This window comes from Miniopterus schreibersii (genome assembly GCF_964146895.1).
Source record: "Miniopterus schreibersii genome assembly, chromosome: 1".
Taxonomy (NCBI): Eukaryota; Metazoa; Chordata; class Mammalia; order Chiroptera; family Miniopteridae; genus Miniopterus; species Miniopterus schreibersii.
The window spans coordinates 105,804,348-105,948,526 of NC_138101.1; the positions used below are offsets into that span (position 1 = coordinate 105,804,348).

General features: G+C 43.9%; 3 protein-coding genes and 2 pseudogenes across 13 annotated transcripts; 2 read left to right on the top strand and 3 right to left on the bottom strand.

Moving 5' to 3' along the window:
• Positions 1-8,168: 8,168 nt before the first annotated feature.
• Positions 8,169-21,938, top strand: CLK3 (CDC like kinase 3). Of its 6 annotated transcripts, none has more exons than XM_081138644.1 (13): positions 8,169-8,345; positions 12,006-12,157; positions 12,822-13,038; positions 14,876-14,972; positions 15,249-15,315; positions 16,873-16,989; positions 17,725-17,891; positions 19,349-19,443; positions 19,535-19,664; positions 19,919-20,001; positions 20,455-20,534; positions 20,804-20,894; positions 21,517-21,938. In XM_081138644.1, the coding sequence occupies exons 2-13, from the start codon at positions 12,006-12,008 to the stop codon at positions 21,691-21,693; spliced, it is 1,473 nt and encodes a 490-aa protein (XP_080994770.1). In that variant the 5' UTR covers positions 8,169-8,345; the 3' UTR covers positions 21,694-21,938. The 6 variants fall into 6 exon arrangements, with proteins under 6 accessions (XP_080994770.1, XP_080994767.1, XP_080994771.1 ...); XM_081138641.1 differs by lacking the exon at positions 8,169-8,345 and adding an exon at positions 8,588-8,688; XM_081138643.1 differs by lacking the exon at positions 8,169-8,345 and adding an exon at positions 8,681-11,226.
• A 2,324-nt stretch (positions 21,939-24,262) lies between these two features.
• EDC3 (enhancer of mRNA decapping 3) lies at positions 24,263-77,296 on the bottom strand. Of its 4 annotated transcripts, XM_081138609.1 has the most exons (8): positions 77,165-77,246; positions 71,740-71,811; positions 59,046-59,227; positions 55,351-55,670; positions 40,073-40,408; positions 31,660-31,813; positions 27,019-27,236; positions 24,263-24,803 (listed from the first exon to the last, which is right to left on the bottom strand). In XM_081138609.1, the coding sequence occupies exons 3-8, from the start codon at positions 59,207-59,209 to the stop codon at positions 24,469-24,471; spliced, it is 1,527 nt and encodes a 508-aa protein (XP_080994735.1). In that variant the 5' UTR covers positions 59,210-59,227; positions 71,740-71,811; positions 77,165-77,246; the 3' UTR covers positions 24,263-24,468. The 4 variants fall into 4 exon arrangements, with proteins under 4 accessions (XP_080994735.1, XP_080994734.1, XP_080994736.1 ...); XM_081138608.1 differs by lacking the exon at positions 71,740-71,811 and having other exon boundaries at positions 77,165-77,296; XM_081138610.1 differs by lacking the exons at positions 71,740-71,811; positions 77,165-77,246 and adding an exon at positions 69,788-69,840.
• LOC308563184 (transcription factor BTF3 pseudogene) lies at positions 33,980-34,461 on the bottom strand (annotated as a pseudogene). The gene has a single exon. The product of its transcript is annotated as a transcription factor BTF3 pseudogene (transcript).
• A 23,703-nt stretch (positions 77,297-100,999) lies between the features above and the next one.
• On the bottom strand, positions 101,000-106,667 carry CYP1A1 (cytochrome P450 family 1 subfamily A member 1). Its single transcript, XM_081129552.1, has 7 exons — positions 106,571-106,667; positions 103,748-104,612; positions 103,136-103,262; positions 102,961-103,050; positions 102,744-102,867; positions 102,514-102,600; positions 101,000-102,351 (listed from the first exon to the last, which is right to left on the bottom strand). The coding sequence occupies exons 2-7, from the start codon at positions 104,582-104,584 to the stop codon at positions 102,066-102,068; spliced, it is 1,551 nt and encodes a 516-aa protein (XP_080985678.1). The 5' UTR covers positions 104,585-104,612; positions 106,571-106,667; the 3' UTR covers positions 101,000-102,065.
• Positions 106,668-119,529: 12,862 nt separating this feature from the next.
• Positions 119,530-124,543, top strand: LOC308562960 (cytochrome P450 1A2-like; annotated as a pseudogene). The gene is made up of 6 exons: positions 119,530-120,341; positions 120,860-120,977; positions 121,409-121,492; positions 121,757-121,881; positions 122,979-123,064; positions 124,246-124,543. The product of its transcript is annotated as a cytochrome P450 1A2-like (transcript).
• Positions 124,544-144,179: the final 19,636 nt, after the last annotated feature.

Below are 144,179 nucleotides of genomic sequence, written 5' to 3' on the forward strand. Positions count from 1 at the left end.
TATTTTAGAGAGAGGAGAGAAGCATCGATTTGTTGTTCCACTTATTTTTGCGTTCATTGGTTATTTCTTGTATGTGCCCTGACCACAGATTGAACCTGCAACCTTGGCATATGGGGCTGATGCTCTAACCGCCTGAGCTACCTGGCAGGAACTAGCAAGCCCTTTTTGAGCTCCTGCTGATAAGTGGTCCCCATACCTATGGAGCTCACAATCTTATGTGGGAGGCACACATGACTAGACAAAAACCAATACTTTAGAATACAGCATGACTGAAATAGTAGACTATTGAAGGGCCAATATATGCTGGGGCAGCTCACTAGGGAATCTATGGAAGCCTTTCCAGAGGCGGTGACATTTAAGCTGAAAAGGTGAGATTTGCCAGCTGAAGATATGAGGAAGCCTCAGCAGAGGAACTGATACCTATATATGGAAACTTGGTAGTCAGGACCTGGCCAGTCCTAGGATTGGTGGGTGGTGCAGAGGGGAAGTGGGAAGAGGTGCAGCTGGGGCCAGGGAGGATCCCAAGCTAAGGGATTTGGGCTCCATTCTCAGCATCAGGGCACTGCCAATGTGGTGGGGGGGGGTTTCAAAACCCGCTTTTCTAGAAGGTTGATCTAGAGCCGGGAGACATTCTGGGTGTGAACACCTGGAATACCCCCTGGGACTCAGGCATAGACTGAAAGTGCTCAGTATTTTTCTCTGCCATGATGCACATTTTATGGGCGCAACCTGGTTTTGGCAAAACCAAAAGAAATGTGCAGAGGTAATTATTGGGTGGGTTTATAATTGACCTCCTCCATCCCACACCATGCACCTCACCTGTCTCAACCCTCTGGTTGCAAAGCGGGCATCCCTTCTCTGCCATTTTGAAGTGCTAGAAAATGAGAGTGACTATGGGACAGTCTTAAATCTCTCACGGATTTTTAAAAATCTTTTGAAAGAAATTGCTAACCCTTCAGTACTTTAATTATTGATGACCAGTAGTTGGCATCACACCTCACAACTTCCTGTGACACACTGGGGGTCTGTCCCGTAGAGATTCAGTGGACCTAGTCTAGGAGAGCACTGAGAGATTAGCACAAGGGGGTCTGAAGACATTTGAGATGGAAACAGCAGAGTGACGAAGCACTGCTGAGAGAAGTGGCAGGTAAGAATCTAGGGAGAAGGCCCCAGGCCACAGCAATTCTATCCCATTCAATTCTTGAAAACATGAGACTATCTCAGAGCCTGAGAAACAGAAAAATTTCTCAAAGTAGACCCTTCAAAGAAATTCATCTAAAGATACCATAAAGTAAAAAGACAAACTGGGAGCCCGGCTGGCGTGGCACAGTGGTTGAGCATCGAACCATGGACCTGGAGGTCATGATTCCAAGTCAGGGCACATGCCCAGGTTGCAGGCTCGATCCCCAATAGGGGGCATGCAGCGGATTGATGATTCTCATCGATGTTTCTCTCTCTCCCTCTCCCTCTTTCTGAAATCAGTAAAAACATGTTAAAAAATAAAAGACAACCTGGGGAGAGAGATTTGCAACACACAACTAACAGGCATAGTAGCCAGAATGTATTCTTTTTAATGCTTATTAAGATAAAAGCAAAAAGAAGGGAAGGTGGGGCAAAGTTATGAACAGGTGTGCAGAAGAGGAAATACAAATGGCTGAACCTCTCTAGTGATCAGGGAAATGCACAGAAAACCATTGCACACCATTGGATCACCACAAACTTTAGTGTTGAGGTTCTAGGTCTTGAGGATGAGGAGCAGCGGGAACTCACACTGCTTGGAGAGTAAATTGGTCAAACCGGTTTGGAAAATACTTCCACATCGCCTATTCAAGTAGAACGTACACCTCCTCTAGGGCCCAGCAGTTCTGCTCATTCTGAACGCGTGCCCAAGGAGACCCACAGCACTGATGGCAATAACTTGGCTGTGAAACTACCAATTACCAAACACTGGTGTGTGCCACGCTGGTGGAGGCCAAGGACCTGTGGTCCCAGCCACAGGGGAGGATCTACAGATGGATGAGGTTACAGACCTGGGCCTGGCCTCAGGGCAACCTTAGGCTGGGGGTACTCATACAGGAAGCACTAAGGAGTATGACCCAGCAGTATTTTTGGATTCAGGAAATTTTTGGTCACCTGTACAGTCTGGAGGGGAAGAGTGAGGCATCTTGCTCCCTTCCCCAGTGCTATTCCATCAGCATCTCCCAGCCATTATGTCCATTGTTTGGGTCAAGGCATAGTCCCAGGCAGAACCCTGTGAGAATGGAGCTCTGAGACCAGGGTGGGGTGATGTCCTGAGGGAAAAACCAGACCAAGATAGGAGCCAACCACCCCTCCCGTTTCCCAGACTTCCCTGCAGGAGGTGGGCTCTGAGCTGGCCCAGATGCAGGCTGAGCTCCAGAAAGTCTGAGAGGTGGTGAGAGCTTGGGACTCAGAGCTTTTCATTGATAGGTGAGCCTGCCTTGCCAAGGAGTGAGGGCCTCCCAGGACCACCTAGAGATGATGCAAGGACCAGGCAGCCTGGGGTGGGTCTAAGCTCTGCTCTTGGCCCTTGGTAGAGACAATCTGATCCCGACTCAACTGATTCCATCAAGCCAGGCAACCTCCACCCACCTCCCAAGTTCGGCCCTACCTTTACCTCTCCAAGTGGCCTCTGTCTCAGCCCCTTTGGTTCCAAGTCACAAGGGCCCAGTGTGGTCTTAGGGGGCCTGGTCAACAGCAAAGGAAGACCTCTCTTCCAATCCCACTCCCAGCTTAACCTGGGTCAGGGTACAGCCAGGACCGCCCAGGCCAGTTCTCACTTCCTGCAGGGGCTGCTGCAGCTCAACCCCTTCCTGTCCTTGAGTTCTCCCCTCTGCCCCTAGTGGGGCCCACCCAGGACAGTCCTCTGGTTCCTCTTCAGGCCTTGAGTTTGCCCAATCCTGGGACTTGGTGGGGACAGCAGGACCCTGTCCCCTTGCCCCCACCCCATTCTGAGCATCATTAGCCAACCAAAGCCAGGGGGCTACTCAGCTGGGACCAAGGTCTAGTTCTAAAGGGCAACAGAGAGTGTGACCCTTGGACATTGACCTGCTGAGTAAACCTGACTAGCATCATAGGATCACTAAGGGTCAGAACTCCTGAGTCCTGCCAACACCACTCCCAGTGTACAGACAGGACCAGAGCCCAGAGACAGCAAGAGGTTTCACCAGGGCCACAGGCCGCAACCCATCTCCATCATCATGGAAACCCTGCTTCCTGAGGCCCAAGAGAGGATTCCAGCGGCCTCCCCCACAGAATCTTGGGTTTAAGCAGGGCATGGCCTGCTTCCCTCACTTGATGTGGAGGAGGTGCCTCAGTGTCAATGAGCAGCACTCACCGTGCCCCTCCAACCGACACTCCAGCCTCTGCAGCTGTGTCAGGGTCCTGGGATTAAGTGAAGGGAAAATGAGGTCCCAGTCACACCCAACCCACCCAGCAGGAAGGTAGCAGGAAAGAAGCAAACTGGGACTGTTATGGGCTAAACTGTGTCCCCCGCAAAAATGTGTTTGCGTTCTAACCCCCAGTACCTTAGAATGTGACCTTATTTGGAGATGGGGTCTTTACAGAGGTGATCAAGTTAAAATGAGGTAATTTGAGTGGCCCCTAATCCAATATAACTGGTGTCCTTATAAAAAGAGGAAATTTGACCAAAATAACATAAAAAACATGCACACATGGGGAGCTTTTTTTTTTTTTTTTTTTTTTTTTCCCAGAAAGAGGAATGGAGAGGGAGAGAGAGAAACATCAACATGAGGGCCAAATACCAGTTGGCTGCCTCCTGCAAGGCCCCCTACATGGGGATCGAGCCTGCAACCCAGGATTTAAGCCCAGGATTCAGGCACCTGTGCCCTGACCGGGAATCAAACCAGTAACCTTTTGATGCACAGGACGATGCCCAACCAACTTAGCTACACCAGCCAGGCAAAGGAGGAGCACCTTGTGAACATGAAGGCAGAGACTGTAATGATGCATCTACAAGCCAAAGAATGTCAAAGACTGCCAGTGACCACCAGAAGCTGGGGAGAGGCAGGAACAGGTTGTCCCTCACAGCCCTCAGAAGTAACCAACATTACCAACATCTTGATCTCAGACTTCCAGCCTCCAGACTGTTTCTGTTGTTTAAGCCACACACTTGTGATACTTGGTTATATTAGCCCTAGCAAACTAATACAGAGGGCAAATAGGTGAATGGAATCAAACCCCATTGGCAACTCTCTGACTCCAAAGGGACCCTGGTTTAGAAGGGGACTTTCACCTCAAAGCAGTCATGCCTGCAGCAGCGTGAGGTGTATAACAGTAGGCAACATTTCATGACTGCATGCCGTGTGCCCCACACAGCACTGAGCCTGTTACAGACCTGTTGAATTTCACCCTCACAGCCAGCTGGTGGGGAGGAAAACTGTTCTTGTTCTTGTTTTTTTTTTCACAGATGAGGCCCAGAGAGGTTGAGTGACTTACCCAAGGTCACACAGCTAGTATGTGGAGCCAGGATTTTTTTTTAAAAAGTTATCTTTATTGTTGAAAGAATCACAGATGTCCCCTTTTTGTCCCCATTGACCCCTTCTACCACCCCACACCTCCTGGCCTTCACCACACTATTGTCTGTGTCCATGGGTTATGCATATATGCATACAAATTCTTTGGTTAATCTCATCCCAGCCACCCACCCAACCCTACCATCCCTCTGAGATTCATCAGTCTGTTCCCTGCTTCTGTGTCACTTGATCTATTTTGATCATCAGTTTATTTTGCTCTTTAGAGATCATGTGATGTTTGTCTTTCTCTGACTGGCTTATTTTGCTTAGCATAATATTCTCCAGGTCCATCCATGCTGCCCCAAAGGGTAAGAGATTCTTCTTTCTTAGAGCTGCATAGTAATCCATGGTGTAAATGTCCCACAGCTTTTTAATCCACTCATCATCCACTGATGGGCACTTTGGCTGTTTCCAGATCTTAGCTATTGTAAATTGTGCTGCTATGAACATAGGGGTGCATATATTCTTTCCGATTGGTGCTTCAGGATTCTTAGTATATATTCCTAGAAGTGGGATCACTGGATCAAAAAGCAGTCCCATTTTTAATTTTTTGAGGAACCTCCATACTGTTTTCCATAGTTGGAGCCAGGATTTAAGCCCAGGATTCAGGTACCTGAGCCCACAGTCTTTTTTTACTTTTTTTAAGTTTATTTTTCAATTACTAGTTTCAGGTGTACAGTACAAAGATTAGGCATTTATATACCTTCTGAAGTGATCCCCGATAAGTCTAGCACCCACCTGGCACTATACACAGTTATTACAATATTATTGACTATATTCCCTATGCTGTGCTTTACATCCCTGTGACTGTTTATATAAATGGCAATTTGTACATCTTAATCCCTTTACCTTTTTCACTCAGCCCCCTAACTCCCCTCCTTGAACCCACAGTCTTAACCACTAATTTGAGAATAGTGAAGACCATAGAATCTTGGGAATGACAGACTGAGGTAGAGACCCAAAGAGTGTCAGGGTGGAAGGAGTTGGAGGTTGGGGATAGGACTGGAGGTGGAACATGCTGTATAGGCCCTAGGAGCCCCTCCCACCTCCCACCAGCCAGATGTTGATGCAGCATCCAGACCCTATCCAGTTGCTGCCCCATTTCTCTGAGATCCTGTGCCCTGCTGTAAGTTTGGTCCATCAGCCACTCCCATAGGACCCCTGCCCATGACCCAGGGTCAAATTCTAGGTCATCCTCCCTGGACAGGCTCAGGGCCTGGAGGCACCCATTTGCTCACAAAGGTTAGTCTGGGAGGGGGGGCTCCCCAGGGTCTAGAGAGAGTGTAGAAATTACCTGGCCAGTCCTTAAGGGGCAATAGGCTGGAAAGCCCTAGAGTTGCAGCCCAAGTTGGCACTAGTTTTGTGTGTTATTTGTATAGGGCTCACTTGGTGTCACTTGCTTCCAGGAGTCTGAATGCACAGAGGGCCCAGCCCCAGGTCCTCCAACACTAGTAGTCTGCTATCCTTGTAGCTGCTCCAAACAGATCCCTGGTTGCTGGTGGTTCTGGCCCAGCTCTTCAGAGTCTTGTTCATCTGTGAAGACTCCCATTCCACTCAGTCATGGCTCCCCTCCACCAGGGCTATGGGGCTCACCTGCCTGGGATCTGTCTGTTCAAGCTATCCCCCAGGCCTTTACCCATGTAGTCCCCTTCTCCCAGAGCCCCTGATCTCATCCTCTGGGACTCAATCCTTCCAGGAGGCCTTCTCTGACTACCCCAGTACACAGAGGCTTCTCCAAAATCCATGCTTCAAGTCTGGACCAAATGATTTAAGGCTGGACAGTACCTGGCTGCACACCACTAGAGAACACTGTTTTCGGTAGACTACAGTGTGAATGGTGATCACTGGAGCTGTGCTGTGTGGAGGCCCCACTCCAATCTGTCCCTCTTGGTCATTCTCTTTACCATGGTGTCCCAAAAGCCCCTCACCCAACTTCGGAATCCCCCAAGGACAGGACCCAGGCTTCCCTGCTTCTCTGCTCCTGGCACAGGTGGACACAGCCCAGCTTAGTTAGTGCCCTGGGTTTCCTGTGGGGCTGACCCTGCAGCTGCTTGACCCACCTGGGTGAACATCAACAGCCACTCCTGCAGTAAGGTTGTGTCCTGAGCCTGGGCAGGGGTCTCAGCTGCCCCCATGGAGACTCCCCCGTTTCCATCCCCGTTCTGCTCCTGGCCCTGCAGGCCTGGCACCAGCCCCTCCTGCAGGTTCACTCAGTCTAGGATCCCTAGGTTTCTTCCCAGCCTTTCTTGTAGGTGTTAGTTCTTTTAGGCATGAAGAATCCTAAATGGTAGAACCCCAGGCATAACAGCGGTTGGACCACAGACTTTGGCGAGGGAGCTGGGAGATGGCTCCTATTTTACTTAAGAAAAAGAGAGAGCTGTTTTGTTACTGGGAGGCAAGGACTCCTGGTTTCTCGATGGTGGGAGGGCTGGTGGGAAGATGGACCCGACTTACCCCTTAGAACCTAGCGCCCTAGGACAGGACTCGGGACAGAAGCCCCTCTGAGTGCCTCCACTCTCAGCTACCCACACGGCCCTGGCTTCCAGGGGCCATGGAGACCGCAGCAACACGAAGCGGTGGGAGGAGGGGACCACCCCAGAGTCGACCCATCTCGTCTGAGTGGTTGAAATGATATGACTCAGGTGAAGTGGACGGGACTGCTGGCCAAGCATTTGGTCCAGGCAAGAATAGCAACTCAATCTCTGGCCCCTGAGGCCATGCGAACGGGGTGGGATCTAGAGGCGGGGACACCTGGGTTCCCTCCTCCTCTGCGCACTTGAAAACGCTCCGGAATCTCTATGTTGGGGGGGCGGGGGTGTATCAGGTTGGCAGGGAACTAGGAACCGATCGTGAGGATGCCTTAACGCATCCCGTTTTGCTTAGCTTCGGCTGTTTACTTTGCGTGGAAACGGTGGAGCTAATGGCGAGTTGAACATCCCCTCAAGCCACGCTGTCAGACCCCAGTTTAAGGGGGAGCCAGAGACCTAGAACTTCAGCGACCTCCGAACTCCGGAAGGGATGGCTCAGCTCCGAACGAGCCCCTGGCGTTGGAGAGACTCTTGCACCAGGGGCGTGCCCAGCCCTCACTAAGGAGAGGGCGTGGCGTGGGCGGGGACAGAGAAACCCAGGCAGCCCCTGCCACGCGGCGCCGGGGAGGGGGCGGGCCTGGAGGGATGCCCTGCCCCTCCCGCTCCTGCCCAGCGTGGCTTGGGAGCAATTAGAGGATCCTCCGGTCTGCTTGGCTGAACCACGCCAGCGGGAGCCCCGAGGCGTGCACGCTCGTGAACCACGAAGTCTCCCAAAGGGCTCGACCTCGGGTTTTCTATTCTGGGAAATGGGGACTGGTTATCCCAGCCCGACCAAGCGCGGGACAGTGGGTGGAAGGGTTTTGTTGACTCAGGGGTCGTCGAGTGACTCGGAGAAAAAATGGCCAGGGGGGGCCTGGCCGCGGCAGGGCGCGGGTTCTATTTAACTGAGAAACAAGGGTTGTACCCTTGCTGCGGTGATCACGGAAAAGAAAAGCCTCCTTCTCCAGCGGCCCCGCCTCCGGGGCTCCTGGGCGTCTTCCCAAAAACTGCTCAGCGTGCAGCCAATGTCCCCTCCCCCCGAAAGAATGTGGTCTCGTTTGCTTCCTTCATGAAAGCGGGAGTCAAGACTGCCTTCCCGAGCCTCAGGGCTGGCCGGGTCTCCACTGAGGCGACGGCGTAACCTTGCCTTTCTCCCCGCGCGCAGAAAGGGGTTGGTGGGCGCCGCCGGCGTCGCGCGGCAGAGCGAGCTGAGTCCTCTGGCCAGGTATTGGCTCCACCTTCCGGCTCCCAACTCCTGCAGGCTAGGGAGCTCCCACCTAGCGTTTCGGGTGCCTACGTGCGTCGCATGGCGACGGGGGGCGAGCCGCGGACCTCTCTAAGGCTCTCCGGGAACTAGTCTCTACTGAGGCCTCAAGGATCAGAGCCGAGAAGGCGAGTCCTCCAGAGCCTTCGAGTTGGGAACTAGAGCAGCCAGGATAAGGAGCTGCGCCTGCCCACAGCTGCGTCACGCGAGGGGCGGGGCCGCCGCGGGTGGAGGCTAGAGCCGGAAGCGGAAGAGACCCTGGGGCGGGAAGTGGGGCCTAGTCGCAGCCGGAGCCTGAGAGACGGTGAGTGTGGTCCCAGGCCCACGGGCGGGGTGGGCGCGCCGGTTGCGGGCCCCTGGGTTTCCGGGTTGGTGTCGGCCTGCTCCCTTTGGTTCTTCTCCTCGGCCCACCGCAGGCCGCATCCCCGACCTCTCACCCCTGACCCGCCGCTTCTTCCCCGGAGGACGGTCACCGTAGACCTCGACCTCTCGATCCCTTGGTGTCGGAGTCAGAGCCTGAGCGGCCTCTGAGGCCCCTGAAGAAATTCAGTTTCGGCCCTGCAACTGTCCGCAGAATGGGGCCGGTTGCTACCTAGGCTAGCCTGGTGGGGCCTTCAGATCCCTCCCCGGCGTGAGGCTTGGTCTGCAGTCTCCTCGTCCCCTCGCGGCCCGGAGTTTGATTCCGACGAAGGCTGGCGTTCCTCCCGCCCCCGCCCCGGTCTTTCCCTGGCCGCCATTGGCGGCGGTTACGGGGGACAGAGCTTTGAGATCTCTGGGACCCGGGGCGTCAGGAAGGGCCGCGAGCGAGGGCCACAGGCTCCCGCGTGTTTTGTTGTTTTGATGGAGCCGCTCCAGCCCGGGGGAAGGGCTAGACCAAGCTGACAGTACAAGTGCCTGGGCTGCTCCGGGTCTGGGAGTCTCTGTGCTCTAGTTCCCGGTGCGGGTACACTGGTGGAGCTGGGGTGGGAACTGCCTGAGCCAGGCCCCCGTCTCGAGGTGGAATTGGCGGCCTTCCAGCTTCCCTCCTCCATGCCCTTGAAGAGGAGGAGCATTTTACCCGGTGGTGGCGGCGGCTTGCAAGGTGGCAGGTTTGAAATTGCAGTGGTGGAGAAGCGTCAGCCAAAAATAACCATGGGGTGCTTGGGTGGCTGGGATCCGGGAGAGCAGCCGCTAACCTGGCTGGCTGCTCTTGTCAGCCTAGTTCACTGGCCAGTAACAGCAAATGAGAAGCCGACTAGGTCTGTGCTCAGAAAAGCTGGCATCCTCCGCCTGGTTCCTTCATTGTGTAGAGCAGAGCCTTCTGGAGCATAATTGTGGCCCTTAGCTTCTTTAAACAACCCATTTGCTGGGGTCTCAGAGAGTGATAATTGAAATGGGCCCTAGAGCCCTGCTGGGAATATAATGAGGGGCACCAGGTAGACCCAGTTCTTCACCTCCTTAGAATGTGTTGAAGGAGAGGTTATTTCCTCAGTGATTTCCTTGTGTGTGGCTCTTTATAGCTTGTCATCTCCTTTGCCAAGTTGGCTGAGAGGTGTTATCTCCATTTTCCAGGTATAGTAAATGGTAACCAAGGCCTAGAGTGGCTTGGTCACGAGGCTAACACTGGGATTTAGTTTAGGATTTTCAACCCAAAACTCTCTCCCCCCACGATCCCTTGGAAGAGATTTATAAAATGCCCTTAAGGCATTTAACACAGATGCAGAGGTGTTACCTGGAATCTTTGTAATGTTAATGAAGAGCTGCCTTCTGTACCTCTTGTGGGCACAGACTTAGGTTAGGCCATTTGACCTAAAGACATGTGCTAGGCATGTTAGTAAAGGAATGATATAAAGTAATCCTCACAGAACCCTGTAAGAGATTACTATACCCTAGCTGAAAGAGGAAGCTGAAGGTCAGTAGTTTAATAACTTGCCTAAAGGCACACAACTAGAAGTGGCAGTGCCAGAATTCAGATTGACATCTATCTGACTCAAGCTGTGCTCTTGGCCTTTAATGTGAACATGTGTTGACTTAAGAATCTTCTGTGTCCCAGGAGGGAGTTTTTGGCCTGGTGTGGACTAGACCATGGTGCTTTGTCTGCCCAGTGAAGATGGGCAGGGCATCTATCCTGGCCACTGGAGCATCTTCTGGGCCACTTAGGGAGAAGTGAGATACTTGACTTCATTTCATAGCTTGGGCACTTGACCCAGTGTAATTGCAGGAAAACAGTGAAACATTAGTCAGCTGATCATCAAAACAGAACAACAGTCTTAAGTGCTTGAGGAGCTGTGGGTGATTTTACGCAGTATTTATCTCCAAGGATTGCTGGGACCCAGACTTCCAGGTAGACAGGGGAAGACACCTGCTCATGGAATGATTGAGGGCAGAGACTTTTTTAGGATCACAGAGAAGCTCCCAGGGGTTTTGTCAGATGTGCCTTGCTGCCCTGCTCATTCCATTTTGCTCTTGTAACAGACTTACCATGAAATGGGGCAGTCTCAGTAGGTTTGTCCAAAATGTCAGGCAAACCCAAGACTGATCACCATTGGAGATTGGCTATGGCCAAGCAAAGGGTTGGGAGCAAGGGTGGCCAAGATCTCTGGCCCAGCCTTCCCATGGAGGCAAGCAATGTCAGGGTTTTCAGTGTGGGTGGAACAGGGAGCTGGCTTCACATAGCCATCTTTCTCAGCTGGTGGCTGATCCAGCCTGGCAATTTCCTATAGTGGATATAAGTCCTTGCTGAACAGGGATAGTAAGGTGGGCCCTTTTGGCTGCCTCCCTGAGTACATCAGCCTGAGATGGGCACAAGAGAAAGGTACCGAAGCAGAGGATCTAGAAGAGGGGACAGTACTGTTGGCTAGAGGTAAGGCACTGCCCAGCATGGCACCGAAGGTGGTGTGAGGGTGCTAAATGGGTGTCGGGCAACACACTTGAATGCTCTGACCCTGGCATCTTTAATGGTGCTGACCCCAAGTATGGACCAGCAAGGGCTGGCCAGACTCTTACGCGGGCTAGGGAATGTTTGTGGGACCACATGCACCTTTTTCTCCAAGAGCTTGTCGTCTTGTTTCTGCCTGTAGCTTCTCACACAACTTGTGGTCCTTACTTCCTTGAGGGGGTCCAATTCAGGGCCTCCACGGGCAACTGGGCTTTTCAACTTGAGCACTTTACCCCTAGGCTTCTATGTGTTGGCGCCCTGCCAATAGCCATCTGACTCTGGCCTCTGGCTTCACAGAGGTGTTTCACAGGACCCCACAGATAGGCAGGAGGGAATAAGCACAGGAGGCTCCCCTTTCTCCTAGTCTCCTGTGATGGTGCTCACCAGTCCCTCCATGTTCTGTCTCAGCACCTGCCCTGGCTTGCCTGGTTCCCCAAGTGCTCAGGCCACAAGGCCAGTGATGCTGTGCTGGGGAGGCAGCTTTTTATTTGTTCATTGGCAGAGAAGGGTGTTACCTACTGTCTGCTCTTTGACCACTGTGACCTCAGAGTTCTTTTTCACTTCATAAATCCCTGGGAGGGGCTGCCCCAAACAGAACAATGGGCCTCTTCTTCAGGATTGCCTAGGCTGCTCAAGCAATCCAGTGGCTGGAGGTGGCTGGCTGAATGTTTGTTTAGCAGGGCTGTCTATTTCTTGTGACCTAGATGCATCACTGTAAGCGATACCGCTCCCCTGAGCCAGACCCATACCTGAGCTACCGATGGAAGAGAAGGAGGTCTTACAGTCGGGAGTACGAAGGGAGACTGCGATACCCATCTCGAAGGGAGCCTCCACCCCGAAGATCTCGGTCCAGAAGGTGAGAGGGAACTGGGTCAAAAGGAAGGGCTCCTTCCCTCATCTGGGCTAGGGAGACAGTCTGGAGGCTTGTGGCAGCCCCAGGCTCCTTCAAGTGACTGCTGCCTCTGCTTGGCTGCACCTATATCACTGTCCCATCGTCTTTGGGTTCCTCCCCTGATCTAACCTGCATTTCCTGGCCTTAGTGTTGTCTTCCATCCTTGCTACCCCTTCTCTCTCTGTCCTTGAGTCTTCCTTTTTCTGGCACATTCTCCATTTTCTAGGCAGCATCTTCCCTGCCAACCTCTGAGCCTTCCTCAGTGGGAATTAGAAACATAACCTTAGTTCTTTCCAGAGGTTGTCCCTATTCCTATCTCAACCCTAGACCAAAATTTCAGCCCCAGCAGGCCACAGGGAGCTCCGAGGCATTGGAACCCTTGATCACTTCCCAGTGCTTTGCCTCCTGTGGCCCTGGAGGGATTCTGTCAGTAGCTGAGGTTCTGGAGGTTGGACTTGAAACACACATACTCCCCCTCCTCCTCTCTCCCCAGTCTGGGTGCCTCTTCTCCAACAGGCTACCCTTGTGTGTCCTTTGTAGAGGCCTCACTACTCTTGCTTTTAGCAGGAGCCTGGCTGGTGGGAGGAAGGGCCCTGTCTGACCAGTGTCCCCATCTGCCTCTTGGCAGTCATGACCGCCTGCCCTACCAGAGGCGATACCGGGAGCGTCGTGACAGTGACACATACCGGTGTGAAGAGCGGAGTCCATCTTTTGGAGAGGACTGCTATGGATCTTCACGTTCCCATCATCGTCGACGGTCACGGGACAGGGAGCCGTACCGGACCCGCAAACATGCCCACCATTGCCACAAACGCCGCACCAGGTCTTGTAGCAGCGCCTCCTCGGTGAGTGGTGTCCAGAGTGTGCTTGCTGGGCCTTTAGGGCCTCATCTGTTTGTAGCCTTTTCTTAGGTTGGCTGGTCTGGGTGAGTATCACTAGCCCTACACACGTGCATTTGGGGGGTGTGTGTGTGTGTGTGTGGTCTGGTTTAGGTATACTGAGCTGAGCAAAGGGCCTGGCTTCTCTATCTTCTGGCCCATTGGCATTGCCAGCTGTAGGGGCTCTGGTTCTGGCGCTGGCTGGCCCCTGGCCTGTGTCTTCACACTGCCCCAGGCACAGGCTGCATGGGTGCAAAGTGGCCAGGGACACCTCTTAGGGATCCTAACAGGGTTGCTGGTGTGTGATCTGGAGCTGTGTCGCCTGGTACTTCCCACCGAGAGATTTCCTCCACACATAGCTGAGTGCCCGACTGGTGTGGATTGCACCCACTTCTGCAGTCTCACTTCCATGCCCCTCCCCAAAGGCCCAAAAGCTGGAGTGCCCACGGGTAGGGGAGGGTCTTCTTATCAGTCAGCTCAGACTGGGAGCATCCCTTCTGACCTCCAGCCAGGCCTTCTTCAGCCTAGCCTCTTCGCATGAGGGGCAGCCAAGACAACGGACCAACTGGCTGTGTGATGGGACATGTAAAGAAACGACAGAAAGGCCAACAGCCCCAGGCCTTGTCCAGTTGCGGGCCACATGCCAAGAACAGCCTGTGTTTCTAGTGCAAAGTTGTATAGATCTCTGCTGAGACCAGGAGCCCACACTGCACTCACCTCTGGGAAGGAAAGCCTGTTGTGTGTCTCTGAGGTTATGTCCTGTCTTCTCCTCCCTATCCCTCTTCCCTCCCTCACCCTCTCGCCAGCCATGAGGCCCCTGAGGAGTAGTGGAGGAACTAATGGAGGGGCCAGGCATCTTCTCTGCTGAGCTCTCTGGTGACTTCTTTGAGTGGCCATGGGTTGCAGGTTGACTATGGGCTCCCATCATGGCCTGGTGGCCTCTCTGCACACTGCCACAGGAGGGCAGTACAGGGCTGTGGCTCTGCTTCTCTTTTGGTGTTTTCTATTGTCATGAGGCTCAGGATGTGCCTGGCCTCTGAGTAGCATGGGTGTCAGGGCCAGGGCAGGAGCTGGCTTGGGGCCTTTGTGGGCCGTCGTGGTAGGAGGCCTGGAGGTTGAATAACCCAGAGAATCGCTGGCTCCTACCCTGCTTGAGGTTGGTGGCAGAAAGGCTGCTGCTGGAAAGCCATTTCTGGTGGTGATGTCCAAGTCTGGCCATGGATGCCGTCTGGGGGCTTATATCAGCTGGGCTCTGAGTGGCAGCTGTTGAGTATGTACAGGGCTACATGGGCAAGACAGAGGCAGGCAAAGACAGCCTGGGCATTCTGCAGCTGAAGCCAGAGTGGCCTCTGACCATTCTGGATGATTGGATCCAGGCTGGGACAGCCACATTCTTGCGCCATTTTCACTTCGTCTTTGCCTTGGCGGAAGCATACTGGGAGGGCTCGGGAGGGGAACACTCAGTGGAGAAGGATGTCAGGGCTGTGGCTCTCGGCATGGCCCGGCCCCTTGGCGGCAGAGGCTGGTCGTCTTTCTGAGCGTCCAAGTTGTCTTTACATACCTGTAGCTGTTTTTACTTTTCTGTTTTTGAAGTCAGTTTGTGTCTTGACGTGTCCCTTGCAATATCCCTATCGTTATATATGCTGTGTGCCTTATGAAATGCTGGGATCTGGAAAATCCAACCAACCAACCCACCGGCTCCTCACCGTCTCCACCTCTGCCTTTGACTGACACCTCAATCTGTCAATCGGAACCGCCTACCATGCGATTGGTCGGATGGCGTTTCGGGGGGCGGTGCATGCAGAGAAGCCAACAGAGCAGTAAGCGCAGCAGCCGAAGTGTGGAAGATGACAAGGAGGGCCACCTGGTGTGCCGGATCGGCGATTGGCTCCAAGAGCGATGTACAGCCACCTTTCGTAAAACTTTACCTCTCTACTTTCTACCCCCTTGTTAGACCAGACCTCTCCTGCCCGGAGGGGCCTCTAATGCGCATGGTGCCTTAGTGGGGCCACCAGTAATTGCCTGAATGACACAAACGCTAGCAACTTCTGTTTTTAAGAGTGTAGCAGTGAGAGAGAAACCTTTTTTGTTTTTGAGAATTTGAATGCTGTGAACTTGCAGGAGCTGCTGACCCTCTGCCTTCCAGACCCTAATGCCTCACTTCTTTTCTCTCCTAGATGAGATTGTGGGGAACCTGGGCGAAGGTACCTTTGGCAAGGTGGTAGAGTGCTTGGACCATGCCAGGTAAGCTTTAGCTACAAAGTCCTTATCCTAGCTGTCTCAGTTGAGCCACTTGTTGCCTATACCTGACTCTTCCACTCTTAGAGATGAAGAAAGATGCCCAGGGGTTGCTCATATCCCCCAGCTGTTGTGGGGGGGCTGGGTACCACTGTACTGCAGTGCTCCACGTTCAGAGGGGTGCTTGGAGAGGATAGTTAGACCCAGCAGTCCAGCTGGCCATGGAGCCCCAAGATAAAATAGTTACAGTGATTGAAAGGAAACCTCCCTGGGCTCCCAGTTCTCATCTAAATACCCCTTGGATCCAAGAGGTTAGGGTTGGGACTAGTGAGCATAGGAACATATAGACTATACTGTAACCAGAGAGAGAATTGGCAGGTCTGAGAGCTGTGACACTTGGGAACTGCTAAGCTCTCTGGGCTGTACCACTCTGAGTAGCTCGAGGGAAAGTTAGCCTCTGGAGTCACTAGGGCAGGCACAGGGCTCAGGGGGCCTTTAGGGGATCCAAAGGGAATCAGCCAGTGGGGTTGTGAAGAGGCAGAATTCAGCTTGGCAAAAGGACCTTATCCTCAGAGCCTTTTAACCCCTGATGACTGCCTGTGGAAGTGATGAGCTCCCTGTGTTGAGGGTTGGGATGCCATCGAGGGATCCTGTTCTAGGAGGAGGCTGGTGGCCATTCCTATGAGGTCCTTTTCTGTCCTGAAAATCTGAGAAAATAGGATAGGGAGGGAAAAGCAGGGTATTCTCTAGAAGATATCCCTGCCCTGGGGCCTGTAAGCCTTTTCATAAGCACTATGGCCAGCCTCACAGAGGCCTCAGAGGCCACACCCTTGCAGGACAGCTGCTCGCTCATTCTCCTCCCAGCATCTGAACTTTAGTTGTTCCTTCCTGCATCAGTAGGTCATCCTGGGAGTGTCCTATGAGTGTAGGGGTGGGGCTGGGGGGGAAGTGCAGAACAGAAATTGTTAAAATCCTCACTGGACACTGAACAAGGGTTCCTATCACTCAGTGGTCTCTGATAAATGCTGTGACTGGTAAGCAGGCAGGTGGGGCTGGAGGGAGTGTGGTAAAGGGAGTGACCCTTGGCCTCCAGGTGAGAGGCCTCTGCTCCTGGCAGGTGTAATCTCTTGCCAGGCCTTCACTCCATCCTGGAACCCCCACCCCAAGGGGAGCCATTTGCTCAGACTTGCAGATGTGCTCAGGAAGATCAGGAGACAGCCTGGCAGGGGTCAGGGCTGACTAGCGTACAGGTTGGGTTGAGTGAGCTCTGGGGCTGGTGTTGGTCAGTGGGATAGGCCTCTATTCCTCTGCCCACTCTTTCTGGGAGCTGGCAGGTAACTGAGACCATAAAAGCCTTAGGTGCCAAAGGAGCTTGCTGTTAGGAGGGTAGAGATCTGGTATTGCATGGGACAGACTAGGCATCAAGTAGCTGCTCTCCTCAGGGTAGGCTCTGTTCCTGGGGTCCTGGGTGGTGTCTGCCAAGAGTTGCCGGATTGGGGTGGAAGGTGGGGGAAGGGCTGGGCAGCTTCTCATGAGAACCTCTGCTTCCTTCCCCGGTGCCAGAGGGAAGTCTCAAGTTGCCCTGAAGATCATCCGCAACGTGGGCAAGTACCGGGAGGCTGCCCGACTAGAAATCAATGTTCTCAAAAAAATCAAGGAAAAGGACAAAGAGAACAAGTTGTGAGTGTCGGCAAGAAACAAGGAAAGCTTTCATTGTAGACAGCATCCTCTCTAGTCCTAACTGCCTGGACCTCCTGGGGCTGAGCAGTAGTATCCTCTCACTTGGTTGGCACCATGCCTTCTCTGTATACTCAGAACTAGGGGAGTTGGGTGAGTGAGTCTTGCTGGAAGGAGCCTTTGGATTTCAGTCCAGGTTTCACCGTGACCAGTTCTGAGTTCTGAGGCAGGCCTCCCAGCCCTGCATTTGTGGATTGGGGGGGCCTTACTGGGTGTAATGGGCATTAGACAGATATAAACTGGAAGCAGGGGCTGGCATAGACACCCAAAGGAGTGCTGCCTTTGGCACACAGATACTGAGCCGTAAAGACTCAGAAATCTCCACTGAAGGAATTAAAAAAGGCACTGCTAGTCCTGTGGAGTATCCTGGCATCATTCTATCTTGGAGATGCAGGGATTATGCCTGTATCTTAAGTAGGTGAGGCAGTAGACCTCAGACCAAGATGCCCCCCCATCCCATCCCCTTCACAGCAGTAAGTTTAGTCCTTGCTCAGAGCTGATCTGGGTGATGGCTGGTGGGGAGATGTACTCTTGCTGTTAACCAATTCTCTTTCTTCATGTGTATCTGCATTGTAGTGTGTGACCCAGTGGCCTGGGAGGGAGTGGGGACTGGCTTCATCTGAGGGAGGGCCCCTCAGCACAGAGCCTGAGCCCCATCCATCCATCCTTCTTCCCTAGCTTGTGTGTCTTGATGTCTGACTGGTTTAACTTCCATGGTCACATGTGCATCGCCTTTGAGCTCCTGGGCAAGAACACCTTTGAGTTCCTGAAGGAGAATAACTTCCAGCCTTACCCCCTACCACATGTCCGGCACATGGCCTACCAGCTCTGCCACGCCCTTAGATGTAAGTGTCCACCCTCAAATGGAGCATGGGGCAGCCACAGACCTGGCGGGAAAGTCACCTGGTGGTCTTGCTCTTCCCCATTCACTCCAACACATTGCTAACCATTTTGCTGAGCCTGATACATACCAGGGCCCCTTTGACTGAAAGGCCTTTAGGTATGAATCGGTGCAGATGAAGATGCTGCAGTCTCCTCCATGGGCCTTCTGAGCCAGCCTCTGTCCACAGCACTCAGGAATAATAAAAGAAGAGCTGCTCTAGAATTTTCCTAGCTACCAATCCCATTCCCTCCTTCCTGCAAAGGATGAAAAGGTCCAAATGACCTGGGAGATCCACCCACAGCTCCTGCCCACATGGACACCCTCTGCCTAACTACCACTTCCCATCTGCCTTGCCAGCCTTTTTAGAGCATATTTGGTAACCGCACTTAGCACCACAGGATTTGTGGTGGTTGGAGCAGGACAGCAAGTCTTCTTGGAGAGGAAGTAGATAGACCTAGAACAGGGACTGTGTAGAGATGGAGGGACGGTGAAGAGCACTCCAAAGCAAGGCAAGTAGCTCAGTGATGGCCTCGAGTCTGGCATATGTTGACACTGGTGAAAGAGGGCCTGTGTTTGGGAGAGGTGGGCCACACTGCTGTGAGGGTCTCGAGTGCCAGATGGGAGCCTGGAGCCTGAAAGTGCCACCATTGGTGGGAAAGGGATTGGAGGAAAAAGGAAGATTCCTTGCTTAGGGCTAGGAACGAGAAGAGGCAAAGCTGGCTTCATGGGTGGTCCTGTGCTTGGTTTAATGCTCTGCCACCAGCTTGACATTTAATTTTTGAATAAGGGGACCTGCGTTTTCTTATAGCTCCCATAAATGATGTAGCTGGTGCTGGGGAGAGAACTGCCCCAAGGCTGATGCTGCAGCTTTGGTGAGAGATCAGGCTGAGTAGGCCTGGCCCCTGCAGGGAGAGGTGGAAGGAGGTGTTTTATTTATTTTTTAAATGTCTTTATTGATTTCAGAGTGAGGAAGGGGGAGGGAGAGAGAGAGAGAAACATCAATGAAGAGAGTCACTGATCGGCTGCCTCCTGCACGCCCCTTGCTGGGGATCGAGCCTGCAACCCAGGCATGTGCCCTGACAGAGAATCGAACCGCGGTCTCCTGGATCCTAGGTCGATGCTCAATCGCTGAACCACGCCCGGCCAGGCGGAAGGAGGTGTTTTAAACTGAAATTATCTCCCTCTGTCTTCTCAAGCATTCAGGCCCTCCAAGGCCCCAAGTACAGAGAATCTTTCAGAAGGGAACCCAGTGCAGAGGCAGAGCTGCCTCTGCTCCCTCAGCCCAGTGCTGAGGTTATGGTGTGAGCGTCTCTGGCAGACTGGCTTTGGAGGATGGCTCTGGCCTAGAGCTGGGCAGGAGCCAGAGAAGAAGCCTAGGTTCTCAGAGTCTGCTTCTCTCCTCTCCTCCTGCCTTTCCAGTTCTACATGAGAACCAACTGACCCACACAGACTTGAAGCCAGAGAATATCCTATTTGTGAATTCTGAGTTTGAAACCCTCTACAATGAGCACAAGGTATTGGTGGGGAGAGGGTGAGGCCCCACTCTAGAGCTAGGTTACCCATTGGGACAGAGTCCTGACCTGGCTCTCCTTCCTTGCCTCTCAGAGCTGTGAGGAGAAGTCAGTGAAGAACACCAGCATCCGAGTGGCTGACTTCGGCAGTGCTACCTTTGACCATGAGCATCACACGACCATTGTGGCCACTCGTCACTACCGCCCACCTGAGGTGATCCTTGGTGAGTGGTTGTGTAGCCCCCAGCCCAGATAAAGTGGGCTATTGCTGGGAGGGAATGAACAGAGCAGTGGTGTGCCTGCCTGCCACCCAGGACCACTGTAATGAGTCACTATGATTGTCAAATTGGCCTTGTTGAGAAAGGGACCTATACTGGGATTTGGGCAAGAGTCCTGTCAACCAGTATGGCAGCTGCCCTGTGATCTCTAGGCTGGGAGCACAGAGAATCTCATAGCCTCTCTCCATTTTGGCTTTCAGAGCTGGGCTGGGCACAGCCCTGTGATGTCTGGAGCATTGGCTGCATTCTCTTTGAGTACTACCGGGGCTTCACACTCTTCCAGGTAAGGCCGCTCTGACACTGCCCTGCTACCCTGGGTGCTAATACTCTGGCAGGGTACAGGGGCCTGGTGTGGGAAGACCTTCCAAGGCCCATAGTCGGCATATTGTGAGATTTACTCTTGAGTGTTGTAGATGCTTGGGAAGGAAGAGGTCAAGATAGCTGGATCACTTAGGGGAGTCTTCAGCTCAGCCATCAAGGATGGAGGGTTGGGGCTAGAGGAGTGAGCATTCAAGGCATGAGGCACAGCATAAGTGAGGGTATGGAGATGGGCTGGGGCAGATTGTGTTCTAGGGAGAGAGTGAGAAACATGGGCTTATCCATGGCAAAGGGTAGCAGGCTACCGCAAGGTCAGAGAGACTGGGAAGGCACTTACCTATCTTTTTTGTCCCTTATCCTCCCTGAGGGGCTTAGGCTGGTACTGACCCCTGCTTACTGTATCCCTGACCTCTTATAGACCCATGAAAACCGAGAGCATTTGGTGATGATGGAGAAAATCCTAGGTCCCATCCCATCACACATGATCCACCGAACCAGGTAAGGAGCCCTGACCCATAGGCCTTTCCCATTTTGGCTGAGAGTTAACAAGCTACTGCATTCTTTGCAGAATATGCCAAGAGGCTCCTCTAGGTTCATAGTAGCCTTCCCTGTATGCCCCCCAAAGTGTCCTGACAAACCTGCTGCCCAGAGCTTCCTGCCCTGCTGGGTCAGCCCAGGATTCCCTGCCTGGCTTTGCTGCCATTCCCCAGGCTCCTACTGCCTTCCCTACCCTCTACCCACAACTGATCACCTCCCTTCATTTTTAGGAAGCAGAAATATTTCTACAAAGGGGGCCTAGTTTGGGATGAGAACAGCTCTGATGGCCGGTATGTGAAGGAGAACTGCAAACCTCTGAAGGTCAGTTTCTGGCTTCCCCCAACTCAACTCATGCCAAGGAGACCCCAGGCACTGGGCACACATACAGCAGAGACAGGCCAGGCAGCTAAAGGCTGCTCCCTTGCTCCAGCTCTATGGGAGGCTGCACCTGAGGCTGCTGGGTGCTGACAGTGGGGCATCTTTCAAACTGCTCCAGAGAGGCCCTTAGCCCTACCCTTTCCCAGTAGGGTGGCTATGAATGTAATTGGGGAACACGAGAAGAGCCTGCTACTTCCTGCCCCCCCCTCTTTTCTCAATTTTGGGAAAAACTAGGCAGGACTGAGGTGAGGGGGAGGGAAGATGTAGACATGGCCAGAAAGCCTCTGTCAACTGCATTCGGTGCACGGACAGTGAATTTCGCAGGTGATTTCTACCCATCTCTCAGGACTTTGCATGTAGGGGCAGAGGCACCAAACCAGCAAGACACCCAGTAGCCTGACAAATTCAGAGCAAAATGCTCTAACAGGCATGAAAAGAAAGGAGTCGCTTATTGTCCAAGAGGGCAGACATAGTCCTCCAGGAGGCATCGCTGCCTCCTCCACCCATGCAGCAAGGCTTCCCTCGCCCCTGCCATCACACTGAGGCACCTTGTGTCCCTGAGCAGAGTTACATGCTCCAAGACTCCTTGGAGCACGTGCAGCTGTTTGACCTGATGAGGAGGATGTTAGAGTTTGACCCTGCCCAGCGCATCACATTGGCGGAGGCCCTGCTGCACCCCTTCTTTGCTGGCCTGACCCCTGAGGAGCGGTCCTTCCACACCAGCCGCAACCCCAGCAGATGACAGGCACAGGCCACTGCACGAGGAGATGGAGAGTGGAACTGGGCTGCCTGGCCCTCTTTCTCCAGCCTCTAACCACCAGGCCCCAGGGCCAGAGCCACCCAATGAACAGTGCAATGTGAAGGAAAGGCAGGTGCCTGCAGGGGCGGAGACATGATGCCCAGCTGCCAGAAAGCACAGATTTGACCCAGGCTATTTATATGTTGTAAAGTTATAATAAAGTGTTTCTTACTGTTTGTAACCCCTGGTACCAGTGTGTCCGTCTCCAGGCTCCTTGCCTTCTCCCTTCCCTATCTTATTAATAAAGTCTTTCTTAGCAGTTCAGCTTGTGGACAGCTAAGTGTGAACTGGGCCAGGCATAGAAGGGCTAGCCAGTGAAAAGACCGGAAGCTGGGGTGTTCCTTTGGGCCCAAAAGGGCAATTTAAGCCCTGAGATGGCAGGCGTGCTGAATAGCCCTAGAAGGCACCTGGGCCCTGTCCTGCACCTGTTCCCCTGCTGGCCCTTATACCTCTCAGCCCCAAAGGATATAAGGGGGAAGACCCACTGCCGTTCAACAGGCAACACCTAGTTTTACCCATCCTAGCCCTTTCCCTGGCTGGAACTTTAGACTCTGTGTCCAACAACTATGGCTTACTGAAGGCTGTCAAGCATGGGACAAAGTGGGCTCCTAGGGCTGGGGTGGCAGTACCTCACCAGCCTACAGAGTAGAATTTACCAGAGCACAGGGCTCCCATCATTCAGCTTTATTTTAGTGCTGGCTTTTGGTTCCCCAACAGCTGCATGAATGATAGTCTTGACCACCTCATTGGGGCCCCTTGGGGACTGGGCACTGGATGCCTCTGAAAAGAGCCACAGACAGAGGAATGATGCTTATCTTTAGTACCACTGGGGAAGGCCCAGCTGAGGGCAGGATAGAGCTCCAGTGCCACCAGGAGAGAAAAAAGACTTGGGCACAAATTCCCAGTGGCTCCTCAAGAACACACACCCCCCTCGCCCCCCCGGGTAAGCAGTCTTTGGGGCCAGGGTTCTTCTAATTTGTTTCCCACTACCCAATCAAGGACCAACCACATTAACAGGCAGCCAGAACCTGTTTAATGATTGCTTACTAAAATGTCTGTAATTCAACACTCCTCCTCAGATTATGGCCTTGTGACTAAAGGGCCCCATCTTGGGAGCTGTTTGGTCCTGAGAGTGAGCAGAGAGGCTCAGGGAGGATACATAGCACAGGGTTGACAGTGTCTGGCTTCCTCCCACTGCTGGAGACAATTTAACATTTCAGGAAGGATGGGAGGAAAAGAGGGACCAGTTCTCTCTGCCCCACCTTATCTGTTCCTGGCTAGGCTCCTATAAGGAAAGTGATAAGCAGCCTGAAATCAGGGCCTACCTACCCTGTATCTGCAATCCTTGGTGAGGCTTTCCACTCACCCCTTTAATAAGACTGGGTAGGCACAGAGCAGAAGGAAGCCTGAAGCCCTGAAAAAGGCTTTAAAGCACAAGCCTTTGCAAGGGCAGCTCCCAGGTACTCCAGGGTGTGGCTCCTGTTCTACCAGCCCCCAGGGCCTAGGCCTGCAAAGGTCCAGGGGCTTTGTGCCTTAGGACCTGACCAGCAGTGTGTTCCTATGGCTGAGTCCCACCAGTCAGGTCATCCAGAACTAGCCTCATTTTGGCATCTGTGAGACAGGGCAGTGGCCCCAATTGTACTTATAAAGTATATAACCAAAAAGGGTTCAAACAAGGGAAGGACATGTGCCCTGCTCTGGGATGATAGCTACAGAGGACCATTTCAGGGGAAGAACAGAGGGGACACAACAATAGGGTACATATGTGTGGGGAAAGTGTTGGCCTAGGACAGAAGCACCACGGAACCTCTACTGGCTCCCTCTTTTGGCTCAGCACCAGGCACCCCCAGGGGCCTTCCCAATACTGAACATTCAAGCTGCACCCTGAGGCGCCTGGCCTCAGACTAAGCAAATGCTCAGCCCCCAGCTAGAGAGTATATGGGGTTATGGGGCACTGTTGGCAAGATGGGCGTCATGGTTCTACAGTAACAACCTTATACTACTTGTGCTGAAGACAACAGAAATACAGTGTAAAATCCCAGTACAGTAAAACCATCCTGATGCCACTACCTTCCCTGCCTCTCAGAGTGGTGTAGAGAGGAGGAAGGACATTTTTTCCTTGGGAAAAAAATCCCAGCATAAAACCCTGGATCAGCTAAGGAGAAAGGGTCAAATCAACTTGTGGGGCTCAGGTGAGGTCCACAGCCCTCAAAATGAATGGGGAGTGCAAGTCTGCCCTCTAGTGGACAGCTGCAGTGCAGCCAGTCGTACATGATCAGAGGAGGGGAGACAAAACCAACTCAAATAGAGTGAGTACAGGACCTACCCAACCCCCGCAAGGTGCTCGTGCAGGCCCAGTGACTGTAAACCTAAAACAGTTTGTGAGCCGCCTATGGTCTGTAAACAAAGCCCCACCTGGCCATGTAGGGGACTGAGTGTAGAAATGCCTGGAGCCATTGCACATGCAGCCTGCCACCTTGCCTCACACACCCAATGGGAAAGCCTTTCCTGGTGAAGGGCAGGTGACAGGTCAGCTTTAAATACAAGTTCTCAAAAGAAAAAATATATATGATCTGTTCTCTCACAGAAGAAACAAACCCAAAAGGGAAAAAATTTAACAAAAAGGTCCATGAAGCTTCACATCCTTAAGGCGTTCGTTGTCAAGTCCAGTGTCAGAAGCAGCAGGGGACTACAGGGTGCAGCCTTGCCAGAGCCCCTTTAAGCAGAGTGTAGTGGGATGACAAACTTGCAGCCAAAGGGTGAGTGGTAGTTGATCCCCACCTCCTGGAATACCTGCTGGGGAATGCCAATGTCGCACAAATAGACGCGGCCTGCATGCTCTCCCAGTGGCAGAGGCAGGCCCAGAGCCAGTGACCACTTGGCATCGATGCCCTGTTCGACTTCATGCACGGGAGGATCTATGCTTAGTACTGGTGCCCGGTTCTGGTTGGCCCAAGCCACAGCTGCCTTGTACCAGGGCTGATCCCGCAGGAAGGCATTCTCAGGACAATCTAGACAGTTGATCACCAGGTCCACAGGGCTAGTGGGCAGATCTGTAGGTGGAAAAAGTATCATCTGAAAATCCCTCTAAGCAGAGAGCCCAGGCTGGGAGTAGAACCCAGGTGGCTCAAGTGTCTTGTTCAGACACCACTCTGATGCCTCTCCATAGGCCAGCCTTCTAAGGCTTGGTGGGTCTGGGTGCTAGAGACCAACGGAATGTCAGCCAGATGTTACCACTGTCCTGGAACTCACAGGCTGAAGCACTGTCCTGCTGGGTGTGCACAATCTTACTAACTCCCTGGGAATATGAGCCTAGCAAGGCAAGGTCTACTGCCAAGTCAGCACTCACAGGAAGGCCCTGACTGCCATTTGCTGACTGGCTCTAGAACTGTGAGCGAGCAAGAGCATGCTCACTTACTCTGCTCTGGGCCAGCCTACTCACCCAGCTGGAGCTGCCTGCCCTAGCTGGCCTCTCTCACTATTCTATGGAAATGGGTCCTCCTTGCAGCCCAACCTTAAGAATGGGGAGGGAACCTATCACTTTTCCCAGGCATTTAAGGCTTCTCTGCTCTAGGCCTCAGGGACAGTGTTAAGAACAGATATTCCAGTGGCATGTAACTCTTAAAAAGGCGAAGAGATTAAACAGAATTGCAGAAATCAGACCAAACTCAAGGGTTGGCATCCTCAGGCTTGCACAGTCAGATAGGAATTGCCTGGAACGGGCATCACATAGATTTCAAGAGAGGGCACCTATACCAGGTCCCCTTCCTAGCTCTCAACCTAAAGTAATGGTATATCTCAATTAGAGACCCATGGCTTCCTTACTTAGGACAGGGCACCATTGGTCTGTGTGCCCATAGTTACCTGGCCTGAGAGTTAGGAAACTGGCTCAGGCTCTCGCCCCAGCTCGCAACCTGACCCCTGGCAAAGCCCTTTCTCTGGGCCATATTTGTTCTCTCCACTTCTCCCATTCTCACCCCTTCCAATCAGACTTTACCCCCACTCCTCCACTTGAAACTGCTCTTCCACACTGCTAAATTCAGTGGTCAATTCTCATTCTTCACTTGAACTTAACCTCAAATATCTTGCTGATATTCACATAGTTCATCATACCCTCCTCTGCTGCTCACTTGCCTTCCAGGTACCAGACTCTCCTAGTTTTCCTTCTCCTTCACCTTCACCGACCACACCTTCCCTGTCTCCTTTGCTGGTCTGACTCCCTGACTTGTAAACAAAGGCAGTCTAACAACTTCTCTATCTACTCTCTCTTCCTAGGAGATACCTTATACAGGCTCATAATAGCTTTAAATACCACATACACTTGTAACTCCAGAGTGGATCCTTTCACTAACTCATATATACATCAATCAACATTTCCACCTGTGGATCCGGCATCTCTGAGGTTCTACTCTTCCCCCACAAACCTCATCCCTTAAGTCTTCCCATCTCAGTGATGGCACCTCCATCCTTCCAGTTACTCAGGCCAAAGACCTTGGAATCACTCTTCACCCTTCTCTTTCTCTCATCCCCTTCATCCAATCTGTACACTATCTTCAAAATTGATTCAGAAACTAACCACCTTTCACCACATCCACTGTCTTAGCCACCATCACCTCTCTCCAATTTATCACAACGGCCTCTTAACACCTCTCTTTGTAAGCCAGCCAGAATGACCATTTGGAACCTGAGATGTAGCTGGAGTATATCTTTCTTCTACTTACTCCTCCAGTGACTTTCTACTTCACCCTAGTAAAAGTTCAAACTCCTACAGTGATCCCCAGGCCCTTTATGACCTGACGTGGAAATGTCTCCGTCTGTTAACTCCTCACCCAGTCCTCCAACACTCTCTTCTCTCTTCCCTGCTTTGTCTGCATAACACTACCATCTGACATAACAGAAGTGTTAATTATTCATCTCTTCATCTATCCTAACCAGAATGTTAAGCTCATGAAAGCATGGATTTAGGGGAGGGTGGGAAATCTATTGCCTTATCCCCAGTGTCAGGAACAGTGCCTGCTCCATAAATACTTGTGAAATGAATAAATGGATCCCCAGCTCTCCATTTGAGTATGGGACAAGGAGGGTGAAGGGGTGGGAAGTAGGCAAGTCAACACCAAAGTATTTCCCATTTCTACTATGACTCCTTACAGGCAAAGCATGCCTTATACTCATGGTGCTTTTCCACCTGTCGCCACTGGGCAGCACAATCAGACCATCAAACTACTGAGGAGGGAGGTGACCTCAGCCCAGCCCCGTGCAAGTGCTCACCTTTGAGACTAGACACTTGTTGGCCTTGGGTCTTACTGAAGAGAGATAGCTCGTTGGTGATGGACTCTAGCATCTTGACAAAGTTGGGCAGGAAGAGGATGACCTGGACATCATGGTTGGCTAGGTGCCTTCCACAGCTGATACCCTGAGCCCCCTTCACATGGGGCCCACAGAGCAAAGCCACTGTAGGCCTCTGGTGTACATTTTTGGGATTCAACCTGGAATAGAGGTAAAGAAGCATCTCAGTTGCAGACCTGACAATCCCTTGCACCCTAAACCAAGCGAGTGCCTCCACACCTGTTGCTCTTAAGAGTTCCTGATGGTCCCAGGTTGCAGAGGTCTATAGGGTGTCCCCCACACCCCACTGTAATGTCATCTGCTGGATCTTCTCACTAGGTAGTTCACCCAGATCTTGTTCTACAGAACACTGTTTTCTGACCAAGAACATTTACTGTTCTCACAATGTGAACCTATTAGGTCCAAACTCTGCTTGACCTCTGCAGCCTTCTTTATTTTCCTCCCCAACAACACGCCTGCCCCACTGCAGTAAGTCTGGTCTCATCCTTCTCTCCTGCACTTGTAAAGCTCTTTCTTGCTTCTGCTCAGTTTCCCCTGCCCAGAAAGCCCACCTTTTCTTTGAGATCCAGCTCAAGGTTTACCTTTTCTAGGATTACTCTGGCTCAGCTTCTAAGAAACTCACAGCAAGTACCAAACAGGATAGTTCTAAATCGTCCTCAGTTGGTTACCAGTCCAAGTTCTCTTTACTGAGCTGCCAGTAAGCTTTAATAAGGGCAATGCTGTAGAGACTAACAGGACCTACTTCATAGGATGCTGTGTGGATCAGCACTGAGAATAGGGCCCAATGGATGTTGGCACTATTATAGTACTGATCATAGAGGCCGCAGGCTAGGGGCTTCCTGGTGGCCTAGGCTGGCAGCTGACTTGGACATCCACTTCCTGATGAAGTAATTTTTAGTTTCCTGCCATTCAAGACTGAGACCTCTCTGGTCTCAGAAAAGCCACAAGTAAGGTTGGAGGATTAGCCCTGGAGCTGTGCCCAACTCACAGGCAGTACAGTTTGCCCCCAGGGCAGGAAGGTCGGGGAAATGCACAGAACCAGGCTTAGGTCTCTGCTTGTGTTGCAGCAGTGACAGTCACTTACTGGTCTCCCAAAGGGAGAAAGATGACAGCTGCTGTCACTCCAAAGAGGAAATTCCTGCCCTCCAAATAAATCTGGGGGAATCCCATTCATTTCCTCCACTATATTTGCATCTTAAGGAAATATGGTGAGTGCTCCCTTCAGACAGACACTTCAGAGTTCTGGCATATGACTCACCCACATCTGTTTCCTAAATGGAATCTCCCTCTCACAGAGGCATCCCCCATCGGAGGACTCAAAGCAGACCATGGCACCCACACACAACAGCAGGGGGCAGGGCACAGCCACTAGAAACACCTATCTACATTGGGCACCTGGTTCCCCCACATACGGGCAGGGTCACATGGGCAAGTCTTTTGGCCCTAGCTCTGAGCCTTAGTTGGCTCACCTTAAAACACCGGACTACTCCTTACCTTTGAGGTGAAGTTACGAGTATCAAACCCACTGCTGCTGTGAAAATACAGTGAAAAAGTGCATGATCTTTGACATACATGAAAATGATTACTAATGTGGTAATCTTCCTCAAAGGAAAGATTCTTGGGTTCTGAAGAACTATCCAGCAACTGCTGCAAAGGATAGGAGAAGGCCCTTCTAAGAGTTCAGACAGGTACAAGGAGAGCCAGCGCCAAGAAGCTGCCTTGAAAGGAACATAACTTTGTGGGGACATTCAGATCCTGCCCCAAAACTACTGTCTCTGGGAAGCCACTTTAATGGCCTCGAAGACTCCTGGGAAGAACTTATTCCAGGAGCTGCCCCAATGGCCACTTTGTGAGGAGATGCGGCAGTCACCAGAACCAAGGGCCTGGTGCTTCCTCAGAGGGCAGCTTGCACTATTCCCTCCTTTGGGGGTAGAGAGTGTGTCTCCATTGCCTCTTCCCTGGCACAGGAGAGGCCAGGTTGAGAAGCCAGCCTAAATCAAGGGCAAGGAGGAATAAACACACCCACAACTCTATAGGGCAAGGGGAATGGAAGAGTAAGAAGGGGAAACCTCACATCCAGCTGGGCTCACTTTAGACACCTCTCTTGCACAAGGTTGCCATTATCCCCTTTATTGACAAATCCAGCAGACATTTCTCAACTCTATTTCTGCTTGATCTCTCAGCGGTACCACTGCTGACCATTCCTTTATTCTTCAAACACTCTGTCTTGGGTTCTGAAGCACTATCTTCTTGGTTTTCTTACCTCTCTGGCTTTCTTGGCCATTTTGGAAGGCTCCTCATCTCCTAACTATGCCTTTAATGCTGATGTTTTCCAGAATTCCACTCTAGGCCCTTCCTTCCTTGATACCCTCTTTCCTTACAGGACATCATCTATCCTATACCACTTATGAGCTGATGACTTCCAGATCTCTTATCTTCTGCTCAGATCATCTTCTAAACCTTAGATCCAGACTGCTAATGGTCTATATGGCTGTCTCACAGGCTTCTCAAACCTAACATATCCAAAACAAAATCCACCATCTCCTCCAAACCACTCCTCTTCCCACATTCCCTATCATGGTTAATGTTATCACTATCAGAAAAGGTATCCATGTTGGGAAGCTTGAAGTTCAGTAACCACAGACACTGCACTTTCCATCACATTCATTCAATGACCCTGCTTTGTTGATTTTATCTTTAAAAAAATCCTTCACCTATCTTCATTTCTCTGATCCCTACTTCCCTGGTTGGCGACACCATCATTTAACTCAGTTTTCTGTTACAATTTGCTAATCGGTCTCAATGCCTCCACTTTTGCCTCCACTCAGTCCACTTAGCCAAAATCATCTTTGTAAAATCTAAGACTAATCATGTCACAGCCCTACTGAAATCCCTTCAGCAGCTCCCTACTGCTCAGTTGCACCAAAGCCCTACTTTCCAGCCACAGAGAATGACTTACGGCCCAGCTCCCACCACTTCCATGGTCTCTCAATTCTCTCTGCTCTTGGCACATGCTACTCCCTAGATCTTGACTACTTTTCCCCTTTCCTACTGTCCCTGTTAAATCCCTCTTGCTCTGCAGGACTCAGCTTGGATGCCCTGCTCTAGGAAGGGTGACTAGCTTCTTCCTGGACTAGAAAAATGTGGCTTGCTGGAGAATCTTCTGTTCCCTCTACCATAGCACAATACTTTTTGGAGGCCTCATCAGGCTACTAGAGGGCAGGAGCAGTGTTTTATTCTTTACTATATCCCTAGTCCTAGCACAAGGCTGGTACACAGTATCAGTAAATGTCCACAAATAAAATTAAGCACTGACACCCTGGCCGGTTTTGCTCAGTAGTTAAGAGTGTTGACCTCTGGACTGAAGGGTCCCGGATTCCAACCAAGGGCATGTACCTTGGTTGCAGCCTCGGTTCCTGTCAGGATGCATGCGAGTATCCTGGCATCATTCTATCTTTCTTGGAGATGCAGGGATTATGCCTGTATCTTAAGTAGGTGAGGCAGTAGACCTCAGACCAAGATGCCCCCCCATCCCATCCCCTTCACAGCAGTAAGTTTAGTCCTTGCTCAGAGCTGATCTGGGTGATGGCTGGTGGGGAGATGTACTCTTGCTGTTAACCAATTCTCTTTCTTCATGTGTATCTGCACTGTAGTGTGTGACCCAGTGGCCTGGGAGGGAGTGGGGACTGGCTTCATCTGAGGGAGGGCCCCTCAGCACAGAGCCTGAGCCCCATCCATCCATCCTTCTTCCCTAGCTTGTGTGTCTTGATGTCTGACTGATTTAACTTCCATGGTCACATGCGCATCGCCTTTGAGGTCATGGGCAAGAACACCTTTGAGTTCCTGAAAGAGAATAATTTCCAACTTCATGGTTAGAGCATTGGTCTGCGGACTGCAGGGTCCTGGGTTCCGACCAAGGGCACGTACCTCAGCTGCAGGCTCAGTCCCTGTCAAGGCACGTGTGGGAGGCAACCAGTCGATGTGTCTCTCTCACATCGATGTTTCTTTCTCTCTTTCTCTCCCTCCCTCCCCCGTTCCACACTCTCTCTGAAAAAGCAATGGAAAAAATATTCTTGGGTGAGGATTAAAAAAAAATTTTTTTTTTAATTAAGCACTGCTCCTGATATATGAACCCAAATGACAGGTGGGAAGGTATCAAACTCCAGCTCTCCCACCCAACTGTCAAAGTGGTTCTGGAAGTTCTCAGATATGGAACTCAGGATTGATTTGTATCCCAGCCCCTTTGAATGACAAGTACCAAAGGCTGGGTCTCTGAAGGTTCTTAGAAGGCAGGCCTCTAATAGCAGCAGTCTCAAAGCCAGTTGTTATCAGGAAAGAAAGGGTCAAAGGGTGGCTTGCTGGGAGAAGAATGAGGACTTCCAGGAGATGGGTTAGAGAAGCAAATAAAAACCTCCAGTATCCAGGAAAGTGTCTTCATAAAGGCGGTCCCATTAGACGAGCAGCAACTGTCTAATGAACGCCTTTTGTGTGAGGCCCTCTGGTGGGGCCCAGGCAGAGCAGCATCAATCCACACTCAGCCCCCACCAATCTAGAGACATTTACCTGTTGGGTCCTCCAAGTAGAGTCAGTGCCATCTGACTGGCACACACGCCTGTCACCTCCAGTCTCCGCTCCAGAGTCAACCCATGCTTTTCAGCCACAGACAACAGCTTTTTATGTAGCTCATAGGAAACACTTGGGACAACCAGGCCAGAGTCTGCAGTTCAAAAGGAGGTGTGGAGAGAAAGGGGCAGTGATTATAGGAAACCAGCTTCACAAATAGGTGTACTCAATCCAGGATTCTGTGAAAGCCATGACTTTGAGAATGACCCTCCCCTGACCCATCTGCCTCAGTTGGAACTAAGACATGCTATGCAGCCCAGGAGGCTCAGGCAGTGGATGGGGAACTGAGTAACAACTTGTCAGGTTACCACAGAGCAAGGTTTGTGAAGCTCTGACCACAAAGACCAAATCTACCAAGATATATTTGGTACTACCAAGAAAAAGCCAGCACAGAGCATGTAATAGCAACCTATGAACCACATTAGAAGAGAGCATGGTTGTCCCAAAGTGGGAGAAATGCTGTCCTGACATAGGGTTTTCCTTACAAGCAAACCCCTTATCCTTTCCCAGAAGTGGAACAAACATAACCTAACCTTCCCAACCCTCTGGTCCCACTGGTCAATTTCAAGGCAGGATGACTTGTTCATCCCATCTGCTACCCACTTCTTCTTCCTCCTCTCTTCTACTTGCCCTTCCTCTTTGCTTAAGAAATTTCAATTAGCAACTTGTTTTCTCAAAAAATTTGTCCTTTTCTGCCCATTTGGGGTGAATGTGACCCAATACTCATACCACAGGGAAAGAGTACACGGAAAGTAACCTATGGCTTGCTTTAAACTACTCAGAAGAATCTTGAATATTTTATTCACCATAAATAGAGAATATAGAGAGAATTTCTCTATAGAGGTTAGAGAGAATCACAGTCACTGAAAGTACTTGGTTTTAAAAGGCCAAAGTCTGCAGCAGCTGGTACACTGAAGTCTACAATATTACATAAATCAGTATCAACATACCATGTGCCATTTCAGGGCCCAGAAAACCAGGACAGAATAAGCAGCTTTTGCCTTGACAACCAATGCTAAAAGTCACTGGGAGCAGACCCTCTGCCAAAGGGCCCCATTTGGCCTCACTGGCTGATGGACTAACAGAAATGGATTCTCATTAGAAGTTATTGTGGACCACATGTAACTAGTTCTGTCTGGCTAGATTAGATGTCTTTTTAGACCCTATGTCGTCATCTATACTGGATTGTCAACTCCTGAAAGTAGGGAAATAAGCCTGTACACTACTTGGGAGTCCACCTCCTCAACTTGTCTTAGCTATATTTATCAACACAGGTGAGCTCTCATCACATACTCAACCATACAAGTTATGCAAAGCTAGTGCTATTTCTGGTCTGACCAAACTCTAAGGTGGAAGTTCATCATCATCATCCTATTGGTTCCAGAGCCTTGAATAGAAAAAGTTGTCTTTCTCACTGACCATTTCAGGAGAAATTTCTTGAGGGTCTATTAGGCATCCAGTCCTGCCTATAAAGATTTTTTTTTAACCAGGCAAAGAACTTTATTAACCTTTGTTTTGAACTTTATGCCCAGGCTTCTTCAGCTTAATTAGCTACAAAGAATGATTTGTGTATAAGAAAAAACCGAAAAGAGCTGCAGTGTCCAAGGGCTTGGGCTTAAAAACATTACAGATCTAGTCCTGACCAGTGTTGTTCAGTGGTTAGAGCATCAGCCCACACACCGAAGGGTTGTGGGTTCAATTCTGGTCAAGAGCACATACCTGGCTTGCAGGTTCGATCCCAGGCCCCAGTCAGGGCACATGTGGGAGGCAACCAATTGATTTGTCTCTCTTGCATGGATGTTTCTCTTTCTCTCTCCCCTCCCCATCCTTCCTCCTCCCCCCCCTCCCTTGCACTTACTCTAAAAAAGATCAATGGAAAAAATATCCTCAGGTGAGGATTAATGACAACAAAAATATTCCAGATCTAGATTTTATCAGATCTGTGAACAAAACTTGAAAAGGCATTCATAGTATAAAATAGCAGCTCCCAGTAACTTCTTTTTTTAAAGAACATATATCTTCATTGATTTCAGAGAGAGGAAAGGAGAGGGAGAGAGATTAAAAACATCAGTGATGAGAGAGAGTCACCGACCAGCTGCCTCCTGCACACCCCTCTGGGGATGGAGCCCGAAACCTGGGCATGTGCCCTGCCTGGGAATCGAACAGAGATCTCCTGGATCCTAGGTTAATGCTCAACCGCTGAGCCACACTGGCCGGGCCCAGTAACTTCAAGTTTATCTTCTTCAGAAGTTGACTTGATTCATTTTACTTTATTCTTGGAAACCTCATCAAAATCCTCCACAAGATCTAGAACTTCATCATCATCTTCCCTTCTGGTAGCAAGTGGTGCTTTCCCATCCACAGACAGTTTGGACTGAGCTTTACCAGTTTCCTTAAAGCAGTCAAACTGTCTGCCCCACACTAGTCTAAGGGGCTGGGTAGCACCTCTGTCAGCTGCTTTATCTCAGCATGACCTGTAATGGTGAAAGTATTGCTACCAGAGATGCCTGAACTTCAGGTTTGTTAAGTGAATCACTGTTCCTTGATTTGGGAACATATTCACCTCCTCAATACCAGAGATACTGTTTACACTCAACTTCTTTAAGGAGAATTGCAATTTTTATCATTTGCTCTTCCTGTTCTGTGAATCACCTTCTTTCTATGAGCAGTTCCTTTCCCACTAATACGAACTTGTGCCTGAAGTTTGGCAAGTTTTTCCTGGTTCCTGATAGTTTCTTTCATCTTGTTGGAAAGGAAATGGGGCCACACAGGGGACGAGGATTGATGCTCAGGGATCTTTGGTAGACCAGCTGAGAACAAGTGCACACACACAGGGATGCAAGATGGTAGCTAGAGGTACCACAGATTCTTCTTCTTTTTTTAAAATATGTTTTTATTGATTTCAGAGAGAGGAAGTGAGAAAGAGGAGAGACCGAAACATCAATGATGAGAGAGAGTCATTGATCAGTTGCCTCCTGCAAGCCCCCTGCTGGGGATCAAGCCCGCAACCCGGGCATGTGCCCTGACCAGAAATTGAACTGTGACCTCAACCACTAAGCCACACCGGCCAGGCGGGCTCACAGATTCTTAAAACCACATAGAATGAAGGTATGCCTGTACATTTTAAGAACAGGATTCTAAGCACAAATATGAACCAAAAGCACCCAGGTCTACACCCTCTCAAGGGAAGGTGAAAGAGTAATTTAATGTAATGATGATAAAGTAAAAAATGTGCACGCATCAAAATTAACACTATCCTTGTGGTTAATGGAGCCCGTCTACCTGGCTGAGTCCTATTCCTGCCTTGGGCAGAGACAACAAATAGTGCCATGAGGAGCATTATTTCCTCTCACCCTTTGACAAATATCAGTCACTGATGTACCAGGTGCCAATGCTGGAGGCTGCAGCCTGACCTTGCATGTCAACAGCTGATTAAAACAATCATTTTTATGTCCTGCTCCAGACACGCACATGTTATCAGAACTAATTAAGAACCACTGATAGCAGTGTAAAACTGAACAAATTCTCAGGAGGCCTAAGCCACTTACAACCCTAAACCTGTCAGACAAGTCACGCACCTCTCTATTCCAAACACCCTCTTTATCTGCACAGTCATGCAAGGGAGAGCTTTCCCCCAGGTCTGTGCATTTCTTCACCCCCTTGTTCTCTTTCTGTTGAATTGGAAATGGGTCAGGGTAGTGAGTCTTGGGCCTGCCACCCTACAATCAAGCTTGCTTTCTGGGTCTAGGTCTCATGCTGGGCCCTCTGCCGTTCTGAGGGCTCTCTAGAGGCAGGCTGAGCACTTTCTGCTGCCTTTATCCTCAGTCCTTAACAGTATAAAAAGAGAGCTCATCCCTTCAGGTGCCTACATTCTGCAGCTGGAAACTGTGACTCTTACCATCTCCTCACTGATCTGGGGGTGAGGGTGGGGGCGGTAAGGGACACTGCTGATGAACTGGCATATTTTGTAACTTAGGGAAAGACAAGGGCAGGAATCTTTTTAGCTCAGTCTGCTGTTGCAAAGTCTGTTTCTCTGAAAGGAATGTGCAAACACCGCAACATGTTTCTTTTCAACATTTACACACAAAGTCCAACCAGTCGGACTGGCTTGTCAGAAACAGGCAGAGGGAATAAACTCCAAAGGAAGGGAACCAAGAACATAGCGTGTAAATTGCAAACAAGAACACTGCCAAAGCTTGAACAGGGGCCAAGCCTAATTATTTTTGGGTTGGAAGGTGGCTCTTTATTGTTCAGGAATCAAGGCAGTAAAATCAGTAGGTAAGGCTTCTCTTAATATTAACATGTATTTTATAGCTGTTGGTGAAAAAAGGAAGGAAGATATAATTATAGCCAGTTGGTGACAAGCAGAGAACTTCTTAGGATCTGGTGAACCTTAGGGTATCAAGGAAAATGGCTTAAACACACTCAGTACAACCAGGAGAAAAGATCCTTCCAGACTGCAAAACTCATTCCACAGTGTGAGGTGAGGGCCATGGAACTGAATGGCCCAGCCACCGAACGAGCCTGCCCCTCCTGCATGTCCTTGCCACTTCTGCACTGCTCTTCCAATACCTAAAATTTCAGGCCTTTCCCTCCCTACAGACACAATACATGTGCATGTTCTCACACCCTCCATCACACTTCCCACCCTCAGACACCATCCAGCACCATGTCCAAGCCTTCCCCAGTAGCCTCTGAATGGAATCCCTCCCTGTCCTTCAAACCTCCCAGCCTTTCTGCTGTGTAACAAGGCTCCCACAACAAAGTGTCATCTCATATCTAAACTCAATCCTCACACTGACATGGCCCTTTAGTTGGAAAGGTTGTGTGTGTCCCATGTCTTATCAATGAATAGCACGGCTCATTTATGGGCGTGGGGATTAATCCAGGACTATGAATTCTGATTCCACTCTGTGGTGGTCACACAATTGGGTGACGATATCACACTGGGTTTTGTTTTGTTTTTTTCCAGTATAAAACCACTGGTAAATTCATACCCCAGATCCGCAATGAATAGACAGCCCCTGCATATTTGCATTAAAGATACCACTAAATGCAGTTTGGTGTCAAGTTATCTCTGAAAGGAGGATTCGTTACAAGAAGTGTAAATACTCCTAGTACTCTTTTGTTGTTGTTAATCCTCATCCAAGGATATTTTTTTCCATTGCTTTTCAGAGAGCGTGGAAGGGAGAGAGAGAGAGAAACATCAATATGAGAGAGACACATCTACTGGTTGCCAAATCTCCCAGAGGCTCTTTCCTCACCAGCACTTGCCCAACCTAATCACTAATTTCTTCTTCTTCTTCTTTTTTTTTATTTTTTAAAAAATAGATATCTTTATTGATTTCAGAGAGAGGAAAGGGGAGGGAGAGAGAGATAGAAACATCAATGATAAGAGAGTCATTGATCGAGCCCACAACCCGCATGTGCTCTGACAGGGAATCTAACCCCGATCCCGCCGATCCTAGGTCGACACTCAACCCCTGAGCCACGCCCGGCCGGGCTCTTCTTCTTGCCTGATGATATCCTGCCCATGCTTCAGGGCTTCTGTCCTGTTCCCCTTGTGAAGCCTGCCCTGATCCCCCCAGCCTTTAGGACCTCTCCTGCTTCTCAACACCCAGTGCACCCTCACTGGACTCCAGGCATATACAGTATATTACCATTTCCTAGTACATTTTAATAACTTGAACACAAGGACTGTCTTTGAGTGACTTACAATAACAAGCCCAGTGTTTTGACTGACCCAAAGTGTCTTAAATATTTCTTTTAGAATATTATGAATTTTGAGCAAAGATTATTCTCTGAAGCCTTACCACTCTCTTTAACCAGTGTTCTTTGGGGACCTCTCACTATTGAACACAGAGTGCTCACACACATCTAGCATTTTATAGCCAAACTTAACACACACAGATGTGGCTACTGATACCATTATTTAGCAGGGTAGGTCCGAGCTGGAGGAATGTCTGACGATCCGTGACTGCTGGAGACAGCAGCACTGTCAAAGGGACTCAAAAGGGCTTTCCAGAGATAAAAGACTTGTGTTAAACAAAGAGCTAAATTTAGTTACTTCCTGATTGTGTTTTCCCAACCAATAGACCTTTTATACCATTGTCCCCCCAGCCCCCACAGTTGGCTTAGAATATTGCCAAGAGGAAGAGTATGAGCAATTAGCAATGCATTAGAAACTGTTACCACCACTTAGCATGAAGTCAATGTATGGAATACCAGCAGCAAGCTCTCAGAACCTAAAACCCCAGCTATCACCAAATGGGCAGTAAACATCTTGTTCGTCTTTTGCCTCTCTGAGGATTAGTAGAAAACAAGGTATTTGAGGTTCTAAGACATGAGTGCAACAAGGCTAGACTGAGGAGCTAATTCAAGCCACTTTCTGTAACTGCTGATCTAAGTGGCCCATTTCTGAGGAAATACTAAAGAGAAAAGATTGTAGTCTGTTTTGCCATTAAATTGCCCTACTCATACTACATACTTCTTCCTCTTTAACTTAACACATTTAGAAGAGGAAAGAAAACAGGATAAGAGCCTTTATCTCTCTGGGCCTCAAAGTCCTCATCTGTAAAATGAGTAAATTATACTAGGTGATCAAGTAATCCAACACATTTTATGAACCTAGGTTGTTTCCCCACATATTCCAGATAGTTTGCCTTATTCTGATCCTAATATTTGGATAGTACATACAATTGGAAAAGTGTCCCCAGCTATGCACTATCTGAATAACACTCAGTAAAACCTGTTTTGAGACTTATGCCTTGGAGCTGAAGCTGAGATAAAAATTACCAATAGGAGAAGCTGCTCAGCAAGGTAACTGCTTGCTGGCTCCATTTCCAGCATAGACCCTGCTTAGCAAAAGGGCTTCATTTCCACTCCTTAGCACTCTGAGACTCTGCTGATTCTCACTGTGATTCTCTCCCTGTTAGCCATTTCACTCCAAGGCTGGCAATCATCTCCCCGAACCCAGGAATTTCCAGGGAAATCACATGCTGAATGACCAACCACCTCAGTCCAGAGAGCTACCAGTGGAGGCAGTAAAAGGGGAGCAGTCAGAGGTAGATAGATGGCAGGATCTCAGGTACTACCAGACCTGCTGGATGATAGCTGCCTTCGAAAAACTTAAAACCTGGCCACTTAAATTAAGCCTGATTCTGAGCTACACTGCTGGCCTTTACATAGGTGGTAAAAATCAAAGGAGTTCAGCAAGATACACTCATTGCCACTTAAGGAAACTACCTAAGTAAAGAGGTACCTCTGCCAGAGTCTGCTACTGAAAGATGGAAACAATTTAGTAGTCTTTCTTACCTTGACAGTCTGCTTATTTTTTTCATATGGAAAACAGGTACAAACTTATATACTCAGCAAAACCAAATACAACAGAGTCCTACAGCTGTCTACAAAAAGGCCAGATCTGATTCTCCTCCAAATGTAATTAGCTGTCTCTATAATTCTCCCTATAAGCCCTAATAGCATTCAAAATTTGCATTCTTTATATTCAAAACTTCAAACCAAAATAAACATTATACTCAGTTCCTTCTCTGCCTATTAAAATGATTATGATTACCCCTTTAGCTTAAGATCATTCAATAATAATGGTTTTCAAACTGTATTCCAAGAAGCCCAATTAAGAATGTAGTTTGGGAGGGATAGGGATGAGACAGACCATCTCTCCCACAGCTGCTTTTATCTGCCTCAAATGCCATATATTTGAAGATTCTAATGATTAAAAAAAAAGAAACTTCAAAAGCACTGTGGTAACAGACTTAGACTATCATATACAGTGACTTATATAATTACCAAGGCACTCTTTTGTTATATGAGAATTATGACTAGCCAATCCTCAATGACCAGGGCTGGCATGAGATGAAGATAGCTTAGTAAACAAATGTAATTTATTGAAACCCTAATTTTGGCCAGTGGTTTCAACCATACATCTCCAACTGTTTTTTACTCCAGCAAACAACTAGTAAAAAAGAGTTGAACTTCTGTTAAAATGTACAAGCAGTAACAGGGAAGCCAAAGTGAAAGCAGATTTGATTATGCGAATCTAGATAGTTGGCCCCTATGCTTTTTGTTATTAACCATAACATACTAAATAAACTGCAGAACAGACCCTGCCAGATGCAGGATATAAATGGACATATAGAGAAATCAACTCTCCCACAATGGTAGGTAATTATGTTGTACTGGCCATAATCCCCAAGAGACAATAATAATGGTCAACCACTAAGCCACTTTAGTTAATTCCTGCTACAAGACTGACTCAGAATCTGGGTCATTCTGTTTCAAGCATAATAAGAAGGGAAAAGCAGCCAGAGGGAATGTGGGACCTGGTGCAACTCACCTGTGCAGAACTCCTTGTTCACATTGTGCGGCACTGTGATCCGCCGGTAGACTATGGGCTCTGATTCCAGGATGTTCTCATCATGGCGATACCGAGTAGGCCTTTCATTTGGGATGCCTCGGGAACGGGTACCACTTCTCCTCTCGTATGTATCAATCTCTTCAAACACAGCTGCCTTGTCAAACAGGGCTAGGTTCCCTTCAAAATCAAAATCTGTGTCTGGGATCTCTTCAATATCATCCCCGAAGCACTCGTCATCTTTATTCTTCATTTGGCCATTCTTTAAACCACTTTTCTTTGGAGTTGCTTGATTTGGGTGCCTGCTACTAGATGACCCTGGAGAAAAAATAGGAACTAAATTTAGTATGCCCACAGAAAGTGCTCAGTAGAAGTATAATATGCATTAGTCCTTTATGGAGAGTGTTATAGGAATTAGATGGTAAGCTATTCTTCAATCATATTAAGTAGCACAAACTACCACAAATCTCATGAAATAATAGATTTCATATATTACCCAAGTAATAGTGAATATAAAATAAGCAGTACTGCTGTGGCCGGTATGACTCAGTTGTTGAGAGCACTGTCCCAAACACCAAAGTGTCGGCAGGTTCAATTCCTGGTCAGAGTGCATACAAAAGGTAGCCAATCGATGTTCCTCTCTCTCTCTCTCTAGAATCAATGAGAACATATCTTTGGGCGAGAATTAAAAAATAATGATAATGAAATAAAGTAAGTCGTACACCTGGAAATTTTAACCAGTTCTGCCCTTCATAAGGAAGTTGGTAATGACAGAAGCCTTTTTTTTGAAAAAATTTATTAATCCTAACCTGAGGATATTTTTTTTCCCCATTGATTTTGAGAGAGAGTGGAAGGGGGGTACGGGGAGGGGGAAAGAGAGAGAGGGGAAAAAGCAAAAAAGAGAGAGAGAGAGAAACAGCGATGTGAGAGACACATTGCTTGGTTGCCTCCTGCATGCGCTCCAACCAGGCTGGGGATCAAATCTGCAACCCAAGTACATGCTCTTGACTAGGAATCGAACTCGCAACTCTGATGCGCAGGCCAACATTCCAACCACTTAGCCACACCAGCCAGGGCTGAGAGAGGCTTTTTTGACAATCGAATATCAAAAAAGTGGAAGGACAAAAATACAGTAGTTTCGTCCCACAGGTTTGGGTGGTCTGATTCTGAATGTCAGGCACTTAAGAGAGAAATACTCCAATGTAAAAGACCAACTCCTCATAACCTGGAGCTCATAGGAAGATACTATTCAACTGGCTCTTAAGCAGGCAACCTTTTGATTTTTAATTTGGTACCAACCTAGAGCCCAGTGGGAGGTAATCCCTGGTTTAGACAGATTCCTGATTCTGAGCCAGATATACATCTTCCACTGTAAGTCGGTATTTTCACTTATAAGCCTGTCCTCAGATCTTTTGGTTAATGTGATCTCTTTTCTCAGAATTTTATCACTTCTGGGTAAACAATTTCTGAACCATCAAATAATGACAAGGACCATATTGACCTGATCCTGCAGAGGCCACACCAAGATACACATCAGCAATAGGGTAGCCAGCCACCCTGTCTCTGAGACTCCATTTGGCTGCCACATATCAGTCAACTACTCCCCTAGCAGCGAAGGCATAAGACCCCACAGAATTCTCCAAACTATTAATTCTCAGAGAATCCTGAATTGAGTTTGTCCTCTGATCCCCATCTGACCACCTGAAAGGGTGGACCAGGTGACTGGTATGTCTAACTGAACCTCCATCATGGTCTAAATAAATATAAGGTACTTCCTTGGAGAGACTGGGCTCCTCAATTACTGAAAATACTCAAGTAGAGGTTAGGATGATCACAAGCAAACCGTCTCACACGTATCATCCCAACTATCCTGTTCTCTTTGCTCACAGCAATGCCATTCTACCCAATGGGCCATGAGTCACAGACCTAGGACCTAGTAACTTGATATATAATCTTATACCTGTCGTCCAACTTCTCAGTTCCCTTGTATGTAAAATGCTCACTGTGTATCCCCAGTGGGGTTTCTAGCATGTAGTACACAGTCAATAGGTATTTAATGAATTAACACCAGCAAGATTAATTACAATAATTATTTTGAAAGATGAGTACTATGCAAATGTAACTGGTGTCCTAATCTTCCTAAATGCCAAACACTGGTATGAAAAAGGGCTGTGGCTGGCACTAAAAATAAGATTTAGGCCTCTGAAATGAAACTAAAGCTGACCAAAATTATGAAGGGAAGGAAAAGCTGGCTGAGCCACCATAAATAGCTCAGATTAATTATGAACTACTAAGAATCTTGTCAATGTCTGGGTTAAGTTCCAATTCCAATAATTTAATAAAAGCATTTAGTGAGAGCATGCTGTGTGCCACAGCTAGGTGCTGGGAATATAGTATATAACCAACACATGCTACTCAAAGAGGTAGAAGGAGAGATATATAAGCAAATAACTAAAGTATGATGTGATGAAAGTTGTAATAGAAGCTTATATAAAGTGCTACAGAAATATGGATGAAAAAGCAGAGCTGGATTAGGAATGGGAAGAGTAGGCATGAAAATACAAAGTCAGGACAACACCATTAGCAATGTATGTTTGTAGGGGAAGAACTAGAGAAAAAGTCCAGTTTGTGCCCAGCTGGCATGGCTCAGTGGTTGAGCACTGACCTATGATCCAGGAGGTCAAGGTTCAGTTTGCGTTCGGGGCACATGTTCGGGTTTCGGGCTCGATCCCCAGGAGGGGGCATGCAGGAGGCAACCCATCAATGACTCTTTCCCATCACTGATGTTTCTATCTCCCCCCCCCCATGAAATCAATAATAACATATTTTTTTTTAAAAGTCCAATTTGCAAAATTATCAATGTACTGCCTCAATATTAAATCAAACCATTCTATTAGGAAACAGGTCTCTAGCCCAGTGGGTATGTGCATACCCAGGAATGCACAGGATGGTCCACTGGGAATAGAGAGACAATACTAAATATTATATTTACATTCTTTTAACTAAAACCAATAATAAATCAATCATTATGAATTTAATGTATGGATAGTAACTGGTACTCTTATGAGGTTCACGCCAGTATTTGAGATATCTGAGCAAAGAGTGATGCTCCATAACAAGAAGTGTATAGATGCAAGTAAGGTGACATAATTTTTTGTGTGTGGTAAAATATATGTAACATAAAACTTACCATTTTAACCGTTCTTTTTTTTTTTTTTAATATATCTTTATTGATTTCAGGGAGAGGAAAGGAGAGGGAGAGAGAGATAGAAACATCAGTGATTAGAGAGTCATTGATCGAGCCCGCAACCCGGACATGTGCCCTGACGGGGAATCAAACCCCAATTGCCTGGATCCTAGGTCGATGCTCAACCACTGAGCCACGCCCGGCCGGGCATCATTTTAATCATTCTTAAGTGTACAATCCAGTGGCATTAAATACATTCATATTGTTGTACAACTACACAAATTTTTTACTAAAGCATACAAAAATGAATGAGTGGCTTAAAAACACTCCTATAAAGAAAGGTATTAAAGATAATACTAATACATGCAATCCTTCGTGAACAAAAGAATGGCACAGCTAACACTTCCCCTAGCACTCTTATAGGCCTTCTTTAGCCAGCATGAGGCTTTTAAAAAATTAATCTAATCAGATAAAAGAGATGAACTCCCAAATTAAAAAGTATCAAGGTTACTCCAAATATGAATCCCTATGGACTATCACTGGTTAACTGCACCCTAAATGTAAATGCACTACATCAGGAATCTACAGGCTATAGCCCTGGAGCCAAACCCAGCCCCCTGCCTGTTTCTATAAATAAAGTTTTATTGTTTGTTTACATATTGCCTAATGCTACTTTTGTCCTTTAGGCAAAGCTAAGTATTAGAGACAGAGACCTTATGGCCTGCAAAACCTCAAGTATTTAAAATCTGACCCTTATAGAAAATTTGCTCACCCTGCTCTACATCATGCTTCTCAGAAGTATTCTTTATAGCTATGACTGCCATTAAAATAAAAAAAAATTAATTAACTGACCCAGGACCAGTTCTTTGAATATCTGTTTCATTAAAAGTGTTAAGTGTGTCACTTCTTAAACTACTGTCTTTGAACTCCACACTCACCCTTTGTGAGTCGGAACTGGAACTCTACAAACTACATTTTTTCTTCCTTAGCTGATTTCCTCTTAGGTTCCACCACCAGCAGTAGGTACCTGAAGAGGCTGGAAGGGAGGAGGAAGAAGGCACTTTCTCCTCCTTTGCTTGCTATTTGCACCAGCACGGCCCTAGCAGTTGGTTCCAGTCTCCAGCTTTTCTTTCTGACATGCATAGACACAACCAGCTCATTTCACCCCTCAGAAGTACTGGCACCAGCTCTGTGAAGCCCCTTCTCTGAACTCTGAGGTTCTGAAAACCCCAACCTCTTCCCTTTGTTTTCCCTCTCTGGATGTCTTTTTTTGCTTTTTTAATCTTCCAACACTTAACCAATTCCCTATATTAATTTTTTTCTCAAAGAACTAGCAGTTACTGATTTTCCTTAATTTATACCAAAATTTTAAAAATTAATGACTCACAGTGAATCACTCTGTTCTAACCAAATAATGTTTAATAAAAAAGAAATATTTTTAAATATTTGAATAAAATATTACTGTAAAAATAGTTCATGTTTATCGAATCCTTTTTAATTTGTACAGGTAAAGACCTTTCTGATTTACAGACACATAGACATACAGAGAAATAGAGCATATAGCTTCAATTCTAAAATCTCAGACAGGAGTTGAGAGTAAATACAGAAATATAAACAGATATCAAAGAGCTGATCTTCTCCCAGTGTGCATAAAAATCTTAATTGATTTGAACAAAGTAATTGACAAATAAACAATCAGAAAAGACTTTAAAAGACTAACAAAGCAAGTTCTCAGGTAATGATGCTGCTGCATGGTGAAGTGAAAATTTGAAGAACTCTTACTCTTGACTTTGTAACTTCAGTACTGCTTGCAACTTTTATAAAAAGCACATATTTCTTTAGTAACAAAAAAATAAATTCAAATAATTAGGAAAAAAAAGACTAACACAGCAGATTCTCTGTTGTCTCCCACCCAACACAGATTATATTTCTAGAAACATTAATCTCTTTATAGAGATCAACAACTGTTCAAACCATAAAGCCAAACTCCCAATTATTGCTGCTACCAATGGGGAACAGCTTAGCTCTAAACGAACCAAAAACAAAACAAAAATACATTAGTAGTAGAAAGGGAAAATACTAAAGAAACAGAAAGTCAGCCAAATTCTATTGCTGCTCTGGACTTACCCCTGGGAGCCAAGAAAAGATGCACCTGGGGTTCATCTGCTCATGAGGTACATCACTGGTTATTTTTTAACAGATTTACTGAGGTATAACTGGTATACAAAAACTGCACATATTTTATGTATTCAATTTGATTAATTTGGACATATGCATACACCTGTGATACCATCACTACAATCAAGGTAATGAACATGCCCATCACTTCCTGCCACCCCCCCCAAAAAGCCAATGACACACGTTAATCACTCTGTTCTAATTAAATGTTAGTTTTTTAATAAGCAAAAAATATTTTGAACTGAACCATATTTGAACCAGTAAAATATTACTGTAATATTCACTTCATGTTTATCTAATCCTTTTAAATTTGTACTTTTGTCTCACATCTAATGTATATAATATATAGGTATATTAAATCAATAAATTGATGATCCAATCAAGAGTTCTTATCAATGTCACACAAACAGTTAGTTCTATTTTTGTTGTTGTTGTTAATCCTCACCCAAGGACATTTTTTCTATTGATTTTTAGTGGAAGAGAGTGGGGAGGAGGGAGAGGGAAGAAGGAGAGAGACTGGGGGGGTGGGGAGAGACAGAGACAGAGACAGAGGGAGGGAGAGAGAGAGAGAGCAAAACATCGATGTGAGAGACACTGATTGGCTGCCTCCCGCATGTGCCCTGACTGGGGTGGGAGATCGAACCTGTAACCCAGGTAGGTGCCCTTGACTGAGAATCCAACCCAGGACCCTTTGGTTTGTGGGCCAACGCTCTAACGATCCACACCAGCCAAGGCAAAATGGTTAGTTTTGAAGGAGAAAGTATAAGAAACCTAATGAAATAATATCAATATGATGAGTCAAATACTTCATGCTTATTTTAAGGCACTATTTAGGCCAAAGCATAATTCCTCTGAAGCTGAATATAGTTTATTTTGAAGAAAGGAATGGGGGTGGTCTACATGAGTATAACATTTCAGCCATCTGCACTTATAATCACACCACTGCTCACTGAATCTAAAACACCATTTCACTCATAGGAGTACTCTGATTGGCCTTTTCCTATATGTATTCATTCAAAGTTTTTTCATTAAGCATCTGCTGCTATCTATTGGGGTCTATGCATGGTGCTAGAGATGAACCGTTAACAGTATCAACCTAACCCTAGTCTTGACCTAATGTTATACTCACCCCCTTACTATCATTCCAAATAATTCCTGCAGGTCCTATAGTCAAATTGCCTGCATTTTCCAACACAGCACCTTCAATAGACTTTTGCCACAGGTAAGCAATTTTAGTATGAATGGTTTTTTTCCCCTTCTAGTAGACTTGTTACCTATCCAACATCCAGACCCTTCTACCCTCACATCAAAACCCAGTTTTGTTCAGGTACCCTTTTCTCAGGTGAGAAAGCTAATTTCTAAATCAATCATGGTGGTGCTCATGCCAATAACTGACTTAAGCATGGGCATGCAAAGCAGTATTGGCCAAGCAGACATGATAGGGCAGGGGCTAAGGGGGAAAAGATCTTGCAGCAGTTTCCGATAAAGGTTCCCTCACTCCTGAGGAACTCCTGGTTCTCCACTGGGCAATTTTGCCTCCCATGGGACATTTGACAATGTCTGAAGACATTTTTGATTGTTACAACTGGTAGTGGTTGGGGTTACTACTGGCATTGAGTAGGTAGAGTTCAAGGGATGCTGTTAAACATCCTACAATGCACAGAACAGTCTCCCACACACAAAAAAATTACCTGACCCAAAATATCAAGAATACTGAGGTTGAGAAATGATGCTGAAGATGATACACTGGAAGAGATGGTGTCTTTTCTTCTTTTGAAAAATGTTAAATCTGGGTGAGACACATGGAACTGCTAAAGCCAGCTAGTATCCATTTTTAAAAAATATGTCTTTATTGATTTCTGAGAGAGGAAGGGAAAGGGAGAGAGACAGATAGAAACATCAATGATGAGAGAGTCATTGATCGGCTGCCTCCTGCATGCCCCCCACTGGGGATCGAGCCCGCAAGCCGGGCACAAGCCCTGACCGGGAAATGAACCACAATCGCCTGGATCATAGGTCAATGCTCAATTGCTGAGCCACACCAGCCGGGCCAGCTAGTATCAATATGAGGACAAAGTCTACACACAAAGGAGAGCTTGAGAAAAACAAGGCTGAAGCCCTTATTATACTATACCAGAAAATGTCAAACCTCTGGACTTACTGTAACATTTCTTTATTATTTGAGCCACTGAGTAGGGTTTCCTATTACATCCAGAGCATCCTAACTGATATACTGTCTAGTACTTTAACATTTACTGTGAACTTTTTCACAAAGATTACTTCATTAATTCTTATAATACTCTAAGGTATTAATAAGGTATTAGATAAATGTGAAAATACTTTAAATGGTTATTATTGTCTATAGTCATTTAGACAATATAGTTGAGGGTAAAGGAAGAAAGACACTAAGAACTCCCCACTTGTTATTTTTTATTTATTTTTTTATTGATTTCAGAGAGAGGAAGGAAGAGGGAGAGAAAGACAGAAACATCAATGATGAGAGAGTCATTGATTGGCTGCTTCCTGCACGTCCCCTGCTGGGGATCGAGCCCATAACCCAGGCATGTGCCCTGACTGGGAATCAAACCACAATCCCCTGGATCATAGGTCGATGCTCAACTGCTGAGCCATGCTAGCCGGGCTTTTATTTTAATCCTCACCTGAGGATATGTTTCTATTGATTTTAAGAGAGAGGAAGGGGGAGAGAAGGGAATAAGGGAGAAAGAAGGAGAGAGAAAAAACACATCGATGTGAGAGAGAAACATCGATCCGTTGCCTCCCATACACGCCTGGACCAGGGATTAAACCCGCAACCTTTTGATGTACGGGACGATGCTCCTACCAATTCAGCCACCTGGCCAGAGCCTACTTGTTATCCTGCAGAGCCTATGTACCTGGCACCATCTTAGGCTTTGATACACACATTAACTCAGCTTGTCTTCAAAACAACCTGATTAAACTTACCATTCTACAAATGAGGATACTAAGGGTGCCTTAAATTTAAATAGCTTATAATGTCTGAGTTGGAACTTGAACTTTAATCTGTCAGATTCCCAATTCTGCACTATTTCCACATATAAAAATGTAGAAACAAGAGTAGGGATACCATGTAACTCTGATAGACCTAGGCAAAGTTAAAAGAACTAGTAGAGAGGATTATGTCTAGAAAATGAGCATAGAAGGCAAAAGCAAAAAACCTATTCAATACAGCACAATGGTAAAAAATGAAATCAGAAAGCAACAGGAAACAAGCATTCCTTTCAAAAAAATAACTTTTCGTTAAAGCATCTTACTTTTCATAAAAGATTTCTCCAAATATTTTTATGTGGCTGCATAAATTATAAATACCATATTGATATAGGCTGGGGCAAGAGTGGGATCACAGTTGTTCATAATACAATGATTAATAAATAATAATATAAGAATAAACTCTGTGTTTTCACATACTCACAACTATAAACCTACTTTTGCTCAACCCTGTATATACATCATACCTACTGATGAACTTTTAAGCTATTTCTCATTTTTATTGTTATAGGCTCAGCCCAAACACATCATGTCTGATGACTCCAGCTGAAAAACCACTCAAATTTGACTACTAGCAGTGTGGGTACCGTTCATTTAGCACTTACCCTACACTACTTACTTTGTTCTGTAGTTATCTGTGTTCTTAGGCTAACTTTCCAAGGAGCGTATAAGCTAACAGTGGGCAGAACCTGTCACCCAATACTATGGCTAGTTCACCATAAGTATACAAATCTCTACTGAATTAAGGAATAAAAGAGCCACATCAAAAAATAAACAGCCCAGCCAGGCATGGCTCAGCGGTTGAGCGTCGACCTAGGATCCAGGTGATTGGGGTTCAATTCCCAGTCAGGGCACATGCCCGGGTTGCGGGCTCGATCCCCAGTCGGGGGTGTGCAGGAGGCAGCCAATCAATGACTCTCTCATTACTGATGTTTCTATCTCTCTCTCTCCCCCTCTCCTTTCCTCTCTCTGAAATCAATAAAGATATATTTACAAAAAAGAAAAACAAACAAACAACAAAAGTTAAAAGTCTAAAAGGTTATAAAGAAAAAGCAATTTAAGATTAACTATGAGAAAGAAAGGGAGTCATCAAAAACTATGACAAGTGTGTTGCGTAACTGAAAAGGACAGGAAGATGAAGTTGTCAATAATAATACAAAAAGGAGTATGTGGCAAGGGCTTCAGAGGAAAGGAATTCAGTCATGTCTAGTATGGACTGATAATGAGCTATATTGGACTTATTACAATGACAAATGAAGACAAGCAATTAATCAATGGAAGAAAAGACGGCGTCAAAAAGCAAAATGGAAACCATTTTTGGCTTGGCCCTGAGGACTCCACAAACATAACTTGCAACCAAACCCAGAGCTATGTCTTTAGAAGGTGTCAGGTATTTTCTTGTGCTCTCTGAATATAGATGTCTCATTCATTCATTTGACAAATATACACTAAGAACCAACTATGTTCTAAATTCTGTAAGGAAAGCAGAGAGAGAAAAAAATTTCTAAGAGGAATTACTGACATTAAAGGTCAGCAAGAGAAAGATAAGAGAATGTAAAATAAATGAAAGGCAGGCGATTGTCTCTTATTCTTCTCTTTCCTCGTACTTTAATACAAATATTGGGAAATCCTGGATGAATATACTGCCTCAATACTTGACTGACTTAGCCCAAAGGGCCTGGTTCTGTATTAAACTGGCCTTTGGTCACTGGGAGAGAAAAGCATTTCCCTTAGAAAAGATAAATAGTGCTTCCCAAATTTCTTTATCTTTCAAATATGTGTTAAGACTGGAGGCTGGCAGTCTTCCCCTTGTCATTTTGCTGCCAGCCTTTGGCACAGAGGCCTCTTAGCCAGGATAACTTATAACAAACCCATTGTTGTACAACCCTCAGTGTCATTTATTTATTGTAAAACGAATCTTTTTCCTGCACTTAGCAAGCTAAAGGGCACCTTAAGGTCAAATTGCAAATGTTTTAGTGCCAGACTCAACGGGCTTCCTGAGGTGCCTGAAAATATCTGGGACCTTCTTTTCAACTCTCAAATTCTAGGCCCTGGTAATCAGTTAACTTCTTGGGCTCCAGCAGCAGCACCAAAATTTTCAAGTCTATTGGAAAGATAAAGTACAGCCAAGGAGGTTAAGAAGTCATAGCAGGACCATGAAAACTTGGCAAAAAATAATTCTGTGACCTCAGTTGGAGGGTTCACTGTCGCACTGAATAGACCATACACAAACCTGTACCCTTAGTAAACCTGAAGTAGTTTCTCTCTCCTCCCTGAGACTGATGTTCCATTCATCTACTTGAAAATATTCTAAGTGGTCAGTTGAATGACCAAAGCCATAGAAACTATTTTTTATAACTGCCCCCCACACGAAGAGATTAGAATCTGCTTGTGCCAAATCTCTCATCAATGTTGGATTAGGTAACTAGAACCAACAAATCCCTCAACAATTCATTACTAACCTTGAAAGAATACTTAAATGCCAGAATTGAAGAGGAATTACTATATTCCTATAGTTTTATCAGTCTACTAGTCTCAACATCAATGTACACATACCAGAGGAAATTCTATTTATAGATTTCTAATAAGAAATCTAAATCTAAGTGAGTAAAACACTGATACTCTACATTACAACTGTGGTGGGAAGAAACCAACCTATTTCTTTGGAATCCTTCCAATGCTACATAAGTACCAAATACGTCAATCTCTGGCAGACCTTTCTACTCATCTTACAGGGCCACTGAACAGATAAATAGATGTAATTCTATCTTCTATCACAAACCAATTCTGAACCACATTTCATGATCAAATTCCCAGGCCACAGATATTTCCCACACAATCTGGATTCAAAAAAAGTTCTCTGAAAGAGAATAACATGTTTCTTCCCATGATCTCTTTATTTTATTTACATGGCAGTTAATCTAGGAAAAGGGAATGGACCAATTAGCAAAAGCAGAAGCAGCATCACCCAGGGTATTCTTTTGAAAGTGACTGCACTTTCTAACCTACCAAAGTAAATAGTTAAAGATCATATAAATTACTTTTTTGAAGTCAAATGCAGTCTTTCAAGAGAGTTGCTATGATCGTTAGTAATGAAAAAAAATTGAAAAAACTGATAGTCTTACCAACATCCAGCAATCACATTCCTAGATATTTACACAACATATCTGAAAACTTCTATCCACATAAAACCTGTACACAAATGTTTATGGCAGCTTTATTCATAATCACCACAAGCTGGAAGCAACCAAGATATCCTTTAAGAGGCAAATGGATAAACAAACATCTATACAATAAAGTATTATTCAGCAATAAAAGAAAATGAGCTATCAAGCCACAAAAAGAAATGGAAGGATCTTACATGCATACTATTAAGTGAAAGAAGACAGTTTGAAAAGGCTAGATACTGTATGATTTTAATTATGTTATAATCTCGGGTGGGAGGAACTGGATGAAAAAAGTGAAGGGATTAAGAAGTACAAATTGATAGTTACAAAATAGCCATGGAGACGTAAAGTACAGCATAGGGAATATAGTTTATAATATTGCAATAACTATATATGGTGCCAGGTGGACACTGAAAATATCATGGGAACACTTTGTAAAGTATATGATTGTCTAAACACTACGCTGTACACCTGAAACTAAAATAATACTGACTGTAAACGGTAATTGAAAAATAAAAATTTTTTAAAAATTATGTGATATTCTGGAAAAGGCAAAACTACAGAGATTGGTAAAAAGATGAGTTGTTGCTGGGACAGGAAGAAGTAGTCAGGAATGAGAGGTTGTGGAAGGAAAAGGAGAAGGACAGAACAGGTGAAATGGGATTCTCCATGAAACTGTAACAACGGACACAAGACACTTTATTTGTTCAAATCCATAGAACTGAAGAAAGCAGAGTGAGCTTTCATGTACACAATTTTTAAAAAATCACTGAAGAGGTTGGAGGATCTCAGGATGGAATGCAAAATGTGACAGAATCTGTCACAAACATATGGAACAAGTCAATGAAGGGGCTGGGGATACAGATTAGTAATTCTGATACTGCTATACATGTATACTGGAATTGAATAATTTAAGTCAATGGATGGCAGATGGTAGAAGACAGGTATCCCACTGTTGAAGTTACAGATAAGAAAAGGAGGCTAGAATGATCCACATGCTAATAGATTAAAATTGCAGATATTAATATAAACTCATGTTTAGCCTCATACAGTACAGAAGTTACATATGGAAATACTTATAGGTATGTGTATACACACTGGTTAAGTATGCACATGTATTTCACTGCTCTGTCAGCTTAAGGACAATACCCAGTAGCAGTGAACATGCCTAGTGCCCAGATCATGGTTTGAAATACCATTCTCCAATAAAAGACAACAGGGCTCCTTAGAGACATGGCTGATTCTAGGGCTGGGGAAGGAAACACAGAAGATAAACCTGGAGCCTCTTATAGTGCTAGAAAATAAAGAACTACTGGTAAAAAACCAGTTTGTTTATTTGTTGTTGGTTTTTGTTTCCCAAGGGCCAAAGCTAAAATGATGAGCACTAAAATAAAAAAATAAAGCAGTATTGAATTTAGTCCATGCTGATAAAAATACATGATTGACTAAATAAATACATGGGGGAGAAATCTCTGGTGCAGAAGAATTCCAAATAATTTATGTAGATACTCTGCATAACTCCTCACTCTTTAGGTGTGGGCTATATACAGTGACTTCCTTACAGAGAGCACAGCTTGTAAAAGGGGGAAAAGAAGTCACTTTACAGAAGAAACCTCACACACACTACCTCAGCCAGGTAATCAAGGTCAACATCAAAAGTCATAAACCATTTTGATAGTATGTAATGAAAATAATGCTTTATCTCTGTGGTCTTCCTCCCCAAAACACATAACCCCAGTCTAATCGTGAAAAAAACATCAAATAGCAAATGAGGGATATTCTACAAGATATCTGACCAGTATTTATCAAAACTATCTAGGTCATCAAAAACAATGAAAGTCTGAGAAACCATCAGAGCCAAGAAGAGACATGGCTACTAAATGTAATGTGGTATGCTGGATAGGAACCTGTAACAAGGACATTAAGAAAAAAACTAAGGCGCCCTGGCGGATATGGCTCAGTGGTTAGAGCACTGGCCTGTGCACCTAAGGGTCACAGGTTCGATTCCTGGTCAAGGGCACATACCTGGGTTGTAGGTCCAATCCCTGGCCTGGTCGGGGTGCATGTGGGAGGCAACCAATCTATGTGTGTCTCTTGCATCAACGTTTCACTCTCTCTCTTCATCCCTCCCTCCTTTTTACTCTCTAAAAAATCAACAGAAAAAAACCCTTGGGTGAGGATTAACAACAACAAAAAAACTAAAAGAAAAGAAAGAAAAAAACTAAGGCAATCTGAATAATATAGACTTTAATTAATAATAATGTATTAACACTGGTTAATTAATTGTAACAAATGCACCATATTAATGTAAGAAGTTAATGACTGAGAAAATATGTAGAAAAAATAATATATAATGGTTAATAAAGATGATCTCCAAGTGTATGAGATTATAAACTGCTTGAGTATTTAAACTTTTAACAAACGAGTAAATATTTTTGGTAAAGAAAAAAAGGTCTGATTTTGTTTGTTTTTTTAAAGAGAGAATAATACAACAAAGTAACAAAGGTTAAACTCTAAATGGAAAGACTCATTTTCTATCCAAGTATTCTACAGTTTTTGAAAGGACACAGAAGTAACAATTCAATTTCAGTCTCAGGTTTTCAATCATTGTCAATTCAGACAGTTACTTAAGAAGCACTAAGAGCCTTGGCCAGTATGGCTGTGGTTAGAGCGCCAGCCCATGCACTAAAGGGTGAAGGGTTCGATTCTGGGTCAAAGGCAGGTACCTGAGTTGCAGGTTTGATCCCTGGCCCCGGTTGGGGCACATACTGGAGGCAACCAATCGATGTGTCTCTTTCACATCTATGTGTCTCTCTCTCCCACCTCCCTTCCCTCCTTCCCTTCCACTCTATCTAAAATCAATGAAAAAATATCCTCAGGTTAGGATTAACAACAACAACAAAAAAGCACTGAAGTACCTTGAAATACATATTTTCTTAATTTTCAAAATTTCAGTAGTTTATTCACAGAATCAGGTATTTTCAAAACTTAAAAATGATGACCCGATACTGGTGTCACACAGATTCTAGTGAATCTGTTACAATTCACTATTATATAACAGATTCACATTATTTTAGTGAATATGTTATACAGCAAATCAGATTTTAGTGAATTAACTATGGTTCTATAATGAGCCAATAGCATTCAACAATTTGTTAGTACTAAACAAAAGTGGACATCAACACATCCTAGTGTACACTCTCTGGATGTGCCAGTAGGGACAGTGAATACAGCAAATTAAAAATTGTCGGTCTGTCAGAAACTAAGATCACAGAGATTTCTACACAAGTCACTTCGTCTTCTCTAATTGAGGCTGGGAGCCAAATCACAAGAAGAAGTTATTTAAGAATCCCCTGGAACAGCCCAAGTGCAGGTTCAACTCAGACATTACTATGACCATCAGTCACCAGATTAAAAACGGTATCACTTCTGTCTACATGAACTCTAGACAGATTTTTTCTTGAAGAAAGGGAAGTGGTGGGAAAAGGCAGGGAACTGGTGTGAGTCTCTAACAGCTTATTACTTTTCCCTTAATATCTTATAGCTCTGGAATAAGAGAACCGTGCTATATTTTTGTGAAGATCTGCCAGCATCCTTTTGTATTAGGGTAATAAAGGACTTGTTTAAAGAATAGCAGTGGATAAGAACTTATAGCCCTCAAACATCAGGTTAAGAAGAAATATCAACTTGCTCCAACTTACAAGAGTTGTGCCGACGACGGAAACTTTTGGACTGACTCAAGGTCTCCATGTGCCTGTCCACATAGCTCTTGGAGCACTGCTGCTGCTGGGGGGAAACGGCAGCATCCTGGCTCTTCACATCTGTCCTCTTAGGGATGTTCTGAGGGGCACTGCTGGAAGAGGTTGGCTTCTTGACCAACCTGCCTGTGCCATTCTGATTGATACCCACTTGGTACCCAACACCAGAGGGGCCTAAGTCTGTCTGATGAAGGTCTCCAAAATGTTGGTTTTCTCCAGGACCTGGTATCTCCAGAATTTTTAACTCCATAATGTCACCTGCCCTGAAATACACAAAAGAATCCAATTCTCAAAACTATAATAGTGGTAACAGTGATGAAACTGGAATCAATAGCAACCAGCTACACCTTTGCAGGGCTGTATTTCAATGAGTTATCAAAGGCAAAAACTAGGAAAGGTGGTAGAGCACTTAAAGACAAGACTAAGCCACCAACATTCAACTGACACAGAACTGGACTTTAAAAAGCCCTAGTGTTAATCACAAAACTATCATTAGTATCTTAGATTTCCAGAATGCTTAATAGCTTTTTTTCATTCATTCACTCACTTGCTCATTCAGTAGGCATGTACACAGTACTTACTATGTGGCAAGCCCTGCAATGGGAATGGGGTATATAGAGATGAAAAGCAATACATGCCACAAAGAACTCACAGTCTGATCAGCAGAAAAGACAAGTAGACAATCAAAAGTGTTAAATACTATTGACAGAAGTGTGCGTAGGAGACCAGAGAACCCAAAAGGAAAATATGGACATTAGTCTGGCAGAGATGGATGAAACACATACACTAAATCTGGGTGGGGATGGAAAATACATGTTGGCCAAGCAGGAGAGGCATCTCAGGCCAAGGCTCAGAGACTAAGAAAATGTGGCCCATTTGATGAACTGCAAATGTTATGGTGTGACTAAAGGGAAGGATGCTTGTGGAGGGCCATTAGGAGGTAAGGCCTGTGAAGGTAATCAGGGGCCAGTCATAATCACATTGGATTTTTCTTTTTTTTTAAATATATCTTTATTGATTTCAGAGAGAGGAAGGGAGAGGGAGAGAGAGAGATAGAAACATCAATGATGAGAGAACCACTGATAGGCTGCAGCCCACAACCCGGGCATGTGCCCTGACCAGGAATCGAACCCTGATCGCCTGTATCCTAGGTCGATGCTCAACCGCTGAGCCACACCCGGCCGGGCCACATTGGATTTTTCTGGTCGCTGTAGGTAGAGAAACTAGAAGCAGGAGCACCAGTCAGGAGACCACATAAGAATAAGGGGATAAACAGGGCAAGTGACAATGAAAAACGAGAAAGGAATGTGGAACCATGAGACATTTGGAATCCACAGAATTTGGTGATAGGAGGATCAAAGAGAAAGAAGAATTAATTATGATTCTTAAGTTTCCAATTTGAGTGAAAGGTGTTATTAGTCACCTATTAAGGGTAGATTTTTGAGGGGGGGAAATCTGCAGGTAACATGAGTTCAGCTTTGAAAATCTTTTTTTTTAATGTTTTTATTGATTTGAGAAAGAGAGAGAGAAACATTGATTGGTTGCCTCCCACATGTACCCTGACCGGGGATCAAACCTGCATCTTAGGTATGTGCCCTCATCAGGAATCAAACCAGTGACCCTTTGGTGCACGGAATGATGTTCAACCAATGGAGCCACACCAGCCAGGGCAGCTTTGAAAATCTTAAATTGAAGATTTAAGGATATCCACCTTGAAATGACCAGTAGACAATTAACATAAAGTGTCTGGAGCTCAGAAAATGGTTCTAAATTAAATATTTGGTATAGGCAAACAGAGAAGTCATCAATAATAACAATGGTCAGTTTATAAATATTCTCATGGGGACAAATGACATGATATATGCAAATCATTAAGTCTAGTAATTAGTTATTAAGAATACAATAAATGTTTATTACTACTACTAAAAAAATATTTGGGGTCTCATTAATGTATAAGAGGGTACACATGAGATTATCTAGAGAGTACAGAATGAGAAAAGAATCAAAGATAGAAATTTGAGTAACCCAATCTTAAAAAGTGAGAAAAAGAACCTGGAAAAAAAGAGATATACAGGAATGGAGGAAAACATGGAAAGAAAACCCAAAGTGGTGACAGAAAAACTTAAAAAAGAAGACATTTCAAAAGTTAGGGAGCATTTAGATAGATTATAATTGAAACACTGCCACTGAATCTGGCAGTTAGGTTATCTGAAACCCTGGCAAGAGCTAGTTCAGCAAAATGGTAAAGTTAGAAAAAAGATAAGGGGGGCTAAGGAGCAACTAGAGAATGAAGCCACAAAGGGAATGAAGGCAGACTATTTTACTCTGAAAAGAACTGTGGGTGTAAAGAGAAGTAAATGATAGTTGCAAATGTAAGTTGTATGTGAGATGGGGGAGTGTCTGTACTACAGGGAATGTTAAAATGCAGAGGAAAGATAGTATAAATGTTGAAACTAGAGACACAAAAAAGATGGATAAGGGCCCAGCCGGGTGTGGCTCAGCAGTTGAGCATCAACCTAGGATCCAGGAGATTGCAGTTCAACTCCTGGTCAGGGCACATGCCCGGGTTGCGGGCTTGAACCCTAGTCAGAGACAGCCGATCAATGACTCTATCACTGATGTTTCTCTCTCTCCCCCTCTCCCTTCCTCTCTCTGAAATCAATAAAGATATATTTAAAAAAAAAAAAAAAAAAAGATGGATAGGGTTTCAATGGAGATAGAAAAGGATAGCATATAAAGCATACATGTTAAGGTGAGTCCTGAACACAAAGGATATTTTTTTCTACTGAGACTTCAGAGGAGGTAAAAAATAAGATTGGGCCCGGCCGGGCATGGCTCAGCAGTTAAGCATCAACCTAGGATCCAGGCGATCAGGGTTCGATTCCCAGTCAGGGCACATGCCCGGGTTGTGGGCAGCAGCCGATCAATGACTCTCTCATCATTGATGTTTCTATCTCTCTCTCTCCCTCTCCTTTCCTCTCTCTGAAATCAATAAAGATATATTAAAAAATAATAATAATAAGATTGGATACATGTACAGAAAAGGTTATGTGTGGATATTGTTCAGAAAGTTAAGGAAGCTCTTGCCTGACAGTTTTTTGGTTTTTTTTTAACAGAAGTTTGCCGCACTGGTGAAAAGAGGGATGTGAAGACAACTGAACTTCAGATATGCAAACACTAAGAAAAACACATCCCTGTAACTAAGGACCTTAACTACTGACTACAATGTGCTTCCGGAGATAAATTATGATATAGGGCTACAACGAGAGCTACAGTTATGCAGGGGAAAATCATAAACAACCTTAGATTAAGAAAGCACAGTGATACAAAATCTGAAACCATAAAAGAAAACAGAAAGGTTATTCTGAATTTGACTCATTTAAATAATGTAATACTACTGCGTGCTTGGTAGAGAGAAGAAAAATGTTTCACAATCCCTGAACCATTAGCTGAAAGCTAATTATAACAGTTACTGAAACAGCAGCAGGACTACAAGATCAAAGATTGCAAAATCTCATCTCTGACAAGAAGACTCTACTGAAAAGCAGCCCTACACAAGAGAATATTGGCAATCTGGCCTAGGTTCAAGCTCCACAGACCACCAGATTAGATTTGGAAGAATCAGTCAGGACACTTACCTGAAGGTGACTTCTGGCACAAGGCACTTCACTCCATTGTGGAAAGGCCGGGTGAGAGAAATGGTCTGGCTGACCTGATCCACTGCTGAAACTCTTCCCTGATAGACACCCAAGCTATCCCCACAGTTGATGGACACAATACTGCCTAGCCAATCCGTAGCCATGTTTCGGATGTGAGACCACTGTGGAGAGAAGAAACCAGGCAGTGTACTTTGAGAAACAAACAAATCTTTTTTTTTTTTTTTTTTAAATATATCTTTATTGATTTCAGAGAGGAAAGGAGAGGGAGAGAGAAAGACAGAAACATCAATGATGAGAGAGTCATTGATCGAGCCCATGACCTGGGCATGTGCCCTGACCGGGAATCGAACCCCGATCGCTTAGATCCTAGGTCAACACTCAACCGCTGAGCCACACCCGGCAGGGCAGAAACAAACAAATCTTTAATTAAATTCAGTAAAGAATTATGCCAGGCTCTGTATCACATGTTGCTTAATAATACATATTCTGTCACATCCTTAATTGATGTAATAAAACATAAAAAATGAAACTATTTTTCAAAAGGAGTATTTATATTAATGAAAAAGCAGTATCATTTAATATGTATACATAAAGATCTTATAGTTGCTTTGAAGCACATGTACTGGATAAAGATACATATTTACTCAGACATCAAATGACACAAAATATAGGTTTATAACCTATATTTTAATATATCTGCCATCAGAATGCTTTTAAAAAGAATATATTATAAAGAAATAACATACAAAAAATAATATTGGTAATGTCAGAGAAGCTCATATCAGATTAACCCTCTGTGATAATGATAAATTCTGGACAATTTTTTTTTTTTAAAGCTGCCGAAGGTATTACAGAACACTACATCTAACAACTACAGAATATACATTCTTTTTAAGTCTACATGGAATGCTCACCAATGTATGCTGGGCCTTAAACTAGTATCGATTCATTTCAAAGGACTGAAATCAGACAGTATATTTTTGGTCCGCAACAAAATTCAATTTGAAATTGATAATAAGATATCTCAAATATTTAGAAATTAAGAAAGACATTTCTAAATAACCTATGAGTTGAGGAAGAAATCAAAAAGGAAAGTTAGAAAATAATTCAAACTCAGTGATAATGAAAATACAACATTTGTGGGATAAACTTAAAACAGGACTCAAAGGGAAAATTAGAGCTTTAAGAAATTATATTTAGAAAAGGAGAAAAGTTCAAAACCAATGACTTAAGAAGCTAGGAAAAAAAGAGCAAATTAATCCTAAGTAATTAGAAAGGAAATAAAAAGCAAAAATCAATGAAATAGGAAACAATTCAGAAAAATAAACAAAACCAAAAATTAGTTATTTGAAAACAATAGTTTATAAATCTTTAACTAGATTAATCAAGAAAAAAAGATAAAACACATATTGTAATAAGAGAAATGAAAAAGGGGCCCAACCGGCATGGCTCAGAGGTTGAGCATCACGACCTATGATCCAGGAGATCATGGTTCAATTCCCAGTCAGGTCACAGGCCCAGGTTGTCGGTTTGATCCCCAGTGGGGGGCATGCAGGAGGCAGCCAAACAATGACTCTCTTATCATTGATGTTTTTATCTCTCTCTCCCCCTCTCCCTTCCTCTCTCTGAAATCAATAAAGAAATATTTGGGGGGGGAGGGAAGAAATTAATAAGGGGACATCACAGGCATTAAAGAGATAACTTTATGCCAGTAAATCTGACAACTTACATGAAATAAATCTTTGAAACACACAAGTTACCAAAACTGATACAAGAAGAAAGAAAATCCAAGTAGTTTTATATCCATTTTAAAAACTGAATCCATCAAGAAAATGAGAAGACAAGCTATACACTGAGAGAAAATATTTGCAAAAAACAAACCTGATAAAGGATTGTTATCCAAAGTATATAAAGACTTCAAACTCAACAACAGAAAATGAACACTCTGATTTAAAAATTGGGCAAAATATCTGAACAGACACCTCAGCAAAGAAGATATATAGATAGCAAATAAGCAAATGACAAGTTGCTCCACATCATACGTCATTAGGGAAATGCAAATTAAAACAACAATGAGATCCTACTATATACCTACCAGAATGGCCAAAATCCAAAACACTGACATCATCAAATGCTGGCAAGGATATGGACCAACATGAATTCTCATTCATTGCTGATGAGAATGCAAAATGGTACAGCTACTTTGGAAGACAGTTTGGTAGTTTCCTACAATACTAAATATACTCTTACCATATGGTCCAGCAATCAACACTCCTTGGTATTTACCCAAATGAGCTGAAAACCTATGTCCACACAAAAACCTGAGCACAGATGTTTTAAAAGCCTTATCTATAACTGCCAAAATCTGGAAGCAACCAAAAGGTCCTTCATGTAAGTGAACAGACAAAAAAACCGTGGTATACCTAGGTAATGGAATATTATTCAGTCCTAAAAAGAAATGAGTTAAACCACAAAAAGACACCGAAGAACTTAAATGGATATTACTAAGTAAAAGAAGCCAATCTAAAAAGACTACGTACTCTATAATTCCAAATATATGATATTCCGGACAAGGCAAAGCTATGGAGACAGTAAGAAGATCAGCAGGTGGCAGGGGCTTTGTGGGGAGGCAGGGAGGTATGAACAGGTAGAGCAGAAGGATTTTTAGGGCAGTGAAACTATACTGTATGATACTATAATGGTGGATACATTTGTCAAAACCCATTGCCCTAGCCAGTGGCTTAGTAGTTAGAGCATCGGCCCACGGACTGAAGGGTCTCAGGTTCAATTCCAGTCAAGGGCACATACCTCAGTTGCAGGGGGTGCGTGCAGGAGGCAACCAATTGATGTGTCTCTCTCACATTGATGTTTCTCTCTCCCTTCCACTCTCTCTAACAAGCAATGGAAAACATATCATCAGGTGAGGATTTTTAAAGAACCAAAAACCCACAGAAGTACATGAAGAATGAACCCTAATGTAAACTATGGACTTTGGGTGATAAGGATGTGTTAATGTAGGTTTGTTGACTATGAGAAATGTACCACTGTGATGGAAGATATTGATGGTTGGGGAGGCTATGCCTTAGTGGGGGCTGGGGGTATATGGAAAGTCTCTGTGCTTCCTGTTCAATTTTACTATGATCCTAAAACTGTTCTAAATGATAAAGTGTATTTACAAAAGAAAATAATTGATTGAATCTTTAATTTAAAATCTTTACACAAAACTCCAGGCTTAGATGGCTTCACCAGTGAAATTTTACCAAACATGTAAAGAAGAAATAATGCCAATCTTTTTCAAACTTTCCGAAAATACAGAATGAAACACTTCCCAACTCATTCAACAAGTCCTGCATAACCCTGATATGAAAGCCTGACAAAGGCATTAAAGAAAAAAAAAAATCAATGTCCTAGCCCAGCTAGTGTAGCTCAGTTGGTTGAGCATCATCCCATGCACCAGGAGGTAGACGGTTTGATTCCCAGTCAGGGCACAAGCCCAGGTTGTGAGCTCGATCCCTAGTAGGGGGTGTGCAGGAGGCAGCCAATCCATGCTGTTTTCTCATCGATGTTTCTATCTCTCACTCCCTCTCCCTTCCTCTCTCTGAAATCAATAAAGATATATTTTAAAAATAATAAAATAAAATATATCTTTATTGACTTAAGAGGGAGTCGGGGAGAGAGCGCTGAAACATCAATGACGAGTCATCACTGATCAGCTGCCTCCTGCACGCTCCTGACTGGGGATAGAGCTGCAACCTGGGCATGTGCCCTGACCAGGAATCGAACTGCCACCTCCTGGATCCTAGGTCGATGCTCAACTGCTGAGTCACGCCCGGCTGAGCAATAAAGATATATTTTTTAAAAACACAAAAACCAGAGTTTGTTCTTGTGTTATTATTTATTAATTATTGTATTATTTTCCATACAAACAACTGTAAACCTACTTTTGCCCATCTCTCTATATAAAAAGAATTATATACCATAACTAAGGGATTTAGTTCAAGAATGCAATGCTGTTTCAATATTATAAAACAAATCAATATAATCTACCATACTTATAGGCTAAAGAAGAAAAACCACATGATCATAGCAATTGATTGCAGAAAAAGCATTTGACAAAGTTCAACACACGTAAATGATAAACACTCAGAAAAATAATTTTATCAATTTGATAAAGACCAGCTATAAAAAACTTACAGATAACACTACACTTATGGTGAAAATCGGCATGCTTTCCTCCTAAAATCAGGAACTAGATGAGAGTGTCTACTCTCACCAATACTGTTCAACATAGTACTAGAACTTCTTATAATAACGCAAGCAAAGGAAATAAAAAGCACACTGATTGGAAAGGAAAAATAAAACTGTTCTTATTTGCAAATGACATGATTGTCAACAGAGAAAATCGCAAAGATTTACATAACAAATTCTTAGAATAAGTGAATTCAGTAAGGTCACAGATACAAGACAAACATACAAAGTCCATCTTATTTAATTTTATTTAATTTTTTATTTTTTTAATCCTCACCTGAGAATATTTTTCCATTGCTTTTTCAGAAAAAGAGGAAGGGGGAGAAAGAGAGAAACATCGATGTGAGAGAGACACAATGACTGGTTGCCTCCTGCACATGCCCCAATCAGGGCCAGGACAGAGCCTACAACCGAGACAGTGCCCTTGGCCAGAATTGAACCTGGGACCCTTCAGTCCACAGGCTGATGCTCTAACCACTGAGACAAACCAGCTAGGGCCATCTTATTTTATTATATTAGTAATAAACCAATGAACACTGAAATTTAAAATGCAATACCATTTACAATTACTCAAAAAATGAAATACGAGGTAGAAATCTAACAAAACATTTACAGTATTTATATGCTGAAACTATACAATGCATATAAAAAAATCAAAGTTATAAATGGAGAGACATACCATGTTCATGGATTAAAAGACTCAACATATGTCAATTCTTCCCAAATTAGTATAAAGGATTAATGCAATCCCTATCAAAATCCCAGCAAGATTTTCTGTTACTATAAAGATTACATATGGAAAGGCAAAGGAACAAAAATAGTTAAATCAATTTTGACAGGAAAATAGGAGGAATCAGTCTAGCAATCAAGACGGGAATTTGTGGGAGGATAATCAATGGAATAAAATAGAAAACCCAAAAATAGACCGAAGCACACAAATACACCAAACTCCTTTTTGAGAAAGTGAAAAGTAATCCAAAGGAGGCAACATAGCTTTTACAACAAATGGTACTGGAGCACATGGATATCCATCAATAAAAATGAACCTTGCCCAGCTGGGCATGGCTCAGCGGTGGAGCATCGACCTAGGATCCAGGAGATCGGGGTTCGATTCCCGGTCAGGGCACATGCCCGGGTTGTGGGCTGTAGCCGATCAATGACTCTCTCATCATTGATGTTTCTGTCTCTCTCTCTCCCCCTCTCCCTTCCTCTCTCTCTGAAATCAATAAAGATATATATATTAAAAAAATGAACCTTGACCTAAGTCTCATAACTTTAATAAACATTTACTCAAAATGGATCTTGTATTTAAATGTAAAATATCAAACTATAAGACCTTTAGGAAAAAGATAAGAGAAATCTTCAGGGAGGCAAAGAGTTCTAAGACTCAACACCAGAAGCATGATCCATAAAAAGAGAAACTGATCATTTGGATTTTCTTTTTTTAATTGATTTCAGAGAGAGGGAGAGGAGACAGAATCATCAATGAAAAACACTGATTGGCTGCCTCCTACATGCTCCTAATGGAGATGAAGCCTGCAACCTGGGCATGTAACCTGACCAGGACCGAACCAACAACCTCCTGGTGGGTGGGATGACACTTAACCAAATGAGTCACACCAGCTGGGCTCAAGTGGATTTCTTGAAGACTAAAAACTTTTTCTCTGCAAAAGACTTTGTTAGAAGAATAAAAAACACAAGTTACAGACTGAGAGAAAATATCTGCAAACTACGTATCTGACAAAGACAAAGGGTTAGCATCTACAAGATATTTAAAAACTCTCAGAACCCAATAGTAAAAACAAAACCAAAAAACAATCCAATAAAAAATGGGCATGAAAAGACATTTCAACAAAGACATACAAAATGGCACATGAAGCCCTGGCAAGGTTGCTCAGCTGGTTGGAACACTATCCTGTGCACCAAAAGGTTTCAGATTCAATTCCCAGTCGGGGCACGTATGAGAGGCAACCAATTGATGTTTCTCTCTCCCTCTCTCTCCCTGCCCTCTCTCTAAAGTCAATAAACATATCATCAGGTGAGGATTAAAAAAAAAAAAAGGCACATGAAAAAATGTTCGACATCATTAACCATTAGGGAAATGCAAATTAGAACTATAATTCGGTATCACTGCACACCCATCAGAATGCTAAAATAAAAAACACTGACAACACCAAGTTCTGGCAAGGATGTGGAAAAACTGGATTACTCATACATTATTGATGGGAATATTAAACACCTTGCTGACTGGCTATTTTGAGCCAGAACTCACCCGTGCAGCTGGCTACTTTTCCAATTTTTAAAAACTCCACATTGTTTTCAGATCTTAAAATTACTTAAATTAATGTAAGTGCAGGCACGAGTTATCTGTGACCGGTCAGCAAGGTGTTAAATAGCGCAGCCATTCTGGAAAACAATTTGGCGATTTATAAAAAATCTAAACATGAGACTTCTACATGCCCCAGAAAATGCACTACTGGTCATTTATCTCAGAGGAAGAATGATTTAAGTGTACACAAAAACTTTTACATGAATGTTTTTATCGGGTTTACTCCTAATAACCCCAAAGTGGAAACAACTCAGATGACCTTCAACAAATGAATGGTTAAACAAACTGTACATCCATACCATGGAGACAAAGTGAAAAAAGGCAACTCCAAAAGGTTACATTCTGTATGATTTCATCTGTACAACACTCTTGAAATGACAAACTATAGAAATGGAGAAGAGATTAGTGGTTGCCAGGGGTTAGGGAAGGGGTGGACGCAGGAGGGAAACAGGTATGGCTATAAAAGGGCAACATGAGGGATCTTTGTGGTAATGAAAATCTTTTGTGTCTTAACCATATCAATGTCAACATTCTGGCAGTGATATTATGCTATACTTTTAAAAGACGTTACCTATGGGGAAAACCAGGTAGGATACATGGAATCTCTCTGTATTGTTTCTTACAAGTGCATATGCATCTGCAATTATCTCAAATAAGTAGTTTAATTTTAAAAACACAGTCTTCTACCGTGTTAAAATAAGAAAATCACGTATGACCATATCATATCAACAAATGCAGAAAGATCACTTGATAAAATTCAGTCTCCATTCATGATATCAAAAAAAGGCTGGCTTTTACAAACAGTTATAGTTAACATCATATTAATAGTGAAATAATAAATCCTTTCCCCCTAAGACTGGGGAAAGGCAAGGATATCCACTCTCACCACTTCTACACTTCTATTCAAAACTATTCTGTAGGGCCCAGACAGTGCAATAAAACAAGAACTGAAAAGCACAAATACTGGAAATGTAGAAGCAAAACTGTCTTTATTTGTAAACTATACTGTTGATTGTGTATACAGAAAACCCCAAGGAATGTACCAAAAAAAAAAAAAATCCTACTAGAACTAATAAGTGAATTTAGCAAAGTCACAGGATACATGCTCAACATGGACAACTATATTCTACAGAATAGCCACAAACTGAAAATGAAAGTTAAAAAAATACTATTTGTAATAGTATTAAAAAACATAAAATACTTAGGAATAAATCTAACAAAAAATGTGTAGGATCTCCAGTAGAAAGACTGCTGAGAAAAAAAATTTTTAATATCTAAATAAATGGAGAGATGTACCACATTCATGGCTTAAAGAGCTTAATGTTGTCAATTCTCCCCAAATGGATAAAACACACATATTAATAAAAATCCCAGCTGGCCTTTTTGGAGAAACTGAAAAACTGGTTCTAAAATGCATATGGAAATGCAAAATAGGAAAGTCAAAACAATTATGAAAAAGAAAAGTTAGATGTTTCACTACCTTATATCAAGATTTACTATAAAACGGTAGAAATTAGCATGGTATTGCTGCAAGAACAGACAAACAATGAAACAGAACAGAGTCCAGGAATAGACCCACACACATACACATACAGTCAATTGATTTCTGATCAAGGTACCAAGATAAATCAATGGAGAAATCAAAGTATTTTTCAATAAATGGTGCTAGAACAACTGGATGGATATATTTGAGAAAAAAATAACCTATTCCTATCCCACACCAGATACAGTTGGTTGGAGCATTGTCCTGTACACCAAAACATTGAGGGTTTGATTCCCAGTCAGGGCACATACCTAGGCTGAGAGTTCAATCCTTGGTCAGGGCACATACAGGAGGCAACTGATCAATGTTTCTCTGCTTCAGCTTCTCTCTCTCTCAAAAAATCAATAAAAATACATCCTCAGGGAGGATTAAAAAAAAAAGTCAGTTTCTTAATACAAAGGCATATTTTCTATGTTGTACATACTACACTGAATTCACATATCACAGTTTTCTTCTCATTGGACATTCAGATAATTCAATTTTTCACAATTATAATTAATGCAGCAATGATCAATTTCATTTGGTGCTTCTTAAATTATTGTCTTAGGATAGAGCCTCAATCAGTTAAAAGGTAAAATCACCCTTTTGTCAGATTACAATGTACCAGAGCAGAAAACTATTTTTTTCTCTAGATAGGTTTAGATAGTCATACATTTAAAATAATGGTACTATAATAAAATATTTTAAAAGGTATTCCATAGCCCCACCAGCATGGCTCAGTGGTTGAGCGTCAACCTATGAACCAGTAGGGCATGCCGGGGTTTCAGGCTTGATCCCCAGTAGGGGGCATGCAGGAGGCAGCTCATCAATGACTCTCCTCATTAATGTTCATTAATGTTTCTTTCTTTCTCTCTCTCTCTCTCTCTTTCCCTCTCTCTCACTCTCTCCCCCTTCTTCTCTCTGAGATCAATAAAAACACTTAAAAAATAAATAAAATAAAGTAAAATAAAATAAAATGGTATTCTACATAATATTGCCCCATCCCTAAATCACTCCATTGGAGGCTACCTCCCAGGCAGTGAAGCACTTCAAGAAAACTTTCAGATTTATGATGGCAAAAAGATGGGCCTGCCTTCTATTATAATCACCACAAAACAATGAAAGAAAAAAGAAAAGGTAAGCCATAGTCAAGGAGAAAATATTCACAACAGAAATATCTGATGAAGGACTTGTATCAAAATATACAAGGAAAGCTTACAAATCAGCAATAAGAAAACAACACATTTTTTAAAGCAGGCAAAAGTTCTTGAATGGCCAATAAACATATGAAAAGCTGTTCAACATCACTAATTATCAAGCAAATGCAAATTAAAACACCAGACGACCCAAATGTCCATAATGGATGAATGGATAAACAAAATGTGGTATATACATACAATGTAATAACATCAGTCTTAAAAAGGAAGTTCTGATATATGTTACGGCATATATAAACCTTGAAGACATTATATAAGTGGAATAAGCCAGACACAAAAGGAAAAATTTAATATGATTCCACTTATATAAGGTTCCTAGAGTAGTCAAACTCAGAGAGACAGAAAGTAGAATGGTGACTGCCAGGGGCTGGCAGAGGAAGGAATGGGGAGTTACTGTTTAATGGGAACAGGGTTTCAGTTTGGGACAATGAAAAAGTTCTGAAGATGGATGGTGGTGATGGTTGCACATGTGAATGTGCTCAATGTCCTGAACTGTAACAGTTAAATATGGTTAAAATGGTAAATTTTACATATATTTTACAATTTAAAAATTATCAAATCAGGGGGAAAAACACAGTAAGATACCATTTTGTAGCCACTACAATTGTTAAAAATGAAAAGCACTGACAGGTAATACTAAATGTGTGTGACAATGTGGAGCAACTGGGACTTTCTTACAATGTTGATAAGGTAAAATGATAGATACAACCACTTTGGAAAACAGCTTAGCAGTTTCTTATAATATGAAACACACACCCATGACCCAAAATTTCATTCCTAGGATCTACCCAAGAGAAATGAACACATATATTCACAAAAAGACTTGTAAATGAATGTACATTCGGGGTAGGCAAAAGTAGGTTTACAGTTTTGAATACATCAAACAGTTTAGTCTTAAACAATTAATTATTGTACTATTTATTTGTATTACAACTGTAAGCCTAGTTGTAAATCACTATCTCATGATTGCATAAGTCCCCTAACTGGTCTCTCTGCTTCCACTCCTGCCCCTCCTATTCTTTCTCTACACAGCAACCAGAGCAAATTTTCAAATGTAAATCAGTTGTCATGACCCTGCTTAACAACTGTACTAGTAATCAAGACCACCTTCCTTTCCATGGACTGTTGTCTCTACGTGATCTCATTTCTGCTAACCTCAGTTTCATCTCTTATCACTCTCTCCCCACTGTTCTCTAGACACACTGGCTTTCCTACTGTTCCTCAAACATGTTAAGCTTTTCCTTCCCTCAAGAACTTTGCACCAGGTATTCTCAGAACACACTCTAGCCAGCTCTGTGAATGGCTACTTCTATCTTGTGTTTCTGGTATCCGCTAAAATGTCACCACCCCAAAGAGGCTTTCCCTGGCTACCCAAACTGTTCCCCATCACCCTCCAACATCTTACCTTCTGTTATAATCTCAGAATAAATCACCATATGAATTATCTTCTTTGTTTATTTGTTAATCTCAGAATAAATCACCATATGAATTATCTTATTTGTTTATTGTGTCACCCCACTAGACTGTGAGGTCCACAAGGGCAAGGAACCTTGACTATCCTGTTCAGTCAATAACCGTGCCTAGAACGGAAGAGGAACTCAATAAATATTCAATGAATGAATGAATGAATGAGACATAATAAACCTGACAGAAGTTAATTACTCAAAGTCTAGAGTACCTAAATATTTATATCTAAATGCCTGGTTCTTTTTGGAAATGGTTCTAAAAATACAATATCCTTTAAGCACACTCTATGTAAAATCCTATATAAGATATGACATCTAACACTGCCCTACACACTGAAGGAAGTCAGGAAATAGCAGATAAGTATATATATAACATACAATATTAAGTACAAAATGAAACTGGCTTAGTGTCTTCCATGAAAAATAAAAAATAAATAGAACAGCATTTCAAGCTGTTTCAAATATTAATTCCAGAAATATATCCACATAAAATATAAAGTCTAAAAAAGGAAAAATAACAAAAAAAAAAAAAGCATACAAAGGAGCAAAAAAGCAGTCCTGTGGTAAAAAAAAGTATGTCCCATCAGAAACACAAAAACCTAAAGACAAACTCAGGTAGTTCTATAGTGATCTAAGTATCACAAAACTATCCTGACAGAACAGAAAATAAAAGAAACAATGCATTAGCAGGCTCATCCATAAGACTTTTTTTTTTACATTATAGAAAATTTCTAACATACACAAATGTAAGTAGAACAGGATAATGAATCCTCATATATCCATCACTGAGTTGCAACAATTATCAACAGATCTATAAGAATTTAAAGAGATCAGGTAAATTTCTCACACAACACAATTTCCACAACTCTGATGATAGTAAAAGGAACAAAATACATACATACTTCAGGCTTATTTTCCCCATGATGATCAGCCTTTGTCTACTTAATGTCACAAAAGTATGAATTTCTTTTCCTATCATTTATACTCATCATGATTCTACTCTGATGTTTATTTTAAATAGATGCAGAGTGGGAAGGCAGGGGTGGGTGGGGAGAGATTAATCAAAGAACTTATATGCACATATGCATAAACACATGGACACAGACAATAGTGTGGTGAAGGCCTGGGGGGGGAGGGATATCTGTAATACTTTCAACAATAAAGATAAACTTTAAAAAAAAGATGGAAAATGAAAAGTTATAATAAGAATTAAAGTACAAGAAATTAATCAGATGTGAAAAGACTCTCACTTACTTCCTTTTTTTTTTTTTTTTGGTTAATCCTCACCAGAGGCTATTTTTTCCCCATAGATTTTTAGAGAGAGGGAGGGAGGAAGGGGCAGGAGTAGGGAAGAGGAGAGGGAGGGAAAGGGAGAGGGAAAGAGAGAAACATCAAGGATAAGAGAGTCATTGATCAGCTGCCTCCTGCATGCCCCCTACTGGGGATGAGCCGGAAACCTGGACATATGCCTCGACGGAGAATTGAACCATGACCTCCTGGTTCATATGTAAGATGCTCAACCACTGAGTCATGCTGGTCTGGCTCAACATATATCTTTAAGCCACTGATGTTGTATGTTCAAGTTTATATTATGTTAATAACTGAGTAAAATTTTTAAGTTTTAAAATGTGGATTGCTGGTATTTTTCTATTTAGTTCTATATTAATAGAAACTTTTAAAAAAAGTAACCACTCAATGTGGAACAAACTGCCCTTTTATCAGAAACTTCCCTCTATGTAAAATACAACATTAATACATTATTCAAAACTTAGCAAATTGGTTTATAGGCATGCTTCATTTTATTGAGCTTCACTTTATTTTGCTTTACAGATGTTGTATTTTTTACAAATTAAAAGCAAGACCTTCCACCAGCAAAAAGATTACAACTCACTTTATTGCAATACTTGTTTTGTTGCAGTCATCTGGAACCAAAACTACAATATCTCCAAGGCGTGCCTGTATTCTAGAAAGAAAATTTCTTTATTAACTGAAAACAGTAAATCAAGTGGAGTGCTACCATCTGGGTTCTTAATCAGATGAACACACTAAGGAAGGGGGCTTCATCAGTTATAGGGCTAACCAGTTCATGTCAAAAGAAGAGCTACAGCTGAAGCAGAAGATAGAGAAGCTACATGGGAACAATCTTTGATGTTTTTTATTTTTTACTTTTCTATCAAGGTATAACATATGGTAAGTCTACATATTTTAAATGTACAGCTCAATAAATTTTTACGTGTTAATTCTCCCACATAACCACCAGCCAAATCAAGACACAGAATACTTCAAATACCCCAAAAGGTTCTATTGTATACTCACAAAGGTAGCCATTATTCTATCATGAAAGATAGCACAGCCTGTTTTTGAACTTCATATAAATGAAATCATAAAGGTCCTCTTTTAAATTGTTTGGCTTCTTTTGCTCAGTGTTACATCTCTGAGATGAATTCACCTTTGTTGCATGTAGCAATAGTCCATTCTTCCTCATGAATATGTAATATTCTATTATAGAACTATGCCTCAATGGATTTAACCATTCTATTGATAGTTGAGTTATTTCCAGTGTAGAGGCTATCATGAATAATTAAACATTTCTCTATGTCTCTGTGGTGGACAAGTGTATCCATTTTTGCTGGGCATTGTATACAGGAAGTCAGAGTACATATGGGGCTATTTTGCTCAAATGCTGGACTATGAGAATTTCCAGATTACCGAATGTCACACTAAGTATGAGAATTTACTATATTATTTCTCTTGTAAGAAGCCTTTAGATAACAAAGTCAGATAGCTCTAAATAGTCTTCCACATGTTATACAACCGAGGCAGTTGCTGAAATGATTCATAAACTACAAATAAACAACTTGCCCATTACAGGGCTACTAGCTTCCACCTCAATTGCCACAAGTGACAGCACTCACAGCATTCAGATCCAAAGAGCAGCCTCCTTGGTCTGCTAAGGAGAATTACATCAACTGTGGATGAGTAAGTGGTTAGTTACCGATTTCTGAAAAACTAGGTATTTTTCCATGCTTCTATCTGAAAAGATACTTATAGAATCAAAATCTTGGGAATGGCAGAGATCTTAAAAGAAAACATCCAGTACAATCCTAGTACTAAATCTGTATCTTCCACAAAAGGCAGCATAGTGAAAAGAGCATGGACTCCTGAGGTCAGATATCACAGGGCCTGGTTCACTTCTAGATTTCACCAGTTGTCGACACAATGACCTAAGCAAATTATCCAAATTTGAGTTTCAACTACAAAATGGGAATTATACCAATTATACCACCACCTTACAGGACCACTGTAAAGATTAAATGACACAGTCTATATAGTTTCTACCATACAGCAAATTCTTCAAATGTCTCCTTTTAGCAGAAAGAATACTGACCAGATAGGGGATTTATGGCCCTAGAGAATCATACTGTGAGGACCACCACTCTTCTCACCCAAACAAAACTACAAAAATACCTGAATTACCTCTACAGCATCTTGGAAATGAAGTCCCAATCTTCAAACTAGAATACACGTATCCCCAGAGGTACACAAAGATATGCAAACAAGGGGATCAATTTCCACACTACTTTTCATAAACCTGATCTGCTTAGATAATCAGTAAAGATTTTCAACCATAACATTTATTATTTCAAGACAGGGATCAGAGAAGTACAGTTCATGGACCAAATCTGGCTCACTACCAATGAAATTTTAGGGGAACACAAGCATACTCAGCTGTCTGCCTATTGTCTGTGGCTGTTTTTGCACTACAATGAAAAGGTTGAGCAGTTATGACAGAAAAGCCTACCATTTGGCCCTTTACAGAAGAAGTCTAATGACCCTGCTTTAGGATAAAATTTTGTGGAAAATGGATGGATAAAAATTCAAAAAGAAAGGAAAAAATTCCTAGAATGACCAATTCCTAGAATGATACAAATGACCAACACTGACTCAAGAAGTAATAGAAAATGTGGATAGACCTATATCAAGTAAAGAAATTGAATTAGTAATTAAAAATCTTTCCCAAAAAGAAAAGCCCAGGGACTTCATTGGTAAGGTCTATTAGACATATAGAAAGAAATAATTAACAATTCTACACAAACTCTTTCAAAAAATGTAAAAGGAAGGAACGCTCCCCAACTCATTTATGACGGTAATATAGTTGACCCTGAACAACGTGGAAGTTAGGGGCAGTCTAAAATCCCTGAACTTTGACCCCCAAAAAACTTAACATTGTCCCTTGGTGTCCACTGGGGATAGCAAAATCTGCCAGTGCTCAAGTTCCTTACATAAAATAGCATAAAACAATGCATACAGTTGACCCACATAGGTAGATTCCCAACTGAGGATGGAAAATACTGTTTTCCATCCACAGTTGATTGACTCTGTGGAGGCAGAAACCCAGGGATATGGAGGGCCAACTGTATATTTATAGAAAAAAATTCAAGTATAAGTGGATCCACACAGTTCAAACCTGTATTGTTCAAGGGTCAAGTGTATCACTCTGATAACTAAGGCAAAGACATCATAAGAAAAGAAAATCTCAGATCAATATCCCTCATGAACACAAACACAAAAATTCTTAACTAAATATTAGTGAATTGAATTCAGCCACATATAAAAAGTATTATACACCAGAACTAAGTGGGGTTCATTACAGGAACACACGACTGGCTTAACATCTGAAAATAATGTAATATACCATTTATACATACCTTAGAGGGGTTTTAATGTAATAAAGGTTATTTGTATATTTTAAAAACATCAAATTGTTATTTTATTTAGCTTTGTATTTATTTTTAGAAAGTAAAAATTTACAATGTCAGAAATTACATCCTTGACTCTTTTTGTTAATCCTCACCGAAGGTTATTTTTTCCATTGATTTTTAGAGAGTGGAAGGGAGGGGAGGAAGGGGGGGGGAAATGCGGGGGGGGGGGCGCCGGGGGACATTGATGGGAGAGAGACACATTCATTGGTTGCCTCCTGCAAGTGCCCAGAACAGGAACCAGGAATTGAACCTGCAACCCTTTGGTGCACAGGCTGACACTCCAACCACTGAGCCACACCGGCCAGGGTGCATCCTTAACTTTTTAAAATTAAATGTTTAAACTACTTAAATTTATGATGAGAAATTTCAGATGCCAACTCAAAAGGAAGAGATTTCCCAATGTTCTGGACATTTTCAAGCAAAAATATTTTAAGACCACACTGACCCTGAATATGCATGAAATGACAACTGGAAAAAGAATCACTCATGCCAAAGCAACTTCACCATATCTTCAGACAGCCAATAAAGAAATTCCTTTTTATAATTTGACAAATTCCAACTCCTTTTAATGTTTAACCTCACAATTAATTTATTCTTGTAGAGTACCCAGACTTAAACCTAAAATTCCAGGTGTGAGCCACCCAGTGCTGGGGTCAAGAGATACAACCACCTTCCTTGATCTAATACTGCAGGTGACACCAGTTCTTCTCCCATGCTAACCACACCACTGATTCAGATGACTGAGATTCCACATCTTTTTATACATGAGCCCCTCCTAAGTCACATCTCTACCTTCAATAACTGGTATAACTGAATTTTTTGGACTCAAGTGCAATTCCTCATGTTTATATGACCCTTCCATTTCATTAAGTTGCATTGGGTAAATCTTGAGATTAACCAGATGATACTTTTTCTCTTTACTTCATCAAGGACACAAATTTGCTAAGCAAACCTTCCAGATAAGGCTTCAAAGACATACTATGTATAAAGAAAGTGACAGAGCCTCAACTCAGATCACCAGATCCCAGCAGTGTTGTGTCCATAAATCAAACCCGTCAAGACACAGATAAAGTCATGACTCCATCTACTTTTACCACAATCTGGCAAATTCCCCCATCTCACCCACCCGGCCTTGCTAAAATTGACAGATACTATACAGATACTATATACACTTTGAGCTACCAATTTGGAAGTCCTGTTCAGTTGATCTGCTGAATTTACGAGAACTCTAGAACCCTGCTACTCTGGCTGAGAATAACAGAAAAATGAAACATTTTCCAATCTGTATTAATTACAGAATCTCAGGAATCACAAGGATCTTAAACATTTTCTAGTCCAATGTTTTTCAAACTATAGGTCTTTAGCAGTCAGTCAATTTAGTGAGTTGCAATCAATTTTTTTTCTTTTAATGATATAATATCAGAGGGCATCGTAGAAAGGGTAAACTTTTGTGTGTACACACACACACTTTATGAGTGCAGGGGACGCACTGAGTCATGATGTAATATGTATCTAACTGTGGGTCAAAAAGTTTGAGAGACACTGCTAGTTCCACAGCCCTATTCTCACTAGAAAGCTCCACCAAAAAAATTCTTAGTAATCAAAAAGTTATTTGTAAACACCTTCACTTCATACAGAGAAACCAACAAATAGGAATTCTGTGCTGAGTACACCTAATCTGCTACTCATTAAGAAAACAACTAGAATCCATCGGGGGTTTCCAGCTGACTGTCCAGAAGACAGTCACTTATGCTTGGATGAGATCAAGACCAATATCGCCTGGCAGGAGAATGAAATCACTTTAGTCTGTGGCTAGGGAAGAGAACAAAACCATTCTGGGTCTGCAGGTCCTCATCTGTTACCAGGGGAGAGGACTGTTAGGATTCCAGCTAGCTCTGGAATTAGGAGATGTACTGAAAACCAACCGGCCAAGCACGGAGGACTATGCCTTCCACACAGCAAAACATTTTAACTTACACGTCAATTATTGAAAAAGTCAATCAATATCACACAAAGAGTACTGACAAAGAGCTCAACCTTACTCCAACAGCAAAAAAGAATCAAGGGGAAGTTCCTAGGATTCAGCAGAAGCTGGGTCTTGGAAGGTATCATTTTCTCAGCCACCCTTCCCTTCCAGACCCCCGTTCATCTCTGTTCTCAAGCTATCAGTCATGGGTGTGGCACTCGCGCTCTTCCCTGCCACCTTACTCTACTGAGTAAAAGGAAACTGAGGAATGAAGCAATGAGTGGGCGAGCTGCAGTAGCCATCAACAAGGATAAACCAGGAGTCTAGGCCGCTTAAAGCCGCACACCTCACTGCATCCCCAGGCTGCTTAGAATCCCGCGGTCCTGGGCCTCCACCTCAAACCACGCCCCCGAGGCAACCCCTAGTACCAGGCCTTCCGCGCGCCCGACGCGGTCTCGAGCACGTGCCCACCTCTATAAAAGTCTACGAGGCCTGGAAACTCGAAGCCTTACTGCAAACCCGCCTGGCCGCCCCGGAAACCCTCTCCCACGAGCGCCCACAAACCAGCCGCCGCCCCCTGTTCCCACCTCCAAGCCGTCGGTCCCGCGCCTCCTCTGCACCCCAGGCCAATCCGCCCAACCACGAGAGGGAACCCAGAGACCGAAGGGCAGCTCCAACCCACCCCCACAGTCCGGGCCACCGGAAGTGCGCCTCGTATCCACGCCACCGTCGTGAGGTCACTTCCTGCGCGACGGCTTGGAAACCGGAGAGCAGGCGCTGGGGGGCGGGGCGCCCGGGAAATTTAAGAGCTTGGGAGCTAGCAGTTGTGTTACTGGCTCCGACTATTTATATCGGCTGGAGTCCTGGTTGGAGTTGGAGTGCTACCTGCACCCTCCCCGAGCCCGGATGCCTGGGGGACTCTTTCTTGTAGTCTTGATGACAAGCTCCGGCTTTACCTCCAGTCCCCCTTGCGCCAATCTCCGAGCAAAAAACCCTTTGGAGGCGAGGAGTTGTGACTTGGGACCCATCCCCGGTCAGTTGCAGCCGTGGGATGGAATAAGTAGGCCTCCAGGGTGGATTAAAGGAAGCAAGAAGTTCCCTTCGTCGTTGATCTTCTGAATTTATCACCTTCGGCTCATTTGGGGGTTAGTGTCAGCCAATCTGTGCTTGAATGTCCTTCTTTCCCCCCGCCCAACCCCTGCATCGGCCCCAGTACTAGTTACTGGAGAAAATGCCACACCCCGCACCCCACCTGTGGCATTTTGTTTTGGTAGTCTTAATTTTTGTAAAACGCAGGTGTTTAGGGCCAACACTGAATATCATGAGGAATTTTAGAGCTTAAAATTTACAAGGTTATCTTGAAGTCTGACACCTAGTTTGAGAACCACTGCTTGAGCAGGCAGCATGGGGTAGGGCAGTGGTTCCAAACTTGACTCTTCAGAATCAGTTGAGGAACTTTATAAAATTTCCACTTTCCAGGGACTCTCCCCTCCCCTCCTTTGCCACCAGAGATTCAATTTTAGTAGGTCTGGAGGGGTCCTGGCATCTATTATGTTAAAAGTTCCTTCTAGTCGGTTCTGAGCACACCCCAGGTTTGGGATCCATTGATGTAACATCTTGTGGAGGAAAAAGGGCCACATGCTAAACCTAACAAGCTCAGGAAAGGCCTTCAAGGTGGCCTTGCAAACTCAGAGACATGAAGTAACCACAAAGAATGGTCTGAAATTAAAATTTTAACTGAAAAGCAGTTTATGGTGGGTAGTCATGTCCTATGTTCTGGCCATCATTGTTCTGGCCACCATGGCCAGAAGAATACCTAAGGAACTAACAGTAAAGGTAGAAAAAGATCCCTATTGTACAGGACAAGGTCTGACAAGCTAGCCCAAGAATTACTGCTCCCCCTGAAGTCCTGTAGAAAAACAAAACAAACCAGTCACACTCCGGTCAAGCATAACCCCATTACTCATTGTAAGACATTGTGTTTAAATCATCCCTTTTATGTTTCTAAGGGTCCCCCCCCTTGTTTCATGTTACAAAAGCTGACAACCTAACAAATTATCAAATTATTAGAAGCCCCTTTACCATAGTTGCCTTTGTAGTTACTGAGTATAAAATGTGGGAAGAACTGAGGGTCGGGGCTGCAGTTCGGCTTACATGGGTGAGACGCTGCAACTGTAGCCACTGGCCAGCTAATAAAGGCTCCAAAAATTCAAACACAAACTCTGGTGGTCGTCTGTCGCGGGTCACACCAGAACACCTAGGCTAGTATCTTCCCTAACAAAGGTTAATTTTCACCTTAAATGAAGCCTGTTGCTTGTATTTTTTGCATCTATGATAACATATCTTTGGAATGTCAAAGTAATTTTTCTTTTCCCAGACCCCTCAAAGCACAGGCACTGCTCTACAGAGACCACAAATCCTCGCATTGTTATTGAATCAGCTGTTGACTGTTAACTATCCTGTGCCCACCTAAGTAAAAGAAGTGTGTATCTATCATTTTACTTTTTATGCAACCCCAGAGATTTCCCTGCTTTGCTTTCTCCCACCTCCCTAATTTATCACCAGTGAATTTCATGTAACCCACTTACGTTTCCTTTTTTGATTGTAATGCATAAAACAAAGTGCAAAACTGCCATTCTCCAGAGCATTATCTCAATGTGCTGAGGATTTGGCTCCCTGGCAATTGTTGACAGTTTGGCTCAAATAAACTCACAAAAGTTCTTCACAGGTTTGAATGACTTCTTATGTTAACAAGCTACAGGATTGAATACTGAGTTGAATTTATTTATTACAAACAAGCTATGCAATTCGAGATAAACTGTAGATAATAGCTAATAAAGTTGCTGTGAAGTTATGTGAGATAATTTGTACCTGAACATGGTTGATATTCCCAAAATGATTGGCCATGGGTTGATGGTTGTTGGGGCTGGGTGATAGTATACAGGGCTTTATTATACTATTATACTGTCTACTTTTGTGTATGTTCAAAATCCACCATGATAAAAAATGTTTGGTTTTTTTTTAAATTTATCTTTATTATTGAAAGCATTACAGATGTTCCCTTTTTCCCCTCCCATAAAAAGTTTTTTTCTTAAATAAATATTTAAACACAATTAACTGGTCAATGTCCAGCTTTACCAAGGCCAATAGAGCCTCATTTGGTGTGTTAATATAGCTCAAATAATATTAGGTATGAAATGGTTAAAATAGGAACACCTCGAGCTATGTAGCAGCCAGGGATAAGTTTAACATTACACTGAAAGTGTAGTGGTGTTTGTTTATGACACATGTGTGAGGCATTCTGGAATCAAATTTAACAATGATTGCCTGGCCAATGTGTCTCAGCGGTTGAGCATCAACCTATGATCCAGGAGATCATGGTTCGATTCCTGGTCAGGGCACATGCCCGGGTTGCAGGTTCGATCCCCAGTCAGGGGCATGCAGGAGGCGGCTGATCAGTGACTCTCATCATTGATGTTTCTATCTCTCCCTTTCCCTTCCTCTTTCTCTGAAATCAATAAAAATATATTTAAAAATTTAACAGTGACTATTATAGTAAACTGTGACAGAAAATTGTAACTACAAATAAATAAACATAATTTGTAAGTAAAAGAAAGAGATTCCTAGATTTCAAAGAGTACTTGTGGGGGAAAACAAAACAGCTAACTGGCTGAGACCCAATCTCAACAAAACCAAAAGTTGCCTTCCTGGTTTGATAAAATTAGCTTATTTGGGAAGCTTTAGGCAATTGTCAATCAACAATAGAATGTTAGCTGCTAAAAGTTGATGAATAGCTACTGACCTGGAAAGAAAAGTAAAAAAAAAAAAGTCACAGAATAATATGTATATTATAGTATCATTTTTTGTGAAAACAAGCCACATATGTGATGTTCCCAAAACAAACAAAGAAGTTACATGTGTAAATGCATGGAGAAAAGTCTGGAAGGAAAGATACCCTCTAAACTGTACTGTAGCTACCTGGAAGTATGGGAGTAGGTGAAGATTTTCACTTTTTACTGTGTCATGAGCCACATAATATTTCTGTCAATTACAGACCTCATAAACGACAGTGGTATACCATATAACCTAGGTGTGTAGTAGGTTTGTGGAAGTGCACTCTATGATGTTCACACAGTGACCAAATTGTTTAACAGTGCATTTCTCAGGACATTTCCTGTTGTTAAGCAGCACATAACTGTATATACTTCTGAATAGTTAAAAAGATTAGATGTAATTAAAAATGTTTAAACACTTTATAAAATTGTTTAAAAGAGTTCTGAAATGGAGCTTCTTAGGAGCATTCCATCCACTTACTGACCTAGGAAAAGTTAGCTCCCACTTCACCAAAAACAGAGCTGGCCATTCAGAATGGGACACTGGTTATTTATGCAGAAAAGTGTGTTAAAGCTATTAAAAATTATAATTTCATGTGCACTGTCATTCAGTGGGGAAATCCATTTTAACAACTTGGATCCCAATCAGAGTTCCCACTTACACCCACAAAAAAAGGGAGTTTGCAGCATTCCTTCCTTTACCTCAGCATGGTGAAGAATACAAAAGAGCAGAATTCAGGCCTTACAGACACAGGTAAGGACACTAAGAACTCCGATACCATTAGCAAGCCCAAGTCCCCCCACAAAGTGAGAAAATTCCCAGCTTAATTGGAGCAGAATACCAGCATTTTACAGGAGTATTAAAGAAAAACAAAACCTCCTGATAGCAATACAATCAGCACTTGTTTAAAAATTACTTAAAGTGAAGGTTAAGGAAGGGCATAAGTAACCCAAGACTGGCAATGAGGCCCTGCCATTAGGACATAACAATCCCAGGACACAATATCTTGGCATCCAGAAAAGGTTCCACAGAACTTGGAAGAGGAGAAAACCAGGCTCACCACAACAGAGGCACTTTTCATGGTCACACATATTTAAGGACTTTCATCAGCAAAAACTAGAAACTGATTTCAGAACTCCTCTACCTTATAGTAATTGTAACATATAAATTGCTTATTCATTACATAAAAAACAGTAATTTTAAAAAAGTATATATAGCCCTGGCCAGTGTGGCTCAGTTGGTTGGCGCATTGTCCCATATACCAAAAGATGGCGGGTTCGATTCCTCATCAGGGCACATACCCAGATTGTGGGTTCAATCCCTGCCTGGGAGTGTGCAAGAGGCAACAGATCCATGTTTCTCTCTCTCCCTCTCTCTCTCAAATCAATAAAAAAGCATGTCCTCAGGTGAGGATTAAAAAGTATTTTAAAAAATGTATATGTAAATAGGATGTTCATTTTATAGTTCTTTGATTCATTCAGTAAGCATTTATAGAGGGCCTGCCTTCTAGGTGTCCTGTTCTGTGCTGCGTACTGGGATAGGGATAAAGACAGAGCTGCTGTCTTCAAGGTGTTCATATTCCAGAGGGAAAAACAGAGAATTACAAAAGCACCAAGTACTATGATAGCATATAAGAGTGGCCCCTAACAAGGAAGTGGGGGAAGGGAGCACTAATGGGAGCACAGGGTTTTCTAGATGTGACATTTGGCTGAGGTACAAAGGATAAAAATGGATTAGGTGAAATTAATTAGGTGAAAAAGGTCATACCAGGAAAGGGAGAGGTGCATAGATAGCCAAGGAAATGTGGGTGAGTGTGGCCCATCCAGGGAAATACATGTAATTCAACTGGATAGAGTATATATGTAAAACAAGGAAGTGATGATAGATTGATCTAGAATGATAAGCAGGAACCAGATCACAAAGGGCTTTCTAGTCCCTAAGGAGCTTGAATTTATCCTAAGGGCAATGGGAAACAAAGGAAGAGTTTTAAGCAAGAAACTGCTTACAAAGGGAGTGAGGCCAGATAACAAATAATGACAATCCAAACTAAGGCATACTGGTGGGGTTATGAGGTGAAGACCGACATTTAAAAAAGATGTTTAAGAGACAGGATCAACTCCCAGGTTTATGGCTAAGGCAAAAGATTGTTTGGTGGTGCTATTTGCTCAGGTGTGGAATGAAGAGAATGAAGAGGTTGTGGGTAGGCAGCAACAGAGGAGGAAAAGAAGGTAGGTGATAAGTTCAGGTCGTCATATGTGAGCTTAAGGTACCAGTGGGAACAGGTAAAATCCTTAGATTTGGAAAACTGGAGGCACTGCCCTAGGCCCCACACTTTAGATGGTCCCCACCCTGGTTCTCCTCAAGACAAGCCTTTCTCTGTGGTGCTGAGGGGACATGACTACTCAGAGCTCACATCCTCACCTTCAGACCTGCTCCATTTTTCATTTCTAGGGTTCCCAGATTCCCTCCCCAATGGCATGGGGCCACTTTCAGCACGTAGACAAGCCTTTCCCCAGGTCTGTCCTTCTAAGGGAGAACTTCTCTGCCATTGTGCACCACTACTAGGTCCAAGGAGTGACCAAAAAAGTGGCTTTTTGGAAGGAGTATGGATAGAGTTTGGAAATTCAGGTTGACATGTTCACACATGTGGGCCTAAGAAGCCCCCACAGTATAAGGTAGAATAGGGGTGGGAAGAATAGGGGAACAGGTCAGGGATCTCTGTGTGTACTCTTGCCCTGACCATGCTCATGTTAAGAGTGGGCCTGCTGTTGCGCATCTGGTGGGAAATGGTATGTGGATCTGAAGCGCAGGAGAGAGAGATGTGATTTAGAAGTCATCAATAACAAGGCTATAATTAAAGTCCCAAAATGGGTGATATGGTCCAGGGATAGCATGTAGCATGAGAAGAGTCAAAGGCCAAAAACAGAACATTTAAGGGATATACACAGGAAGAGAAAGATTCCAAGGAAATTGAGAAGCAGAGCTAGGAAAATAAGAAAATCCAGCAGTTGGTGATGCCAAAGAGACCCAGGAAGAAGAGAATTTTAAGAGATTAGTTGACATACTAAATACTGCAAAGAGCTCAAATCAGAAGACTGAATATGTCCATTAGACGTAGCAACTAGCAGGTCTCTGGAGATTTTGACGGGTTTAATAGTGGAGTAAAGGGGTCAGAGATCAAATATCTGTGGATTGAGGAGAAAATGGAAGGTCAGCATATGGAGGCAGGGAATACAGACAACTTCAAGAAGATTGACTATGAAGGTAACAAGTAAGATACAGTGATAGCTACAGAGGCAGGTAGAATAAGGTAACAACAGTTCAGTGGCAGAATTTACTATGCACCAAATTCTCTTCAAGACTTCATAAACTCCCAAGTTAGAAAACTCTACCAAGAATTACTGATGATCTGAACCAGATAGACCCTACCTGACCCTAGAGTCAAGTTTCTGGGAACCACTGTAGGTAAGTGGTCACTGGTCTCTCCCAACATTTGGAAGGAGAAATTTTTTTTTTAATTTAATTTATCTTTATTGTTGAAAGTATTACAAATGTCCCTTTCCCCCTCATTGATCCCCTCCACTCTGCACCCCACCCCCCAGGCCTTTACCACACTATTGTCTATGTCCATGGGTTATGCATATATGCATATAAATTCTTAGGTAAATCTCTCCCACCTTCCCACCCATCCCTGCCTTCCCTCTGAGATTCGTCAGTCTGTTCCATGGTTCTACAACTCTGGGTCTATTTTGTTCATTGGTTTATTTTGTTCATTAGATTCCGCATATGAATGAGATCATGTGATACTTGTCTTTCTCTGACTGGCTTATTTCTCATAGCATAATACTCTCCAGGTCCCACCATGCTGTCTCATAGGTTAAGGGATCCTTTTTTACAGCAGCATAGTATTCCACAGTATAAATTTCTGAGAAGATGCTTAATATGGTTTCAATCTTCTTGAACTTGTAGAAGCTTATTTTGTGTCCTAACATGTGATCTGTCTTTGAGAATGTCCCATGTGCACTTGAGGAGAATGTATATTCTGCAGCTTTGGGGTGAAATGTGTAGATGTCAATTAAATCCATCTGATCTAGTGTGTCATTTAGAGTCACTGTTTCCTTGTTGATATTTTGTCTGGAAGATCTATTCAGTAAAGTCAGTGGAGTGTTCAAGTCCCTTACTATAACTGTACTGCTGTCGATCTCTCCTTTAAAGTCCTCCAGAAGTTTGTGTGTGTGTTTTTTTTCTGCCTGTGTGAGTCTTTTGTTCTGAGGTGGGGATCTTGTAGACAGCATATATTTGGGTCTTGTTTTTCTGTGCCTTTTGATTGGAACATTTAATTCATTTATATTTAAGATTATTATTGATAGGTAGTTATCTATTGCCATTTAATTTCTTTATGTCTATGTTTCTCATTCTCTCAATTTCAACTTCTTATTACAGCAGTCCCTTTAACATCTCTTGCAATGCTGGTTTGGTGGTGATATACTCCTTTAGCCTTTTTTTGTCTGGAAAGCTCTTTATTTCACCATCTGTTTTGAATGATAGCCTTGCTGAATAGAGCAGTCTTGGTTTCAGATCCTTGTTTTGCATTACTTTGAATACTTCATGCCATTCCCTTCTGCTCTGTAGAGTTTCTGATAAGAAGTCAGCTGACAGCCTTATGGGAGCTCCTTTGTAAGTAACAGATTGCTTTTCTCTTGCTTTCTTTAAGATGCTCTTTGTCTTGCCCAGCCGGGCGTGGCTCAGCGGTTGAGCATCGACCTAGGATCCAGGGGATCGGGGTTTGATTCCAGGTCAGGGCACATGCCCGGATTGTGGGCTCAATCAATGACTCTGTCATCATTGATGTTTCTATCTCTCTCTCACTCTCCTTTCCTCTCTCTGAAATCAATAAAGATATATTTTAAAAAAAAGAAGAAAAAAAAGATGCTCTTTGTCTTGAGTTTTTTGCATTTTTATTATGATGTATCTGGGCATGGGCCTTTTTGGGTTGTTATTGCTTGGGACTCTGTGCCTCCTGAACTTGTGTGAATTTTTCCTTCACCAGGTTAGGGAAGTTTTCTGCCATTGTTTCTTCAAACAGTCACTCTAACCCTTGCTTATTTTTCTACATCTTCCGGCATTCCTATGATGCAAATATTGTTATGTTTCATGCTGTCCCACAGCTCCCTTAAACTGTCCTCCTGTCTTTTAATTGTTTTTTCTTTTTGGTTCTCTGATTGAGGGATTTTTTTTCTACCTTGTCTTCTAATTTCCTGAATCGATCCTCATCTTCCCCTAATCTGCTGTTTATTTCTTCCAATGTTTCTTTTTTTAAATTTCTACCATGTCATTCTTAATTTCCTCCATAGTTTCCATTTCTTTTCTCATGCTTTTGAGCATCCTTATGATCAATATTCTGAACTCTCTATCTGATAGACTGCTTATCTCCATTTCACTTAGCTCTTCTTCTGGAGAATTCATTTGTTCTTTCATTTGGGGCTTTTTTGGGTCTCTCCATTTTAGCTGCCTGTTTGGATTTGTTTCTATGTATTAAGTAGATCTGCTAAGACTCCCAGTCTTTTGGATGGTCTCTGGTGCAGGCCAGTGTCAGATGCTGCTTGTGACTGGCCTTGAGTACCCTGTTGGAAGCTTTCTGCAATCTGCAGCTTGTGGCTCCCTCTCCTGAGGCTGGGTGTGTTTAGACAGGACCAAGATATGCACCAAGGCCTGCTTTTCCAAGCCTTGGGTCCAGAAGCAAATCAGGCAAACACTTAAAGCACCCAAAGTCTGTTTGTTATTCAGTCTCTTAATGAGCCTCAGGCTGTAGGAACTCCACAGGGTGGGGTGAGAGGTTTTCCAACAGGGTGAGGCATGTGCTTCCACCCCCAGGCAAAAGCTGCTTGGATGAACTCTGCAGTATGGGGGAATGACTCAGCACAGAAACCCAGAGGGGTGCCCTCTGAGCTCTATCTCCAGAGCCCACAACTCCAAATTCTACTCACACAGCTCTAGTCCACTCTGCCCTCCGTCTGCTGGAGCCCAAGGTGAGTGGCTTCACATGAAACTTTGTGCATTGGCTCTTTAAGAGGGTGCCTGCAGTTCCAGCCATCTCTCCCTGACAAACAGAAACCTGGCTGCTTTTCACAGCCAGATGTTATGAGGGCAGCTTTCTCAGTTCTGGTGCTCTTGGCTGAGAAGCCTAGCCTGGGGTTTAGGCCTCAGAGTCCTCCTTGGGAACCGCCTACAGGAGACATCCCTCTGGACTTTCAGCTGCTGCCTGTGGGAGCCCATGAGACTTCTTGTGCCTGCACACTCCCTACCAGTCTCTATGCAGGCTCTGCTTTAGGTCCTGGGTTATGAAGGTGCTCCCCAGCTAGTCTTCAGTTGAAGTTGATTATTCATGATGGTTTTTCTATATTTTAGTTGTAATTCCAGTTTGGTCCCAGGAGAGTGTCAGTGAAGCTTCCACTCAATCTACCACCATCTTTAATCCTCCTCAAATAAATTCTTATAAATTTTTTCCACAAGTTTTGACATTATTGGACCAATAGATCCTACCTATCAAAATTACTCTAAATGTAATGGATTGAATTTTCCAATCTAAAGACATGGATGAATTTTTTTTTTAAAGAAAGACTCAACTATATGCTGCCTACAGAGACTCACTTAGGCTTTAAAGAGACACATAAGCTCAAAGAGAAGAGATGGAAAAAGATATTTGGATAGTTATACAAAATAGACTTTAAGCCAAAAACATTAACAACAGACAGAGAACATCATTACATAATCATAAAAGGGTCAATTCATCAGGAAGATATAATTATAAATATATATGCACTTGACATCAGAACACCTAAATACATTAAGCAAATACTAACAGATACGAAGGAAGACATAGACAGCAATACAATAATAGTAAAGAATTCTATAACCCACTTTCACCAATAAATAGATTATCCAGAGAGAAAATCAATAAGGAAATATTGGACTTTAACCATAGTTTAAACCAAATTAACCTAACAGAACATTCCATCCAACAGCAGCAGAATACACATTCTTCTCAAGTGCCCATGGGACATTCTCCAGAATAAATCATATAATAGGTCACAAAGCATGTCATGACAAATTTAAGAATATTGAAATAATTCCAAGTATCCTTTCCCAAACACAATGGTATGAAACTAGAAATAATTAAAAGGAGGAAAATGGAAAATTCACAAATATGTGGAAATTAAACATCACACTCCTGAACAACCAACAGGTCAGAAACAAACAGAAATGGAAACACACCAAACCAAAACCTATGTGGTGCTGCAAAAGCAGTCCTAAGAAGAAAGTTCACAGCAATAAATGCCTACATCAAAAAAAGAAAGATTTCAAATAAACAATCCAACTTTATGCCTCAGGAACTAGAAAAAAGAAGAAAAAAAAACGAATCCCATTGTTAGCAAAAGAAATAACAAAGATCAGAGCAGAAATAAATAAAGCAAACACCTGAAAAACAATAGAAAAAATTAACAGAACTAGAGTTTTTAAAAAATAAAATAAAATTAACAAACCTTTAGCTAGACTCATCAAGAAAAAAGAGAAGACTCAAATAAATAAAACCAGAAACAAAAGAGGAGATATTGTAACTGAAACCACAGAAACACAAAGGAGCACAAGAGGCTGTGATGAACAATTAGTTGCCAACAAATAAGATAATCTCAAAGAAATGGAGAAATTCCTAGAAACATACAACCCACCATGACTAAAACATGAAAATCTGAATAAATCAATACTAAATACATTGAATCAGTAAACAAAAACCTCTCAACAAAGAAAAACCAAGAACCAGATGGTTTCACTGGCAAATTCTACCAAACATTTAAAGAAAAGTTAACGGCAATTCTTCTCAAACTCTTCCAGGAGGGAACACTCTCAAAATCATTTTACAAGGCCAGCATTACCCTGCTACCTAGGCCAGAAAAGGATACTACAATAAAGCTACAAACCAATATCTCTGGTGGACATAGAGGCAAAAATCGTTTTTTAAAATATTAGCAAACTGGGGCTTCCAGTCAGGGATGGCGGCATAGGTAAAAGAGGTACTTGGAACCTCTCACAACAAAATTATAGAAACTAAACTACATCAAAACTAAACTACAAAACAGCCATCATTCAGAACTGCCTGAAATCTAGCTCAACAGAAGTCCTATGACTAAGGATATAAAGAGGAAACCACATTGAGACTGGTAGGAGGGGCAGAGATGCTGAACTGTCTGGTCCCACACTCACGTGTGATGGTAACAGAGAGGATCATTTTGGCTGTAGAAGTACCCCCCACTCCAAGGAACCAGGGGCCCCAGCCCCACACCAAACCCCTCAGCCAAGGGTTTGAGTGCCGGGAAGAGAAGTCCCTATAACTTTGGGCTGTAAAAACCAGCAGAGATTGTGGCTGAGTGAAACAGGGCTTCTGGAGTTCCATGCATTTCTTTTAAAGGGACAGCACGGATTTATTTGAACTCACTTGCTTTGTGTTTCAGTACTGGAACCGCAGCTCAAAAGGTGTCAGGGACATATGAGGAAGAACTGGGTTGTTTGGCATCAGAGTGAGAGCTAGAGGGGCAGCTTTCTCCTAGACAGAAGTGCTGGCAGAGGCCATTGTTCCTTTTTTGAGCCCTCCCCCCACAGAGCCAGCAGGACACCATATCTAAGTCTCCATCAACTTTGCTGTTGCTGTTTGCCTGCCCTTATGTTTCCCTGAAACCCCACCCCACCCAACTTTTGGGCCTATCCAAACCCTTTCCAATGGTTGTTCCATACCAACAGCATATCTTGGCTCATGCTGCCAACTTTCCTAAAACCTGTCAAACAAGTAACATCTGGTCTTTGTGTACTCCATACTTCTTGTTAAGTGGTCCTAGGCTTAGCACTAGAGGCAGCCAGCTTTGGTTGGCAGCTTGGCCTCTCCCAGGCACCTCCAAACCCAGCACAAGTAGCAGGCATCTGCAGATCACTCTGTTGCTCATGCCTGGTGGCCCTGGGCTGGGCACAGGGGGAAGTTGACTTTGGTGTGCATCTCCCAGGAAGCAACAGAGCCTGTGCACTCAATGGATAGCTTCAGACCACACTGAAGTGCCACTTAACCACCTTCATGATTGACACACTGAAGGGGTAGACTCAACGGATACCTGAGCCCTGCTAAGTGATTTCTGCTTTGTGGGGTTGGCTCCTGCACAGCAGATCCTCCACAGTGGTCACTTCTAGTCCTTGGTGTAAGTGGGGGTAAGTTCCTTCCATTGAAATACCAACAGCAATCAAGGTTCAACTACAACAAAGGGGGCACACAGCCCACAGGGAGGGGCACCTTGAATGCCCAGCTAGGGTTACTGGGGAGGTTGTGCCACTGGCCCTACAAGACACCTACTACATAAGGTTGCTCTACCAAGACTGGGAGACATAGCAGCTCTACCTAATACATAGACAAAATGAGGAGACAGCCAAAATGAGGAGAAAAAAAAAAAACATGTCCCAAACGAAAGAACAGAACAAAACTCCAGAAAAAGAACTAAACAAAATGGAGACTAGCAATTAACCACACACAGATTCAAAACACTGGTTATAAGGATGCTCAGTGATCTCAGTGAGAACTTCAACAAAGAGATGGGAAACATAAAAATAGAGATAGAAAACATTAAAAAGGACCAGTCAGAAATGAAGAATACAATAACTGAAATGAAGAATACATTACAGGGTATCAACAGTAGGGTAGATAAAACAGAGAATCAAGTCAGCAGTTTGGAAGATAAGAAAACAGAAAACATGCAATCACAAAAGCAAAAAAGACAATAGAATATGAAAATAAATGAAGATAGTTTAAGGAGCCTCTGGAACAACTTCAATTATACCCACATTCACATCATGGGAGTGCCAGAAGGAGAAGAGAGAGAGCAAGAAATTGAAAACCTATGTGAAAAAATGATGATGGAAAAACTTCCCTAACCTGGTGAAGGAAATAAACATACAAGTCCAGGAAATACAGAGAGTCTGAAACAAGATAAACCCAAAGAGACCCACACCAAGACACATCATAATTAAAATGCCAAAGGTGAAGACAAAAAGAGAATATTAAAAGTAGCAAGATAAAAGCAGTTAGTTACCTACAAGGGAGTGCCCATACAAATGTCAGCTGATTTCTCAAAAGAAACATTGCAGGCTACAAGGGATTGGTAAGAAATATTCAAAGTGATGAAAGGCAAGGACTTACAACCAAGATTACTATCCCAGCAAAGCTATCATTTAAAACTGAAGGACAGATAAAGAGCTTCCCAGATAAGAAAAAGCTAAAGGAGTTCATCACCACCAAACCAGTATTACAAGAAAGGTTAAAGGATCTTCTTCAAGAAGAAGAAAACAAAAGGTCAAAAATATTAATAGCCTTGGCTGGTGTGATTCAGTTGATTGAACATTGCCCCATGCACTGAAAGGCTGCTGGTTTGATTCCCGGTCAAGGCACATACCCAGGTTGTGGATTTAATCCCTGGCCAGGGTGCATACAGGAGGCAACCGATCAATGTTTCTCTCTCACATTGAGGTTTCACTCTCTCTCTCTCTCCCTCTCCCTTCCTCTCTCTGTGTAATCAATGAAAACATTTTAAAATTTTGAATAATAAAATGGCAATAAATACATATCTATCAACAATTACTTTAAATGCAAATGGGTTAAATGCACTAATCAAAAGACATACAGTGGCTGAATGGATTATAAAAAAAGACCCTTACAGGAGTCACTGGATCATTAGCATCCATGGAGCAGTATTATCTATATAACTTTTTACTATGAAAAAATTTAGTTATTCATAAGAGTAAAGAGAATAGTACAATAGGCCCCCCATGTGCCTTTCATTCAGTTTCAATAAGTATCAACGTTTTCCCAAATGTTTTCATCTTTTTCCCCAACTATATTTTTTCCTAGAGTATTTTAAAGTAATCCCATGATAAATTGACAAACAAGATAGAACCACAGACATGGAAGCATGAAACAGACTGACAGATCTCAGAGGGAAGGAGGGTGGGAAGAGATTGACCAAAGAACTTATAAGCATATGTTCACAGCCCAGGGACACAGGCAATAGACAGGGGAAGAACTGGGGAGGAGTTGGGGGGAGAGGTAAAGGGGAGACAATGGGGGATATCTGTAAGACTTTCAACAATAAAATAAAGTTTTTTTAAAAGGCCCTTATTCTGTTTACAAGTAAACATATTCTGCTTACAAGTGACTCACTTCAGATCAAAAGACAAACACAAACCGAAAGTAAAGAGATAAAAAAGCCCAGCCAGCCCTGCCGGGCGTGGCTTAGCGGTTGAGCGTCGACCTAGGATCCAGGAAATCGGGGTTCGATTCCCAGTCAGGGCACATGCCCGGGTTGCGGGCTCGATCAATGACTCTCTCATCATCGATGTTTCTATCTCTCTCTCTCTCCTTTCCTCTCTCTGAAATCAATAAAGATATATTTAAAAAAAAAAAAAAAAGCCCAGCCAGTGTAGCTCAGCGGTTGAGCATTGACCTATGATCCAGGAGATTGCAGTTCAATTCCTGGTCAGGGCACATGCCCTGGCTGCGGGTTGGACCCCTGGTGGGGAACGTGCAGGAGGCAGCCAATCAATGACTCTCATCATTGATGTTTCTATCTCTCTCTCTCCCTCCCTCTCTCTGAAATCAATAAAGACATATTTAATAAAAAAAAAAAACTCAGAAAAATGAAAATTAGAAAAAAGAGAGATAAAAAAGGATATTTCATAAAAATGGAGGGGAAAGGCTGGGGTAACAATACTTATACTAGACAAAATTGACTTTAAAAAAAAAAAAAAGGCTATAACAAGCGACAGAGAAAAACCCAGCAATTCCACTTCTAGGTTTTTATCCAAAGAAACCTCAAACACTAAATCAAAAAGACATATGCATTTGTTCATCAGAGCATTATTTACAGTAGCCAAGATATGGAAGCAACTTAAGTGTCCATGAATAGATGAATGGATAAAGAAGATGTAGTACATATGTACAATAGAATATGACTCAGCCATAAAAAAGAATGAAATTTTGCCATCTGCAACAACGTGGATGGACCTAGAGGGTACTGAGCTAAGTGAAATAAGTCAGACAGAGAAAGACAAATGTCAGATGATTTCACTTATATGTGGGATCTAAAAAACAAACAATCAGAATAGAAACAGATTCATAGATACAGAGAGCATTTTGATGGTTGCTAAATGGGAGGGGAGATGGGGGATGGTGAAAAAGTGAAGAGATTTAGAAGTACAAATTCATCATTACAGAATAGTTATGGGGATGTAAAGCACAACATAGGGAATATAGTCAGTAATATTGTAATAACTACATATGGTGTCAGATGGGCATCACATTTATCAGGGTGATCACTTTGAAGTCATATAAATGTTTAATCAAGGGGTTGTACACCTGAAATTAATATAATATTGTACATTAACCATAACTTAAAAACAAAAAAATATTTTGTAAAATATTAGCAATCTGAATTCAACAGCACATTAAAAGTATCATACATCATGATCAGGTGAGATTTATCCCTAGGGTGCAAAGATAGTTCAATATATGCAAATCAATAAATGTGATACACCATATTAGCAAAATTAAGGATGAAAATTATATAATCATCTCAATAGATGCAGAAAAGCATTTGATGAAATATAAAATCCTTTCATGATAAAAAACACTCAACAAATTGAGTATAGAAGGAATATATTTCAACATAATAAAGGGCATATATGAAAAGCCCACAGCTAACATTATACTCAGTGGTGAAAGGTGAAAAACTTTTCCTCTAAGATCAGGAACAACACAAGTTGCCCACTCTCACTAGTCAACATAGTACTGGAAGTTCTAGCCAGAGCAATCGGACAAGAAAAGAAATGAATGGCTTTCAAATTGGAAAGGAAGAAGTGAAAATGCCTTTGTTTGAAGATGATATAATCTTTATGGCCCTACCATTAGATTGCTAGATTTTACAAATAAAAATATAGGATGTCCAGTTAAATTTGGATTTCAGACAAATGAATTTTTTTTTTTACTATGTGTGTCCCAAATATTGCATGGGATATACTTATACTAAAAAAGTTATTAGAGCTCTTGAGGGCCAGCTTGGAAAGGGATTTATTAGACCTGTGCCCTTTTCTGTTCCCTAAAAAATGCTCCCTTAAAACAATCAAAACAAAAATTACCAAGGAATGAAAAAAAACCACCTGACAATAACATGAAAAACAGGTTTAGTAAGGGGTTGCCAAATGAACTCTCTAAAGTGTTAATCAAAGAGAGAACCACAAAGGAGCCTAGTATGTCCTAAGATAACAAAATACAGCAACTCCTCATCCTCTGTGTGCATCTTTTTAACCAAATGAACTAGACCAGGAAGGCAGACTTCGGGGCAGCAGTTTCTAGTGTAGTAGAGAATCACTGTATAGATAGAGATGCTGATATATATGTTTGCGTATATATACACATCAAACCAAATTGCAGATAGAAGTATAGCTTTACAGATGAGGAGGAGGAACAGGAGATTTTAGAAGGTCGAGTTGGCCCCAGGCTGCACCTGCAGCACCTGGGACTGAGCTGTGATGCTGGGCCCTTGTCACCCAGCTCACCACAGGGGAGGCCGGTGGCCCTGGATGGTACCTCGGCGCTCTCTGGGTCCCCAGTGTCAAGGGCATAGATGAGGGAGGGAGGCAACAAATCAGAATGACTGGAATTTTCCATCTCGATTTGCTTTGACCACATGTATTGAGCTGCCGCCTCTTGATATTATGTTTCCAAAAATGGTATCCATTAGGATGGGAAGAGAACGGACCTGTAGAAATGTTTACCTTTCAACTGCCCGTGGATTTGGGACACTCTGGATGGAAGACTCATGCCCCAGAATAAGAACAGAGAAGAAGAGACCAGGTGACGCTCTGTCACCAGTCCAAGGACGTGGCTCCCTCCCCAAGGTCATCTCGTCTAGAGATTTCTCTACCAGGTCATCTCAGCTTAATAACCCTACGAAAGCCCTGATCTGTTGTGTTCCTTTGCTGTATGGTTTCTGTAATAAAAAGTGTTAATCCACGTTAATCTTTGTGAAAATTATTGCGTGCAACAGTATTTTCTCGTGTACTTCTCTTTCCTACGTGAATTATCCCTCTTTCCTTTTTTATTTATAAATGTCTACTTTTTTAAAAAAGACAAACCAATGTGTTGTAGACCTCTATATAACCTACCCCTTAGCCTCATATTATAGGTATGTTATAAGAATGGACATTTTACTTGGCTTTAGAATGTTTGACAAGTGAAATAATCCTTAACTGATCAAGTTCTTGCTACTAAAATGCTTGTGTTTTTCATCATGACGTTGTGTGCTTCTAAATTAATAATCATTTTTGTTATAAAAAAATGGAGTGAATTTATATTAGTCTTGGAAACTAATAATAGCATTGTAAATTTATGAGATGATTTTAACAGGAAAAATTATAGAAGAATATAGTTATTTTAATTGTAATATTACTAACTGTAGGGTGAGAGGGGGTCCCGTGTGGTGAACTATGTTATAGCTTGTTACTCACAGTTTCTTTTTGATCATTTTTTCAGTCTCTGAGGTGAAACGAGTTATTAATTGAAATTTGTAAACTCTCATATGCATATTGTATGTGTAGCAATGTAATCACACTTTGTCTTGGAATTAAACTGTTTGGAATCACTGTAAAAAAAAATACAGCAATGAGACTCAACAGAAATAGTTGAAGTTCAATATTGTCATTGAGACATACCCAGCAACAAACTGCAAGTTATCAATGAAGGGCACACAGTAGGTCAGAACTGAGTGCTCAAGAATTGAGGATTCTGTGGGATTGCACCATGTGGGGCCTTCATTTTGATGAAACTTTAAAATAAAGAGACTGCTTGGCCAGGCGTGGCTCAGCCGTTGAGCATCAACCTAGGATACAGGAGATCGAGGTTCAATTCCTGGTCAAGGTACATGCCCAGCTTGTGGGCTCGATCCCCAGTCGGGGGTGTGCAGGAGGCAGACGATCAATGACGACTCTCTCATCATTGATGTTTCTCTCTCTCTCCCTTTACCTGCCTCTCTCTGAATCAATAAAGATATATATATTTTTAAATAATAATAAATAAAAATAAAAAAGAGACCAACTGAAAAACAAAAATGAATTTATTAAGCTTGCCAAGCAATAGAGACCTGCATTAAGTTGGAAATACAGTATTTCCCAAATAACCCTCAGTCAGTCTTCTGTGTTACACTGAGTAGGCACAGAAGATTCTGATTGGCCCGTAGAACAAATATGAACAGCTTCAACATTCTATAAGGCTGGTTTATCCTGGCCTCCTGGTCTCTGATGTGATTTATTAAATTGAGATATAATACATATGCCATAATACTCACCCTTGCAAAGTCTCCAATTCAGCGTTTTTTTCACTATATTCATGAAGTTGTGTGACCATCACCACTAATTCCATATCATTTTTCTTATTCCAAAAAGAAACTCTGTGCCCATTAGCAGTCACTCCCCATTCTTCCATATAATATGTGGTCTGGCTTCTTTCACTTAGCATAGTGTTTTCAAGGCTCACCCATGTTACAGCATGTATTAGTGCTTCATTTTTTTTTTAAGGCTGAATAATATTCCATTGTGGATATTACACATTTTGTTTATCCATTCATCAGGTGATGAACATTTAAATTATTTCTACTTTTTTGGCTATTATAACACTGTTATAAGCATTTATGAGCAAGTTTTTGTGTGGACATATGTTTTAATTCTCTTATTTATATACCAAAGAGTAGAATTTCTAGGTCATATGGTAACTCTATATTTAAACTTTTTCCAAGGCAGCAATGTCATTTTACATTTCCACAGCAATGCTTTTTGCAGACACTAAAGTATATCATGCTTCCTTAAAAAGACACTCAGAAGCCTCCAAAATTAGGCAAACAGATAATTCATGAGAACTTCCACTAGAGATAACTATTCCATCTTCATACATACTCTGGCAGCTATAATTCTCACAGTGGGAATAGCACAAATAGAAAAGGTTAAAAGTTATCTCTGACCTACCAGAAATCACATATGACCCCATTTCTGTTCTGAAAACCCAACAAACTTAATTTAAATTTATTGACTAGAGTTGTCACAGATAATCTTATAGTCTGTGATTTCCTCTTGGTCAACCAAGAGGAAGTCTGGGCTACTGCAAATACTACTTGCTGCACCTATGTAAATACTCCAGGGAAAATATAAAAAGCCACCTGACCCTCTACAATAGGTCCAAATGAATTCTGGGACATGTTTTGATTGCTTGGGTTTTAATAATCTAGGTCCTTGGCTTCCAAGCCTATCAAGAGACTAATGGTCATTTTGATTCTGATAATTTCATCTGTTACAATTGACCGATATAGCCTGTCCAGAATATCAAGTACTAGTAGGGCCCTACTTAGTAGGGCAGCCATTGTCACAACAGATGTCCCAATAACATCTTACAACAGAAGAAGAAAAGATTAAACTTGGTTCAATTATAGACTACATTCAATTATAGAAGTGGATGCTCTTCTTAATCAGCAAAGTGATCTGAGTCAGCAAAATGTTGGCAATGATGAAAATCTGGATATAATGGATGAATGTCCTGAGGCTTAACTTTGTCTGTACTTGACCAAAAAGGACTGAGGAAGAACAGCTCCTGATCTCTGCAACTGATTTGATGCTCACAGATAGACCTCAGTATTTTTATAAACTGGCCTGATGCTCATAGGCCACTTTGTTCTCTAGTTCTTTTCCTATAGAACACCAACCTCACACAAGGTTATTTTGAGAACATGATAAAATAAAACAAAATAAAGCCACTTTCATAGAAACAGAAGTAGAATGAATGTGGGGAGGGGAGATAAGGAGTTATTGTTTAATGGATATAGAGTTTCAGTGTTACATGATGCAAAGAGCTATAAGGATGGATGGTAGTGATGATTGCATAACATTATGAATATACTTAATGCCACTGAACTGCACACTTAAAATGGTTAAGATGTTAAATTTTATGTGTATTTTACCAAAATTTAAAAAATGTAAAAAAACAAAACCACTTCATAGTTTTTTCTAAGCACAGGTAAATGCAAGGTCATGGAGCTACCCACTAAATGCCCAACCATAGAATTATCCCCATTTTTTGACAGCATCCAATCTAGAGCTAACCCTCCCCTAAACTTCTCAACCAAATTCTAAATCCTATAATAAGTTTTTTCTAACATCCTCTCATTGAGATATCCTACAGTTCCCTGTGGTGTATGTTCTTCCTCACTGCAATGAATCATAAACCCCACTTATTTAACTACAGGTGTGTTCTTCATAGTCTTTGGCTGAAGGGCATTGACAATATATATAAATTATATTTCTAATTTAAAGAGAAATTCAAGTTATTTATTCTTTTCTTCATTTTATAAAATAAGCGTTCTTGTAACTACACCCAAATTAGAAAGAGAACTTTATCTCCACATGTCCTATTTCAATGGTAACCCACTCCCTCCCCACAAAAGTACCTATTCTCCAGACTTTTTTTTTTCATTCTCACCTGAGGATTTTTTTCCATTTATTTATTTAATTTTTTTTAGAGAGAGGGGAGGGGAGGGGAAGGGAGGGGAGAGAGAGAGAAACATCGATGTGAGAGAGACACATCAATTGGTTGCCTCCAACACCCGTCCCCCAGGTACATGTCCTTGACTGGGATTTGAACCCCTGACCCTTCAGTGCGTGGCCGACATTCTAACCACTGAGTCAAACTGGCCAGGGCTCTATAGACCCTTATAGTAATAATTTCCTTGTTGTTTGTAGATTTATCACCAAATGTGTACTGTTCATTTCCTAAAATTTAATATATCTTTTAAGTCTCTTTATTTTTATTGATTTTAGAGAGAGGAAGAGAGAGAGAGGAGAGGGGAGGAGAAACATTGGTTGGTTGCCTCCTGCACACATTCCTACTGGGGACTGAACCTGCAACCTGGGTATGTGCCTTGACAGGGAAATGAACCGGTGTACGGGATGACCACCAGCTAAGCCACACCAACCAGGATTTAAGTCTCTTTTAATCTACAAGTTTTCCCTCCACCTCTTTCTTTTCCTTATAGTTATTCTGTTGAAGAACCCAAGCCTTTAGACTGGAGTTTCCCAAAGTCTGAATTTTAATGACTGCACACTTATGTTTCCGCTCAGCATGCTTCTTCATTCTCTGAATTTATTGAGAATTGGCAGCTGGATCCAGAGGCTTGGTTGGACTTTGGTTCAGCCTCTTGCAATACAGTCGGTAGTGTTGGGTTCTTTCATCAGGAACCACATGTCTGGCTTTCTCTGTTTTTATATTAGCAGTTGTTGGGCGCAATGCCCAGATTCATTAATTTATTGGTGGCTACAAAATAGTGACATTTTAATTCTATTGTTTGTTTTTAATTTATTAATTGGAATACTTTTATTACAAGATACTTTTTATCTACTATTAATTATCTATAGGTATAGTTCATGTAGAAATGTAGAATAAATGCTTGATTTTTGCCTTGGTTTTTCACTTTACAAGATAATAGATTGGTAACCAACTGATATTTTATGAACTCATGGATTCAAACATATTTGATGGGTTTGAATCAATGGAAATATTTTTATGACACTCAAATTATTCTATCTTTGGCCAGTGGAGCCTTTTCCATAGGCTCCTGAATGACTTAATCCACTCATGGTCATCTTGTGGCATCTTTACTCTGTGGTATGTGCAACTATTTCAGGCTCATCTTCTACATTTCTTACCCCATATCTGCAGCCAGTGTTTCTCCAAGAAGCCCTGGATGGTAATATACACATTAGGAATTCTCATTGCTATGAGTTGGTCACTCTTTCTAACACTTAGAAATACATATATACATAATATATATATATATATATATATATATATATAACATATATACCTTTAACTTAACCTTTTCTATATTACATCTGTATCTCCTTTTCTCCAAACCAAAAATCCTGGTTCTCAAGGATACAGGGGATTATGAATTAGAATATTCTCATTATTAATTACTCATTTGTTTTATCCCATATTACCCTATAGTCTCAAAATAGAAATATTAATTTTATCATTACCAATATGATTACTGAGAAGTTACATAAATTGTGCATATGCTATCCCATTCCCCTCTCACTTTTTTTAGAAAAAAGGTTGACAAACGTTCTCATTTTTTAGTGTTTTAATTAAACTGTATAATTCAGTGGTTTTTAGTATATTGAAGAAGTTATATATGCTGTATACCTGAAACTAATACAAAATAATATTGAATGTAAACAGTAATCGAAAAATAAAATAAGTTGTACAATCCATTATCTAATTCCAGAATATTTCCATCACCCCTAAAAGAAACTCTGTACCTTCCATTACCCCATCCCCTGTCCCCTGACAACCACAAATGTACTTTCTGTCTCTATGGATTTGCCTGTTCTGGACATTTCATATAACTGGAATCATATAATATGTGGCCTTTTGTGTCTGGTTTCTTTCACTTAGCATGATGTTCTCAGGCTCATCTGTGTTACAGCATATGAAACAAGTTATTTTTTTAAGTAAAAAAAAAAAATCAAATTTTTATTATTTTTTTTAAATAAAAAAATAAATAATGATTGGGCATCAAATTTCTTATCCCTTATACAATAAAGAAGCCTGCTCCAGCTAACTTTGTGTGTTTCCTGCAGGGCCTGAAAGCCTTGGTGAGTATGAGCTATCTACCCCTGCCAGAAAGCACCGTGCATGAAGGGCACCTGCTGGCCACTGCACACTGCTTCTGGAGGACAGCTTGGCTGGGGCTCATGTCCCAAGATGCATCTCTCCTTAATCTCTCAAACCAGACTAGCTCCTGGCTATGTGGGTCCAGCCTCTGCCAATACTTGGTACCACTCTCTGCCATCCCAGATGAACAGGGGCTTTCAGCGTTGAAATCTGGGCCACAGTCTGCTTATGCAGCCCCACAATCAAAGGCCTTGTTCTCCATCTGTGACTAGCCTTGAGTTCTAACGGCTGCAGGGCCTGAGCCAGATATGACTAGTGAGGAACAGATGACAACTTTTGAGCTGAGATTCTCTCTCTCTACACTGACCAGAGCCTACCCTACTGGACCCAAGTGAGACCATCTTCAAGGAAGGCTATGCACAGATGTCCCCAAGACCCAGTAACATTTCTCCCCACCCCCTACTCCCAGGCTCTGGACCTCATCCTCCCATATGCATCTGCCTGGTCACAATAAGTAGGATAATGTTTTTATGACTCAGCAATTTGGGAGGCTCCCGAAGGCAGGGGCTGTGTTTTCTCATTTTATACCCCCCAGGGCCTGGTCCAGAGAATGCTGTTAATCAATGAGTGTTCCATTAGAGAGAGTGGAAGACAGTGTGCCCAACCAGACTGTGAGCTGCCGGAGAGCAGTGGCTTCCGTCCTTCCTTCCCCTCCCACAGTAAAACTAGACACAAGATTGGGAACAGGATGAGAATGTAAATGAGTAATGGCTTCAAAAATCTCCACCTGGATAATATCTTTATTAGCTCAGGAAGATGTTTCCTACACATGTCTGGATACGTGGGTATGAATTTTGTCTATCACATTTAATAAGCTGTTCTTAAGCACTTAGATATAATAAATGCAAACAAGCAAGTACAATGCAGGCTAAAATGAAAAGTTCCTTGCATACAAAAATTTTAAAAAGACATCTTGATACAGGGCATAGAGAAATAGATGGTGATTGAATTACCACCCCCTCACTCCCAACCTGATCCTGGTACCTAAATATAGGACTGTCTCAGCTCTCTGTTCTTATAAGACACAAGTCCCCAGCTCCTCCTGGACAGGAACAGAGGCCTCGTAAGGCCAGGAGGAGCACTGTTCCTATCTGCAGAAAGGAAGGCAATCCCCCCCAGGCACAGTGTCCCAGACCCACGTGATCAGACTCCTCAGCCTCGTTCAAGTGGGGAGACCACCTCTGTGCCTGCTGCTTCCCTTCACTTTTGATGGCTCCCAATTGTCAGTGAGATCAGACAGGCCTGGTGTGGCTTGTTCTAAATGTTTCTCAAGCCTGTCAGCCCTCAAAGAAAGCCAGCTAACTGCTGGTCCTGGGAGCTTCCAGAGTTCCTCAGAGGTTTCCAGAGGACTGAGAACCTCCTAACCCTACTAGACCTCCTAGCTCAAGCACTATATCAGAAGGCTCCATCAGTTCCTGAGTGGCCCCTATAGTGTCCACTGTCAGTAAACAGAAGGGAAAGTCCAGGGTGGGGTGCAGACATGATCTTTCAGGCTTGCCTGCAGCAGACAGCAAAATATCAGCCAGTGCAATATATGTGGGTTTCAAGCCAAAGCTTAGAAGTCACTGGGTCAGCCTCCTGCCCTGTCTGGGCAGCTGGGCCAGGGAGACAGATATGGGTCTTACTTCAGTCCATGTACTTGACCAGGGCTGGTGGGAGGGACATGGTATGGGAGGTAGGGGGATCTCATTGTGGCACTGGGCTTGGCTGAACTTCCTCCATCCCCACTACCACCAGAGACACAAGTCTGAGTGGCTTTTACAGGTACATGGCTCTGCAGGGGTCTCAGCCCCCTAAAAGCGAACCTGTACCTGGAAGTGCTCACAGCGGGCATACTTCATGGTCAGCCCATAGATGGGGGTCATGTCCACCTTCACACCTGGTAGCATGCTGAATTCTACCTGCTGCAGCAGGATGGCCAGGAAGAGAAAGACCTCAAAGCGGGCAATGGTCTCACCGATGCACTTCCGCTTGCCCAGGCCAAAAAGAATCACCTGCTCACTCAGTGCCTTGTTGATAGTGCCATTGGGGGTGAGAAACCGTTCTGGCCGGAACTCAGATGGGTCATCCCACAGTTTCCTGTAATCAGAGAGAGGCAGCTAAAGTGGCAGCTTGGAGGCTCAGAAGCATCTAGTGGGTTGCACCCTAGCCCAAAAGAGTAGAGGATAGGCAGGTAGTCAGGGACAGCAGGGTCTGAAACTTGGAAGAAGGTGAAGTTTCTGCTGCCCCATCTCAACTTACTGGTCGTGGTTGATCTGCCACTGGTTCACAAAGACACAACGCCCCTTGGGAATGTAAAAGCCACTCAGATTTGTGTCTCTGGTGGTACTGGGGAGGGAAGAAGCTCAGTCAAGCTCAAGGCCACAATATCACCCTACCTCCCATACCATGTCCCTGTCACCAGCCCTGATCAGGTGCATGAACTGAAGTAAGGCCCAGTATCAGACAACAGTAGATCCATGGGGCCTCACCTGTGGGGGACAGTGAAGGGGACAAAGGAGGAGTGTCGGAAGGTCTCCAGGATGAAGGCCTCCATATAGGGCAGCTGGGATCTGTCAGAGAGCCGGGGCCGCCGTGCCCTCCCAATCACTGTGTCTGCAGGGCACAAAGGACCAGACAGATGAAGGGGCCTCCCAGACCTTGGCCGGGTCCCCTGCCTTGAGCGCTTTGAAGGAGGCCACCACCTACCAAGCTCCTCCTGGATTTTTTTCTGCACACTGGGGCTCGTCACCAGGTACAAGAGGCTCCAAGAGATGGCTGTTGTGACTGTGTCAAATCCTAGCCAGGAAAGAACAGAGGGAGAAGTTAGGCAGTTGGTGTCCAGGGCAGTTGGGCACAATAAAGGCAAACGGGTAGCTCATACCAGCTCCAAAGAGGTCCATGACGACATTAACGATCTTCTCGTCTGACAACTGGATATTGGCGTTCTCATCCAACTTCTTGTCCTGACAGTGCTCAATCAGGCTGTCTGTGATGTCCCGGATGTGGCCCTGAGTAGAGAAGGCCCACAGGTGAGCAAGATCCCAAACCCAGACCTACCTCTCCATCCAGACCTGGCCCCTTACCATCCAAAGTATCTTTGTTCAAGAGGTGACACCCCCACTCCCACCCCACCCAAAGCTGTCATCCCAGCTTCTCTCTGCCTGTCCAAGGCTCTCTCCTGCCCCAACTCAAGGGACATCTGACAAACAGAGTCAGAAGACTAATTTTTTAAATTCTTCCTAACTGGCCTAGGTTACAGCATGGACTGGCTATTCGTTAAATACTGCTGTCTGACAGAAGGATAAAAGGGCTGGTCAAGAAAAAGTTCTATTTCCCTGCCATGGCTGGAGTCCCATCTATTACTGACTTCAAAATCCAAGGGTGAAGGCCCCTAAGAGTCTGCCAAACCCAGTGCTGCTCCAGTTATCACTGACCTCCTGACCCCTGACCCTGCCAGCTCCTCACCACCCACCTGCCTCTCCCCAGCCTGTACCTTCTCAAACATTTTATAGTGTTCCTTAACCTTCTTTTGCATGAAGGTGTAGAACTTCTTATTCAGGTCCTTGAAGATACTCAGGGCAGGGTTGGGTAGGTAACGGAGGATAGGGAAGAAGTCAGTCAGATTTCCAGAAGCAGCCATCTCTCCGAACTCATTATTCAGGTCGACTATACTAAGTAGCTCTTGGTCATCATGATCATAGCGCTGACCAAAGCACATGGCACAGATGACGTTGGCCACTGATACCACTACATACCTGTAGGGGTCAAAGTGTCCAACCCCTGCCATCAGCTCCTGGAACTTGCTGATGAGGACCTCAGCCTCCTTGCTCACATGCTCCTCCAAGTAACAGGAAGATGAGGAAGCTGGGTCTGAGGCAATGGAAAAACTCTTCAGGGCATTCTGGGCTAGGCGCCGGCGGGCAGCCCACATAGGTCCAGAGTCTGGGTTGAAGGTCATGCTCTGGCCATCAGTGATCAGGGTGAAGCTGTAGAGGTCAGGCCTGCCCTTGAAATCATCGCCCTGCTGCACCAGAGCCCGCCGGACGGTGTCCAGGCCGCTGAGCACCAGCACAGGTGTGCAGCCAATTCGGATCTCTAGCACGTCCCCATAGCGCTGGCTCAGCCGCGACAGGGCCAGGTGTGGGCTCTTCCTCAAGGTCAGCATGTGTCCAATCAGGGGCCAACCCCAGGGCCCTGGTGGACTCTTCAGGCCTTTGGGGACCCGAGGCTGCCAGGCCCTTAACACCCAGAATACCAGGCAGAAGATTGTGGAGACCAGGAGAAGTTCCGTGGCCGAGACGGAGATGGAGAGTCCAAACACAGAAAACATGATCAGCGTAGAGATGGCAAGGTGGCCGCTGAAAGGTGGGCAAGAGGGAAAGATCAAGATATCATGTGGGGGAATAGGAGGAATCAGTGTTCTAAAGTATCAGCATGCTGGACAAGAGGAAACATCCCAAACTGCTCACTGGGCATGAAGGGGAGGAGGAGGTGGGAGAAGCTGTTGAGCTGCCAAGAACTTCAGCATTCTTCATTCAGTCCTGGCCACAGCATATAAGGTAGGCTTCAGTAAGGCTCAGAGAAGGTAAGTAACTTGCCCAAGGTCACGTAACCAGGAAGTACTGGATTCATATGCCCAATCCAAATTGCTTAATTCTAGAACACCCTCTCTTATCTGTACACCAGTCTAAAACAGTGCTTCCCAATGTCACTTAAAATCAATTTTAAATCTACTCACTTAGCATCATCCTAAACAATCATATCTGTGTGAAAGTACAGGTTTGATTTTTTTTACCTAACATGTTAAAATAAACACATAATTGACGTGTATCACCTAAATCTCCTTGAGTTCTACCCACCACACTTACAGAAATGCTGCTATCAGGAAAACTAGGCATCACCCACTCCTTTAGCCTCATTTCACATATGGAGAAATTGACCTTCAGGGGGGCACTGACTTGGCTAAAGTCACCCAGCAGTGATCAGACCTCTTAGCAAAAGTTCCTTGAGAGGCTTTCAGCTCCTGTCATAGCTGCCTCCCTTTGAAGAGTGGTCCCAGAACACTCAGTTCTCTCCTGCTCAACCCCAGGGTCTAGGGTATCCTGCCAGCCCCTGGAACAGGGTGGGAAGGGGACAGGGAATAAGAAGACCACTGCCTAAGCCACTTCGTTCTCAGCCCCAGCTCTCTGAGTTCAACCTACCCACAGTTAAAAATCAGCTGGAGACAAGCTAGATTGAGGTCCCAGTCACAGAAATCTAGGCCAGGGTTTTTGTTGGGCTCAATTCTCAATGAATGAATGAATAATCTGGGTTTCCCCCCCATTCACCAGAGAGCAGAGAATAAATGAAAGGCTCCCAATGGCCAGGGCTGCAAGAAAACTCCAGACTGGCATGAGGTAAATTAGGAATGGATCTGAACCTAACAGAGGCTGAGACAATACTTTCTAGGCTTGCTCTAGAAAGGGTGTGCAAATTCACGGACTACTGTCTCCAAGGCATAAGGCTCTAACTGGGACATCTTCAGGGTGTCCTGGACTGGAGGACAGGAGACCCAGTTTTTCAGGTTCCATGGCATGGCCTTGGACTGGTCATTTTACCTTCCTGGGTTATATTACCTGGGAGAGGGAGTGGGACGTGATCTCTGATTCAGGGTGCCTAGCCAGATCTCAAAGAAGAGAAAACTCAGCTGTGATCTGGGGAAACTCACAGTCTGACTAGTGAGTTTTCCCTACAGGAGAGCCACCCAAGATGGGGAGGTTAGCTACTTGGTTCCTACCTCAAGTACTATAGCTGTCTGTCTAGGGAGGCTTCCTAAAGGAGCCGGATCCCAAAGCACACACACAAAGTCCTGACTCCCTAAGTGAACTGGGAACACTGCTAGGCCTTGGTATGCCATGGTGTCCCCTTGCACACATTGGGTGCCCCCTCCATTCATGCTGACCACCCTCATCACACAACCTGAGGAGAGGCTGTATATGCGCCCAGCTTCCGTCAACTGTGTCCTTATTCTAAACAACCAAGTGATAGGGAAGCCCAAGGCATTCAGGGTCAGTGGGGGATAAAGCTGGAGCCTGGGTCCTGGAGTCCTGAAAGGGGTCCATCTGCATGTAGAGTTCTGGTACTAGCTGCAGGACATTGGGCAAGTCCTGCCCGTCCCTTGGCCTCAGTTGCCCCTTTAGGGAGCTGGACTGCTTGGCCACTCCTAGCCTTCTTTTTGAGGTGCTAGACCAGTGAATACCTGGGAATGCCTGGAGGCATCAATATTTTCCTATCAATATTGGGAGGAAGGGGGCAAGCCAGAAGTCCCGGCACTCACCTGTGGCTGTGAGGAGGTGCTGAACTGAGCTGGGAAAAGGTGGTCTCTGGAGTCAGGACCCCAAAGAAGATCGGAGAAGGCTCCAAGGAACTGTCACCTTTAGGGTGAGGGTGAAGGCACAACCAACTTTATAGGCAGCTTGCGTGCGTGGCCACGCCCCTTGGCTCAGGGATGCGACTAAGGGAGGGGCGGCGTGAGGGAGGGGCGGCGTGAGGGGGGGCATGGTGGCTCAAGGGTGGGTGGGAAGTAGGGGAGCGGATGCACCGGGCCGGGTAAGAACCCACTGTGGGGACGCCTCATCCAAGTTCCGGCACATACAAGTGAGAGCGCTGGGCATACCTGGGACCCCCAGTTCCAAGGTCCTTCTTGGACAGCGCAGAGCCCAGGTGAAGCGGGTTTGGGGAGAAGTCACAAGGACAGCCTGAAAAGAGGGTATGGAGGGGAGCCTCCTACCCCGGGCACAGGGACGCCTCACCCTCATTTTTGCACCCACTGAACGTGCAAGTGCCTCCCCCTCAGTACTAGCGGACGGAGGCCAAGCAGGCGGGGCGGGGCTGCCGGGCGGTGACCTCCTTTCTCCGGGTTACTGAGTCCCAGCTCGCGTGAGAAGCGCGGCGACCCCTGCCCCGAGGTCACGGGGCCGGAAGGCCAGCGGCGCCGTAGGGCTGCCCCTTCCCCCGCCCAGAGTTTCCAGAGCCCCCGGAGCTCCCAGCGCCCCCAGAGCTCCGGCAACTAGCAAAAAAGTGCGTGCTCCCTACCGGGAGCAGAATAGAGAATGTGCATTCAAGCAGAGCGCTCACTAGCGGTTCGGGGCCGCCTCCAGGGGGTACCTCCAGCCGGGACCCACCAGCCCTCTGAGTTCCCTCTTGGTCCACGGGGTTGCTAGCTCTTTGGCAGGGCAGACAATAGGGCGGCGAGGGGGACTGCGCGGCTAGCTCCCGGTGGGTGAGGAAAAGGTTAGAGGGGAGCCCTCGGGCCGGGCAGGGGAGGGGGTCAAGGGCCTGAGGAGGGGCGCCCGGCACGGACGCCTCCCCAGGCTCGCGTGCTAGAGTCTGGAACCTCCCTCCAGGGGGCAGACGTCACGTGGCCCACCCCCGCTCCACTTGGCTTCGGGTGAGGTGCCCGGTAGTTGCGTGAGAAGGCCGGGGAGTCCCGCACAGTCACCCCGCCGCCCAACGGCCTGGCCCTGGTGGGGTCCCGGCACAGTCACGCGAGGGGGAAAGGGGAGTCGGGGACTGGACTCGTAAAGGGCTAGTCTCTAGCACAGCGAGGGGGTGGGGGGAGAGGAGGAGCGGAGCCCGGCGGGTGTGCTATGGGCTGTGGGGGTGGGGCGGTGCAAAGGGCCCAGGTTTGCGTGCGGAGCTGGGCATTTGTCTGCGAACGGGCGCCTGCGTGTGTCGGTATTTTTGGTCCACGCCTGTGACAAGACACGCAGCCCCAGCGCCGCCCCGCTGGCCTGGCTGGCTGCTTCCGCGCTGTCTCCAGCCTCTGCCGAGTCCTCCCCGTGTGGGCTATCCAGGCAGAAAAAAAACGTATTTGCTCGTCTAGCTCAACCTATCCCCAACTAACCACAGCACCCGCCCCCCAAGCCGTGCTCCCCAACCCATCGAGTGGCTCCACCATCCCTGAGCTGGCCCAGGTCAGAAAACAGCCTCATCCTGACCCCTGACCTACCCCCGCTCAGCCGGAGGCCACCTCATGCATTGCACAAACATTTATCAACCACCTACTTTGAGCCCAGGCACTGTTCTGGATGCTAGCGATTGATATGCAAGTGAACAAACCGACAACCTGCTCACATGGCACTTACATTCTAATTTAGTATGCGTCGGGGAAGACAAAAAATGTCAGAGAATGACAGGTACCACAAACAAAAACAAAGCAGAAAAGGAGTAGGGATCACGTGAGGAAAGGCTGCAATTCAAATTAGGGTGGTCAGGAAAGTCCTCACACAGAAAATGACACTGAGCAGAGGTAGGAATGTGGAATCAAGACTCAAGGTGCACAGATATCTGGAAGAAGAATGCACCTTGCAAGATATTAATAACTGGTAAAGGAGTTAAAAACCCAGCTGTATTATGTCCTGGCTGGTGTGGCTCAGAGGTTAGAGTGTTGGCCACACACCAAAGGGTCAGGGGTTCAATTCCCAGTCAGGGACATGTACCTGGGTTGCAGGTTTGATCCCTGGCCCCAGTCGGGGCACCTGTGGGTGGCAACCAATATGTCTCTCACATTGATGTCTCTTTCTAAAAAAGAATTAGTGGAAAAAATATCCTCAGGTAAGGATTAACAACAAAAAATCCAGCTGTATTATAGATGGGGCACATGACCAGGGTGATGTTGGGCCCAAAGTACTCAACTAATGGTGGAATGTAAGCAACAACAGATAGGAGACAAGAGAGCAGCTATTGCTGAGCTTCCAGTTCGCCCAGCATTGTTCCATTCATCCCATCTTCTATGTCTCTGGCTCAGGCCACAGAGCATCATGATGCCCAAAAGAGGTCTGTCCTTCAATCCCAGTTGGAGCTAGAGTCACAGAAGGAGAAAGAACCTGTGTGGAAGTTGTGGCAAGGAAGTGGGGAGCAAGGAACTCCCAGATCCCTCATTCTGCTCTGCAGCCCAGTCTGTCCTTCGGCTCCCCAGAGGCTCCACCAATGCCCAGACTTTAGAGTATCATGGCAACCTGCTCATCAGGACTGGAAGACCATCTGCTAAAGCTCCTGACCAGAGATCCAGAAGACCCCTTTGTTTCACAGAAGAGGCATTGTTTTGCTCACATTCTCTAAGGGACTCTTGACCCCAAAGAAATTCATAATGAATTAAGCCAATTCCTTTCTCACTTCTCAGCCGGAGAGACTGATACCAAAAAGAAAGGATCCAAGGACACATGGCAAATCAAAGCAGAGTCTAGAACTCTAGACTCTTGCTTCCAGGCCAGGGCTATTCCCACCATGATTTATTATCCCAGAGTACCAGCAAAGCCCCAGAAGGCCAAAGGGGGACAGCCTCGGTCCCTGGGTCAGGGCTCCCATCTCCCCATACTCCTGAACAAGAGCCTGGTACAGTGAGGGTTAAGGGAAGCGTTGCACTTCTCACCAAGTCCTGTCTCCACAGAACAGCTCCCCAGATGAAGGGGGTGCTCAGGAGCAACTGGCAAAGAAAGAGGGAGACAGACAGGAGGTTAGAGAACATTGGCTAGGAGCCAAACAGACAATGCTGGGTCAAAGTTTGCATGCCTTTGCGTGAGAAGCTCTTTGGCTGATTCCCTAACAATCAATACCAGGAACAGGCAGGGAACAGTGAGGAGCAGAGAGGACTCTGGGCTGGAAGGATAGAGACCACTGAGGGTCTTGGCCCAGCAGAGTGATCCAGCTTAGAATCTTCAGCCAGCACTGTTGAGGGCTATGTGGCATGGGGATGGGGAGAGAGCAAAACCCACAACAAACCTCTGCTGCATGGTGGAGGCAGGACCCACACCCCAAACACAGCCTATGCTGAATCTGGAAATGCTACAGGAGCTGTGAGAAGTTGTGGTGGGGGCAGGTAAAGGGACTCTGGGAGAGTGGGGGAATGAAGAAAAGATATGGAGTATGAAGAGTACAGGAAGGACATTTCTGGCAACAGTACAGGACATAACAAGAACAAAGCCTGGGACTGGAAGGTTGGAGTGAAGGTGTTTGAGAAGAGTACAGTTTGCACTCAAACTGTATGTGTAGAACTGGGACTTGCTTCCCAATGTGTCTTCACCCCACCTAGCTACTCTCCATCCCACTAGACATCTGGACCCCAAGTGCCTTCCCCCTCCTACCTATGCCCAGAGAGCCAAAGAGATTTGGTTTCAGGGCAGGATTCAGGGCTCAGCGGGGCAGTCCCCTACCCCACCCCCAGCTCCCTGGCTCTTGGCTGCTGTAGTTAGGGTGACAATAATTTCCCAGGATAGACTTGGTCTAAGCCTGTTGTCCTGGTGTAAATGTTAAAAGTGCCCTCTTTCATTCTCAAGAGTCCTGTTTTGAACAATAAACTATATGATCATGCCAGTAATAGTGGCATGTGTGCCCATGAGTGATCTTGTGTGCCCAGCACCCATTCTCTCTTCTTCTGGCAATATCACTTCTGTTCTTTACCCCACCCCTACTCTTAGCCAATAGATTTGGAGAAGCTGACTACACCCAAGCTACTACCAAGGTGGCACATGACCCAGGCCAGGCCAGTGAGAACCCAACAAGGGTTTTCCTGAAGTTGTCGAAAAAGAGAGGTTCTCTTTCTGCCAGGGTAGTTAAGCTAATTTGAAAATAAGTCTGGGCCTATCAGTGACCATTTTTTAAGAAAGCCTATTTTAAAATGATGCCCATTCAGGGGAGAGCAAAATGGGGAGGTGAAGAAAGGGAAAGAATTGATGACATTGAGCATCTAATTCCAGTTATTCTGAAACCAATGAAGCTCACCCTAAGAGCATATATGTTCTGTGATTCAATATCACCACCATCAAATCAGGGTCTCTGAGGAGCCTACTTTGTTAGCCAAATGCTCCTGGATGTGCTTTCCCAGTCTCTGCCAAGACCTATCAGGGCACAGCCTGGCTGTCCCACCAACCAGTAACGGGCCACTCAACCAACTTAGGGACCCTATCCCAACTGCTCCACCACTTGTAGACTCCTAATAGCCATCTCTCCACCTTGATTTTTCCTTCTTTCATCCTTTACTTCAATTTTGTCCATGTATCCTCCATATTCCTTTCCAGAGCTATGTGCTTTGTGGGGAGGTTGACTTCAAGCCCCCAGACTTAGGCAGCGGGTCCTGGTTGGTCTGAACCAGTCATTGTGGCTTCAGTTGCCTTGTTAGTGTTTGGTTTAAACTTGGATTTGTGACATGATTCTGACCAATGATATGTAGGAGAAATCTGGTGGGATAGCTTTTAGGAAAGGTTTCCTCACTCTTCAAAAGGATACATGGCCAGAGATGCACTCTTGTCCCTCTGGCCCTTGTCATGTCTGGATGTGATGGCCAAAACTGCAGTAGCCATAAGGGAGCCAACCTAGGAGAAAGGCTGACCTTCCAGAAATTTGCAAAGAACCAGTTTATTTTATTCAGTGTCCTCGCAAGAAACAGGACCCATTCAAACTGGTCATTGAGGAGAGTTTAATAAGTGGACTATTTACAAAAGTGTGGGCAGGGTATAGAGAAACCAAGACAGAATAGTGGTACCATTGGACTAGAACAGAGAGGAGCCCTCACTGTCTTGGGCTTGAAGGGCCAAGAGGAAGAAAATGTTCCTGAACTCAGAGAGAGAGACTGTAAGGAGAGAAGAGCTGCCTGGCAGGAGCTGTGGCCTACCATGGTGACTTTGCAGGGATGGTCTGGAGAAAAAATACCCCTTTCTCGCTCTATTCCCTCACTTCCATCTCATGCCAATGCCTTCCACAGACTGAACCCAACAAGAAGCCAAAGGATGGGGGAGCCCCTTGACACAGTTTGCAGAGGTCAGCCTCTCAGTGCTCAGAGCAGGGCAGAGAAGTAGGGGGAGTAGATCTGTAGGTCAAAGAGGATTTTCAGTACAACCTGGATCTGCACTTACCTCATCTGTCTGTCTGCCTGCTGGTTGTAAGTCTCCTCTATGAAAGCAAGGCCTGTCTTACTCACTGCTGTAAGTTTCCTCCTAGAACAGTAGAAATGAAACCAAAGCAATATCGCACTGTGTTGTTAGTGCCATGAGAGAGCTATGCCTAAAGGAGGGGGATCCGGACCAGAGTAGGGGTAAGAACCTCTGGAGGAGATGGCCTGGAGCTTAGTTTTGGAGGATCCACTTTAATAGAGAGATGGGAATGCTTTGCCATTAATGCATCATTGTACTGCAATGTGAATTAACATTTCTAACTTGAACTGCTTTCCCCCCATATTCTGACTCTGAGGAAAATTACTTAATATCTCCAGGCTCCATAAAATGAGGCTAATAGTAGTACTTACCTCATAGGGTTGCTATGAAGTTAAAACAGAGATGCCCAATGTAGGTGCTCAATAAATTTTAGCTATTAGAATTATCACTTGCAATTTCCATAAAACTAATACAGGAAATCCCCAAAGCAGGGTCTTTGCAAAGCTTCTGTGCAGGTTAGCATTCTTACTTATGAACAGCAATTGATTGAACAGCTTTTTTCTGAGTGCAAGCTGTGTGTCATCCCTGTGCTAGAGACTAGAGATATGAAGAAAAGCAGAAGCTGCCTTGACCTTCAGGGAGCTCACAGTCCAAAGGAAGACAGTATGATGGGTGCTGCTGAGGAGGACAGTGCGCAGCCTGTAGGAACTCAGAGAAGGGGTTTGAACCCAGTCAGTGTGGTGACAGCTGAGCAGGGTATAAAATGAGCAAGAGTTGACCAGTGTGGCCTGGTTGGAGCATCATCCCCTGAAAGGTTTCTGGTTTGATTACTGATCAGGGTACACACTTAGGTTGTGGGTTGGGGTGCCTATGGGAGGCAACCAATTGATGTTTCTCTCTCAAGTCGATGTTTTTCTCTTTCCCTGCCCTTGTCTCTAAATCAATAAGCATGTCTTCAGGTGAGGATTTAAAAAAATGGTTGAAATGGTTAATTTTGTTTTATATTTTATATTTTACCATGATAAAAAAGTGAAAAAATATCTTAGAACTGTGTAACACAAATAGTGCACCTTAATGTAAACTATAGACCTTAGTTAGTAATAATGTATCAATATTTATTCACCAGTTGTGACAAATGTATCACACTAATGCAAGATGTTAATAATAGGGGAAACTGTGATGGGGAAGGAGGTATATGGAAGCTCTCTGGAGTTTCCATTCAATTTTCCTATAAACCTAAAAATGCTATAAAAATAAAATCTATTAATTTTTAAAATCTATGCCAAAAATGTAACATAGCATGATTTCATTTATATAAAGAACAAAAACTAATATAAACTATTAGAAGTTGAGGTCATGGTTACCCTTGAGGAGGGAGCATGAGGGGGTCTCTAGGGTACTATAATGTTCTGTCTCTTGATCTGAGGCTGGTAACATGGCTTTGTTAAGACTGTCCAAATTCATCGAGCTGTGCACATATCTGCATTTTTCTGTATGTATCTTACAATTTAATAAACAGGTTTTAAAATTTTATCTTTGTTGTTGAAAGTATTACAGATGTCCTTCCTTCCCCCCTCCATTGATCCCTTCCACCCTACATCCACCCCACCCCTAGACCTTCGCCATATTATTGTCTGTGTCCCTGGGTTATGCATATAAGTTCTCTGATTAATCTCTCCCCACTCACTCCCCCACCCCCACCTGTCTGTCTGTTCCATGCTTCTATGTCTCTGGATCTATTTTGTTCATCAGTTTAATAAAAAGTTTTAAGAAAATATTTAAAATAATAAGTCAAGTAGTCTCTCACATAGAAGTCCAAATAATTTATGTAACTGCTCTGTGCTCAAGAGAGGGGAGCAGAACTAACTCCCCACTCCTTAGGTGTGGGCTGCACAAGGTGACTTCTTTCCAAAGATCACAGTATGGAAAGGGGGAAAAGGAGTCATCTTACCGTGGAGAAGGCTGATAAATACGACTTCAGTCATCTGATCAAGGCCAACATCAATCACCCTAAGTCAAGTTGATAGTGTGTGCTCTGAATATGATGTGATGAAAATGACACTTTGCTTCTGTGGTCTTCCTACCATTAACCCATGTTTCTTACCATGAGAAAATATTGGACAAATTCCAACAGTGGGACATCCTAAAAATACCTGACCAGTACTCCTGAAAACTGTTAAGGTCATCAAAAGCAAAGGTAGTCTGAGAAGCATCGAAACCTAGGGGGCCTAAAGGGGCATGATAACTTAATGTAATGTGGTATCCTCTTGATGGGATCCTCAAACATAAAAGGACATTGGATAAAATCTAAGGAAATCTGAATAAAGTATGACTTTAGTTCATTAAAATAAGAGAGAGTCTGAAGTGGAGGAGAGGGAGAGGAAGAAAGGAGGAGAGGACCAGCCAGGCATGGCTCAGCGGTTGAGCATTGACCTAGGATCCACGGGATCGCAGTTCAATTCCTGGTCAGGGCACATGCCTGGGTTGCAGGCTCGATCCCCCGTTGGGGCTGTGCAGGAGGCAGCCGATCAGTGACTCTCTCATCACTGATATTTCTATCTCTCTCTCTCTCCCTTCCTCTCTCTGAAATCAATAAAAATATATTTAAAAAAAGAAAGAAAGAAAGGAGGAGAGGAAGAAAGGAAGAAAGAAGAAAGGAAGAGAAAGTCAACTTTTAAAGTTTTTATTTTTCAATTACCATTAACATACAATATTATATTAGTTTCAGGTGTATAATACAATGATTAGACATTATGTAACTTAAGAGGTAATCACCCCAATAAGTCTAGAACCCACCTGAACCATAACAGTTATTACAATATTATTGACTATATTCCCTATGCTGTATGTTACATCTCCATGACTGTTTTTATAACTGGCAATTTGTATATCTTTATTTTTAAAATTTTTATTGAATTTATTGGGGTGACATGGGTTAATAAAATTATATAGGTTTCAGGTGTACAATTGGCAATTTGTGTATCTTAACCCCTTCCTATTTTTCACCCTTCCCCCTCCCATCTGACAACCATCAATTTATTCTCTATCTCTGAGTTTGTTTCCATTTTGTATGTTCATTTATTTTGGTTTTTCTTAAATTCCACATATAAGTGAAATATATGGTATTTATCTTTCTCAGTCTGACTTATTTCACTTAGCATAATACCATTTAGGTTCATCCATGTTGAAAATGGCAAGATTTCATTCTTTTGTATGGCTGACTAATACTCCATTGTGCATATATAGCACCTCTTCTCTCTCTCTCTCTCTCTTAATCCTCATCTAAGGATATTTTTTTCCATGCATATCTTTAGAGAGAGTGGAAGGGAGGGAGGAAAGGAAGTGGGGAGAGAGAGAGAGAGAGAGAGAGAGAGAGAGAGAGAGAGAGAGAGAAACATTGATGTGAGAGACAGATTGACTGGTTGCCTCCTGCACATACCCTGACCAGGACCAAAGAGCGAACCTGCAACACAAGTGCGTGCCCTTGATTGGGAGTTGAATCTGCAACCCTTTGGTGCTCGGGCAGACACTCTAACCACTGAGCCTCACCAGCCAGGGCTATGCCACATCTTCTTTACCCAATCTCTATCCATGGACACTTAGCAACTTGGTTGCTTTTATATCTTGGCTATTGTAAATAATGTTGCAATGAACATAGGGGTGCATATGCCGTTTTGAATTAGTGTTTTGGATTTCTTCAGATAAATACCCAGAAGTGGAATTGCTGGGTCATATGGTAGTTATATTTTTAACTTTTTTAGGAATATGCATACACACAGGTATGAAGCTATATTTCATTTTGGTTTTGTTTTGCATTTCCCTGATGATTAGTGACACTGAGCATCTTTTCATATACCATCTGTATGTCCTCATTGGAGAATTGTCCATTCAGGTCCTCTGCCTCTTTTTAAATCGGATTATTTGGTTGTTTTGCTGTTAAGTTGTACAAGTTCCTTATGTATTTTGGATATTAACCCCTTAGATGTATCATTGGTGAATATCTTCTCCCATTTAGTAGGTTGTCTTTTCATCATCTAAAGTCTCCTTTGCTCTAGTTTGATTTATTTGCTTATTTTTCTTTTTTTCCCCTTGCCTAAGGAGACGTATTTTAAAAATATTACTAAGAGCAATGTTAAAGCAGTTTTCTATAAAACTTAGCCTAACTTCAAACCTTGACTTTTGTTATTGAATGAGCTAAACCCAGTGGAGGCACAGACAGAAAGCAGCTTTCCTCTGCCTCATCTATGATCTTCAGACACGCTCTGCACACTGTCAGGTTCCCCACCTTGCCCCTTGACACTGGCATGGGTTGAGCCCACAGCTTTCTAATTTCCAGGAAATAAAAACTCAGTCCAGTCTAAATCAAAATTTCCTTTTACCTAAGTTACGGTTTGTCCTCAGCCTCCTCTCAGATCTGATACTGTGGGAAGGGAAGAGGCATGTTCTCTTTCTGCACTACTTTTACCCCTGCCCTGCTGGCCTCTCCACCAGGGAAGGGAAAGGGAGGGTGCTGGAAAAGGAGCCAACCTCTTTTTATTTGGCTGATGCTATTTATCTTCTCTGGGCTAAAGTTGCCCTCATGTGTAGTGGATGTTTCAGCGCTGGCTTTTCATAGAGTGCCAACAGTGTCCTCCACACTGCACAGTCCCTAAAGTAGCTGCTGGACTCTAGCTGACCTCTTGCCTGCCCCCAGTTCATTCCCACAGAAACTGCCCTACAGCTTGTCACTGCTGGCGTCCCCTTCCCTCTGCAATGAAGTCCCGTTCATGCAGCTGAAGTCCAGTTCCCTTCAGCATCCCACCCAGCCCTAAGGAGATTCACATCCTGGTAAGCTACCCAGCTCCAGCCATGCGGGCTGCCCTCTGCTACCTTCACCTTCACATGCTGGGCTGTTCAGTCTCTGTGTCCACATATTTTCCCTAGATCCAGGGATATGTGTCAAGCAGGAGCAGAGTGTAGCGTCCAGAGCACAATCTTCTAAAGGTTGCAGTCCCAACTCTAACGTTCTGCTAACACAGCTTCTTTGTGCAGCCATTACCTTGTTTAATACGATAACAGTATTAATTTCTACCCCATAGGATTATTGAGACTATTTTTCATTAATACATGTAAAGCTCTTAGAATAGCACGGGGCCTATAAGCATCCAGTGTTATAAAGTGTGGGCTCAATACGCACATGCCACAGTCTCCCTCACCAGCACCCTACCACCTGGACTCGAGGCTGGGGAGACCCCTTCCGGCAGGCATTCCACTCTTAAAGTCTGAGTCTCCTGGGACTCCCTTCACTTGGCTTTGTGAGATGGGGAGTTTCCTCCTTCCTTCCCCAGGGGGAGGAGAGAACTGCTGTGGGACTCCTTACCAAACAGCAGCTCCCTTTCATACAATGAACGTCCACACACCTTCACAGAGGTTCACAGAGAGCTGGCCTTTGTCATGTCTACTCTCTCTCTCTTCTCTATATAGACATACAGCTAGATGTACATTTTAAAATAGAACCCTTAAAAACCAAGTTTCAGAAATCATGGCACTTTATCTTCAAACACCACAGCATTAATCTCCTAAGAAGATCTCCTAAAATATTCTCCCACATTACCACTATGTTCACACTGAAGAACATTAATTCCATAATTTGTCATTTCCAGTCCTTGTTCATGTGGGTTAAATTGTCCCAAAAATGTCTTTTGTAGCTTAAAAAATATCTTTTTAATTCCAGGTCCAATTGAGGCTCACATACTGCATTTGGTTATGTCTCTTTAGTCTCTTTGCTTAGAAAAGGTCTTTGCCTTTTAAAAAATAATAATAATAACATTGACCATTTTGAAGAGTGTGAGCCAGTTGCCATGTGGAACAGCCCACAGCATGGATTTTCTTCATTCACTTTTACCATCTCTTATCAGGAGGGAGGAGGGTGAGGAGACTCTCTTTAGAATGCAGGATCCTCATCATCTCTTGGTTTCAGATTAAGGACTTGGGCTAAAACTTAGAGGTGGCTGGAACACTCTTATCCTTGTTTGTTTTTGCAGGTTGTTGGAAGGGTAATACAGAACACCCTTCTGAAAAGGAGCAGTGAGCCTCCTGTCTGGCCTGGACTCCGTACCCAGGCAGAGTCCTTAACCATGGGCACAGTGGAGAGAAGGCTGGACTAGTTCAGGGGCCTCTCACTCCCAGCACCCTGCCTTGCCCTTGAGAGAATAATCTCCCCCGACCTTGGACCCTGAAAGGAGCTGGACGTTCCTCCCCAGGGATACCACCTATCCCTGAGGAGCTGCTCCTGGGCCTGAGTAGTAGGTGGAGCCAAGGGATCATGACCCAAGACCAAGGGCTAATCCTTCCAACTTTACTCAGTGACTTTGCTATCATGTGACCAGGACAACTGGGTCAACACAGTTGTTTATAAAAGGCACCCTCACCTGGAGCCAGAAGCTCTGTTCCAGCTCCCACAACCCTGCTGATCTCAAGCACCTGCCTCTACAGGTACCTTTCTTGGGCCCATTTCCCAGTCTCTGGGACTCCCCACCCCCAACTCCCCTCAACACACACAACCATATATCTTGGGAACAGTGGAAATGGAGGGATGAGGGAAACCTCAGTTAGACATAGAAGGCCTGAGTTCTAGTCCTTACTGCCTAGCTCCAGACCTCAGATTCTCCATTTTTAAATAAGCAGCTTGGACTAGGCCATCTCTAAGGACCATGAGTGTGATTGGAGTGAAGAGATGGGGAGTGTTCCCCCCTGGCACGAGGGTAGCCCTGACTGTGGCTGCAGACCAACCCCAGCCTCCAAGACTGGGGTGGGGGCATCTTTGAAGGAGGTGACCTTCTTGATTTTGATAAAGACTATTCTGGGAGAGGGGAATTACAAGCCATTTGCATCAATCCTGGAACCTTCTCTTCTCAGTGTTGCTGGATGGGAACAGCTCTTTATTCCCTGGGTATGAGGCGATATTAGAAGGAAGCCAGCTGTCAAAGTGGGGCCCCTTTGACACAATGCTCAGCATACACCCTGTGCTGGGGGCTCACAGGGGGTGCTTCCCCACTTTGAAGTCTTCACTTGCCTCTACTCCAGCCTCAGAATTGGAAACTGAGGTGATGGGAAGAGGGGAAGGCCATGGCTGGGAGTTCAGACACTTAAGTTGGGAATTACAAGGCTTCTTTCCAGCCCTTAGATTCTGTGATGCATTAAGGGTGAGCTCCAGGCATGCAGAAGCCACGGTGCACATAATTTAGTCTTTCTGGTGTCCAGCTGAGAGCCAAGCACAGGACATGTGCCAATATTTGTTGACTAAGTGAGTGAATAAAGGAAGGTAGGAAGAGCTCCATCTTGATCCTGTCTGGTTCTTCTTTCTTCTTCCCTGCAGTTGGTAGAGATGGCATTGTCCTGGCCCAATTCCCTCTTGGCCATGGAGCTTCCCCTGGCCTTCACTATCTTCTGCCTGGTATTCTGGGTGTTAAGGGCCTGGCAGCCTCGGGTTCCCAAAGGCCTGAAGAGTCCACCAGGGCCCTGGGGTTGGCCCTTGCTTAGACACATGCTGACTCTGGGGAAAAGCCCACACCTGGCCCTGTCACAGCTGAGCCAGCGCTATGGGGTCATGCTAGAGATCCGAATTGGCTGCATACTTGTGCTGGTGCTCAGCGGCCTGGCCACTATCTGGCAAGCCCTGGTGCAGCAGGGCGATGATTTCAAGGGCAGGCCCGACCTCTACAGCTTCACCCTGATCTCTGATGGCCGGAGCATGACCTTCAACCCAGACTCTAGACCTGTGTGGGCTTCAGCCGGTGCCTAACCCAGAATGCCCTGAGGAGGTTTTTTCCATCACCTCAGACCCAGCTTCCTCATCTTCCTGTTACTTGGAGGAGCATGTGAGCAAGGAGGCTGAGGCCCTCATCAGCAAGTTCCAGAAGCTTCGATCCCTGTAATCAGGTGGTGGTGTTAGTGGCCAAAGTCATTGGTGCCATGTGCTTTGGGCAGCACTTTCCCCAGGGCAGTGAGGAGATGCTCAGCCTTGTGAAGAACAGCCATGAGTTCGTGGCGTCAGCCTCCTCTGGGAACCCTGTGGACTTCTTCCCCATCCTTAAATACCTGCCCAACCCTACCCTGCAGAGGTTCAAGGGCTTCAACAAGAGGCTTGTGCAGTTCCTGCAGATGATGATCCAGGAGCACTATCAGAACTTTGACAAGGTGAGCCCAGTATACAGGTAGTGAAGGGGCACCCTGCAGAGCTTGGGTATGTCCCCTCTCACCCAGCTCCAAAGTACCCACACAGCTAATATGCTGCCAAGGCCTAGGAAGGCTCTGGGACCAGCTGTGGGACCTGAAGCTAATCCTTCTCCCCCTTTGGTCTCAGGTTCCTTATCCCTATAGCCTTCTCAGACCTGCTCAAAGCCTGGAGAGCCCTATTGTGGGGGATGTTATGCGTGAGAAGGCTTTTGTTCTGCAAGAACCTGAACCCTGACAAAGACTAATTCTCAGCTCAGGTGTCACTTTGCTTCCCTTCTCACACTAACCTCCTCCTTTGAAATTGGATCCCTGGGGTTATTGGTAGGAAGGGTCAATAGGACATGAAATGATACCTTAAGCCCTCCTGCTGTGAGCCTAACCCAATGACTGGAGGTTGGGGAGGTGCCAGATGGGATGGGGCAAGTTCCAGCCTTTGCCCCTGGAAGTGCTGGAGTGCCTCTAAACTTGTGATCCCTCAGAACAGTGTCCAGGATATCACAGGTGCCCTGTTCAAGCACTGCGAGATGGACTCCAGACCCACTGGTGGCTTCATCCCTGAGAAGATTGTCAACCTTATCAATGATATTTTTGGGGCTGGTAGGAGCCACACCTTTGCCCCTCCATCCATCAGTGTCTGCTGTTCACCCACAGCAATTCCCAGCCCCCAAGTACATCAAATAATTCTTGAACCTCATGCCAGATGGTGCAGGACACAAAGACCTGGCCCGGTTTCAGGGTTTGAGCCCAGGCTGTGCCAACTCCCAGGGAAAACTCAGCTAAATCCTTCTCCTCCTCTAGACCTCAGTTTCCCCATTTGAACAATAAAGGGTTCTCTGACCAGTAAGTTTAGGCCCCTATAATTCCAGCAGCTAATTATGAAACCAGTGACTCAAGGTTGGGGCTGGGGGGTCAGGGGAGGGAGAGAGAGAGAGAAAGATAATGCTTGGTACACATATGTAGGTGCTTGGTAAATATTGGTTTCTTGTTTCTGTCTTACTTACTTCCTTACCTTGCCCCATGCTTCCCAGGATTTGACTCACTCACAACAGCCATCTTCTGAAGCCTTATGTACCTTATGACAATTCCTGAGATAAAGATCCAAGGGGAACTAGGTATGCAGGGAGAAGCCTTGGGGTCCCAGATAACTTGTTCAATATATTTATAGCTGTTATGTGCCTACTATATACAAACCCTGGGCATACAATGATGTCTACCCTTGTCTAGAAGATACTGGGGGAGGGTTAGTGGGTTTCAGCCATGTAAGTAGACATAGAGTGACACCACATAGAGTGACATTTGGTATAATAGGGGACACAGATACCATGGAGCAGTCAGGACAGTCCCTCTAAGCCCTGTCTGTCCTCTGTGGCCTGAAGACACAGCGATTGGCAGGGCACAGCAGCCCCAACTTCCCAACAGATCCCAGCTGCCTTATATGGAGGCCTTCATCCTGGAGACCTTCCAACACTCCTCCTTTGTCCCCTTCATCAGCCCCCCACAGGTGAGGCCTACCTATTCTGCCCTCTCACCTTTCTTCCTTGTCCTATTTTCTTCTCCCAGTTTCTCAGCTCCAGCCCTGGCTCAGACCTCAGCATCTTTTTCCTGACCATGACACCGAACTCACAGATTCTCTGCCCCTAGTCAGTCCAAACACAATAAAACTATCCAGCTCTCATTAGATAATCACACTTCTGACCTCAGCTCTCATTCACCTCTGCTCACTTTCTCTCCCTACAAGTACTCTCAATGCAATCAGCCTGGCCTCACTGTCCCTTACAAGCATGATCCAGCCAGCCTCCAATTTTGCTTATGCTGGGCCTTCTGCTTGAAATGCCTTCTAATCTCTTCTCTGTCTACCAGAATCTTGTCCCTGTCCAAAGTCAATCTTTTTTTTTTTTTTACTATATCTTTATTGATTTCAGAAAGAGGAAAGGAGAGAGAGAGAGATAGAAACATCAATGATGAGAGAGTCATTGATTGGCCGCCTCCTGCACACCCCCAACCAGGTATCAAGCCCACAACCCAGGCATGTGCCCTCACCGGGAATCAAACCCCAACTGCCTGGATCCTAGGTCGACGCTCAACCGCTGACCCACACCTGGCCAGGCCCAAGGTCAATCTTGATACAAACTTCCCCTCCCCTAGAAGCCTTTCTTGACTCATCTAGCTGGCACAGCTTCATTTCTGTTATTTGGTAGGACTTACAGCCATTTGTCCTTGATTATGTCCTGGGATTTTAACAATGTTAAGAGAGATAGTGAACACTTCCTCTGCCCACATGTTAATCTAGTTATTCCCAGAGAAATTGTCCTCACTCCTCAGCCAGGCTGGGAACTCCTCAGGGCTCCAGAGAATGGTCAAATGCACAGCTAGGCACAAACAGAAGTGTAGTAAACACCTGTTGGAGTGGAAAAACAGGAACCAAGAAAGGGGAAGGATAATTTCTCCCCTTCTCTCCTCCTGATATTTCCTTCCAGTGTAGAATATGAAGCCTGTGGTGGTCAGGCTATTGGGTTGCGGTGGAGGTAAGGGCAAGAAACACCCAGAGATGTACCCTCGTTTTCCAGCCCCTGAGCCTGACAGCCCTTTTCCTTCCTCAGCACAAGGGACACAACACTGAATGGATTCTACATCCCCAAGGAACGCCATGTCTTCATAAACCAATGACATATCAATCATGATCAGTAAAAAATGTATGCAGTTCAGCGGCCAGGAAAGCTATTTGTCCTTCTAGGAACTGGTTATATAATAAAGGAATGGTGCCTCAATTGCTACTTAAGTTTTCTCTAAGTGACAAAATTTAGGTTTATATTTCTCAAACTTTAGTGCAATAAGAACTAACCAGGGCCCTGGCCAGGTGTGGTTCACAGGTTAGAGCGCTGGCCCACACACCATAAGGGTTTCGGGTTCAATTCTTGGTCATGGGTACCTACCTGGGTTGCAAGTTTGATAGCTGGCCCTGGTCGGGGCGAGCGCAGGAGGCAATCAATTGATGTGAGACACATCAATGTTTCTCTCTCTGTCTCTCTCTGTCTATGTCTCTCCCTTTTTCCCTCTCTCTTTCCCTCACCTTCTCTCCTTCCCTTCTACTCTCTCTAAAAATCAATGGAAAAATATATCCTCAGGTGAGGATTTTTTAAAAATGAATTAACTAGGAAGAAGAAGAAAAAAAGAATTAACCAGGAGATTGGTTATAGATTATGGCACCCCATTCCTCCAAGATTCCACTTTGGGAGCTAAGGTAGAGTACTGAGGTGATTCTGATGTAAATGGCTTAGGGACCTCTGTATGGAAAATTGCACTTTCATCTATAGGTAGGGGGACTACATAATTTACCATCCAAACAAGGGTACTTCTGAGTGTGGGATGCTATTAATAACTACTCCACCTTAGCCAGGTAGCTTAGTTGGTTGAATCATTGTCCCATATGCCAAGATTGGGGGTTCGATCCCTGGTCGGGGCACATACAAGAGTTGACCAGTGGGTTCATGAATGGGTGGAGTAACAAAAGTTGATGCTTCTCTCCCTCTTTCCCTTCCTTCCCCCTCTCTCTAGAGTCAATAAATTTTTTAAAAATTACTCTAGAACAATAAGCACACCAAGATATACTATGGATTCCCCTTTTATACTGATTAGAATGAAGATAATTCAATATTATAAAGCACTGTTTTCAAGGCTGATCATTTTAGAAAGAGCTATATAAAAGAAAGAAGCATTAAAGTACAGTTTCGTCCCTTTCTCCTCTTATTGCTATCTATTCTAACACTGGTGGTATCAACAGAAGTCTGTTTAGAAGTCTCCCCCCTGGATTGTCCTCCCAGGGCCTCCCAGCCCAAAGATCCCAGCTCCTCTGTTCCTCTTGCAGGAAGCTGTGGGGGGACCCATTTGAGTTCCAGCCAGAGCGATTCCTCACTGCTGATGGCACTGCCATAAACAAGACCTTGAGTGAGAAGGTGATACTCTTTGGCATGGGCAAGCACCGGTGCATAGGGGACGTCTTGGCCAAGTGGGAGATCTTCCTTTTCTTGGCAATTTTGCTGCAGCTGCTGGAGTTCAGTGTGCCATTAGGCTTGAAAGTGGACCTAACCCCCATCCACGGGCTGACCATGAAGCACGCCCACTGTGAGCATGTCCAGGCACAGCTACGTTTCTCCATCAAGTGAAGAAGACACCGGCACACTGAGGCAGAAGGAAGGATGGCAGTCACTCATCAGCCTCAGCCCTTTTTTCTTTCCTTCTATTTTTTAATAACAGCTTTATTGAGATATAATTCATGCAGAAGAGAATTTTCCTCCTCTTCTCTTCTAGGTTCTTTGACTGGTCTAAAATTAAATTGACATATATTAAGAGGAGAAAAACAAATTTGACTTTGTACATATGGGAGTCCATAGAAATATGAGACTCAAAGAAGTCACCAATGCAGGCAGATTTTATACCTTTAAAGCAAAGAGAGTTATTTGTAAAGATTTGACAAAACAAAGGAGTTTGAGTTTTGGGTAGCAAATTAATGAAGAAGTAACAAAGTTTGTTTATACAGCCTTCTTGACCTTGAATTCCCTATCTCTGGTGATAAGGATGACTCCTACCCTCCTGGTATAGTAAGGATACCTTCACATAGGAGATTTATTCCCTGCTTCTATGAAGGGCAGAGAATCCCTTTTGTATTAGCTGTTTCTTAAGTATCTTTAACTTAAAATAATCAATATGCCAAAATGGAATATTATAGGGTGGCTTATTTTGCTCCCCATCATTCACATATCATATAATTCACCTCCTTAAAATGTACAATCCATGGCTTTTAGTATATTCACAGAGTTGTGCTACCATACCACAATGAATTTTAGAGCCTTCCCATCACCCAAAAATCAATCAAACCCATACTCATTAACAGTCATTCCCCATTCTCCCTTAACCCACCTTCCCTGCCCCACCAGCCCGAGGAAATTACTAATTTTCTGTCTCTATAGAGTTGGCTACTCTGGACATTTCATATAGATGTAATTATACAGTAAGTGGTCTTTTGTGACTGGCTTCTTCACTTAGCATGGTTTCAAGTTTTATCCATGCAGTAGCATGTACGGTTTCTTGAGTACTGAGACTGAGCTCATGTTTGTTTCCTTCAGTCATTGGTGGGTACAGCTTTCCCTACTCTCTCTTCTCTCTTTTCCTGTATGATCCAAGTCTTTGAACACTTAAAGAGAACAGGGAGAAAAGGACCCAGTCTTGTGGGCCAAACGCAGATAGATGAACGGGGATCCCTCATGTCCCATCTTCAAAAGGTAGAACATCTGACTTCTCACAAGGCCTTGGTTTGTTCTTCCATAGCTGGGAAGGACAAACTCCCAGAAATGCTTGGGCTACCTGCAAAAGCCCCAGGTCTCATCGAAGACACTATCAAAAGAATGAAAAGGTAAGTCACAGAATGGGAGAAAATATTTGCAATTCATATATCTAATAAGAGATTAATATCCAGAATATAATTAGGAACTCCTACAACTCAACAACAACAACACACACAAAAAAACCAATCAAAAATGAGCAAAAGATTGAACAGACAGTTCTCTAAAGAAGATATACAAATGGGCAAGTACATTAGTTATTAGGAAAATGCAAATCAAAACCACAATGAGATACCATTTCACACCTCCTAGGATAGCTATTTTTAATAGCAGGGTGGTTATAAATATAAGCTGTTATATGTAAGCCTCATGGTAACCACAAAGCAAAAACCTAATATAGATACACACAAAAATAAAGACAAAGGAATCTAAACATACCACTACAAAAAATTATCAAATCACAAAAGAAGAGAGCAAGAGAAGAAGGAAAAACAGAACTACACAACAATGAACAAAATGGCACCCTGGTCAGTGTGGCGGGTTCAATTCTGAGTCAGGGCACATACCCAGGTTGTGGGTTTGATCCCAGGTCAGGACATACACAGGGGACAACTGATCGATTTCTCTCTCTCTCTCTCTCTCCTCTCTCTCATCAATAAAAAACAAACAAATATATCTTCAGGTGAGAATTTTTTTAAAAGGCAATAAATACATACCTATCAATAATTACTTTAGATGTAAATGGACTAAATCCTTCAATCAAAAGGTATAGAGTGGCTGAATAGATTTGAAAAACAAAAACAGAAAGGTCCAGCTGGCTTGGCTCAGCAGTTGAGCATCGACCTATGATCCTGGTCAGGGTACATGCTTGGGCTGTGAGCTGGATCCCCAGTAGGGGGCGTGCAGGAGGCAGCTGATCAATGACTCTCATCACTGATGTTTCTATCTTTCTCCCTCTTCCTTCCTCTCTCTGAAATCAATAAAGATATATTTAAAAAAAAAAACAAAACCCCACCAAGACCCATCCATAAGCTGCCTACAAGAGACTAACTTCAGAATAAGGACACACAGAGACTTAAAGTGAAAGGATGAAAAAGATATTTCATGCAAATGAAAACGAAAAGAAAGCTGGAGTGACTATATTTATATGAGACATAATAGACTTTAAAATAAAGACTGTAATAAGAGGAATGGGGACAGTGACTCAGTGATCCAGAGACAAGTTTGTTGCATATTCACTGCACTAACCACAAGAAAAGACATTTCACTAACAAGCTAAATTGGCATTCAAAAGCAAGGCTCCTGGCTTTGGGTTCAAGATGGTGGAGTAGGAAGATCCTGAGCTCACTTCCTGTCATTAACACCAAAACTACAACTACATATATAACAGATATCTCTAAGAATGACCTGAAGACTAGCTGAACAGATTTTCTACATACTATTTAGCAGTAAAAAAGAAGAAATTTTTACCTTTTGTGACAGTATGTATGGACCTGGAGAAAATTATGCTGAGTGAAATAAGCCAGTCAGAGAAACACAAGTACCATATGATTTCACTCATATGTTGAATCTAATGAACAAACTGAACTGATAAGAAAAATAGAGACAGGCTGGCCACGTGTGGCTCAGCCATTGAGCATTGACTAGGATCCAGGAGATCGTGGTTCGGTTCCCAGTCAGGGCACATGCCTGGGTTGCGGGCTAGATCCCCAGTTGGGGCATGCAGGAGGCAGGTGGTCAATGACTCTCATCATTGATGTTTCTGTCTGTCTGTCTGTCTGTCTGTCTGTCTGTCTCTCTCTCTCTCCCTTTTTCTCTCTGAAATCAATAAAGATATTTTTTTAAAAAGGAAAAAAGAAAAATAGAAACAGACTCATATATAGAGAGTAGGCTGACAGCTCGGCAGGGAGGCTTGGGATGAAGTGATTGAGCAAAAGAGAAAAAAGAGAGAAAGTACTCATGGACGTGGACAATAGTGTGGTGATTGCTTGTGGGAGGGGAGGTGTGTGGGTAGAGGTGGGGGGGTATAAGAGGGATAAATGTTGATGGAAAATAATAATAATAAATATCTTTTTAAAAGCCACATTAAAACCACAATGAGATATCACCTTACATCTGTCAGAATGGCTATTATCAATAAATCCAGAAATGGCAAGTGTTGGAGAGGATGTGGAGAAAAAGGAACCCTCATGCACTATTTGTGGGAATGCAGATTGGTGTAGCTACTATGGAAAACAGTGTGGAGGTTCCTTAAAAAATTAAAAGTCAAACTGCTAAAAGACCCAGTGATTGCACTTTTGGGTATATATCTGAATAAACCCAAAACACTAATTCAAAAGAATATATGCATCCCTATGTTCATTGCAGCATTACTTACAATAGCCAAGATATGGAAGCAACCCAAGTATCCATCAATATACCAGTGGATAAAAAATGCTGTGATATATATACATATACATATACATATATATTCACATATAATGTAATATGATTGGGCCATAAAAAAGTATGAAGATCTTACCATTTGCCACAACATGGATGGACCTAGAAAGTATTATGCTAAGTTAAATAAGTCAAACAGAAAAAGACAAATGCCAATGATTTCACTTATATCTGGAATCTAAAGAGCAAAATAAATGTATGAACAAAACTAAAACAGACTCATAGACACAGAAAGCAGATGGGTGATTGCCAGAGGTTAGGGGGGTTTGGCGGACTGGGTGAAAGAGGTGAAGGGATTAAGAAGTATAGATTGGTAGTTACAAAATAGTCACAGGAATGTAAAGTACAGCATGGAAAATACAGTCAATAATATTGCAATAACTATGGTTATCACAATTGTGGTGCCAGGTGGGCATTGGAAATATTGGGGGAGAAACACTTTGTAAAGTATATGATTGTCTAACCACCATGCTGTACACCTGAAGCCAATACAAAATAATATTGAAAGCAAAGTGTAATTGAAGAAAATTAGAAGTATAGCCCATACCAAAAAAGAAGAAGGAGGAGGAGGAGGAGGAGGAAAGAAAAAGCCACACTGACATGGGCAGGAGGGGCAAAGACTCAGTCTAGTCAGGACCTATTCTATCCCCCATTCTCCATACAGTGACCAACAAGTGGGAGGGATATCACAACTGCAGAGGTCCCCCCCCTAAAGAGCAAGTGCTCTGAATCCCAGCTTGGGGGACCTACACCAGGAAGAGGAGCACTCATAACATCTGACTTTGAAAACCAATGGGATTTACATCTGGGAGAGCCAAAGGGCCCTGTAGGAAACCAAGATTGCACTCTTTCTGAATCCCAGAGCAGAGGCAGTAATTTGAAAATCACCTGGGTCATATGTGAAGGTGACACCTTCACAAATTTTAGGGCAAGTGTTAGAGAAACATGTATTTGTTGGAACTTTCTTTAGGGACAGAAGTGCTGGTCGGTACCATTTACCCCCTTTTTTCACTCTCTTACCTAGCTGGTCTGACACTGGCAGGCACCATTTCTGACAATGTCCCTTAACCATGCTAACACTATTCACCCCACCCTGGCATTTTCCTGAGGACCCAACCAGGCTGGCAACCCTCCAAAGCTGCTCCTGCCCTGCCATACCTGGTGGGTGGTCTTAACCAGCACCAGTACACAGCAGTGTGTCTGCAACAGTCAAGGCTGGGCCTTGCAGCCAGCCACACCGAAGGCCTTCCCTGCCCACCAGAGTGCCCGCAGCAGTTGGGCACATCCAGCCAGGCCAGCGACCAGTCTCACTTATGTCCTTAGCAATTGTGGCCCAACCACAATGGGAGTCCATACTTGTCTACATGGGCACACCTCTGGAGCACCTGGCTCTGTGACAAGGGAGGATTCCACCACTGGGCCCAACAGGACACCTTTTAAATAAGGCTGCTTTTTCAAGATCAGGAGATGTAGCTGACCTACCTAATACATAGAAACAAACAGGCAAAATGAGGATACAAAAGTATATGTTACAAACAAACAAATAAACAAACAAACAAAGACAAGCATAACCCCAGTAAAAGAACTAAACAAGACACAGCTAAGCTATCTACTAGATAAAGTGTTCAAAGTAATAGTCATAAAAACGCTCGTCTAACTCTGCTGACAAGTGGATAAACTCAGTGAAAACTTCAACAAAGAGATAAAAATTGAAGGAAAAAAAGAACCTATCAGAACTGAAGAATATAACAATTAAAATAAAACAAAATACCCTAGAGGGAATCAACAGCAGATCAGATGATGCAGCAGAATGGATCAGTGATCAGAAAGACAAGATAGTGGAAATCACCTGATTAAAAGGTAAAAAAGAAAAAAGAATAAAAAAGAATGAGAAAAGCCCTGGCCAGGTGGCTCAGTTGGTTGGAGTGCCACCTCGTACAGCAAGAGGTTGCAGGTTCAATTCCCAGTCAGGGCACATATCTAGGTTATGGGTTTGATACCTGGTCGGGGGATGTACAGGAGGCAACTAACCGATGTTTCTCTCTCACATTGATGTTTTGCTCACTCGCTCTCTCCCTTCCTCTCTCTAAAATCAATAAGTGTATCCTCAGGTGAGGATTAAAAAAAAAAAAGAATGAGGATAGCATAAGGGACATCAAGCATACTAACGTTCACATCATAGGGGTTACAGAAGAAGAAGAGAGAGAAAGGAACCAAAAACCTGCTTGAAGAAATAATGGCTTAAGACTTCCCTAACCTGGTGGAGGAAACAGACATTTAAGTCCAGAAAGCACAGATAAACCCAAACAAAATGAACCCAAAGAGATCCATACCAAGATACATAATAATTAAAATGATAAAATATAAAGATAAAGAGACAATCTTAAAAGCAGCAAGATAAAGACAATAGTTACATACCAGGGAATGCCCATGCAACTATTAGCTGAATTTTCAACAAAAGCTTTGCAGGCCAGAAGGGAGTAGAATGATATATGCACCGTGGTAAAAGGGGAAAACCTACAACCAAGAATACTCTACTGGGCAAGGTTATGATTCATAATTGAAAGAGAGATAAAGAGCCTGGCCAGGGGTGGCTCAGCAGTTGAGCATTGACCTAGGATCCAGGAGATCGTGATTCGGTTCCCTGTCAAGGCACATGCCCTGGTTGTGGGCTCAATCCCCAGCAGGGGGCATGCAGGAGACAGCTGATCAATGACTCATTGATGTTTCTCTCTCTCTCTCCCTCTCCCTTCCTCTCTGTGAAATCAATAAAGGTATATTTATTTTAAAAAAGAAGAAAAAGAAAGAGAGAGAGAGAGAAAGAGAGAGAGAGAGGGAGGGAGGGAGGGAGGGAGGGAGGGAGGGAGGGAGGGAGGGAGGGAGGGAGGAAGGAAGGAAGGAAGGAAGGAAGGAAGGAAGGAAGGAAGGAAGGAAGGAAGGAAGGAAGGAAGGAAGGAAGGAAGGAAGGGAAAGAGAGATAAGGAGTTTCTCAGACAGGCAAAAACTAAAGGAGTTCATCATCACTAAACCAACATTACAAATAATGTTCATTGCAGCATTATTTACAATAGCTGAAAGCTTATCTTTTTTAAAAAATTTATCTTTATTGTTGAAAGTATTACAGATGACCCCTTTTTTTCCCCCCCATTGATTTCCTCCACCCCACATCTGTGCCCTCCCAGGTCTTCACCATACTATTGTCTGTGTCCATGGGCTATGCATATATACATATAAGTTCTTTGATTAATCTCTTCTTGTAAGATCAGGAACAAGACAAGGATGCCCACTCTCACTCCTTTAATTTAACATAGTATTGGAAATCCTGGCCAGAGAAATTAGGCAAGAGGAAGAAGTAAAGGACATCCAAATCAGAGAGGAAGAAGTAAAACTGTCACTATTTGCAATTAACATGATACTATATATAGAAAACCCCAAAGATGTCACACAAAAAACTGTTAGATACTAATAAATGAATTCAGTAAAGTTGCAGGATACAAAATCAATATTCAGAAATCAGTTGCATTTCTATACACTAATAACAAACTAGCACAAAGAGAATAAAGAAATAATCCCATTTACAATTGCATCAAAAAGAATAAAATACCCAGGAGCTGTTGTTTGCAAATATCTTCTCCCATTCAGTTGGTTGCCTTTTTGTTCTGTTGAGTTTGTACTTATTAATCTCCTTCGCCTATGCCCTCATCACCCAACCCTCTGGCAGCTATCAGTTTGTTTTTTGTCTATGAGTCTATTTGTTTTGTTTGTTCATTTGTTTAGTTTTTCAGATTCCACGTATAAGTAAAATAATAAAGTATTTGTAAAGTTAGGCTATTTGAGATTTTCTTGTTTCTTGGGATAAGCATTTATTGCTATGAACTTCCCTCTTACAACTACTTCTGCTGCATCACATAAGTTTGACTTTCTCTGACTTATTTCACTTAGCATAATACCCTCTAGGTCCATGCATGTTGTTGCAAATAGCAAGATTTAATTCTTTTTATGGCTGAGTAATATTCCACTGCATATATATATTACATCTTGTTTATCCATTCTTCTCTGATGGACACTTAAGTGCATATAGAAGGAACATACCTCAACATGATAAAAGCCATATATGACAAATCCACAACTAACATCCTACTCAATGATGAAAGAAATTGAAGATAGCACAAATAAATGTAAAGGTATTGCATGCTCATGGATTGGAAGAGTTGATATTGTTAAAATGTCCATATTAGCCCGGCCAGCATGGATCAACCTATGATCTAGGAGACTGAGGTTTGATTCCTGATCAGGGCACATGCCTGGGTTGTGGGCTCAATCCCCAGAAGGGGGTATGCGGATAGCCAATCAATGACTATTTCATCATTGATGTTTCTCTCTCTCTCCTCCTCCTCTCCCTTCTTCTCTCTGAAATCAATAAAGACATATTTTTAAAATATAATATAATGTCCATACTAACTATCCAAAGCAATCTATTGATTTGATGCAATCCTTATAAAAATTCCAATGCTTTTTTTCACAGAAATAGGACAAACAATCCTAAATTTGTATAAAACCAAAAAAGACCCCAAATAGCCATAGCAATCGTGAGAAAAAAGAACCAATCTGGGGACATCATGCTTCCTGAGTGCAAGCTATATTACAAAGCTATAGTAATCAAAACAGTATGGTACTGGCATAAAAACAGACACATAGATCAATGGAACAGAAATAAACTCACACATAAACAGTCAATTAATTTATGACAAAGGATCCAAGAATATACAATGGGGAAGGACAATCTCTTTATTTTTAAATTTCATTTAATATATCTTTATTGATTTCAGAGAGAGGAAAGGAGAGGGAGAGAGAGAGATAGAAACATCAATGATGGGAGAGTCATTGATCGAGCCCGCAACCCGGGCATGTGGAATCGAACCCAGATCCCAGGTTGACACTCAACCGCTGAGCCACGCCCAGTCGGGCAGGACAATCTCTTTAATAAATGGTGTTGAAAAAAGCTGAACAGCCATAATTCAAAAGAATAAAATTGGACCACTCTCTTACACCATACACAAAAATTAACTCAAAACAGATTAAAGACTTGAACATATGACCTGAAACCATAAAATTCCTACAAGAAAACATAGGCAGTAAGCTCCTTAATGTCAGTCTTAGTATGATTTTTTAAAAATTTGACACCACAAATAAAGGCAACAAAAGCAAAAATAAACAAATGGGACTACATCAAACTGAAACACTTGTGCACAACAAAGAAAACTAATTAACAAAATGAAAAACAATTTACTAAATGGGATAAAATATTTGCAAATCATATACTTGATAGGGGGTTAATATCCAATATGTATATGAAATTTATACAACTTAAGAGCAAAAAAAATCCAATTTTTAAAATGGGCAGATATGAATAGACATTTTTCCAAAGAAGACATACAGACGGCCAACAAGTATGTGAAAAGATGCTCAACATGACTAATCATCAACAAAATGTAAATCTAAACTATAGAAATATATTGTCTCACACCTGTTAGAATGGCTACTATCAAAAAAGACAAGTAATAACAAATATTGGCAAGGATGGAAAGGACAGGGAATTCTTGTGCACTGTTGGTGAGAATGCAAATTGGTGTAGCCACTATGGAAAACAGTATGGAGACCCCTCAAAAAAATTAAAATAGAACTACCATATGACCCAGCAATTCCACCTCTGGGTATTTATCCAAAGAAAGTGAAAACACTAACTCAAAAAGATGTATATGCTCCCATATTCATTGCATTATTTACAATAGCTAAGATATGGAAACAACCTAAATGTCCACTGATAGATGAATGGATAAAGAAAATGTAGTATATATAATGGAATACTATTTAGCCATTAAAAAGAGTAAAAAGTGAAATTATGTCATTTGAGCCAACATGGTTGAAAATCAATAAGGATATATTTAAAAAATTTTTTTCAAAGAAGACTTGGCCAGTTTGGCTCAGTGGTTAGAGTGTCAGCCCATGCTCTGAAGGGTCACAGGCTCAATTCCCGGTCAGGGCACATGTCCCAGTTGCAGGCTCAATCCCCTGCAGGTGGCATGCAGGAGGCAGCCGATCAGTGACTTTTTTATTATTGATGCTTCTCTCTCTCTCTCTTCCTCTCCCTTCCTCTCTCTGAAATTTAAAAAAAAAACCACACACATTTTTTTAAAAATATATCTTTATTGATTTCAGAGAGAGGAAAGGAGAGGAGGAGAGAGAGAGAGATAGAAACATCAGTGATGAGAGAGTCATTAATCGGCTGCAGCCCACAACCCGGGCATGTGCCCTGACCGGGAATCGAACCCTGATCGCTTGGATCCTAGGTCAACGCTTAACCGCTGAGCCACACCCGGCCGGGCCACACATATTTTTAAAAATAATAATAAAAATGAGGATAGTTTAAGGGACCTCTTGGACAACATCAAGCACTCAATATAGAGAAAGGAGAAGAAAGGGAGGAAGGAACTGAAACTTTATTTAAAGAAATAATGACCTGAAAACTTTCCTAACCTGGTAAAGGAAACAGACACCCAAGTCCAGGATAACAGAGTTTTAAACAAGATGAATTCAGATGCTGCTCTACTCACTCCGGCTGCATTGCTGACACTCTGAGACTCACTATCGTGGATACTGTGTCAGAAGCAAAGGACACTTTTGCCTTAAACCTTTTGAAACACTTGGGTGAGGTCCACCCAAAAAATGTGTTTTTCTTGCCCATGAGAACCTTCTCTGTTCTAGCCATGGTCTTCATGGGGGCAAAAGGAAACACCACAGCCTAGATGGTCCAGGCACTTTCTTTAAGTAAAAGTGGTGGTGGAACTGAAGATATCCAATCGCATCTCACCAAAGTTAACAGGACCGGCATGCAGTACTTCCTTAGAACTGCCAAGAGGCTCTTTTTGAAAGTCTTATGATTTCAACTCATCTTTCAAATATTCCTGCCACAAATTCTATTTAGCAGAGATGAAAGTGCTCAACTTCTTCAAAGCTACAGGGGAGGCTAGAAAACACATAAACACCCGGGTAGCTAACAAGACAGAAAGTAAAATTACAGATTGTTGTCTCCAAATTCAGTTAATCAAGTTAATTGTCTGGTTCTCATGAATGCCTAGTTCTTCAAAGGAAACTGGATAATCAGTTTAACAAACAGCAGACCAAGGAAAGACCATTTAAAATCAGCAAGGCACTCGCAGGTTTGGCTCAGTGGTCAGAGCATCAGACCTCTGATTGAAGGGTCCCGGGTTCGATTCAAGCCAAGGGCATGTACCTCAGTTGCAGGCTTGATCCCCAGTTCTGGTCAGGGCATGTTCTGAAGGCAACCAGTCAGTGTGTCTCTCTCACATAGATGCTTCTCCCTCTCCCTTCAACTCTCTCTGAAAAAGCAATGAAAAAATATACTGGGATGAGGATTTTTTTAAAAAAGGATATATGCACCCCCTATGTTCATTGCAGCACTACTAGTAACAGCTAAGATATGGAAGTGACCTAGATGTCGATCAATAGGAGATGTGGCACCTATATGTGGAATATTAGTCAGCAATAAAAAAGAATGACATCTTGTTACCTGTGACAGCATGGATGGACCAAGAGGGTATTACGATAAATGAAATGAGTCAGAGAAACACAAATACCAAATAATTTCACTTATATGTGGAATCTAAAAACAACAACAAAACAAAGCAGAAACAGACTCGTGGATATATAGAACTAGATGATGGCTGCCAAAGGGGAGGGGAGTTGGGGGATGGGAATTTTTAAATAAAGTCTATCAATCACAAAAACAAAAAGGCTAGTAACAATAAAATATTGCCAGAACATTAAAAAAAAAAAAAAAAAAAAAAAAGACCCAGGATTTCTCTCTGGCCACATAGCCCTGGGGATGGAGCACTCACTGTGCTCACTTCCACAGTGGCAGAGCCCCCCTTTCCCACTCTAATGCTCCCTAATTTCACCTCCAGTGTTTCCACTTGCAAAATAGTGGCAGAGAGTTGGATTAGTTGATCTCATAAGAGCCCTAAGTTCTAAGTGTATAATAAGCTCACTTTGTTCTTTACAAAACGAGAGAGCTATTCATTACGTTTTATCTCCTGTGCATGAGCAAGGCTCCTCCCCACTGCAAAACAGACAGAAAAACAGAGCCTGAGGATGCTGAGGTTTGGGCTTCTTTCCTCCCTACACACACCTGACCTGCCCCTCCAGCCCAAGGCTCTTTCCAGGGACACTGGTTTATTCTTGGAGGGACCAACTATTTATAGTGTGACTTTAGAGTGCCCACCCAGGTGTGGGGAATAAAAGAAGGAAAATGATGGAAGAATACTCCAGGAAGGTCTTAGAAGGAGGTAGAAGAGAATGACACAGAAAAAAATGGCTGTGCCCACTTATCTCTCATTATTCCCTGCCTTCTGGAATGATTCACCCAGACACATGGATAGTCAAGTGGATCTCTGCAAAGTTAGTCGTGTTTTCCTATTGACTTTTATTACTGTATTAGGAATGTGTTCTGCAGGAAAAAATAGCCATTAATTGTTCAAATTGAAAATTTCATAAGAAAGTAGCCCAAATAGTTACCAACCCCAGGTGTTAAAGTCTAGGAGTAAGTTTACAGTTTTGACCCTGCCAGCTCCCCTTTCCATGTTGCCCACGTATAGAACTGCTGGACCTCACTTCTACCACTTCTCTGAATAGAAACCACAGACTAATAAGGGTAAGCTGCAATGCCACCTTTGAACAGCAAGAGGTGTGATCTACTATATGCCATCTTCACTCTTGCTGAAGACTCCTTCTATTATTTTTTTACTTATTGTTGACAGTATTACAGATGTCCCCTATTTCCCCCCCTTCTCCCCCCTCCACCCTACCTCCGCCCCACCCCAGGCCTTCCCCACACTATTGTCTGTGTCCATGGGCTACCCATATATGCATATATGTTCTTTGGTTAATCTCTTCCTGTCCTCCCCCCCTCTGAGATCTACCAGTCTGCTCCATGCATCCATGGCTCTGGACCTATTTTGTCAGTTTATTTTGTTCATTAGATTCCACATATAAGTGAGATCATGTGATATTTGTCTTTCTCTAACTGGCTTATTTCTCTCAGCGTAATAATCTCCAGGTCCATCCATGCTGTCACAAAGGGTAAGAGATCCTTCTTTTTTACAACCACATGGTATCAGTTTATTTTTGCTTTATTACTAATCAAGACTCAGCTTTATCTGTCCTACAAATTATGATTCTCTGAGATTATATGAAAATGAGCCAGACCTTCCTTTCCAACGTGTTCATTCAGTGGCATAATTACCTCAACATTCTGGAAAGTAATCATGGCTGTCTGTGGCTTTGAAGAAAATAATAAATTTAAGAAGTAAAATCAGCTGGACTCTGTGCTGAAATCTTAAAGGGAGGAAGCACCTCACCTGAGCTCCATCTGTCTGAGTCCATGCCTGTCCTCGTACCCAAAGCCAACTCTTCAAGAAATCTCCATCTGAAAGAAGACTCAGCTCACCTGTCAATCATAGGAGGAACAGCTCTGCCCTAGGGGACCCCAATCTGGGGAAGAAGACAGAGTCCTGCCCTGAAACCTGAGGCTGAGCAGGGCATGACCCTGTCCTGGACATCACAAACTGAGAAGGAGATGCAGCCCTACCTGGGGCTCAAGTCTAAGGGGGAAATAAGCCTGCTCTGAGAGTCCCAATCTGATAATGGGCCTCAGGCCAACCCTGGGAATCTTGGGAAACATGGCCTTGTCTGAGGAAGGAGACATGGCCTTGCTCTGGGAGCTCCAGTCTGAGGGGATATGGTCCTATCCTTCAGAGCCACAAACTAGTGTCAAACTCCATTGATGCACCCTAGTGGCACATATAAAGACCCCAACAAGCAACAAGCAGACATTGCCAGACTTTGTCAATCCAAGACTCAGCCAAGGCCCAGATCCCTGGGGAGTTTCAGGCCCAGTCGTCACCCAAGAGTCACTGCCCCATCTGGCTCCCTTTGGTCAGGAGCTTCTCACACACACCTGGCCAATATTGAACTCATTCAGGCTGGCCTAGGGCCTCTCTCTGGCCAGAACCAGCGTAGGAGGAATTGGACATAGACGTTTTGCTCCCCCTCCCTCCTCACCAATCCTGCCCCCATAGCAGGCTGCAGGCAGGCTGAACCTGTTCTGTCCCACCCCTTGCTGGGCAGGTCCTGGACACTCATCACTCCAGACTATTCTCCCAATAACCCTAGGAGGTGGGAGCCATTATACCCCCTTTACAGATAAAAAACCCAAAGCTGAGAAAGCGTGACCTGGGAGATGGGGGGGGACTCAGGGCTGTGTCCTCTACACCTTGTGCAGAGCCTCTCTTTGTGCCTTGCCTCACTCCCTCAGTCAGGACTTCCTGGATAGAACAGGGCAGCCGAGAAATGCAGCATGATCAATGAACCACGTGGAGAGGCAGAAAGAGCACTTGGCTGGAGAGTTAGGAGCCCTGAGATCAAGCTCTAGGTGGGGTGAAATTGGCCAAATCCCTCCCCCTCTCTGGGCCTCAACCCCCATCTTCAGCCACCCACGAGGTCTTCTCCAGTGCTGTAAATCTGAGGATTGGGCCATGAACAATGACCTCTGCTCTGCCAGCCTTACCTAAAGCTATAGGCAAAATCCCATGAGGGTCTGGCAAACTTTGAGGGGTGGTCCACTGGGGTGGGGTAAATTTGGTGATGATGAAATGATGGGAAAAGCCCTTAGCTGGGAATCCCGCCTCTGCCTCACAGGGAAAAATAAGTGAGTTCTCTAAGCCTCCCAGCATTTCCAGTTCAGATCCTTCCATCTCAAGTGTCCACTACTACCATTTATATCTTAGTTTAAGTTGTTGAGAGAGGCACTTGATCAATTCAAGCCATCTTTCAGGGCCAGGCCATATAGGTCAGAGGTCACATGTTAGTCAGTGATTGAGTCCCCTTGGAGCTGTGTCCACCACTGGTCCAAATAGTCACAGCACTCAGTGACTTCAGCAGGTGGGCCCTGCACACAGGGCCCAAGAGGGACAATGACACAGGGGAAAACTAGAAGAGCCACATAAGAGCCACTGTTTGTCATTTTCCTGTCCTGCCCACCCCTCTTTACACCCTCAATGCAAAGCAACCTTGCTGTTGCCTTACAGTTCTCCCTGACCCCCTAAGACTGACAAATTAGAGGAAGAACCACCACTGTTCTTACTCCAAACCAACTTGCCCCTTCACTGAAAGGGGCTATGGCACTGGCCAGGTGGTCCTGCCTAGCTCCTTTTTTCCTCAGGATGACCTTTCTCCCAGGATCCCCTGAGTCCCTATGCAAATGTATCCAGTCCCTGAGAACCCTCCAGATCTGCCCAGATACTTTTCAGTCTTAAGGCAACTTGCTCCCCAAGGAAGGATTTCCAATTAATAAAGAAATCTGAGAAGATAGCAGACTATCTGAAAGAAGGGTGGTGAATGCATTGTCTGGGGAGGGGGTTGGTAATCAAGCAGAAGCTATATTTTCCTAGTCCAAAGCTTGTGTGGTTAAAAAAAAAAGTCAGTTCATCATGCCCTGGCTGGTGTGGTTGAGCATTGTCGCATGCACCATAAGATTGCTGGTTCAGTTCCCAGTTAGGGCACATGCCCAGGTTGCAGGCTTGGTCCCCAGGGGGGGAGCATGCGGGGGGGAGGGTATGTGGGGGGGGACCTGATCAATGTTCTGCTCTGACATCGATGTTTCTCTCTCTCTCCCTTCCTCTCTCTCTGAAAATCAATAAAAACATATTTTTTACAAAGTCAGTTCACAAGTCTCTGCCCCCTACCTTATCCTTGTCATTGTTCCTGAGGTAGTCACACCCTTAGCCCCTCCCCATCCGGCAGTGATTCTCCCTTCAATATTAGCCTCCCAAGACCCTGCACTCTGGTTATTCCTCCACCATGACATAACATCAGGTTTGCAGGATCCCCCTGGAGTTGGGACTATAATTCAAAGATGTGCAACTGTGGTAGTGGGCCCTAGGCTATGCAAGGGAGTGAACACTTTAGGGTAAGTGCCCATTACCTCACTCTAATGAAGGAGGCAGCCTCTGGTCTCCACTGAGGCCACCTGCGCTCTCCCTGCTGGCCCCTTGTGCCAGTGGATTTTTCTGGTTTTAGAAGGATAATATGGTGACACTTGATACACTTCCCAAGGCCACCCCTTCACTTCTGCACTCCCTACTTCATCCAGGGCCAGTAATTAATAATAGTCCAATCCCCGGTGTGGTCTGGGAAAGGGGAAGAGGTTAAGGCAGGAGGCTGGCTCACAGAGGCCTAAATCCCAGCTTCTCCACTAACCCTGGGCCAGGTGCACAACCTTTCTGAGTCTAGATTGTCTCAACTTGCCACTGTGCATGGCCCATGATCCTACCTCACAGGGTTGGTGGGAAGCTTGATGAGATAAAATGTGTAAAGTGCCAGGTATTAGGTCAATGCTACACACACATACCAGGAATGCTGGGGAGGGTAGTCTCAGGACAGGACCAAACCAATGACATGTGTGGCATGTGCCACTGTGCTTACAGCAGGCACACATGTGTAGGTCAGCATTCCCAGAACCCTGTGCCCTCTTACTATTGGGGTCTTGCCAGGGCCTGGACTCAGCCCACTTCCTTCCACTGCTCCCCCCACCCAGAAGCTGGGGGGTGTTGGCGTGCCAGGGAACAATGGGCCCCCAACCCCTTCCGGCCCATTGCGTGAGAAGGAACTGCAAGAAGGAAACTTAACTCCCAAAGGAATAGGCCGCCGCCTCTCCCCACCCCCATGCCTGTCCCAAGGAAACCTGGAGCCCCGCACCCCCACCCTGTGCTGCTCAAGAGCAGAGCCTATCACTCTTAGTACATTCTGTCCCTACTACCTGGTCTGGCTTCCCCTACCCCCTTTTTCAGAGGCATCCCTGACCTCCTCCCCAGGGACTGGGTTGGATCCTCCTGCAAGAGTCTAGGGTCCTGTTCTCTTTCACCTGTGTCCCCAGCATCTAGCCTGACTAGAGCAGTCTTCATGGGTGTTGACCAACTGAGTGAGTGACTGAGTGCAGGAAGCCAGTCAAGAGATGGTCAGGGCCCAGGGGCTGAGCCAGGAAAGATGAAAGAGAAGAATCTATCTCGGGGTTCAGCCAAAATTCCTACACTGCAGACAGGGATGAGGTCAGGGTTCTGGAAATCCCTCCAGTGAGCACAGGACACACTGCTGGGGCGGCCGAGGTTGCTGTCCTCCAAAAGTCCTTCCAGCACTCAGGGTTTAATTTGTATAGCAGCACCTTTGCCTAGATCCCTACCTTCCCCCTCTCTCTCTCATACACACACACACACACACACACACACACACACACACACACACACAATCGCCCTCACTCTAGGGAGTCCAGTGCCTACACTATCAGAGTAGGGGTCCTCTGAGGTAGGAGTGGGGGAGGTGTCAGTGGAAAGCTACTTTTGCACTATGCTTGTCCACATCCAACTCAGGGTTCATACCAGGTGGACTGCTGACCAGAGACTCTGGACAAGACACCCATCTGGGCATCTATTTCCCCACCTAGAATCTGTGTGTTGGGGAGTGGACTGAACGAGATCTTCCTTGCAGCTGAGCCCTCCTGGCCTGGGTGTGAGATGGACACTCTAGCCCTGAGCACCACCTTGTTTGATGTGTGGGTGGAAGCTGAGTTCTGCCTGGATCTTCACCAGCTACTCATTTTCCACATCATGGTCCCCCAAAGCTCTGGGCAGGGTCTCTGCTCCCCCACCCAGGAAGGTGTCATCAATGGGTCCAGGATTCCAGGTTCTTGGGTATGACCACTGCCAGTGAGCCAGAGCAGAAACAGGCTTTGTAAACCTGCCTGATTACCCTGCCAGGCACCTCCCCATATCCACCCCACCTCCAATCCAGGAACTGAGAGTCCTTGAATCTTAAGGCAAGGACTCTCAGGCTAGAAAGTAAGTAGCTCTCTTGGCCCTAAGGGCACAGGATGTGGCAGGCACACCTGTAAACACTCACCTGGCTGCAAGCATGCACATACCTGGCTGGTGTGCTGACCCACCTGAACATAACACCTAGCAATTCATGCACATGTATACATTGACCCAAGCCCACACTTGCCCATGTGCATGCACTCAGAGAGTGGTGTCTCCATTTCTGCAGCCTTATACATACATGCCCAGGACTAGCATTTTATATGCATGCCCACCCCTACCCCCACTCCCCACCAGCTTACTCCTACCATCCCAGGAAATACATCATTTTGTGGACCCCACACCACCTCCACTTTGGAGATTCAGAGGACACTACGGTGTGGAAGCGTGGTGGGGATGAACCCCAGGCAGGACCCAATGGTAACAATGAGATCTAGTGCTGTGTAGCAGATGGTATGCAGTGAGTTTTTGTTCCCAGCAATGCTACCAGTTCATTCATCCATTCATACAAGCTCTTGTTAATAGGTAACATTTCAAATCAGTGGAGAAAAGATATATTATTGAATAAACAATGTTGAAAACAGTGGATGACTACCTCTCTCCTACCACCAAAATAAATTCAAATGTATCTAAAATTTTAATGTTAGTAATAAAACCATAAAAGGCTAGACGTAAACATGGAATTCATATTTTTAAATATTTGAGAATGAAAAGGGCCTTTCTAAATTTCACAAAAGTCCAAAAGCTATAAAAGAAACTATTGCCCTTGCAGGTTTGGCTCAGTGATTAGAGCGTCGGCCCATGGACTAAGGGTCTTGGGTTTGATTCTTGCCAAGGGCATGTACCTTGTACCTCGGTTACAAGCCCTGGTTGGGGCACATGCAGGAGGCAACCAATTGATGTGTCACTCTCACATCGATGTTCCCCTCTCTCTCTCCCACTCTCTCTGAAAAGCATTGGAAAAAATATCCTTGGGTGAGGATTAAAAAAAAATAAATTATTGCTTCTACGAAATAAAAAGAAATCATTTCTGCATTTAAAAGAAGCATAAGTCAACTCCAAAGACATACAATGAGTGTGTGCTGGATATCTTCCATTTTGCCCCTCCAGATTTCCTCTCTCCCCTGCTCTCTGTAAAGGGAAGCTGACTTGCAGGGGGTTCATCCACTGGTTCCCTTGCCCTCTGGTTTCTAATTGGGTTCATGGAATGGAAGCTCCAACAATGGGAGATGGGAGATGGGAGATGGGAGATGGGAGATGGGAGATGGGAGATGGGAGATGGGAGATGGGAGATGGGAGATGTATCCTCTCAGGCATGGCTTTCCCTGCAGCTCTCTCTCTGGGGCTCAAGTAGCTGCTTCCTCCAGTGGCACCCTTCAGGCAACTGACTACCACTCAAACTCTCCCTATTCCCTGCATACATACTTGTAAGTATCCCTGTAGTAAACCTTCCTCAAATTAAACTGATTTGAGCATGTCATCTGTTTCCTGCTGGGACCCTGCATGATACATAGATAAAAGGTTAATTTCCTTAATATGCAAAAAGCTTCTTTAAAAAAATCCAATAAAAATAGACAAATAAAATGAACTGTTAACAGAAGAGGAAAACACAAATGAATTTTAAAATATAAAGAGAAACTTGGCCTCATGTAAATAAGAGAAATATAACTTAAAATTGATAAGCAATTTTTTACCAGATTGGCAAAGATGAAGTCTGATAACACATTGTGTCAGCAAGGGGGTTGAGAAACAGGCACCATATTCATTATTACCTCTAAAAAGTGAATTTGACAATATTTGTCAAAATTTCTAAAGTACGTGCCCTTTTAACCTGCAAGTCCACTGCTAGAAATGTGTCTTTCACTTAAGCTTAACAAACGACAATACGCTCAAAGATTTTTTTTGCAGCATTCCATTAATTCCAATAATATTGAAATGACTAAATAAATTATAATAGATTCATAATAATATGCATTATATAGAAGATGAGGGTATCTAGTTTTGTTAAAATTTATGTTTTTAACTTCAGTATACTAATATATGCAGAGACTATCCTATGAGAGTGTATAAGT

Bases quoted from the DNA above. Each gene is read 5' to 3' on its own strand.
- CYP1A1 (XM_081129552.1), bottom strand. From the start codon at position 104,584: ATGTTTTCTGTGTTTGGACTCTCCATCTCCGTCTCGGCCACGGAACTT. The intron at 102,868-102,960 runs GTAGGTGGTGGC...TGTGCCCTGCAG, and splicing joins AAAAATCCAGGAGGAGCTTG to ACACAGTGATTGGGAGGGCA. The intron at 102,352-102,513 runs GTAAGTTGAGAT...CTCTGATTACAG, and splicing joins TGGCAGATCAACCACGACCA to GAAACTGTGGGATGACCCAT.
- EDC3 (XM_081138608.1), bottom strand. From the start codon at position 59,209: ATGGCTACGGATTGGCTAGGCAGTATTGTGTCCATCAACTGTGGGGAT. The intron at 31,814-40,072 runs GTGAGTTGCACC...TTTGAACTGCAG, and splicing joins GAACAAGGAGTTCTGCACAG to ACTCTGGCCTGGTTGTCCCA. The intron at 27,237-31,659 runs GTAAATGTCTCT...CCTCTATTCCAG, and splicing joins CTACTTGGAGGACCCAACAG to GTTGAATCCCAAAAATGTAC.
- CLK3 (XM_081138644.1), top strand. From the start codon at position 12,006: ATGCATCACTGTAAGCGATACCGCTCCCCTGAGCCAGACCCATACCTG. The intron at 12,158-12,821 runs GTGAGAGGGAAC...GCCTCTTGGCAG, and splicing joins CGAAGATCTCGGTCCAGAAG to TCATGACCGCCTGCCCTACC. The intron at 20,895-21,516 runs GTCAGTTTCTGG...GTCCCTGAGCAG, and splicing joins AGAACTGCAAACCTCTGAAG to AGTTACATGCTCCAAGACTC.